Here is a 108181-nt window from a genome sequence, read left to right as displayed (position 1 = left end):
TGATCCTTTCCGATGGTTTGAGTCCCCATCTAGTCCAAGTCGCAAAAGTTTTCCGTTTCCTCGTTCCTCCACGTCACCTTCGCACCTCATTTTAAAACGCTTTAGTAAAGTTTTCAGTAGTTTCTAAAGCTGAGAACACCCGCTCAATAAATCAATTCAGCACGAAGAAACTCTCCCTGAGCTCCCCTCTGCCCCGCAGCGATCCCGACTTCCCGCCCGGTTCCCAGGACGTTCCTGGCCCTCCTTCCCACAAGGTCTCAACGAGACACAGCCGACGGCGGCACCTTAGGGAGCCGCAGGCCGCCAGCAGCCGCCGGGCAGCGCCGGCAGCCGCCGCTGGGGCTGCGGAACCCAGGAGCAGCCCCGCAGCCTCCTCACGAGTGCGGCTGCAGGCGGGCACGGTAGCGCCAGCCCGGCGGCGACATGGGAGGGCCGCTGCCGTTCCCCACCGCCTGAGAATCTCGGAAATCAGCGAGGCGGAAAAGATCTCTGAGGTCATCGAGTCCAACCTGTGACCGAACGCCACCTTGTCATCTAGACCAGGGTACTGAGTGCCACATCCAGCCTTTCTTAAACACCTCCGGGGATGGTGACTCCACCACCTATCAGGGCAGCCCACTGCAACGTTTAATCACCCGTTTTGTGAACAAATTTCCCCTATGCCCAACCGGAATCTCCCCTGGTACAGCTTGAAGCCGGGTCGTTTGCCCCGTTCGCCAATTTTCAGGGAGATGAGACCGACCGCCCACAGCCGTAGCACCGGCACCCAAACTCCCCACGGCCGCCGCACTCCCGGGGTCCCGCCCCTATTGGCGGGTCCCGCTCACGTGACTGCAAGGGGGCGGGGCGGAGCGGAGCGGAGCGGCTCCCCTGCCTCTGCCGGCTCGGCGCCTGCCGGGTAGCCCCTCACGCCCACGGCTCGCGCCACGTCCCGCCTCCCGCGCCGCAGCCGGGCCTGCGATTGGCCGGGGCTGTGCCGAATTGGTCGCAGATTGGCTGCCGGGGCAGGGCCGCGAGCGGCCGCGCGAGCAGCGGGTGAGGCAGCGCGGCGGCCGCGGCGGCGGGTGAGGCGAGGCGAGGCGAGGCGAGGCGGGGGTGGTGGCGGCGGCGGCGGCGGCGTTGGGCCGTGGTTCTCCCCTTCCCCCTGGGCAGCCCCTCTTGGCGCGGCCGATCCCGGGCGAGGGGCAGTGCGGGAGGGGAAGCTCTCCTGAAACCACCTACAGGCCGCTCGGAGCGGTCCCGCTCTCCCCGGGCAGGGCCGTCTCCTTTCTCGGCCCTGTCCCGGGCAGGGCAGGTGCTGGGCAGGGCCGTGGAAGTGCCTCTGGGTGCTGGGCCGACGCTTTTGTTCCTGCAGGGGAATTGCTGTGATGAGAAGGTGACAGATCACGGGAAATAATGTAAATACAAGATCATGTGGAGATAATATGGAGGAGTTTGAGGGAAGTTTTTTGAGAAGGCTTTATAACAGAGGGTTGGCATATAAGAGGAAAAATAAGCTCTAAGGGGCATGGTGGTTTTATTTCTCTTTTCCGTAAACTTAGCTACTTGCTTTTACTGTACAGTTAGCTGTGCACCTTTAGTGATAACTGCTGCCGTGCTCCGGTTCTTCTGTAGTGATCGTAAATAAATAACTTGCTGGGTGCGTGTTTTCATTTTGTTTAACAAGCTGTTGAAATTCCAAACATTGAGGGTGGATAGAGTTTGAATGCTGAAATCAATCGTAGTGCATTGATCTCTGCCTGACAGCGTAAGCAGTACTTCATTAATATTTGCATGCTGTCCTCAGAGTGCTCTGCAGCTCTTGTGAAGGCAAGACTTAAAAAGATCAAATGAGTAGGAATTATGTCTTCTGATCCCCACTGGCTTTTACCAAGGTGGTAGAAATGAGGCAGCTGAGTTATCTGCACATCAGATCTAAAAGTTCTGGGGTTACTTGTTGCTGAATGCAAATAATCTGCTTCGTGGGGGTCAGTAGCTAAAATATGACTGCTGTCTGTAGGAACTCGACATTGAGCACAGAGAGATACCTGGACATTTTAAATGTCTTTCAGACAAACACACCCTCTTGTTTATAGGACTTACCTGCTGTTGTCTCTCAAAGCTGTAGCAGAAAGACTGACGTTCACAGCAGCTGGTGGGGAGGTCTGTCTGTCTGGCAGGGAAGTGTAGGTGTTTGGTTGTCTCTGTCATATAATACCTTGTGGTCTTTAGGTGTTGAAGGGTTTCACTTATCTCTCAGTGGTATCATAGTGCACTGTGCAGGTATAATCATTGCTGAGCAAAGGCTTTTGATTAAACTAGTGCTGAAACATGGATTTTTTTTAATTTTTTTTTTCCTTTGTCCTTAGTTGGCAAGGTAGGACAGTGTGAATGAAATCTGATTAAGAGGGTTTTGCCTGTTCAGGTAAATACAATGGGGCTATATTTTTAAGAAAGCTTTAGCAACTTCTGTTGCAAATATCTATGATTTTCAATTCCTGCTTTAAATTTCATGCCAGTACTAGCTTAGATTGTCCCTGTAGTATTCACTGACTTTTGTCTCTCTATTTATATCTTTCCAAACAGGTGTTTCTGTTAGTACTAGGATACTGCATTACTTGTAGCTTCCACACCAAAAAGCAGACATCTGTTTCTGGCTATATGACGTCTGCCAAAAGCATCTTTAATTTGGTCTGTGTCAGTTTGGGACAGAGTCTGGTCCTTTGGTCCTTTATCCGAAGATTCTTTCTGTCCATTTGGCTGTTGTGATAATGCCTTTTTTTTTTCCTCCTTATTATTTTTTCATAATGTTTTCTTGTGGATGTAATTTTATTAGATGAACTTGGGTCATATGGCAGTCTGAAAGACTGAGGAGATATGCTTGCCCTAGTTCTTGCTAGAATAAGGAGGAGCCTGGTCTTTTTGTGTTTGATTTTTTTATGTGGTTGGTATTCCTTTGAACCCATGCTTTGAAAATTGTATCCTTCTTCATGTTATGCCTTTTCAATTTAGAGACTGCACCTTTCATTTTTTCGGATTTCATGCCTTTGTTTATTCTTTGTTAAGGCTAATCTGCTCCATCAATCCCATTAAGTCGTTTTCTTATGTTTGTATAGATGTTAAGTGAATGAGAGAAGCCTTCAGTGAAAAAAATGAGTATCATGTTTCTTTTAAAGAGCAAGAACTCAGGCTCTGAAAGGGACTTGGATAAATGCAGCGTTGCAAAAACTCATAGAAGAATTTCAATTTGAAAGCATCCGATTTCTCTTTCTTTTATCTTTCATATATAGGACTCACTAGAAAGCCTGGCCAAGGGCTTCTGTTTATGTTTACTGGATATTATGCCTTATGTGTACAGACTCCAGAGCTTTTATATTTATTTATTTATTTAACTTTTTGTAATTTATGAGTGGTATTCTCAGCATTGTAGACTTGATATTTGGTATGAGAGTATTGAACAGAGCCTGCAAAAGTGGTTGGGAAAAGTAGGGAAATCAGCATTGTTAATTTCTGGGTTTCCTTGAAATGAACCCATGAAATTCCAACCCCTTCATGCTTTATGCAGTGAAATTTAATTCTTTGTTATTGCTCTTTGGACGTTTTGGTAATCTTGTCAATGACTGCTGCTCATCTCTGTAATAGTTTTGCTAAGGCAGAGCAGAGGAACCATTTTTTAATGGCAATATTACTATCACTCAGGGCTCTTCATTGTAGTAATTGAGTTATGAAAATTTTGGGGGAATTAAACTATTTTTAGGTAGCAGGAAGACAGAAGATAAATACCACAAAGATCGGTATTTTAAAAGAGGTATTATTCTGTTTACTACGAGCAATAAACATTTAACTCCTACTTCTGAAAATGGCATGTATACAGAGCATGAGAGAAGAATTTGCTAATGCTTTCATTCTTGCTGTCCAGCAGTTTCTTTTGGAATGAACCCTGTCTGTTCTTGGCACATAAACCAATTGTGAAATAGCTGAGTTTTGTGAAGAAAGGTATAGTGCAACATAGTCTGAAAGAAATAAGTATTGAGTTTGCCTGGAGATAGTTCTGTAAACTCATATAAAAATATCAATCTGATAGACTTCGAAGCATTTTTCTTTCAGATAACTGATTAGCTGGAGGTTGTTCAAACAGGGTGGGTTTCCTTAGTGCCACAAACTAAGGAAGCTATTCCAGGAACTGGGTGCTACACTGCGCTCTTACAGACTGATTTCAGTTAGTTTCTTTTGCAAAAACAGACCGGTCATTGACAAGAGCAAGGCATTGATGACCCCAGTCTCAGGTACTTTAAGTTTTTAGGCTACAGAGGAAAAAATTACTTAAAAAGTGAGCTATAAATATTCATTTTACTGAAGTAGTTGTTTTGTTGAATGAATGCTCTTTTGTGTTCAGTCATCAAAGTCTTGGAACCTGGAATTTCAGAGGGTCACCTTAATATTTTAGGGCAGGATAAGTGTTTTGGACCGTTTCCACTGCTTTATGTCATCATGCTTTTTCTTTTATTCCTGTTTTTTTCAAATCCCATTGAACAAGTTTCTGAAATTAATTAGCAATATTTCAAAAATTGTTTTGACAAGTTTCTGAACTTTGCAATGTGAAATTCATTAGATACTGTTGTCCTGGATGCTTACAACTCCTCAGCATTGTCTGTAATCCCTGCTAACACCTCTCTTATCTGCCATTGTCAGGTGAAAGCACCAAATGCATACTGGCTATCCATATCACTCACATATCCATATCACAACATATCATGGTTGTCTCTCTTGTCTCTTACTGCTAACACGTGTAGGACTTTTTTATGCCTGTAAGATGGAACCCTTGCCTTTTTTATCTTACTACTGCATATTTATACTATTCTGTCATCCTCATGTTGTGCTACCTTTTTTCTACATCTGGTTTTGTGCTTTTAATTGGTTGTCTTGTCAGTTATTGTGTCGTTCTTTTACCTGTTTGCCATTAAATTTCTTAAATTCATGGAAACTTGCTAGACTTGCTCAGATTTATTTGGAGGAAGTTTTAACACTCGCTTTTCACTTCTGTCCAAATTGTCTCTGTTGTTAGACTCAGGCCTCTCATTTCATCAGAAACTAAATTATGCATTTTCTTCTCTGCTTGAAAGAAAACATGACTCTGACTTCTTTTAAATGTCTGGCTGAAAGATCAGTGTATCAGGATACAGTCGTTCCTTTTAGTCCTATTACTTGCCTCTCTCAGCCAGCCCTGTCTTTACAGTTGCTCAGCAATACTCTACCTTTTTCTCTTATGTTTGAATTTGTCTTGATACAGCTTTCCTTTTTCCTCCTTTGATTTCCACACTGCTTGTTGAACAAGTCTGGACTTTGGAATGAGGTGGAGTATATCACACCTTTGGAACAGGCTTCCCCTTTTAAAGGAGCATTCCTCTCTCTTTTATGTCACTGCATGCTACGGTGCCAGGTATGATGCCAAATTCCGCGTGAGGAATTGTGTTCTTCCTGTTTTAAGAACACAGCTGGTACAATGAGATCCAAGATCCATATAGTAGGTTGTGTAAGGGAAGAATAACAGATGCCTAAAGGAATAACAGATAAGTAGCTGGTAATGCTTCTCTAATGGACTTCTGCAGCATTCCATAAAGAAGTCCATGGCTTATTTGTTTATTATGAATTACTTTAGCTTGTATTCATGGGTGTTTGATAGCTATCCCGTTATTCTTCCCTATTGTTTTTCTTATAACAGTTGCAGTTTTCATTCTAATCTCCTGGTGTGGATTAATAGTTTTTTCTTCCAAGCTTAGTCACAAAAAAAAGAAAATCCTGTGATGATGAGAAACTAGTATCAAGTGGTTTTTAGTACTGTCTAAAAAAAGATCACTGTAAGGTTGTACTGTTTCTGCCAAGTTTCCGCAAGAAGTTCGTTATTACTAAGGAACTGTAAACCGTTGAAAAAACTTTGTAATGGAAACAATGATGGTTTAACTGTAGGGCTTGTGGTCACTTCCAAACAGCAGAGCTTTTCCATCTCCTGACTTTCAAACTTCCCAAGTGCCAGTTCCTTGCTGCTGCATTGCTTTAGTCGTCCCTTGTCTGTGTATAGACTGGCTTCAGCAACACTGTTGTTCATACTACAAGTACGTTGCTCAGGGTGGATCAACAGAGTTGTTTCCAGCCTGCTACAAAAACCAACCGTAAACCTAAATCTGTGCCTTTCTTTCCTGGTTTTGGTGGCATACACTTCTCAGTGGCGTCCAGGTTATGACTGGAATAGAACACTGTTAAAGAAAAAGTACACTATTTTCACTAGAGGGGCAATAAAACCCTCTTGAGTCAAGTGAATGGAAGCATATATAAATAGACAGATTTTGAAATCTGTTCAATTTTATAAACTGCTTGAATATTTTCATGTCCTACATCTACGGTATTTTGTGTCGTTTTCCTGCATTAGTCATTTTTCTGTTTCCTTTCTCTCCTTAGTTGTAGGAAAAAGGAAGGAACAACAAAGCTGTCAGAGAATGTGAATCAAGAGAGGTGATCAGCTTTCTGCAGTCTGTTCCTGCATAGAAATGAGTTTTAGATATGACTATGGCACTTCAGTCTTAGTGCTAATCCCCATCTGCAGGCGTTCCATAGGGCTTGATGCTCACTTAGAGCTGTTGAATTCCATCATCTGTCCAAGCTCAAGTGAGCAGGCATTTCCCCAGCTCTTTAATTGTTAACTTTACAACAACTTGGATATCTTTCCAGTACCTGAAGGGGACTAAAGGAGAGCTGGAGAGGGACTTTTTGCAAGGGCATGCAATGATAGGACAAGGGGCAGTGGCTTTAAACTGAGAGAGGGTGGGTTTGGATTAGATACGTATGAGGGTGCTGATGCACTGAAACAGGCTGCCCAAAAAAGTTGTGGATACCCCATTCCTGGAAGTTTTCATGGCCAGGCTGGATAGGGCCCTGTGAAACCTGATCTAGTGAAAAGTGTTCCTGCGCATAGCAGGTGGGTTGGAATTGGATGACTTTTAACCTCCCTTCCAACTCATGACACTACTAAAAAGTCTTTTGCTACCTATATTAAGTAGATGTCATTTGAACACCTTTGCTTTGCAGTATGAGGACTTGGTGTCATCTGTCTTGTATCTTAAGCTTGCATTTTTAGGAATGTAGCAGTTTACTTCTGTACCTATTCCACAACATGCATCTAAAATTCTTACGTGTCTCATTTCAGAACTACTATGGAACCTTGGCAGCCTTGTAGGTTTGGAAGGCTTAAATCCCACTTCGGAGAGGCCTCTTCCAGTCCTGATGATTTGCTGGCTGAAGCGCTTAATTAGAATGGCTTTTGAAAACATTGGATTGAACATGGAATCAGTAAGTGTCTCAAACTTCCTTTATGTTTTCAGAAAATAACGTATAGAAAGCACTTCACGTTTTTTAGTTTATGCTTATCTAGAAGAACACTTGAGGTACTCTCAATACTGGAATGGTTCTGCATTGCTGAAAAGTCATTAAGTTTATGACTTGGACACTGAAATATTGAGTAATAAATGTGTTAAAAGTACTATGCAATTCCTTCTGGTTCTAATAAACTGTTTACTCTGTAAACACTGCTTTTCATGCCGGACTTCCGTGTGTGTTTTGAAGCTGAAGGACAATTTAATCTCATTTTTAACAGTGATAAAAAATAATCTTATTTCTTGTTCTTATCTTGGAGATACAAAAAGCCCCGTGAAACTGAGATGATTGCAATTGTGCTACATTTACCTCTTCTGTGCTATAGTTACCTCTTCTGGAGGTGTAACAGCACATGAGAGTACAGCTGTGTTCTTTACTGGGTAAACAGAGGAATAGGCATGCATAGCTCTCCTCTTGGAGGAGACTATATAGAGAGTTCTCTTTGAATGCTTAGCAGAGAGAGACAGAGGGCTGCTACACTTCAACTGCTCTGTCACTGCGACCTTTAGGAAACTATTTGAATACAAATGTTGACTTCAGTGCAGTAATCCCTGTAAGATTTTGAAATATTTTAATGTTTTAAGAATGGGGAAATCCTTAACAGCTGTGTGCAATATTTAGTCAGTATTATGGTGGCAGAACCTTTTATCAGTCTTGGGAATCTGTGGAGAGCAAAATGTTTATACAGTGCAAATTAAAATTGACAAGGATCTGTATTTAGGATTTTATTTGAATTTTGATCTGAGATTCCATGTAACTTTGGAAATTCAAAGATTAAGAATATGTCACATTATGTCACTGGTAATTTGTAATTTCAGCCTAAGTAGGGGGAGGAACAAGTTTTTAATCTGTTTCTTCCCATTCTCTACTTGTATCAAGCTTGTGATAACACAGTTACATTTCCAAATGTCAGCTGTTCTGGACAGCAGCAAAACTCTGATGCAATAGGAGTGTGTGGCTAAGTAGCATTTTGCAGACTTGCTCAGCCAGTGCTTCAAGTCAACAAGAGGTTGTGTGAACTTGGTTAAAGCATTGCTGAGATCTCAGCTCAGCTGAGCAGGGAGCTGACTCTACTTGCATCCCTTGTGGCACAGTTTGCATGCAGTTTTCTGAAAATAATGTCCTGGCATATCTTGTATAACCAAAACTGAGTCATTCAGCGTTTTGGTGCACCAAGCTGCTGTTGTCGAAGAGCCCCAAGGGCATTTGGAAACCAAATAATTTTGAGTGTTAGTCAACAGCTTGTCTGTGGTCTGAGCAGCATCTAAACAAGTTTTGCTGCTTGTTTAAAATGCACTGCACTTGTGTTGTTAATAGAGCATGTAGTTTAGACTCTCTTGCTGTTGTGGAAGTACTTCTGCAACTAATTAAGCCTTCCTTTGGCATTATTTGTTCCAGTGCCCCATCACTTTGAGTCTCTTGCCAACAGTTCTGCTTTAATCAGAATCAGTTGTGAATAATGAGACTGTATTACTGTGGTGCTGTTTGTCAGTGACTTGAAGTTCCTGAAGGCCACTGATCTACCTGCTGTTTGCTCAGGCATGTAAACAAACAGTAAGGTGATAGGCACAAATGTGAGGCCTTTGTTGAGGCAACCAAAATGCAACATCACCAGACTACTCTGCATTGAAGACTTTGTGTTCAGCTTAGCAGTGTATGAAGTAAGAGAATGTATTTTTAATAGAATGGGAAAAAATAGATCTGAGTGGATTCATGCCAAAGTTACAGCTCTGTTGTGAGGATGTAGCATAGCATATGTGCAGTGCACATTTATTTTGTCAAAATTTTTACATTTTAGTAAAGCTGGAGGAAGGAAGGAGGGATAGAAATTAGAAATAGGCAAAATGTTTGTATGAAGTGTGTGAAATAATCTGGGGATCAATACCAGGGAACATAAACTTTCCTTTTTAATAGAGCCTTCAACATCTACAAGTCTTTGCTTAGTTTATCAAATGTTCAGTTGTGTGTATGCAACTCCCAGAGCACCACTACAGTTCTCATACGGGCAATATTGTCATTGCCAATCCAGAATAGCCTGGATTTTTCCTGTTTATGTGTTGGGCAACCTTCTACCAGGATGTCAAGTTTGCTTGAAGCTACTGTCTTTTAAAAACTAAGGTCTGACTAGTAAATTCATATTTACAGCCATAATTAAACACTGGCCAAGTTTTTTTAATTTCCATACAATGTTCTTATTGTTTACTAACAATATGCCCTGTGTTAGAGTCTTCTCGTTATTCTTTTTCTTGTTTGCATTGTTTTTGCTGCCTTTGCTTGTGCTGAAATCTTTCCTGATTCGCTCCGCAGTGTTTGCCTCTATTCTGTTTCATTTTGTAGTATTCTCCTAGGATTAAACTCCCATTTTATTTCCTTTCATAAGGCTGTAGTAAATACTAAACACAACAAAAAGAAGCAAATTTAATCTCTGTTGAAACAACATAGAGGAAATGTAAATTGGAGTAGAAGGAATTGTAACGAAGCCTGGTGTGTTGAGCTGCTATGGGCAGTTTTCTCTAGGTGGATCTAACATTTTGTGGCAGGGAACAAAGTTTTTTTTCTTACAAAAATTTCATCTTATTTTCTTGTTTTTACTTTCGTTTGCTCTTTAATTTCACAGCTACATTTTCTTATTTATTGTTGCTGATACTAAGAATGGTAGACACTATTCCTATTTTAGAAGAGCTCTTAATTAAAAAAAAAAAAACACCATGTTTTGAGAAATGAAAAATGATGTGGCTTTATGGACTTTCAGTGATTGAATGGCTTTTCTTGAAACTCTATAAAAAGAGGTTTCTGACTGAATGTAGGTTCTTCATTGTCTTGAAAATTCAAATATTGTGGTTTTGAAGGTATTTTCAGCCCTAAAGTCTTCTGCCTTACCTGATTTATTGTTTTGGCTTTAGACTAAATACAAAGGCTGCCTTGACCTTGACCTATCTATATTGTATTGATGATGTCTAACGTATGATGTACAATGCCAGTTTGGAGATAGAGTGTAAGGAGTTCACTGGGACAGAATTCAGTGTATAAACATTATATCCTACTCTAGCATGAAAGGCATTGCTAAGTACATTTAACAAAAGCATGGTATGGAAGAATAAGGGGGAATTATTACAGTGTGATACAAAAATCAGTTCCCTTAACAGCTGGTTTCTTTGTTTTTCCCATGCAGGTGCTTTGGTCGAGCAAGCCTTATGGTTCATCTCGAAGTATTGTAAGAAAAATTGGTACTAACCTTTCTCTTATACAGTGTCCAAGAGTTCACTTTCAGGTAGGTGTTCTCAACAGTTTAGAATCTGTGTTTCACTATACTGATAGAGGGATTTGCTCATGGCTAGAAGATTTGTAAAAGTAGAATATCATAAACTAGACATAGGAGAACTAGCCTACTGAAGTTCTCTTTGCTTTCAGTTCAGATTTTTTTCCGAATAAGAAAGTTGAAAAAAAAAAAAAATCACAAAAGAGAAAAATGAAACTTATTTATATAAACAGTATTTATAAGCTAGGCTTAAGAGGCATGTAAAGATGAACAGTATTAAAAATACTTGGGAAAATAAACAACTTTATCAGAAATTTAAAAACTAGTAAGGAGATAACATGAGTACCCTGTTTACTTTTGTTTAAAATACAAGGCTAGTGTAGGTGAAAGGGTAGGGTAAAGGAGCAAGTGTAAAAGCTTAAGAGAGAGAATACCCATGCTTTCTATAATGAGTCTTTCAGGAACAGATGGGAAAGTGGAAGCTGTTACACATAATCTCTTCAACTCTGGTGTTAGGGCTAGGGAGTGGGTATAGAATTGGAGACATTCAGTGTTTGAAATTCAGGCTGAGAGAGAAATGTTTCGTGGGCTGAGCAAGGGCGGGGAGTGTAAAGATGAATGGAGGGAATCAGCTGCCACACTAAGATAAAGTTAATTTCCACACTGCTACATTTTTCAATGTTTGAATTAATTTCTTTATCATGAATTTATGAACAATATTTAGACTTGAAATTACAGTAGCAAGAACAGATTGTTCAGATTACCATAGAAGCCTTATTGGTGTGATAGTATAAGCCATGCTAACATTTTGCCTCTCTTAAAAAATTACATTGAGAAAGCTGGGGGCAGCTATCTCACATTTCTAGTGGTTTGCTGAAGAAACAATAAAGGGATGTGGGGTTTTTTGCAGGTGAGAGCAACAAATGGCATGCTTGATTAAACTATTGAATATATAATTAGTAGGTATTTTGCCAGCAAGAAGGCTCCACGTGCCTCAGATTTAAACGGTAGTGAAAACCTCCTATTGTCTCTGATTTTCTGTAGTGTAAAGGCCATACAAGGGAAGATGATGCTCGTTTGCAGTCAGCCTAATACTGACTTCTCTTAATATGGTACATAAAAGAAGACATTTCTTGTTTATGTTCTTGCAAGGAACGGCAAGATATATCTGGGAATCTGCTCCTGATTATTTTTAGTGTTTAAGCAGATAAATACATAAATATGTTTTGGTCTGGATTCTGTTAAAATAAATGTAATGTTTGCCTTTTAGTCCTCTTGAGGAGACATTCATTCAGCTTTGTATGTACACTAAGTATAAGCATTCACCTTATATGAGATGAAAGGAAAGGGTCCTGAAAACAGAAGTATAGTTAAGAGAGTTGATTTAATTAGAAATAGGAATTTCAAAATTTGAGCCTTGAAACACATAAAAATATGTACGGTTTGTGCGAACTCTAAACTATTTTAATACATAAACTGCCGAACATGCTAACTGTGATGCTAACATCTGGTTTTGTGTCTTTATCTCAGCATTAAGATTCTATAGTGAAGTTCAATATTGATCTCGCTGGGTTTCATGCTGTTGCAACTGATGCTGTCCTATAGCTGTCTCTTCCTCTTCCTTTCTTGCCAGCTTTAGCTCTATTATGAAAGGACCATGAACTGAACCTTGCTGTAAGTCACTCTATTAAAAAAAAAAATAGATCAAATCTTACTTGTATCGTCTGAGGGTGCATGTATGTAATCAGTGTTTGTAACCCCAGAGCAGTAGGCTTTCCGCAGATCTGCATTTTCCTTATGATAAATGGATGAGACTTATTGAAAGAATATCTCTGTAATGCTCATACTTACCTTCTATCATGCTTTTGTTCAGTCTCTTCTAGTCTGAAAAAAGAATAGTAGCCAAATATTTTGATGTTTGAGGTCTACTGACTCTGTGGATCTTGCCATAGGCAACATTTAAATGAACTGCTAAATACTAAAATGCTGCTTACATATTCAGTAATGTAGAGCAGAGCTTATGTACCTTATGTACTCTATATGGCGTGAACAAATGAAAATAGTTCATACAGATCTTCTGTATGTCATATTTTTTAGATTTATATGTAGTCTTTAGGAGAAAATAAAATTAAACTTACCAGTACAGCCTAGGTTGAATCTACCTAGGCTGTACTGAAGTTTAATTTTATTATCTAGAGTAAACCTAGACTACTGTCTCTCAAGATAGCATCCTTCAGCTACAGCATCTCTGTTTTAGTCCCATGCTTCTCCTGTCTGTCTGATGGATACGTGATAACTCAGTAGAAGTCTCCTAATAAACTGGTGTGCATGTATCAAACATCTGAATTCACTGGCCTAATTTGAAAAATCACAGCAAGTTTGTCTTACTTGAAGTGTTTCCAAATGTTTAATACATAAATGTATTAGTAATTTGAAACCAGAGTATTTTATTCTGTCGTCAAGTGTATAAAAATATCTGTTCTGCTTCACACTTGGTGGAGCAAACAAAAGAGCAGGGAAGCTGCCCTGCCTGGCAGTGGAGCAGCGTTTCCGTAGTGTAGTGGTTATCACGTTCGCCTAACACGCGAAAGGTCCCCGGTTCGAAACCGGGCGGAAACACTGGCGAGGCCGGCTCTTTTCCATGGGAGTTGGACTCGATGATCCTTTATGTGCCCCTTCCTACTTGAGGTGCCAGAGCAGTGCAGTGTCTGTAGTCCTCAAAAATCCGTGATGGGTCTGCAGCTCTCCCGCGTGTCTGTGCGTGCGGCACACGTGCACATAAAGACGGGCAAAAAAGCCTGTGGAGGAAGAAGTGGGGGAAACAACTACACAGTTTCCAGAGAAACAAAAGCAGGTTATGGCACTGATCCATTCAGTTCCTGCCTTCCAGTCAAACTGGGCCTCTGTTTTCAGTACTCGGTTCTCCATTTTAGGTGCTGGCAGAGCAGTTGTTGAGGTGTTTTTCCTGCTGGAATTGACTGAAGGAATAGGGTAGTCACAGAATTGTTCGCAGGCAGGTGAAGGTTTTGAGAGATGGATATTGGCTTTTCACCTTTAAATTAAAGTAAAAATCTTGCATTGACTTGAAATTCGAATTCCACTGCTGAGGAAGGCTTTGTTGTTTTTAGGGATAGAGAACAGAAACATCTGTATATGGGGTAACAAGCAGATTCTGTTTACATATAAATATGAATTAAAATTAAGAAGAAACTTGTATCACAATATAACAGAAGGCTTACTACTAAATCTTGGATTAGAAGTTATTTATCTCGTGGTGCAGGAATTCTGGCAGTGGTAAATATATTCCTTACTGCTGATTTAGAAAATTATTTTTGATTCAAGTATGTGTAGTGCCTTTATTTAAAAGTGATTTCAGTCTTTTTAATGGTAATATTGCTGCCAGAAAAATCTCTACCACCTGCAAGAAATGGCTAATGTATTACAGATTTTTTAAGTTGCCATTAACATTAATACAAGAGCTGTGGTCCTGAAAAATTCTATTCATTTTTAAAAAGGAAAATGCCAAGGAAACCTCAAACAGCAGAAGTCCTAACATGCAATATAGTATTCTCCAGACTGCTTTAAAGAGAGGCAGACTGTAATGGTATTAGGCACAACTGTTAATGTGATAAACATATTACCATCTGTGCTGATGCTACCTGGAAAAAACCCTGTTGTTTCCAAATGATCTGATGGTGCCAATACACACTCCTGGGAGCTGTGATAAAGACTCTCATACAAGTGAGAGTTGAAGTGAAGGCAACTAATCTCAATTTCTAAGGCTGTTTGCAACAACTCCCAGGGAAAAAAACATCCCCAAGCCCACAACTTCTCTCTTCCCGAGACTTCTATATCAGAGGCTACTACTAAAATATGTGTGAATGTTCTTCTGAAATGGTTTCACCTCATTCAGGCTGCAGTCCTACGGTGATATGTCTGCTACAAATTCAGATTAATGCTAACATTTCATAGTCGTTTGCTCTTACAGAGTGAGGTTGCCTTGAAAGCTGACCTAAGTGCTGATGGGCTGGATGCGGGCTGTCCTTGCAGACTGGCTCCTACTGCCACCATCTTTGTCAGTGTTCCCAACTTCTTGGCCACTGCTGGCCACAGGCAGCACTTGAACAGCTGCAACAACTTGCAGATTTGCCTGTGAGTTTGTTTGTAGAGCTGGACTCAATGATCTTTGAGGGCTTTTCCCACCTTAACCATTTTGTGATTCTATGGAATACAAGCAAAAGCTGCGGCATATATGCATTGGAGACAGGGAACTCAGGGCGAAGACTGTGCAGAGCAAATTACTGAAAGTTGTTTCAGTAGTTGTTTTCTGCTGGGATACTGAGCCCAGGCTGCTCAGGAGTCCAGTGACTCTGAACACATGCCCTTGTCTGACCTGGGGAACCAGCCAATATTTCAAAATAGATTTGAAACCATTTTGTTGAGTTGTGACTAAGGAGCAAGTATTGATGGTCCAAACAATTTTTCAAATCACCATTCAGGTCATTTAACTGGAAATTGAAGAAAGGTTCCACTCTCTGAAGCCTTGCTCACCTTTGGCTTCAAACAGCTGTAAATCAAATGGCCAGAACCATGCTGGAAAATGGTCCATTTGTTTGGCATGTTGTAAATAAGATTGTTAGCACATAATGTATAATGTTATGATTGTGTCCTACCTGTCACTCAAGTCTTTGTGATTACTGAGCTGGTAGAATTGTTTTTTCACCTGGTTTTGGGGTTGCTTTACTTGTTTGCCTTTCTCCCTGTGCAGTGTACATTCTTCTTGTACAGAAATCTGGAAGTTGTAGGGAAAGGGAAACTTAGGCAGAATTTCACTTTAAAAAGAATACTAAATCAGAGCAAAATACTTAAGAAGTATTGGCAGCCTTAATGTCTTTTTTAACTACTGCTCATGAATATAATTTAAAAATGTACTCTTTGAGTTAATATAGAAAACCATGTGAGAATGTTGATGTTTGTTTGTCTTAAAGGTGTAACAATTTGCATTGCATTTTTAGTGCTGATTAGCATCATGCGATGGTGTACATAGTTAGCCATGAATTTCTGCCGAGTGTTCAGCAGAATGGATTGGAAAGTTTGAAGTCAGTGAAATGCTTCTGGACTGAGCGCAGGACAGAAATAAGTGTTTCAAGTCTACAGATGTGTTTTGTGCATGTATGTGTTAATAGTTACATGTAGCTTCAGTAGAAGTATTGGGTAACATAAATGTGACTTGGGCTGAGAGTATTGACTCTAAAAGCTTCAATCTTGCCTTTAAAATTTAGCTTGTTTCTCATGTCACGGAAAGAAACAGTCCTACTCAACTCAGAGATGATGCGGTGGCCTCCCTTGCTGATGTGGGATGGATTGCTGAAGAAGAAGGTGAAGTCTCTACGAGGCTCAGGTATGTTTCTGAAATCTCTCTGAACTTCTGAACTGAGAGGAAGAAACCTCACTTCTCTCCAGTGAGAATCTACTGTGCATTATAATTAACAGAGAGCACTTGAGTGCTGGGAGAAGAGACAGACGTAGGGTCTGGAAAAGAAGTAGTAGAGGTTAGACTAATAGGATTGTGAAACCAAGACTCGTTGAAAAACATACAGGAGATTGGCATTATACAAGGAAGACTCTGGATTTTTTTTTTTTTTTTATGTATTGCAAAGAAGTGCCTACAATAGCTTCAAGCAGTGAAAATGTCTGCTGTGCTATGGCACAATTGCTAACAGTGATTCTCCAGTTCTCCTGAGATTGTCATTGTTCACAGGGGCAGTGAACTGTACAGCTTCCTCATTAGCAGCAATGGTCATTCTGGCATTCCAGTAATTGGCACGTTGTTTTTCACCTTTGTGGTTAAGGCTCCACAGTTTGCTAAGTACAATGAAAAAATTGTGGTTTGTGTTTCACATCTTCAATCTTCATAGCAAAAACTGGCAGGGAAGCATGTGAGCACCTGTGTCCAGAATGATGGGATGGGTACTGTTGCATTGGACCAAGGGTTCTGCACAGCAGTGGCACTGCATGAAACAGTTTGGCTGAAGGGATGAAGTTTTCTCTTCCATCCTACTCAGGTTGCTGCTCAGACTGTCCAGAAACAAATGCACAGTTCTGTAGTATAGAGGAGATTTTTCTTCTAAATAAACTAACCTGTTAGAGAAGGGCACAGATTGTTGGCTTCAGAGATTACAGGAGGATACTGTTCTTAATTTGAAAGCATAAAATAGGTTAGTAATGACCTAGATGCCCTCCAACATGACTTGCTACAGTGAAGATTTGCATAACAAACATTCTGGCAGTGCCACATTAATTTCAGACTCAGAGGGGAGTCACAGAAGTCAGCACTTGCTTGGGAAGCACTGTTCCTGAAGTCTGTTTGATATGAAGGAAATTAACTGTCCGATACTACTTCTGTTTGCACAGAAGTATTTTGTTTAAGGGTTGAACTGTAAAGCTATTACATTTAATGGAGACAACAGGGAGAATGGCTCTTTGGTGCTTCAAAGAACCTGTTATGAAAGATATAGGACTGCATATTTGCTGAAACGTCTGCATGGGTAGGGGGGAGCAGGGACAGATGGATGTGGGATAGGAGTAAAATAATCCTGCAGATACATAGTGACCTTAAGGCAAACAGCTTATGATGGAGCACGGGAAGAGAATTACTTAGCAAATACGGGTATTTCAGTGTGCACTGTTTATTACGTCTGTGCACAGTACTAGTAGTGGAGCTGGTATGCATTAGGTGTTTTCCAGGCATTTGAAATTCTGTTTTGACAGGATCACATAGGTGTTACTGTTAAATATTTATTCACTGTAAAATTTAGTAAACAGTCTTGCAGACATAGGGGTTTTTTTCTGTGAATACAGTTTTATAGGGGAAGCAACGAAATGATAAATCATTTTTCCTATACCCCTAGTCAGAGCAGTAGTGACAACTCAGGCATAATATTGTCCCACAGTGTTAGATTCCAGTCAAGACATCTCCTTAAAACTCTACTACAGCTCTGAGCAGAAAATACCGTTTTTTATTTAGCTCTTCTGCTCCTTTAAAGAGTTTCTGGGCAGCAGGTTTTAAGGAGTGAAGTGAGCACTGGCACGTAGGGAGAGCAGAGGGGTGGCTGCTCTAGGAGGTATCCTGTTTTCAGCGTTAGTTGCTCTCCATTCCTCTCTAGGTAACAACATCTAAATTTCATCATCCATGATAATAATCAATTCTCCTTGATCTAATTTCTGCAAGTTGTGCTGATGGTTTTTGTCAGTGTCCTAGAAGACTTAAATGTGTATCTGATCCTGGTTTGATGTGGTCAGAGCACAGGGCTTGTTCTAGTCTTAAATCTTGGCTCCTGCTTTACGTGTAGCACAACTGCAGATCTAACATGGTGAGCACCCACAGTAACTTAATGGACAGATAGAGTGATGGGCACTGGAGCTGAGTTAGCCTGGAGCCATTCTACCCATTTGAAAAAGTCCTTTTACTAGTCCCTGTTCTCTCTCTCCCATGTTAAATAAACAGTAGAATCCTGGCACACCTGAGAAGTTTGGGGATTGACATTAAGTAGGACTGAGGAGTTTAGCATGTGGCCACATTTTGTGTTTTAAAGTTTGTGATAATTTGTTGTCATCAATCCTTACCAATTGTACTTAGAGACTCTTAGAGCAGCTTGCATTGGAAGGCACCTTAAAAAGCCATCTAGTCCCAACCCCCTGCAATGAGCAGGGATATTTCTAAGTCGATCAGATTCCTCAGATTCTTGAGATAAATGGTTTTAAAATGCTGGTGTCTTTGTAGGGGCTTATTGGACTTGTTTGAGCAGATGCTTAATAATGCCTCAGTGTTTAACAAGCCTTGAGCTTTGGTGGGTATTAGGGGAAGGCAACAGAGTTACATTTTCTTGTGAGAAGCGGAGGGAAGATCACGGACTCTTTAAAACTACATGAATTTTCTTCTCTGTAGTTCTACTTATTGTGCTACAATACCAGGTATAAGACCCTTTTCCCTCAACTGACTGCATCACTAAGCTGTTTCATGTATTCCACACTTTCCAGTGCTGTTAAAATTGGAAAATAATAATAATAAAAAATAATTTTAAAATATTCAGAAATCCAAACAGTACAAAAAAAATCCTATGGAACTAAGAGACTTCCTTCTTCAGAGGAATCAACTTCAAATGGCTATTTGCTGCCCATGGGGAAAAATGGTAGCATTTAAGGGAAGAAAAATCTTAATTCCAACAAAATATACAATAGGTTTGAGGCAGAGAAATAGATTGGGATACGGAGAAATGTGTTCTTTTTTTTTTTTACTGAAACCAAGGATTCTACAAAACACTGTCTGAGGGAAGAGAAAAAAACACAGCTCCTGATGCAAATAGAAAGGATGTGAAGCTCTAATTTACCTTGAACTATTTAAGGTCTTAATGAAAGGGATTTGTATAATAACAATTCTGAAGTCAGGTCTTCAGCTTGCACCCCTGATTTGTAAGTAACATTGGTTTAGTTTTTGTTTATTTCAAAGCCTTTAAAATATGCCGTGATATTTTTGTTACAGGTCAGAAGTTTGGTCAAGACCAACCCAGCCTCTTCCAGGTGAAGCACATCATTCCAGGAGGTCCCCACACAGACAGACGTCCTTGCAAAGCCCGTCGGGAGAGGAACCAGTGCCCAGGAGCGCAGTGATGGCAAATGAAGAAGCACTGCAGAAGATCAATGCCCTAGAAAACGAACTGGCCTCTTTAAGAGCGCAAATAGCCAAAATTGTAACCTTGCAAGAGCAGCAGAACTTGACAACAGGTACTAAACTTGCCGTACTCTTAGCAAAAATTACTTCATGAACGTGTCCCTTTTATAATTAATACTGTGCTATTTCTTTTTTATGAGTTACTGCAACACCCGGCACTTCTCCGTATTGTTTTGGTTAGTTTGGCACAATAACCAAGGGGTACAGATTAGGTCTTGAAGACAAATGACTCGCCAGATTTTCTGTATTTTAAAAGTATTCCTAAAGTCTTCATGTTTGTCTGTAAATCTGCCACAGTTCTGAATCTGTGAATGAGTAAAGTATTAAACAGCTTTCAGAGCAAAGCTCATGATAAACATGATGCCTTAAACCAAACTAAAAAGAACCAAACTTAATTACTGACACTGAAGTCTTTCCCTTCAGTAAGGAAATAGGCTCTCTGATATCATTAAGTATTCATACAAGATGCTAATTATGCTTTTGGAATATGTAATATATATCTCAAGTAACAGAAAAGGCAATTAATTGTTTACTGCAATCATCTCTGGGACCAGACACATTGTCCATATGGAACCAAAAGTGGTGCACTGTTTCTGGTAGTAAACAGAATAATTCTTTTCCTGAATTTCTTTTTCCTCTTTCCATCACCTCTGACTCCTTTCAATTTTAAGTCTTCAAAGATTAGCAGGAGACGGTCCTTGTCGGCTGCGGATGACAGGCATTTGGTTGTCACTCTTTCCTAAGGTCACTTAACAAGTACAGCTTTGCCTATGTTTGTGTGTAAAATCATATTCTGATTTTTCAGATGCTCCTTTAGCTGTTAACTGATAGCAGTTACTTTATTTTTCTTGAACTGCTCATATTCAGAACTGTGAAATAGTTTTAAGGATCACCTGGTTTCACTCTTGAATTTTAATTATGTGGGGAGGGTGAGGACATGTGAAAGAACTATAAACTTATTTTTAATTTTTTCCCTTTACCTCTATTTATTAGGGAAATTAAATTTTATTTTCTCATCTTTACCCCCCTCTTCTGGTAGAACGTGGTAATGACGCTGCGTGTTTGCCTACAGGTACACGGAGTAGACGCCTCTGTTTTATTCCTAAAAATATCTTTACAGACTTTATACTCCAAGCCTCAAAAGTCTGGTTTAATCTGATTTTTCTCATTTTTTTAAAGGTGCAGTTAAACAGAGATTTCTTTATTTATTTGTCAGGTTATTACTGATAAGATATTTATAACACCTATTTTTACCTAAAGTATACATGGAACTCAAAATCAAGATTATTGTGAGAATCTCTATGAGTAGAGACAGAGGAGTAGCTGGGCTTAAAATCCTCAACCTCGGACAGCCTGGAATGAGCTTCAATTTAAGCACTGTTTGAGCTCTGAAATTCACATTTAAAAATCTTGCATGGTAATTTCTTATTTGTGATGATAAGTAGGAAGAAACACTGCTCCTGTGGCAGATTGTGCCTTCCAGCTCAGTAGCTGCCTCTAAGAAGAAAGGGAAATACTGGTAAGATTAGGGACAGAACATAACTAAAAGATGCTGTGGCATCCGTCCCATTGCAGTAAAGACACAAATGCAGCTAGAATCAGGACTGGAATTTCAAAGGATGCTTCTGACTTTTCAAGAAGGATTTTCACGTGGCTTTTTAGTTGAGTCTGCTTAGGTGGTTTAGGAATGAAGAAGTTAGGTGACAATGTAAGGATGGCAGAGGGATGCAATTGAGGTTACTACAGTGATTTTCTTACCTGAGCATCTGTGACTCAGGAAGGGGAGTTACAAGTGAACTGACTTGTAATGCATGTTTTATTTGTAGCTGGCTCAAATCCACTTGCTTCAGCTGCTGTCCCTGTTCCACCTCCGCCACCACCTCCTCCTCCTCTGCCTCCACCCCCTCCCTCAGGTCTGGGTCAGAGTAAGTCTGCAGTTGATCTCATTAAAGAGAGGAAAAACAAGAAAATGAACTCTGGCCAGAACGTGGTGGAAAACGGGCCAAAGAAACCTGAAATACCAAACATGCTAGAAATCCTCAAAGACATGAACAGTGTGAAACTACGCTCGGTGAAAAGGTAATAAATGCCAATGTACCAAGATTGGCATTAATGATTTGCTCTTACAACTCAAAACTATTTCAGGGCAAGAGAGATGCTGATGCCATTTTCTTTTCTAGATCCTCAGAAGGTACAAAATCTAAAGTGTCTCAGCCTGCAGATCCTGCAACATTAATAGCAGAAGCTCTCAAAAAGAAATTTGCTTATCGATACCAAAATGATAGCCAAAGTGAAACAGAAAAAGTGATTCCAAAGGCTGAAACAAAGACACAGACTGATGTAGTGCTGGTAAGTATTGTGATTTCTGACCACATCCTTGGACTAAATTCTGGTTGTGCAAACCAACCTATGACTTTCTGCTAACACATGTAGATGTTACACATGTTAGCATCTCTGTCCACAAAACCCTGTGAAGTACTGCTGATATGCCAGGACTTTTGGCAATCCTATGTTTTTAATGGCAAGTCTTAGGATTGTGTATCGACTTTAAAAGGTCCTGTTACAGTTTTGTTATTTTTTAAAACAAAAATGTTTTCTGTTGCCACAAGCATCTGATGTTCAGAAAACCCTTGCTAAGGGCTCACATTGAACCCAGTCTGAACTGAGTTTGCCTGTTACTACCAACCTTTACCATTCAGCTGGTGCAGGTGAAACTTTGAAGCAAGATCCTGAAAAATATCAAGACGTTTCTAGCAATTTGGAAAACAAATTGTTCAGAATGCCTCCTGGATCTCGGTTCTTTGGTATAGAGTTTCTAATAATTGGAAATGCTGAATATGTGAAAACAGTTTCTTTATAGTGTGAGACTGTTAAAATGAAATTGTATTTAAAGTCCACCTCCTGTCACAAGTTATTAATGGCTTGTAGTTTATTTCAGATGGACTTGCCTTTGGTTTTTAAGCTGTGAACATTTCAAAATACAAGTCTCTATCAATGTATACTTAAAAAGCAGCCTGATGTAGATCAGTTTTGTTTGCCAGCAATCCTTGAAGCCTTGTGCTATAGATCCAGAGAGGAAGAGTAAAGAGGGGTTTCTTTTGGTTTGTGTGATTGAAAAATGAACATAAAAGTCCAAAAGCTGCCTGTGCTCTGAATTAAGTCATGAGGAAAATAGCATTGCCATGCCACAAATCTGAGGACTTTTGAGTACTTTAGCTAATTAATGTTGACTTACTTGCCTTTTGGCCTCTACTGGTTTATTTCTGTAATGTTCAGGCTGTTCTTCCCAACTAAAAGGCTAGATGTTTCCCAAGAATTAATCACATTTCCTCAGCATCTCTCGTGCATTAAGGAGAAGAAGACGAGTTGGCAATGTTTATTCACACAGGGCTTTTTCATTATTTTCTGGTTTTGAAATTTACAGTCCACATTTTGGGGTAAAGGAGCATCAAGCCCTCAAGAGCTAAGAAAATTGAAAGTTTTCATTAAATGATAGAATGTTGAACCATGATGAGCTAATAGAATCCGTCCATCAGTTACTTACCGGTATCTAACTTTGTTAGATCAGACTAGTACGGTGTCTTTGTATGACAGTTTTGAGAAGGACTTGCAGGGAAATGCAGGGTAGAGTAAGACCAGAAGCACTGTTAAACTGCTGCTGGAGCAGTTGGCTGTCAAGGTGTACTGAGAACTGTGTCTGTCTCCTTATTTTGCCGTGATAGACCAAACTGCCTCCAGCCCTGCTCCGGCACGTCGTTGGCTCCCTCCTCTGAGCGATTTCAGCTGTTGTTAACACAAGTTTCCCTTTACTTTGTGACTTCCACATGCAGCGAAGCAGGGTGATAAAGGAAATTATTTCTGCCCAAGTTCTGCTCTTACTACTTTGATAGATAGTAGTTCAACCAGGGTTCTGCTGAAAACAAGCTGAACATGTTTCTGGTTTTCTTTCCAGTTTGGACCACACATGCTGAAGACTACAGGAAAAATGAAGACTTTAATTGAAAAATCTTAAAGATTATTCTGCAAAAGACTGTTAAGCTGCTTTGTATAAAATATTTTATGCAAATAGCACTAGTACTGAGCGGTTTCTTTCTTACAGCACAGAAAGACCTGATGTGAAATGTAGAAATGAGGCACTAAACATGTTTGTGTGTATGTGATTTAGGGAATAAATTGGACCATTATACTCAGGTATTAATTTTGTATTCAAGCCTGACTTTCCACTCATATTTATGTGATGGGTTTAGTTTATTAACACTAAGTTATATATACAGCATTTTTTGTGCATAACTGACAAGCTTAAAAATTTGTGTACATGTTATTAATGATGGTGATAGACCCTTAAGTTAATCCCGATTTTATGTGAGCTCTACCTGTAATTTGCACTACAATGTGTAATTTGATACTGAAATCTTCATGTTGAACTCTCTTTTAAACTTAACTGTAGCAAAATTTTAGCCCAAAGAAAACCTGGAGGCACTCTGCTTCTTACTGAAACAAAGTGAAAACTTGAACCTGCTGCAGCGGTCTCCTAAATTTTACATAGCTGTACATTTTTTGTTTGTTTCACCTGAGCTTGCAATGGTAAGAGAGTAAAACTTGATTGCATCATCCTGTGGCCATTATAAAGAGTAAAATCATGCAGTGGGAGCCTCTGTCAGTAGGTAGTCAAGGGAATTTGAAATAGTCAGTAAGAGAGCAGCAGATTAAAATAATAAAGAGTATGGGTTAATTAGCTTAAAGTGGTATAGATAAGAAAACAAAGGTACAAAGTACTGTGGGGTGCAAGATGCCAAAAGCAGCTCATCTCTGCTGCTCTTGGAGATGCTCATAGACACCCTCTCCCCAGCTTCACTCCCTGGGTATGTTTCTGGGAGATGGGGCTTGCACAAGCCCTCGTGGCCCTGTTTGCAGGGGAGAGAGGGGATAAGCTGCTGCCCATAACCCAGTGTCCAGGGGAAGCCCTCCCTGGGACCTTGATGCAGCAGCTATTTCCTGCCACACCTGTACCAACACTTCAGCTCATCTCCAGCCACGGGTGTAGAAAGGCTCAAGCTGAAAGTTCAAATCAGGGTGAAAAAAGCTGTTCAGGAACCAAGAGCTGCAGCTGAGGTGGACACTGAAACAAAGCCATGGTTTGCTCCCACCATGGATGAGCATTGAAAAAGCTGAGCCTGCGTAGTTTTGGTGCTCTAAGGTTATCCTGGCTACTGGGACAGCTGCCTCTGGGAGCTTGTGTTTCCTAGGAAAAGACAAAAGTAGCACTTCTGACAAGGTTCCTGAAAATGGGGAAGCTTTGCTGCTTGTAACTGGAATGTAGGTTGTACATGGAGGAGCTTTGCTTTCTGGTGTGGAACTTGAAATGGTGTTAATACATACACAATGTGACTTCCTTCCAAAGTGCTCTGCCATCAGTCCTACTGATTGGTCATTCAATCCTTCAGTGCTTTTAAGTGCCTTTAAAACACCCTTTTGAAAAAGTGTTAAAACTTTGATTTTAAGTTTTGTATTTTATGCTCTATTGCCAGTATATAAAATTAAAAGCAGATAAAATAAACGTGGCATATTTGATTTGTGGTACTCTACAAATGATAGCAGCCACAACAATGTAAATGTCCATTCTGTTACAGTGACTATAAGTCGTGACAACCTCCTTGCATCTCCTCGAGGGCTGGTTTGCTTACCTTTGGCTGTTAATTCAGGTGCATGCTGGCTAAACAAACAAACCAAAAAAAGGTTCTCAGGAACCACAAGGACAGCAGGAAGGGACTTGTTCAACAGCCTCTCCATCCCCTGGTACACTCGGTTCCTCTGGCAGTCCAATTAAATCATTAACTTGTAAAATTCAGGATGTCACTTGACCTATTAAACCAGGCTAAAAGCAAGCAGTCGCCCACACCCGACACTTCCCATCTGAACTGGGATATCCAGCACCAGAAACGAGGTGAGCTTTAGCAATGATATAATATTACTGCAAAAGAAATGTCATCTGTGCAAGAAAATAAATCACAAAGTTGCCATCAAATATCTTACACTGTACCTTAATTTGTATCTTTTTACTGGAAATTACGCACAATGCCACTGCCCACAGAAAAACGCCTCAAGTGCTCAAACTGAGGCCACCCATGGAGGCTGGGCAGGGCCCTTTTGTCTGTGTACAGAACGTTGCTGGGAGCAGATCTGTGAACTGGAACACATCTGACCCCGTCCCCAGCAGCTTTCTGGGCTCCAGGGGCCATTAGTGGCCGTGGGGCTCTAGGTCCTGGGCCTAGCACATATGGGCTCTCAGCTCACGTGAAATGCTGAAGCTGCAGGAATGTTAAAAGTTGGGTGTAGATTTGTAGAAGGCATTTCCAGCCAGCATGGAAAAGGAATTTTTTCTTTTTTAAATTCAAGTCCAATGACAGACACTTCCACATGCAGGAGGAGCTGGGACTAGAACCTGTCTTTAAAGCCAGTCTGGTGGCAAAAGACAGAGACTCCTTTCCAGGAAGGGTGGCTTAGAACAAAACTACTCCTATTTTACACTTTGACAAACTCTTCTGGGTCCTGTCAGAGCAAAGGACAGCAAGTTTGCACAATGTTAAAAATCACAGGCTCTATAAATACTGTATTGAAATACTCTATATACCTATTTGTAAAATTATAAATCTGAATTTTCATTAAAATTACATATTAACATATGCCTGTAACAAGTAGCAAAACTTAAAAGGCAAGTGATGCTCTTTAAACCAAGTTCACTTTTTACACGTGTCACAGAAGGCATCATCAGATACTGATTTTAGTGGTCATTTTGAAAAGGGCTGCAGGCTTGGCCTATGCTTCATTCAAAAAGGTCCAAGAGGAATCAGTACTTTTCCACACTGAACCCAGTTAAGTGTTGTTCTGTAGTAAGTTTCTCTCCGTTTCTCTGTAGAAAGTTACACACAGTTGTTACCTCTGTGTTCTCCCAGCTTTAAACACCCTTTCAAAGGCAATCTCTTAAAAATGGCTCTTTTTTCCTGAAATTACAACCAGTGCTCATTGTCCCATCTGATCCTTCTGTTGGAGTCAACATCAAGAACTTTCACTGACGGCAAAGGAAGGAAGTTCACGCAGGATCAAAAGAATGGTTTCATTAGAAATTTATTTCTTTAAACATGGCCACTTTGAGATTAATGATACTTCTACTTCAGGGAACATGAAAGAATAATAAACAGTTTTAGAAGGGAAACAATCAGGTAAGTCAGGATTTGCTTTTCAAACAGTAAAAGGCCAAGCTCCAAGAGGCAATAAATTTTGGCATACGAGGACTAGTATTTTCAAATCCAAAAGTTGGTTTAGTTTTACAGTGGAAGCTGACTGCAACCTTAGCTACCTTTCCACAACGCTGGACTCAGTCATAACTTAAATGTACAGGAGCATAATGTGAAAAGATTTTGTTTTATTAATTAAAAGTTAACAGCAACAGGCACATATTAAAATGAATATGGCAAAGCCGTTACAAATGGCTTTACGCTGAAGCTCTCTTCCAAAAATGGCTGTTGCAACAAACTGTAAACAGAATTAATAAACAGTCTTTTACAATAATAACAGGGAAATACAAATGAACTAAAGGAAAGCACCAGTTTCTCAAACTAGATTACAGTTGTGCTTACTGTACTTAAAACAATGTAAAACAAATTACAAAAATGGAATGTTTTAAGTTTAAAATTAGTCCTTTAATTTTGTCCTAAAAAACATTTTCTCCTTTTCCCATCAAAAACCCATCAGTGGGTAATGTTTCAGTAGAGGGAGGAATACGTAAACAATGCACTTTTTTTTTATTATTATTTTTTTTTCAAATCAAAAACAAATTTGGTCACTTAGCTTTGTGCATAGTTTAAGGCATCTGTAGCAATTTGTTACAGTTTCCTCCCCAGTGTGGCTGTTCATGAAATTGTCACATTCTAAAAGAATAAATTAAAAAAAAACAAACACAAAAAAAACCCAAAAAGAATAAATGTTGCCGTTCAAACCCTTCCCCGAGCCCTCCCGCCCTCCCCCGTCCCAAACGTACTCACACACCCACACATACACACACGCTGCAGCGAAAGGGGCATTTGTACCCTTGTTCTGAAGGACACGCTTCCCATCCCACTTTATTTCAGATTGGCAAATACCCTGAGCTGATTATGGTGTTTAGACATTCCACCTTTTTCTTGCATGTGCAGTTCAAGTGTACAATAGTGAGAACAACATGCGATGTTCCCACTGCAGAATCGCAATGCAGTTCGGACGCTTCCCCCCCACCCCTGCCCTTCCCAGATTCAGAAGTGTTTTTTCGCCATTAAAAAATTGCATTCCCATATAGCACTGGAGTAAAGCTTGGCTGTGCTCTATGATGAATGCTCAGTTCCCAGTGCACAAACAAAATTATGGCAAATGGGAGGCTTTTCTGGCATCCAAAGAAACAAGAGCTGCAGTCTCAGATTTGATCTTTTTCTTTTAAAAAAAGCAAAAAACCCAAGTTAGTGGTTCCTTCACAGCCATGCGCAAAGGTTGAGTCTAGAACCGATAGTTTCAGAGTACATTTGTAAACATCGAGTCTTGCCAGAGGCAGCAGAGGATGGGCACTTCACATTTCCGTATTAAAACAGGGACTGAGTGGAAGGTATGCTTTGAACGCGTTTATGCAAGTCTTGCTAAATTCCAAGGGAGCGGAACAATCCACGTCAAGTCTTAGATTTGAAGACCGTATTCCAAATATCATGAGAAAACCCAAGCCGTGGGGCACAATGAAGCTTTCGTCCCGTTGCTCCAAGGCTCAGTCACTGCTGTGCTTTGCATATTCGAGGTTCCGAACGACAACCAACCGAGGCGGGTGCATATTGCTCTATGTTCAGATCTGGCGGCTTAAAAAAATTCTGGGTCAAATGGTCTGTGTCAAAGGAAAACTTGGAAATAAATAATGCTGGCATCATTTTACCGTTTTACCAAAACCCTGGGCTGGCATGTGTCTCCTTTAATCCAACCGTGCAGATACCGAGGGAAGAGGCAGTTTTGTCATGGAGATTGAGGTCAGGACAATCGAGGTTCCTGAGGTAAAATGTCTGAGTCCATTTCCTCAAAAGTGGGGTCAACATCGTCACCGCTGCCCAGCTGTTCCCTCTGCACTCCCTTCCAGCTTGCCTTGTTCAGTCCCAGGTGGCCAAGCATTGTCTGCGACAGCCTCGTGTTGGAAAACCGGGCCCATTCCCCAAACAGTGGTTCCACTAAGTAAGTCATAAAACCTTCAAAAACAAGCAAACAGAGGCAGATGAAATAAAAGAAGATACAGAGAAAAACTAAAATAATCAAACCAAATATTTTAAATAGCATCTAGTAACAAATAATAAACGTGTCAAACTGCTATTCTCCAATGTGCATTTTAATATTCATTTAGATACTTCAGGCATCTTTACAAAAAAAAAAAAAAAATCTTTGAAAATGTAAAAGATTTTACTAATCAGTCAGAAGAACAGCAATACACTGCACTACAAACAAACCTCCTTCCTTTCACAGCAATGGCCAAAGGAAGACAAATACTGGGCAATATGGAGGGGGGGGGAGAAATCTAAACATCAGCAACTAAGTCACACAGTTTAGAAAAGCTAAATTTCTAAAAGGTTTTATAACTACCCCACAGAGTGTCTGAATTATACTACATAGGGGAAAATAACATTATTTTCACAATATGAGGGTGACTAAAAACACTTTAAAATACAAATTTTAGAAAATTTTTAAACAAGGCCACAAAACACATTGATGTACATGGTGTGTATGCAGATGTTCATTTATTTGTAATGTCTTTTTCCATGACAAAAATTCAAAGGTAAGATAGCCAAAATTGAGTCTTGTAATTAAAAAGAAATATTGCCTAGCATTCTAAATTTTAACATTGCAGCTCATTGAACACAACAGCTTTTGTGTCAATCTAAAGCATTAATTCATACTGTGGTTGTTGCTCAATTTATTCTTTTCTTTTATTATGTTTTTAACTGAGTCCCACTTCACCTCCATAATCAACATTTATTAAAATTAACTATAAAAAGACATTTTACTGTTTAAATCCAAGTCAGGTTAGTAAAAGCTATTAATATAATGGCTATCCACCAATTCTCCATCACATCTCTGCCCACTATTCTCCTTAAAAGCTGCACTTAATGGCAATGCTGACATTGCAAAAAAGCCAAACCCAGCACGCCCAGTTGTGGCAAGCTCGCTGCAAAAGGCACCTGAGACCACATGGCAAGGAGAAGGGACCCTCCTCTTGCCAAAATACCACTTCAGATGAGGAAAGTTCTGAGCAGCAGCATGGGGAAAGTCAGACAGCTGCCTCCCACACTGTAGCTGCTCTGTGAGGAAACAGAGGGGCTCCAGGACTGTCTGGGCAGCACCATTCATAGACAATTCAAGAGACATTATATTGCAAATAAAAATAAAATTGCTCTTTATTATAAAGTGCTGCCACACACACACACAGAGTATGTTCAGCCTCTAGGAAATGTATCCAAAAGGTGCTTTTTTTCAAATTGCATGCTGAAAGAAATATACTAAAATGAACTGAATTGCAATTACCAATCTGGATGTTGGCAATAGTTTCTGTCTGTCGGTCACAAAGGGGACTCACACCCAAATGATATTTTTTTTCAATATCACCTAAAAAACCAAAAGCATAATGCAACCATTAAATGATTAAGTCCCAACCAAATCAAGCACTAACAGAAGTGAGCTGTGAAGGCTGGTTAACAAGGATACTACCCTGCAGCTGGTAGAATGCTTTTACTTCTCTTCCCATTTCCCCAAAAACCAAGTACATCTGTCAGACTAACAGTACTTACAACTGCTGTGTTTTTCATCAAGCAGTAATTACAGAAACCCCATAGAACCACAGGTTTCCTGAAGGATTACCATCCTCTTTCTTGCAAAACCTCCTACACTGTCTTAAAAATGACAAATTAATCCCCTCTCAGCAATGTGGAAGAGGATAGCTTAGCCTTCAGAAATTTCTTGCTAAAGGCAATTTGCGTTTCTGCTTCCCCATCACCTTTATCTAAGATTAAGTCTCACATGATTAGCACCAAGTAAAGCAGTCTGTTCCCCACTTAGCATATTCACATGCAAATCAGCAGGTCTCAAGTCCACCAAACCCGCCTTAATTTTATTATAAAACAATTTAATAATAATGGAGCAAACTCACTCCATTTGTCAATTAAAGGCTTTATTAAGTGCTTACACAAGTAGTCTAAACTGCACAGTAACTAAAAATCTCCCTGGCTCTTACCTGCTTACCAACAGGCCTCACAGATGAAATATTGAAGATACATGATGAACGTATTCCATAATTTGCTGAAACCACCAGGGCAATTTTAAAGTGGCCATAATTATTAATCTGAAGCCCCTTTCAGCTGAAGGGTGGATTGCATCAGCCTTTCTAGGTTCAGATACGAAGCAGGTTCTCTGATGAGTTTTAGTAACTCTGACCTTTTGCAGGAAACACAACCCATGAAAATAAAAAAATCCCATGCTGTACATCTCTGTTACTAGGACTAGGGGTCATGGATGCTCTCTCCAGACTAAGTACATTATACACTAACAGATACTTCTATTCTTACTTGCCTTGATGGAAGAACTCCTCCGTGACTTTTTCACTCCACTGCTTGCTCAGCTCCCATGTCCGACAGGGGTTACAAATATCTGCACACTTCAAAGCCATCTAACAAATTAACACATGGTGTTAGATCACCTTTCCTTCAACAGAAGTGCCTGTAATTATTTAATTCTTGATAGCAGATTATTTTGGGTTTTGTGAATAACAAACCTACCTACCATTTGTGCTCCAAAGTTAATTTCTGTAATATTTAAAAAACACTCAGGGAGATCTCACGATCATTCCTGAGTAATATGGAAATTCAGTCAACTCAAAGTATTTCAGGGCCACTATATTTAGTATACTCACTGGTATAGGAGCCAAAAATAACTCTAGAAAAAGAAGCATCAAAGCAAGCAAGCACTATTTTCCATTTCTGGCTCTCAAGCTTGTATTTTTAGCAATGGTTTGCACAAGACAGAACTTCTCATCTGTTTGTCCACTGCCTCTTACAGCACACAATATGAACCTAGTAAGAAAATGCCTAAAAACCTATGAAGATTCTCAAGGCTTTTGTTTTTAAGGTTTGCTAAAGCTTACTAGCGTAACTGCAAACTGATTCACAACAGCAGCGCTTTCCTTCCCCAAAATATGTTCTGACAAAGCATTCACAGTTCTGAGGCTGCAATGGAGTTGTTAGAAGAGCTAAACCTTGTCTTGGAAACACCTTGCTTCAACAGCTCTAATTTATCAGACCTACCAACACACACCATCACCCGGGAGAAGTGCTGGCTGTGGGAATTGAAGGGAACAACCTTTTTGTAATGGAACAGAAAGACTAAAAGGTAGTTCTGCTCCACTTTGAAAGGAGGAGGCTGCCTCCTGGCAGAAGTAGTATTTAGTATTTTAAAGCAGATTAGTTTTTACACTAAAATACTGTTTTCAAAGATATGACCAGCAGATCACCTGTAAGATGAAGTGACGATGGTTCGCATTCTCTAAACATAGATCTCCTCTATCCAAATGGGATCGGAACATGGACAGGTACTCGTTTTGTTGACTGATGTCTGTGGCAAGAATGAGATCACCTATCTGGCTCTCCATCAGCTGCCTGAAATAAGTGACACCAAACATTCAGAAGTATATCAATTAAAAACAGTCATCACTAGATCTACATGGCTTTTTATCATATTTATTATTATAGAGGTACAAGCTTTAGAATAAGCATTTTCACTGAACTGTTTGTTTTCTTTTCCTGAAAAATTCTTGCAACATTCACAGAAATAACAGAATATTTCATTGGCAGGTTTCAGGAAGACTGAAAGTTTTTAGCTTTTTTCCCTCCCCCTCTCTCTTTTATTTTTTCCTTAAAAATGCACGAACTGATTGTCTCAAGATTATTTCTAGTCTAGAGTAGGTGAAGATGGTCTATTTTAAACTACAGTTGTGGAAACAGAATGAGAAAAGACTGCCAAGTTTAGTCTGAACAGGTGCTTGACTACATGAATACACCCCTTCAATGTGCTTGCAAAAAATGTTATTTTCCAAATATCACGTTGCACCATGAACTGCTCTACTCTACCAACACAGTATCCAGGAATTCTTAAAATAGATCTCTACATTTTGTACTCAAAAGTGCCATGCAATAACTTATCTTGTTTTGCAGGGCTGTCTTAGCTGACAGATTGTTTGTATCTCAAACTAATATATACTATGTGGTATAAACATACCTGTTTTCTAATGACATATGTGCAAATAAACCAGATTCTCTCAGCAACCCCACGGCCGATCTCCAGTGATGGTTCTCTAATACTGAGGTATTCTGTGAATTAAAAGGGAGTAACACATATCAGTCAATGCTTTTGAAGAGCTATACACCAAGAGCAGCACCAGACAATTTGTTTTGGGGTTGGTGTTTTACTTTCTTCTCTTCTTCTTCATTTTTCCCAAGGAGGTTAAAACTCACAAATCCTGTATACTTAGTTAATTTGCACATTTTTTTATCCCAGTGACATGGAAACAAACATCGGCATTCAATCCTACCACTAGCTAAACACATCACAATTTACCCTCCTTTTCTACACTCCTCTCCAAACCTGGTTTTAACAAAACAACTCATTTTATCCTTACCTTATATAAAGTCGCTAGATAATGATTTGTTTTAATTAGGAAAGGTTGGTTAACACCTGGGTGATCCAAATCGTGTGTGGCAGCTGCTATTAAACTGAGCAGGACATCCCATGGAGTTAAAGACTTGGAAAGCTGCAAGGCAAACCCAACAAATGTTAGTAATGCAATAGGGCCTTAGAAAAAGTGCACGAGTGTTGCATTTTTGGTTTTCAGTAATTAACAGCAAAGAGAAACTTGGAGAAAATCTTGAAGATGTAAAACTAACATTCCACTGACTTTTCACAGTATTTCTCCCCCAAAAGCTACAAAATTTCAACAATGGTTTAAGCATTATTCTTTCTGAATGGCAAGGTTCATTCTTAAAAAATGCCAACACACAAAATCCTTTGTGTCTAAGTAATGAAGCACTTTTCCTAACCAGACCCCTCAAAAGCAGCAATTCTTAAAATTAGCTCTCCCTCTCATTTACCAAGTTCATTTGTATCTGTTTATGTGTTTATGTTTTATTCTTCTTTAAATTCATACTATATTTTTAAAAGCACAAAAATCTTTCCTCCTAGGAGGAAGAAACTAATGCTCTGGAAGACAGAACTATTTTGGATGTATTTCTACTCTTGTGTAAAATTGTATTTCAAGGTCTACCAAGAAGAGAAAGGAGGAAAATCTGCCACAAATAAATATTTTCAATGTGCATGTCAATGAACTCAGCATGCATCTACATGGACTTACTTTCACTGTTCATAGCTGTTCCTGCTTGTTGAGAGGTTGGAAAGCTTAAACTCAGTAATAAAGTCTAGTTTACACTAAAATATAGAGGACAGCTCTTCCCATATAAAGGTGAACTGCTGTCACCGAGACACACAAAGCAGTCACACACAGACGAGATTTCGCGAGGCAGAGGTCCTTCCAATCCCAGCTCACAGCTGACAGCCGAGAGAAGAAGAGACCCCTTTGTTTATTTTTTTACTTTTTATACATTTCTGGGTCTAGCAGAAGGTTGGCTTTTTGGGGTTTCCACCCCTCAGCCTCAGTGGCCAGATGAATTGTCAGTTAAAATTGTTTTCAGGTTAGAAATATGCAAACAAAGGACAGAGAATGAAAAACAAAGGATTTGTTTATATTACATCTGTGGGAAAGGTAGAAAACTGCTCTAATATTCTACAGTAACTAAAAGATCTGACTCCATTTATGAAAATCAAAAGGCTAATAAACAAACTCAGAAAAACCAGGGTAACAAACTGCAGTGAACACCCTGCAAGGACAGAAGTTTATGCTCCCTGTTGCATTTGCCATCCATCATACCTCACATGTTTATAATGTACTTTAAGTGCAACTTAAAGTTGTTACTTTAAATACTAAAAATGTTACTAAAAATACAAAGTCTTTACTTGTATCTGAAGCCTTACAAAACTTCCATCACGAGTATCAAACAAAAAATGCTCAGAGCTTCCAAACTCAATGCCATAAAAAACCTCATCATGTATCAGCTCTGATCAGGCTCACTGCACCAATTGGTCTGTGAGCAGCACTGAGAAACTGAGTGGGAGGAGTGGGCAAAGAGCCTCTGAAAAAGGCTTTACGGAGCCTTGTTTCTACCACAGAAGCAGAATAAGGAGCTATGCTATTCAAGAGAATACCAGATTGGTGATAATCTGCATCAAGGCAGATAATTTCTCATCTAGCTACAGAGCCCTACAGCTTTCAATTTAATACAGAGGGACAGGACTTGGCCCTGAAATTGTCCAAGACATCACTTACAGCAATCCAAGTAGTGAGAATCAAACACTCAATTAGTTTAGCTCCTTAAGGTCTGTCACTCTACCCTTTCTTAAAAAGAAAGCCAAAGAGAACTCCTGATGTATTGCTATGAACCACCTCTTGTAGACACACCAACTCTTCAGCAACAGCAAAGATGAGCAAAGCAAAGGTAATGGCAATTTATGGAAGAAATAAAACACCCCAGATGACAAGTTCACAGGTTTATTGTTGCCAGCTCTGACTCAGGCTGCAATTCTATAGAAATGTCTTGGGGCAGCACTATGTTATATAGCTGCAACTTTAATTCCCCTCTCTAGTTCAACAGGAAGTCCTTCAAAACACAATGTCAGCTCAGAAGGGGGAAAAAAAGAAAAGCATACTACGTGTGAATCCACAGCCTCAGCAACAGGGAGGGCAAGGGAAAGTTCAAAAGAGAGAGAAACTTTTGATAAAACCTGTATATGCATATACACATACATGTATGGATGTAGGTTTATATATCATCTATGACTTTACTGCTCTCTACAACTGCCTGGAAAGAGGTTATAGCCACGTGGGGTTTGGCTTCTTCTCCCAGGTAACCAGTGACAGCACAGAGAACACAGTCTAAAGCTGTGCCAGGGGAAGGTTAGGTTGGATATTAGGAACAATTTCTTCACTGAAAGGGTGATAAGACATTGGTGTGGGATGCCCAGGGTGGTGGTAGAGTCACTGTCCCTGGAGGTGTTTAAGTGGATGTGGCACTCAGTGCCATGGTTTAGTAGACAACAAGGTGTGTGGTCACAGGTTGGACTCGATCTCAGAGGTCTTTTCCAACCGAAATGATTCTGTGATACGTGCACACAACCCATTCACATGCACTTACACACACATTTTTCTGTGTGTATGAGTGATGCAAAAGTGAGAATGCTGCCTTACCTTGGGCTCTTTTAAGTAACAGTGCATGGCCTGAGTCACATCAGCAGCATGAACTGCATTATGATAAGGATTTTGACTGTGATAATCTTCTTGAACCATAACTGCAAGAAAATAACAAATATCCAAATTTAAATAAAATTGCCATTTTTTCCAGGAAAAATTTATATGCCATTTTATATGCCCCTATTAGGGACAGAAATATGCAATATCACAAGTTACATACACATAAGGGCATCAGAGTCAATAAATCGTCGGCTGAACCACGATGCAGATGTAAGATTTTTATGCAAAGAAACAGTGTTTGCTAAAAGAAATCAACTACATGCAAAGTCACCTCAGAGCAAAAATTAAACTTGAAATCAATATATAATCTGAGATTCTCTGACTCTGACAACTTCCCAGGGAAGGCCATCTTTGACAATCTGTCTGAATGGTGAGGCAACACTGAATACAAAATGAAAATTATACTTTCCTGTCATATGAAGTGCTTTGTTTTCCTATTCAGGAAAGTGATCAACTCTATATATTTTTAGGTATTTTCTCATACTCAGGCAAACTTAAGCCCATACGCAATTTAGAAAATAATCTAATTTAGATGATAGTCTGACTAACTATACCTAGATTCAATATTCCCTATTTAACTTCTTTGCTTTCCTCCTCTTTCCTCTGTCTTTCTGGCTGTCTTTGAACATTAGAGGTAGAATTCTTTAAAAAGCATTAACATTAGCTCATGTACAGGGAATGAAAAAACTGTAATGTTAAAAAGGATGGAGGGGAAGATCGATCGAAGCTTGATTCTAAAGTTTTGCCTGACATGACACAAGCAAACCTCAAAATAATAATAGTTCTTCCAAGCAAACCTCAAAATAACATTTTCCTGCTGACTACAGTCTGTCAGTCCCACCAAATAAATATGCCCACAAGCTTCTTTTCTACATAGTTTACAAGCCCAAAGGATCCATGTAATTGTAATGCTACAGCATTACTGACGTCGTATTTGTAAAGAGCTGTGCTAATGAAAAAGTCAAAATACTGTCACCACCATGTAATCTCAATAGTACTCATTGGATAGCTCATATGAAAAATAATGAAAATCAATATGAATGTCTTTGGGCTTTATTAACCTTAAGCAGAACCCTCTCTCAACCTATTCCTCACATCAAGTGCATGAATGCATATGTCCCTGGCCGCCTTCTTAATTTTTTTGTGGCTTCATAGGCCTATCCAGCTACCTGAACTGTACAATTTTCCTAACTTATTTTATTAAAGCAGACTTAGGTTAACATTTTGATCATGGTTTGCCAGAACTAGAATAGCACAACACTGCATCTTCTCTCCCCTGGTTCAGGTCTGGAATAAGAACCTTTAAAGACACAGTAAGAAAATGCAGATCTCCAAGGAGAGGATGGAAATCACTGAAAGACCTTGTGTGTGTGTGTGTGTGTGTGTGTGTGTGTGTGTGTGTGCATACACCAAAAAAAATCTTAAGATCTTAAGGGATCTTAAGATCTACAGGGAACTAAAATCAGATTTTGCTATTCAAAAAGATTCCAGTTGATTTTCATATAATGTAAATTTTGTCTGGCCCTGGACCATTTGAGCTGTCCTAGTCTTCTGGAAATAATCTTCAAATTGCTATGGATTAGAGAGTAAGAGGTAGCAAAAGAAAAGAATAAACTGTGTTTATGCTAAAAAGCTGTATTTGGAAGAAAGGTTCTTTGATTTTATAACGGACTAAGAGCTTTTTACTGATATTAAGTAGAAGGCATTAACAAAAAGGGAAACATGCTGAATTTCAGATTTTGACTAAATTTTGCCTTCTTCAAAGTCATGATCTCATTTCAGTTGATTATGACTTTGAATAGTCATATGAAGTTAAAACTCTCATCTTTTGAAAACCAATTAACTAAGCCAGTCATTTCTAACTGGTCTTTCAAGTATTACAATTTGCATAATGTCAACTAACCAGATGAGAAAGACCATATTCAGGTAGCCTGAAATCAGATTTCTATAATCATTTTCCTCCATTCCAATGTATCAGTCATTAAGGTCACCTGATTAGCATTCATGAAACTTGAGAAAATTTAGTCTACTTTAAAACAACATGAAATGCAAGACAGAACTGATTTTTTTTAACTGAAAGAGAAATAAATTATGAAAACAAAAACATTCTCTTATTTGAAAGGGGAGAAAAGACTTCCAAATGTGATTTATCCCCTGTTAAGTGACAAGCTTTGTAACCACAGAATTGTTTTCTCTGAAACCATGAAAATCTGCTGAAAGGGACCAGAAGCTTATTTCTCCTCTCCGTTAAAAAAAATTAACCCACTTCACAAGATTAAAGATACTGTCACAGAGGAACCAAAAGGAAGGAGGTCTCATACCAGCACCTGTCTATGTATTGGTATGCAGACAGCTCTGTCAAGTCAATGTACCAACTGGTTTGAATGTTCTACATTGTATTTACAATTCCTTTCAAAGGAGCATTCCAGTGACACAGGCACAGACCTTCAATTAAAATTGCCCTGTACTCTGTCTAGGGAGAAACTGTGTCCACAGCACAATGCTTACTTGTAAGAAAATTTGAGCAAGCCAGAGATAACACCAAACTGGCTTTTTGACATATTCAAAAATCAGTTAGGGAACTATATCATTGGAAAAAGTAAAGATCAGTACAGAACTGAAAATCAGAAAGAAAAAAACTGTCTAGCCTTTCCCAATACAAATGTCATGCAGTGTTCACAATATTCCTGACTGTTTGATAGATACTAAATAAATTTAATAAATAAAATATAGCATTGGCTATGAAACTATTACACTTGTTAATACTTGTTTGGATTTAACACGGAATATTCTATACTCATAAAAACTTTGAGATATCATCTCAATATAATTTAAATCACTGCACAATGTAGACTGCATCAGCACTCTTCAAACCTTACTGCTATATTGCAACCAGGACTTCAGTTAAAGTACAAAAATGCAGATAAACAGCAATATTCATCAAAATAAAAATGTGTATTTACCCAAAAATCTACGAAGTTTCATCGTATCTAATTGGAAGTGTTCAATTAGTCCATGTAGATTAAACAGATGAAAGGTTAAGCTGACTAGACTGTTTCCTAAAAATAAGATGAAAATACTAATTCATTGGGAGCCATGCCATCAGTGACTCTTCCATCAGCAAAGTATTATTTCAAACAAATTGGTGACAAAAATTATACAAGCAAACATTTCTACAGCAAGTCATGACATTCTACACCAATTTATAAATATTTACATCTTACTGCATGACAAGTTTGCATTATCTGCCTCTAGTAACCAGTGGTTTTGCTTATTCTAACACATTCATCAACAGTCCAATGGCAACTGATAGGAAGAAAATGTTACTGAACATTAAGAAACCAACTTGTTTCAATATTCAAATCCATTATAATGATATTCAGTTTTATAATTATATTTTTGCAACAGATCACAAACACATATACAAAATACAAATACAATCAGGCAAAGAGAAAAGCTAGACAACACTACTGATTAGGACACACTGCAAATACGCTATCTCTCATTTTCATCATATATTTTGATGGACCTCTCCTTATTTCACCCAGAACTCTACAAAAAAGGCCCTAAGTATTGTTAAAGCTATTACAAGCTCGTAATATATTTCACCTACTCATTGCTTTATTATAATCTTTTGCAGTGGTAAGACAAACAGAAACAGACCAGAATGTTTATTTGAAATAGCCTGTACATTATCTGCTCTCCAAACAATGTCATGGCTGACAATCTTCATTTAGCACTACAGAACCTAGCACAGACAGAAACTGAAGTACAAAAAGACAAAAATTTCTTGTAAATCAAGCTTATTACTAGGCTAGAACTAATATATTCTCATGTATATGCCACCTCCTCACAAGGAAATGTGCAATTCTTGGAACAACATTTAGTGAGGAAACTCTTCCATAGAGTTTCACCCAGGAGAGTTCATCCAGCTGAGTTTTATATACAGCATTCTTCCCTTACAAACTTTCAAGACCAAGGCTGCCAGATCAAAATAAAGTTGTCCTAAAATGATTTAATTGGATGCAAAACGGATGGTGGTATTGCAAGGCTTCCACAATAGCAGCTCTTCTGGTAGTACTTCAAATATATTTGAAAAAAGCACATATAAAAGGTAGAGAGGGCTCTTATGAGAAGGACGACTTTAGATTTCTCCCATTCGATAAGCTAATCCAAAAGAAGTTTTGCTTATATGTTGACTTGTACACATAGCTTTTTCTCATTCAGTTAAAGTTTATTATTATCTATATAAGCAATCTGTTTTCGCAAGTCCTTGCTATTTTCATTTTTTTCTATCCATTTTCTGTATTAAATATAACTGTGAGGTTACTACTTTTACACTTGGTTAAGCCAAGCACCCCTTCAATGAAACAGAAGAGAAAGATCTTTTGGTCCCACATTTTCCTTTTTGAACTTAATTTCTTTTTCTGGCAACTTTAATTGCAACTTTGCTACCTATTCCACATGACTGCTGCAAAATGTGCGAGAGCCGCCCTGCATTCTCCTCTGCTATAATTATAATGGATTAACACCAACATGCCTCTTACGGCACTATAAAGTAATAGAACTACGCTATCTAATACTACATTTATCAGAAAAATACTCGTTCAATATAAATGACCTTTTGGCCACAACCATAAAAATTACCAGCACCTCATAACTGAAAAAAAAGAAGTCCAAAATCATAAAATTATTTGTTAATTTGTATCAAATTACCACTGCAAATCACTAAGAGAGAACAGCAACCTATAAAGTACATAAAGAGCCTCTTCTAAAAATCAGTGATTATTATCAGTACTGACGGTATCATTATTTTAATGGAATGACCAGGCAAACTAGGACTCAGATTAAAGACTATTAAATCAAAAAGTACTACCTGATGGAATTTGTGCTTTTTTAGTGAACAAACAATCACATACAACACCGCAACATAAGTGCAACAGTCAAGTTATATTAGAAGATAAAACACAAATGAAATACCAAAATAAACTCACCATTTGTCAGTCTATCAAAAAGAAAAATATCAAAATTCCAATTTCCAACCTTCTCCAGCATACACTGAAAAGAAACACAAAAGCTGTCATTTTTCAATCAGTATATGCCTATCTTCCTGTAGCTCGGAGGAGTATTTAAGATTTCAGAGACAGATCAAATCTTTAGAATTCCTACATACAAAAAAAATAGTAGTAAAAGAATTAATTAAATTTGCCTAATAACCAAGAGACATCACACATTTACAAACAAAAAGACTAGAGGGAAAAATCCAAACAAGTGCCTTGACAGATGTGGTTGGAGATCCTCCTTTCAACCTTTAACCAATTTCTCAAAAGACTATTTAAAACAATTAGGTTCAAATCAGAAATAGCATGGCAGAATGACCGTGCATTCAGACTAGCAAATTAATCTCTGTGTAGTCTCTTACCTTTTCTTTTCTTCCCTTGCTTATAGAACAGTATCTAGAAGATTCACTAGATATTTGAGCCATTGTATTTTAATTGAAGAACCTGGCTTTTGACTTTTCACCCCACTGAACTATCACATCCCTATCACAGCTGCTCCACACAAACTGTTCGTCCCCCAACAGGGATGAGCAAGAGCAGCAAACAGTACAAGAGGCCTCAACACAGCTGAGAAGTCCCAATCTCTGCCTCCCATACCTGTATCAGAAATACCTGTCCAGCACATTTTAAAACAGATTCCTGCTTTCTCGTGTTCTCATTAGATTGTTAGAGCTGTATTCTGATCCAATTATCAGTTCTAGCTTTTCTCTGCTAAAACTCTATCAGAAGAAACAAAAGCATTAACAATATCTTTTTATGATTAAATTACATGTACATTTTTAAGATCCATTCTCCAGATTATCAGATTTCTTCCTACACTGCAGCCTGATCACATTCAGCATGGATACATCCATTGTAAGTATATTCTTTTTCTGTGTCAGATGACAAAACAGCACTACATGCAGTGACACAGCCTTTGGAATCTTGAATAATCTGAATAATATTTGCCTGCTCAGTCCCCTTCAGCCCTGTCCATCTTCTGTTACAAATAAAGCAGCCTTTCATCCAGGTAGCACCAACTTTCTTCCCCCTATCTGCTTTCCTTGCTTTAGTGCTGCACAAGTGTATTACAGCTATCACTTTTCTTTTCTAGAAGTGCCTACCAAAGCAAAAGTCAGTTTGACATAAGCATATCCTGAAAAATCCATTTACTGCATTTTATTGAATTTAGGCAGTCAGTTCCAGTTGTTCACTAGTGAGGTTAACCTAAAAACCAAAGGGAATAGTTGTCTAAATTGCTCTATTACATTTCTTAAATACAGATACATTTTCCTTTCTCCATTTTTTTCTTCAGTTACTCAAGGGCACCCTTAATTCACCAGTTATTAAAAAAAAGCCCAACAAAACAACACAACAACAACAAATCACTAGCCACATAAAAATCATTTGAGTAAACTTGTGGGCACTACAGGAGTTTGCTACAAGCCATGAAATTCTGTCTGGATTTCATTACAATATATACTATATATATATGTATATATGAACATACAAAAATACATACACACTTGCATAAAAATATGCTTAAAATTGCTATTTAGTTGCACTTTTAGTATGTGATATAGTTATATATACCAGCAAGCATTTAAAAAAGCATACTTTTAAAAATGAAGATCAAGCAACTAACCTTTGCTTGTCCATTATAATCATCATCTAAAATGTTTGAAGAATTTGGAACAGTGATACCACGGAAAAAACGGGAAGATCTCAGGTATCTCTGGAAACTAAGCAACCTTCTCACATTTCTTGCAGACACAGAGACCTCAATTTCAGAATTTGCTACAAAAAATAAGAAAACAAACACTCTCTCTAAAAACCTTTATCAAAAGACAAGTGCTCAGGGAAGTCTGGTATAAAGATAGTGCAATTTTTTTAAGTATCAAACATTAGAGCACAAATACAGATATTTTTATTAATACTAAATACAGAGCCACAGATTAGAAAAAAATATGTCCTGTGTAAGCATCCTGTGAAGAAAAACAAATACTTAAATTATAGCTGCAACTTACCTTTTTAAGGAACTCTGTTATTGAAAGGACAAAAATATTACAGATATGGTTTAAAAACACCCACAGTACTGCAAACGAATTATTTTTGGAAAATTGCTGTCATGTATACACATCCAATACATATCCCTAACAAATCACCTAAGATATGTAAACCATCAAGAGAATATCAGAAAGTGAGTTTGATACAGGAGATACAAGTAGACTTTAAGCAAGTACAAATTACTTTTACACAGTTTAGAGCTAAGAGAAAAATCTCTTAGCTCTACTATGCTGATTGCAAATAACTACACTCTTCTGCCAAACAGTTATGACATTTGCATTCACAGCCTATCTAATTCTGTTTCCCAGTATGGTGAAAATAACAGAAAATTATTTCAGCCTCTTTTCAAAGATTAATCCAAATATTTTGCTTTACTTTTATTAGGTTAACTAATTTACACAAATGACTGATACTAGTTTATGTCCAATTCCATTTGATATGCCTGAAGTGTTTTAGAAACCCCAGCATTGAACTGCACAGAGCTACAGTTCCTTTGCAAGCCAGATATTCTCATTTTGAAATACATTAGGCCAAACTTGGCCTTTACTTTCTTTTCAACAGTGCCCCCAAATACCAGTTCTACACAAACAACAGGAATCCAATAATCTTATCTTGATATTCACTCAACCTGCCTGAAATTACTCATGTTAAATAATAAAATTTTTAAAAGAGATATTAAGTAAGGAAGTCAATGCCAACATGCTTTTTTTCAAAAATACAGCTCATGAAAAACAACACGATCACAACTCTGTAGCACAGATCTCCTGTCCTTCCCAAAACCAGGCATATTAGAAGTTGGTGAAGTAAGGAGTTACAACTTTTGTTCCTCAAGTCAGTCTAAAACGTTGTACATAGGAAGGCGTGGCCTTACTGACAACCTGAACTAAAAGCCTCAGTGATTCTTAGTGACAGCAGCTTAATTCTACAGAAGACAAATCTTTATCCATTTGAATTCTTCTCCCTGCAGAAGTTCCAATTTCCATTCTGTTCTATGCTAGCTCATTAATATATTAATATTAAATCAATATATTAATTCCCAAGCCACACTAATAAAACACCTCTAAATAGAGGTGACAGTGGCATGATCATAGAGTATCCCATCAAACACAGCACCATTCCCTATCTACTATCTGTGTTAGCAGAGATTAAACTGACACAACTGAATGTTCTTTCAGACACGTCTGAAACACTTCATCAAGACACTGAAGTTCAGGGCTAACACAGACATCTCCACATGAAGTACCCTTCAAGCTATTATTCTCAAGGCCAAGGGCTTTTCCTCTGAAGACACCCGTACCTATAACATATCCCAGTTTATATATTAAACAGATGTACTACTTACAATAAAGGTTGCTTGTAAAGCAACATTCACGTGTACAACAGGAAAATAAATAGATTCTGTCATGCTACATTACTCCACCAATATTTCTAAGCACATTTGTGATCATGAGGTTAACAGTCTGAGCACTGCCAGCTAGTACAACAGAGAAGCAGGGAGCAATACAGCTGCTGCTGCTAATGCAGTGTATGCTATGGGTGAGAGGTTTCTCCCCACCAATCTTGATCCAATTCCTTAAGAGTTAAATTTTAAAACAGAAATTAGTGGGTAGAAAATAAAACAATATAAAATGGTTATACTGAAGTCATAAAATGATGTAAAATATCCACAAAATCACACACAAAACCCAGAAATTTCACTAAACCTCAATAAAACAAAATATTTAAAGTGGGAAAAATGAGCACGTTTCTGGAAGCTTAGAATTTTCTTGTTCTTAAGTACTCTTCTACAGATCTACAGTTAAGGAAAACCTGGTTTTGTTGTCATGCTACAAATTAAGTTTCACAATCACAGGTACCACCCATTAATCTTGGACAGAACGGTAGGATGTAGGTACTACAAGTAAAACAGCAGCTTCTTGCAACAAAGTACACAACACAGAAATGCAGTAATTTGGCAGTACAGGCCTGTGTTTCACCTATACTTGTATTCGTAAGTCAATTAGAAGGGGTTGCGCATCTTGCTTCAGATTTTTTTGATGATAACAGAGGTACGGAGAAAAATGAGTTACTTGGTTTTCAGTGAAGCTGAACCACCATTCTCTTCACAATATGCTGTTGAAATATATTCATCTTACAAATATGTTTAAACTCTCTAAATTATCACCAATTTGCATAGCTCATAAACCACCACTACTATTACATGTTAATTCTACTTTTCATACCCCTTGTTAAAAGAAAGAAAAGCAAAGCCTACATTATTCCAGCTTTCCTAGCAGCAATGCTCCTTGTAACAGAATCACAGAACAGGTGAGGAACCTCATCTGGTACTTTCCTACATCTGGTCAAAATCCTCTGCTCCAGCAGAGTCACCTAGACCACACTGCCCAGAACCATCTCCCAGAGGCTTTTGTGCATCTCCAAGGATGCAGACTCCACAAGTTCTCTGGGCACCCTGTTCCAACACTTGGTCACCCACTCTCACAGTGAAAAAGCATTTCCTGATGCACATCAGTTTGTGCCTATTGCCTCTGGTCCTCATACTGGGCACCACCAAAGAGCCTGGCTCTGTCCCCTTTGCACTTTCCCTTCAGGAACTTGTATACACTGAGAAGTTTCCCCTTGCGCCTTCTGTAGGCTGAACCATCCCAGCTTTCTCAGCTTTTTCTCATCAGCCCTTTAATCTTCCTCACCCTTTGCTGGACTCTCTCTGGTATGTCCATATCTCACTTTTACTGGGGAGCCCAGACCAGGACTCCAGGTGAGGCCTGTCCAGTGCTGCATATAGGTGAGGGATCACCTTCCTGAAGCTGCTGGCAACATTCCACCGAAAGCATTTGCTTTCTTTGCAGAAAGAGGATATGGCTGGCTCATGTTTAACTTAGTACCCACTAGGAGGCCCCTTTCCTTTTCTGCCAAGTCACTTTCCAGATGGATGACCCCTGCTTGTGCTGCTGCCGTTCCTCCTTGTGGATTGGGCTTTGCCCTTCCCTTTGAGCTATTCGTTATTGTGCATGGATAGCCCAAATTACGTAATAACACCTTGACTAAATAAATGCCTTTATCCTTTAGATCTGAAATGATCATGGTAACTTCCAAATGAGAAAAGAGATCTTGAGCCTTGCCATCCCTCCGCAGCTCCAGAGCACCTGATTCATGGGACCACACCAACAAAAAAACTAAATTTCTCTCTTTAACAGTTAAACATCTACCCCAGGACAATTCAGAATAAGCAAGTCAGATGCAGAGGTTTGACAGGTTATTAATTTAAAGGGGAGCCTGAAACGAAAATAGTTAGCTTTCAAAGAAGGAGGTGAGGGGAAGATATGTTCTTCAGCTGCAGGAACACTGATAGCTACTGTGCTTGCCTTTTCCTTTTCCTCACAGATAAATTATTATTAAGGACACAAAACCCAAGTGCTTTGTGGTTTTGGCAGACAAGCTAAGGCCAGTTAATGGAAAAGACTGGTAAAATGAATGTTACAGTTGTGCAATGGATACTTGGCATTTCCCTCCAGGCACATTCATTCCCTTTAGATGCATGATTAACAGGGGAATGACAACCTCACCTCTTCTATCAAGAGTCATGAAAAGAGATGCCAATTTCAGAGACCCTACCATACCAAGGTTCAGTAATGTATGGAAAGAAGACAGGAAAGAATGAAGAGTGCACTGCACTTGCTCATGAATAAGCATGCTGCAAAAAAATCTCTCCTCCCAGCCCAAACATCTTTCCTTTCACTTGGAGCCTTCAGTGTGCTAAATGCCCTTCTAATATCCAACACTGACCATTTGCTCTCAAGGACAGTTTAAGGACCAATGAGAACGATAAATATGACATTTACAGCCTTGTGAACTGAAAGAGAATGAAAGCAAAGCTGGGATGATGGGCACATAAAGAAGGGCATTACAGCATTGGGAAGTGGTTTTGATGCAAGGAACGAGAAGGCAAACTGTAGGCCTTACTGCCTACTCAAAAGCAGCTGTCCTATTACATTCTTCTTGCCATTCCTTTGTAAGTTAGAGTTATCATCCAAAGTATCAATTCAAGGTTTTGGGGCTTTTTGTTTGATTAAAATTGTTATATTCTTATTTCTAAGCATGTTAAGTGAGATGCTGGTGTAATAAAAAATTCCCTTCTCTAAAATAAAGAAAAATAAGTAATTCAGGTTATTAATATCAGTTATTTTGCTAATGTGGTGCATATATAGCAATAAAATAACACATGTCACCTTCATGCAACAGATTTCATCTGTATTCCAGAGATGCTAATTTTAATCTCTTCCCACTCCCAATCTTTTAACTTCATGAGAACCTAAAAAAAATATTTTAGCACATTTCACAGGGATATTAAATATTTTTCTCATGCCAATATAAAAATACAAAGTAAGGAAAGATAATTGATAATCACTGAAAAGATCATAATATACTGATGAATTTACTCTCAAAATTTTTGTATCTTTTGTATAGTAAGGACGGTCCACAAAAGGAAGAATGACAATTATGATTTGGTGTAATTATTAATGGAAGCTTAAATCCTAACAATATACTTCAATTTTCTTATAATGCAAAGATAGACATACACCCTCTGATGAGAATTTGGTCAAAAGAAGGCTCTCCAGCGATAAGAACTTTACCTCCATTTCTTCCTTGCTATAGCCCAAAAGGCAGATAGAAAATTATCCATGATAAAAAGCACAGTATTTTGCTACATACCAATACAAAGAGCATAATTGAGGATCTTGGATATCACTGCCACTAAAAAAAAAAGTATTTGAGACAATGGATCCTTCCTATGTTTGAAAGTAAAATCTGTACTTTGAGGTGCACAGATGCTCCAGAGGCATTTTCCCCAATAAAATGAATTATCTTCTTTTAATGGAATTGATCTCTCACGATTTTTCCATATTAACCCAACTGCACATTCATAATTTTTACATAGCCGACACTATCATTAAACCTGACATATCATCAGAAATTTTCCACTACTTGTAAATATTTGTTGGAAAGAAATTTGTTGGAGAGAAAATTCCATTTCACATGCCAATTAAAACCATGTTTCTAAGGATGCACCTTTCTAAAGATGATTCTTTCTAGGAATACAAATAATTTTTAATTTATTAATAATTTGAAAGCATTATCTAGCATTTCACACCACTAGAGGGTCCCATAAGCATTCTAACGTCATATCTATTCCCATCAGACCAGTAAGAAATGCACTATATTAGATCCATGAAGTTTGGGGGTTTTTTTTTAATTCTGTCTTGCTATTTAACTCTCCTGTATGTTTATCACTCATGGTTTGAATTTTAAAATATTTTTACAACACTGAGTATTCAAGTAATATATAAAACTGTGACTTCAATTGGAAGATATAATTTTAGTAAGGATTTTAAAGTTACATAAAAACACTAATTAAGACTGTTGGGATCTAAATTACCTCATTATACTTCCTATCTTTCTTAGAACCACTTAGAAGCATCACTGTAAGGCACTACACTCCTTCTTCTGCCTAAAAAAATATTAAGCCATACTGTTCTGGTTTTAATGTAAAATATATAACTATATAGACATTCCTAAGTATTTTTTTATTTTCCAATACTGGAAAATGATACTGGACTGCTGGAAAATATATTGTGATTTAAGGATTACTGAAATAAACATGGTTTCGCGAGAGTCTTCTGAGTGGAGTCAGAAAAAAAAATTAAGTTTCAAGAAACTCTAGTAGTACCACAACTCTGTTAAAAACTGTAGCAGTTTCCATCAGATGCTCCCTGATGGAAGGGAAGTGCTAGGCATCACCACCAAAGATAACTTCTCCTGAAGGACCTTACAGAGCAAAAAGATCTCACTGCCCTAGCAAAGCACAGAGCCACAGAACCATAGAATAATTTAGGTGGGAAGGAACAGAAGAGACTTCTGAAAGCTCCTCAGTCCAGTCCTCTGCTCAAAGCAGAGCTAATTTGAGAGAAGTTACTCAAAGTGAAGGAATTAGACTACTTCGGTATGAAATAAGTGCCAATTCTCCAATGTGTAAGCCATTGCACAGCAGGAGAAATGTAAAAAAAAAAACACATCATGAAAAGGTATCCACAGGACTCTACTAATTTATCTCTTTTGAATTTTGGCTCATCTTAGTATTCCTGTAAACTCCTCAGGAAAGATACCAAATTAAGTGAATTAAACAATGCCATTCCTCTGCTGGAATGAGTAACATTTTGCAATAATCTCAGGACTAGGAAACTACATACAAGGCAGTCTTTCCATACCAATTTACTGAATCACAAGCCCAGCAACCCTGCAGTTTGTTTTGGAGGTGGGTTTAACCTGAATCCACTCATTGGGCACAGGAAAACTGCAATTCACAACAGCATACTGTGAAGTAAGATACCTCACTGAAGCTAAATATTATGAGGAACATCACCAGAACACAAATATACAAAATACATACAAACATAGCCTTTACAAAATGGGTTATGCCATGATAATCAAGATAGTGATCCTCCTGAAGAACACAACAGATGATGGTTCAACTCTTTTCCGAAAAGGATAATATTTTCCATATTGTCACCAAATAATTTCCTTGCTGTCTTCCCGGAAAAACCCACCTCTCTTCCGTGTCCTAGAAATCTTCAGTTCTACAGTAAAGGAATGACAGCACCCTCAACTCATCTTTTTTGTCTATTTTTCATCACCAGAAATAAAAGAAGAAATTAAAAAGTGATCTATCATGGTTAACAGAAAAAAATTCCTTTATCAGTCTATATGATGGTCAATACAGAAAGTCAAACTGGGAGCAGAGATGAAAACAAAAAAACCTCACATATTTTCTAACAAACTGTCCACAATAAAAAAAAAAAAAAAAAGCACCTTTCCAAATAAGGTACTTGGAGAAAGAACAAGAACACATTGGAGGGTTTCAAAAGAAATGGGAAAAAAAATAGAATGTATCTGTCTTCTTCTATGGTCAAATTTAAGCAACCAATGAAACACAGAGAGGCCTGTACTCTAGAACACACTGCTGTTTTACAGCAGCTTGGAAAGAAGAAACTGTAGGTAAAACAAACAAAAGAAAAAAAAAATAACAAAAGAATAAACCAACATACACTGTATTCTCAATTGGCATTTTTTATCCCCAAATGTTCCTTAACCAAGCTCACTTCAAGTGCACTCTTTTCATGTGGCCCATACAGCTGTATCTGGAGCATTTTCTGTGATTTCCCCTTGTGCAACTGCATTCCCCTACCTAAATCAAAGTCAAAATTTCTCTCACATTGTGGAACACAATTAATTTGAGTAATCTGGACTGTGAGTAATTAGAAGACAATTTCAGAATTGCCTTATTCACAGAAAGGCAGCTTTTGAAGAAGTACAAGCTTTTTTACTCTCAAGTACAAGCTTTTTACTCCTCAGTGATGGTACTTTCAAAAGGAAACAAATACTTCAAGCTATGATCACACAAATCTTCTTGCATTACTTTATTCATTGTGAAACTCACCCTTCTCACAGTAGATTGCTGAATAGGACAGACAATTACTGGTAAACATAACCAAATAGGTAATTCTTCTATTTTCTTGAAACACAAAAGGGCATTGAAATTCACCTGGACTCTGCTTACTTTATCTCAATCTCTAGATGGTATCATCAAAAGCATCATTAGCTGCTGCTACACAAGGATTTTTCAAATTATTTCAGGTAATCAGTTTGGATTACCTCTTGTCTCTTCCTTGAATTCTGGCCTCTCAGCCAAGGGAATTCTAAATTCACAGTTCAAGGTAAACATTTTCCAATGGTTCATGAGCTAAGAATCAGAAAGTTAAAAACATCACTGAAACAGCACATGTTGACATTTTTGCCAAATCTCAGAATAGTTTGTACGTTCCACAAACGGTAATTTCCAAGATAAGAGTCTGAAGGTTGTATAATAAAGGTAAATAATCTCTGAAATTTCATCACATATTTGCACTCTCAAGAAAGAGAATTTGATTTTTCCATCACCTATAAAAAGATCTCTTTCTTTCTTTCCATTCCCCCCCTTAAAAGGCTCCATACACAGCTAAGAACCATCTAAGTCTCAATGAAGTCTTATACTGTGCCATTATACTGTACTCAAGCAACTATTTTCTTCAATACTGAGCAATCCTGAATGTTACCAAACACATACTGATTAATTCAAAATCCCTTCTTCTTTCTAAGATATTTTAGCTCACAGATGTGACAGATTTGGTTATCTATAGAACACAAAACAGAGACCCATGTGTTGGCAACATCATCATCTCCCCATAGAAGCACGTTCAGAGGAAACTGGCACAAGAGAATTCTAATAACCTTTTGACAAGATCTTACTTATTCTCAGCCAGGCACAACAGGAAAAGCAAGAAGAAAAACGTTTCTTCTCTGCAAAACCAAAGTATTCCATTTTCTATCTAGTTCCTCCAGACTGTATCCAACAACCCTTTCCAAAAAGGAACCTTAAAAGCATTAATTTCAGCTGTATCTGCATATGACACTTCTCAATACTTTTTTCTGTTATCTTTTCATTTGATCTTTATTCATTTTGGCTTCACTTCCTCACTATAACATGCTGTACACACCACTGTTCACACTCACTGTTTGGGACTTTTTTCAGGAGAAACAGATTAAGGCATACTATACATGCCTTTGTTTGTGCATGCTAGAAACACCTCCAACAATCAAAATTTCTTAACTGTAGTTGTGTGTGTGTGTATACGCACACATTAAAAAAATAGACATTATTGACAATATCTCAATAGCAAGAAAACAAAGCCTAAAACTTTATTGCTGGTTTACTATTTCTGAAAAAGGGAATATTTTTATCTTGTCACTTACCAATTCTTCTACCAAAGAACATTTTGTTTCACATTAGCTTTTATCAACATATTCTGACAATAATGAAGACTGAATTACTGTCTATGATGTCTCAAGTAACATAAAGAAAAATTTGAAGTATTCATGTAAAACAGAAGACAGTAAGAGTGATTATAATCACTGCAATCACTTTTCCAATAACTTCCCTGAAATCCAAACAGTTTGTGCTGCATTCTTAGAGCAAACTGCAAAACTCCCTTCTTGTTTCTCTCGGAGTGAAAAGTAGATCCAGCGTTCTACAGTCAATTCAATTAAACAATACAGTGCATGCATTTTACTGTGCAACGGTGAATTCAGAGCAAGAAACTTGTGTGGCTGCTCTCTCCTTTCCAGAAATAGGGGATTTAAGATGCTATCTTGATGTTATGCCCATGATCCCACACAGGCATAACCAACAGAACACCGTAATAGAAAACCTATGAAGTGATGACTTAACATCACCCAACTGCCAACCAACAACAAGAATATAGTCCTAAGCTTCCCCATTCACCAGGAAGCAGTCTTGTTAAAACAAAAATTTGTTTATTAAGCTATTCCTCTTGGTAGTTCCTGCAATTACCTATAAAAAGGTGATGTCTGGAATAACAGATAACGTAGAAGGAAAACTACCATCCAACAAGGTTAGCTTGATCATCAGTCAAATCCTGCATTTAATAATCCTCAGATATGACTCCCATTCCACTGTCTCTAACAACAATAATTCTCCAAACATCTTCCTAAAATCAAATTTCCTAAAAGTTGCTGTTGAGAATACTTCTAGACACATTAGAAACTTGAATATTCATGTATCAGTCACAGAATTCTGGGATGAAGATATAGATGCTGAGCTTTTAATGCCTAAGAAGATACAGAAGTGATCTTTAGACATAAGTGCTGACAAACTTTACTTCAGCAACACTGGTTGAAGTTGCAAGTTCAAATAGTATTATGAGCAAAGTAATGCATTTAAAATTCCGTACTCTTATAACCTTACAGTAAAATATTGGGTTAAGAGTCTATCAATAAAATATTAGGAAAGAGATTGGTTAGCATATTATTAGCTAAACCTCCTGAAAGATCTTCAGCTTCTTCTCAAAATGTCACTGACAGAAAAAGAAAACAATGCTGAACAACCAAAGTTAGTTAAGCAAAACACAAAACAGCACAAATGCTTCAGCATTGACTGACAGCCACTATAGAAGTCCTCTGCAAAATACATAAGCAATGATCATTGCAAAATATTTAGAACCACATAATAAAGCTAGTGGACAGTACAAGAAAGTTACAGTGAGACTATACAAACACAATGGAGGAAGCATGTCCATGCATTACTGATGTTCAGGATACAGTTGTGGGGAGAAAAAAAGAAAAAGGGAACATTCAGATGGTTTAGTCTGCTTCAGGGGCAGAGACCCTTCCCAGTTCTGTGTTTGCCCCAAGGAAAGTAGAGCTGACTCCTCTCATGTGTTATTGCTAGAATGGGTGAATATTTTTCAGTCATTTACCTCTATGTGGCAAAATTGACTCCTTCTGAAATAACCAGAAGAAGCCAGGGAGAATATGCTAAAAATTAAGTCAAATCTGATTCCTGCAACTTCTCTCCACTGGCAGTTTCATAGTGCATTACTAAATCTCTCTGGCTTACAACACAATCAAGGGAACACTAATCACGACTAAATTAGCATTACAGAGGGAAAGAAAACATTTTATGGATAAAAAAGAAACCCATTTTCATGTAACTTACTAGATAACCTACTGATATGGTGAGAGTTGGTGCTGAATTCCTGACTTTGAAAGAAACTCCACAATGTGCCAGGAGCCCGAAGTCAAAGAGCAACTCTTCATCAAACTACAATCCTGAAGCACAAAAAATCTGACCATAATACGACAACACTGAAAACTAACTCAGCAGCTGACCTGAGAGGGAAGTTAAAGCCAAAGAATTTTTGGGGCCTCCTAGCAATATTTTTTGCTGTCATCAAACACCACAGGTGATGTTGCTAAAAGCTGGTGGCTGAGTCTGAACAAGTAGGGGCAAGGAGAAGGGGTGTGAAAGTCCTTTTCCTGACGAGTCATGATCTGCCTGATGCACAAACATCAGGATGGAAAGAAACAGTGTGATGAGGACTACAATTAATTTGACAACAGCAATAATATACTGCCTTTTAACAGGTAATTCTTTTAATACTTGTTAGTGTTTTCCTATATCAGCATGAAATGCCACATACGTATATACACAAAAAGACAGCTATGTACTTCATAAATTGCATGCTATTTCTAAAGAGAATTTAATATACTCAATCAGGACTTGAGATGAAACTCTTATCCTCTTTATTGAAAAAATTCTACATAGCACACTCTTCAAACTTTGTTTTCTCACCTATTTTTATGAAACTTTTGAACAAAACTAAGAGTTTAAGAGTTTTAGAAAATATCTACTTTTGAAAAGAATAACTTCAGTTAAAATCAGAGCATACGATCAGTTTCTGCCACTCATTTTTATTCATAAGGTACTTACAACAACCACACTTACTACCATGAAATCTGCTTTACTAAATCCCTCCATTGCATTCAGAATACTTGGAATTGTGCTGATACAATGCTGGTATAGATCCTTTTTGACAATTAATACACCCATTATTGGCATAATTTAATTAAGACTCAGATCCCCTGCACTTTTGCTGCATATTGGTTTGGTGGTGTTGAAACTTTATATTGTAACAACTACTGACAAATTTCATTGTAACAGTATAGATGAGTAATTTTACTTTTTTCTTTACAAAAATACTCTTCCTGTAACACTTCCAAAAAAGAAAAAAAAAAGATTCCTCAAACACATAATCAAAAAAATTTAGGCTGCCACTTTCTCCTAGCATTTTAATTTTTATTTAAGATTTGTCTCTGTCCAAAAATTTAAGTCCTAGCTATGCATTTGAGTACACGTAAATGTTAGTTCATTATGATGAGGTAAAGAATATTAATATTATTGTAATCCTGTTCAAGCATCATCCTGGACAGGGCCTTTCTAGTGCTTTATAAAAACAGAAAAGTATTCTCAACTGATTGTGTCTGCCAAGCAAGCACACAGGACACACATCAGTAGCTGTTTAGAAGATAAGTCTTCATTTCCATATGGATTCAGGCCTAAATTCAATAAGTTTAAAATTATATTTTTTTAAAAAAAAATATTTAGCAGTGAAGATTTTCCTTTTCTATTTTTGGTAATGAGCTAGAATGAAAGATTTTCCTAAGAAGTATAAAAAAAAATAGTCTTGCTGTAAGAGCTGCTAACTTTATTTTAGAGGTTCAGTAGTTAAAATTTATGGAAGCCTTTGTTTATTTGTCATTTATCTGCTTTTAAATACTTACAGTGAAAAATACGGAAATCAATGTATGGATGAGAACCTCTTCTCTCTGTTTCAAATCCTGCCCGACTTCTTACTCGCACATCTCCTAGAAACAGGGTCAAGAGTGAAATAAAAGTGTGGAAGAGTGGCAGAGATAAAATGCAAATGAACATAGCCTGGAGGGGTAAAGATTCATGTACTTAATGGAGGAGAGTAATTCAAACAATAGGCCTACTTCAATGCTTTTTGTTTTAAAGGTGAAATTCAAAACAAAGTTTGAAGACTTGTTAAACATGCAATCACATGCTTTCTTGCCAAAATCTCTCCTGCCTAAGCATATGTTGCCAGAAGCATGTGATAAGCATTCAGATGAAAATAGGAAGAGCTTGCTACACCAGTATGGTAAAAATGCACCTTAATATGACAGAAAACAAGAACATTTAAAGTTGATTTGTTCCTCAGTAACACACATACAACAATAACATTTTGTAGAATACAAAAAAGATTCAACTTCTAGAAATGGTAGCTTTTAGCAAATAAGCTAGGTACAATATGGTTTTATATTATATAATATTTTCCCACTAGCATTTACTTACTTGCGCTCAGCTGTTTGAATATTACACAAGAGCCTATTAAAATACCAAAACTCAGTATTAAAATTTGATCAAACTATTTTGCACTGTAATTAGCTTCAACCTGAATCTTTTAGCATGCTAGCTGACTTCTACTTATGCATTTTACCAACTGAAAGCTGATCAGTATTATTTCGTTAGATATTTGTATGTATTAATATAAGCAGTTCACCTGGATTAAAAGCTTTCATTAAAAATCATTTTGCAATTACAAATTTGGAGAAATCTTCGAGGATCAAATCCAATAGTGTTTCCCTCCTCAAACCCTAAGATAAATTTAATATGTGCAAATGTTGTGATTTCTAATTACGAAAATCTTTCAAGTGTCATATTCTCCTCACTTCCAACACAGCTCTTTCCATATGAAACCAAAATAAGTAATTAACAAAAAGCACTACAACTGAGTTTATAAGAACTAAATAAAAATATAGCTGCTTATTTTTCATCAAGTCATATACATCTTGAGAGCATTTCTTTTCCTTTTTTTTTCTTTTCTAACCTGCTAATGTGTAATGCTGAAGTAGGCAACTATCAGAAAATAGCTAAAGGTACTGACTCACGCTTCAGCAATATGCTTTTAATTCTTAACAGGTATCTTCCTAGAGATACATATCTATAAACACTGACACATCTACAGTGACGCACTTTACATGAATGTTATCTTGTGAGGCATGCTGGAAGGACCACAAAAGGGCAAGTAGGCCCAGGGCTCCCCTAAAGTTTACGTATCAGTAAAAACATAGTAAATACATGCGCCTTTCACGTATTAATCTTTTTTTTTTTTTTTAAACTGAAAACTTTAACTGAGCTGCAAGGGAAAACAACCCAATTATTCTCTGCAAGTATTATTTTACAGACCACTTAAAATGTATTACTTATAAAGGCTTCAAGCATTCATTTGAGCAAAGTGCAAGAGACTTGTCTCCTTCCAGGCAATACAGAGGCAGCAAATTGTAGAACTCTCCTGTTAGGCACAAGCAACTGGTAAATTTTATTTACAAAATAAACTAATAAAAATGAAAAAGAGAGGAAACTTTGGAAGAGAGGGGGCGAATGCATTAGTAGCTGTATATGAAAATAACAGTGTACATAGAGGAAAATTTGACTTTCATTACCTTTTACTTATATTTATCTGGGTAATCAGGCATAGCTACAGCTGTGTGAATGAGTTCACCAGCTAAATTAAAAGAAAATAAAAGAGGGTTTTTTAGTGGAGCTAATTTTTTACATAGAAAGTTATAAAGCATTTGTGATTTATTTTAAACACAGTTTTTCACTTTTAGAATTTACAAAGCTCAGTACAAATTAGCAAATAGTTTCAGCCAGTGTATAACTAGGCCTTGGCAAAAAATTAAAGTGTCAAAAATAGGAAAAGTTCACAGAAAAATACTTGAAGACCAACATGGAATTCTACAAATAACAAAATGAGCATGTTCATCTGATAAATGATGCATAGAAATTTTCTCTCTGTTCTTTTTCATTTACTAGTACCCTTGACTAACAGCATAGACAGAATAATAGTATCCCTGGAGCCCCTGAAATGCCTGTAACGTTAAGAATTTTAGGGAGGAAAACAAGAAAAACTGTAAGTAAAATGAAGAAGTGCAACTGATTATATTACTTTAAACAGGAGTTATTAGCATATCTATTTAAGGGAATATTTAGCCAAAGAAGGAATTGTATACTAAAAGTGCACATGACAAACTAAGGAAAAGGCAACTGTAATAAGACAGAGCTAAAATGAGTGTATTTACTTGTATGCATATAAATTGAGAAATTCCCAGCAAGGAAAGTGAAATATTTTCATTAAATAGTTATGAACAAAATTCTCTCTCCCTAATCATAGTAGAAGAAGCTATTAAAAAAAAAAAAAAATCTCAACAATGGAATAATTTCTTTAGACACAACTGGATTTATTCTGGAAAAATATACCCCTTCTACAGGACTGGAATTCATTTCAGCAAACAAAGCAGAAAATTCTCTTGTGCCAGAACAAAGGCAAAAGAGACGTCTCCATTATCATGGTACAGAACTGCTGCATTTTTCAATATTTCAGACAATAAATGTACTTGAAAAGTATTAGTACAAGTGGAATTTGATGATACCATACATCCATCTGAAGTTTCTAAATATACAGGAGAAAAAGGAATAACTGGCTACACATTATGAAACAATGTGCTGTTAGCACAGTGAAACTAATCTCTAGTGCATATGTATAGTTAGTTCCAAAACATCCAGAAATACTGGATCATCGTTATGCATTCACTCTTTGGTTAATGTAACCTGCAGAAGATTAATGGATCCCAAATGCACCTACTTCATTGTACCTTCACACAACATAACACGTTCACATCAACTTGCTTGGGAAATCCTGTGCAAGTGTTTTGCAACCCTGTGACTCTGAAGCTATGCAGAATTTAATTTTAAGGAAGATACATGTTTATCTCCACAGGGAACTTGACAAAAAACCACAAGATAGCTCAGATTTGAGATTACTTTTATCGAACAAAAGGACACTTTGATAACTCCTTCAAACAGCAAGAGAAGTCCAACCTCAGAGCCAATCATTATTATGGTAGCTGAAAGACGATTAAAATTCAACACCTCAAACAAAAGAACTTATGTATAGTTCTCATTTATTTAGACCTTTACAAACATACCGAAATGCTTACACAATCTTTTTAAGCCATCAGATCTCAGAGTCTGCTTATAGGTAAATTTCCTTGGAGGAGGGCACAGAAATGGCACCAAACTGACAGCTTTTATCTGAAGTATCTCTTTGTGAGCCACTTTCAGCCACACTGGAAAGACTCCTGTGTTACCTTTATGAACACATTCAAGTCCAGCATCTTAATAATATGGGACTTCCAGGAAGAAATTTTTCCCTCTTTGAAAGTTTTGCTGATTTCAAAAATTCAAGAGAAAGATTTAAAAAATGTGAAGCCTTCCCTTCCAAACTTTATTTTCAGCACAAAAATGATACAATAGCTGAGCATTCAGGTACACTTTTTTCCAGAATAGTCCTGCATGATCAGGATACTTGCATTTTTAAGACAAAGATGATACTGGCAGAAATTTAATTGAAGACTAAATAAATCATGGAAGAAGGGACGTAAGAGGGAAGTTTGCAGCTATAACTGAAAATTGAAAAGAAATTAGGACTGTAATAAAACTTACCTTGAAACAGATTGTTTAGTTCCTGCCCCTCTCTCAGATTCCTGCTCACATAAGGACAGCTCTGATACTTACGAGGCAGCTGAAATGCCACAGCTGACATCCCTGGGCGTTAGGGTTACCCAGCACATACTTGGTGCTACCCTAACACTGCAGCGTGGCACAGTAACAATGCAGCAGCTGCTTGGGGAGCTGAGGCCATCCGGAGCAGGGGCAGAAACCTCAGAAACCATGGAGGACAGCTGGGAGCAGAAATTATGACAGCCACCTCAAGGTAAAGGATTCAAGTCAAAGCCATGAGCTTGTGAAGAGCAGGATTTTCAGACAGAATAGCTAATTTCACAGATTAAAATTCCTATTAAATTTGGTGGAGAAAAAGAGGACAGGTCAGCTGAATGTGCCAGAATTAAAGCAAACAGAATACAACATAAAAACCACTACCAAAGAAGAGTGTGCATAGTACACAGTAGTTTTTCTCCAGTGCTTCCTATTTGAAATGATCAAGACCTCTAAAGGAATATAAATGCTCCAACTGTAGCTGAGAGGTGCATGCTCACCAATACAAGCAGTCAGTGCCTCACACTTTCTACCCCATGCACAGCAGAAAAACTTCCAGTCAGTATAAAGCAACAGGAAAAAGAAACCAGAAAAACAATAGAAAAATCAAGAAAGTATCAAGATTACACAGAAGCACTTACAAGATATTTTGAAAATTCCTCATAGTTGCTGAGAAAAGAGGTTGAGGTGATGCAGATGTATTAGCCTTTCCAAGGTCTTAAAAGAAAAATTCTACAATGCTGCATCTGTATCTATATTTTAATATAGTAAATAAGCCGCTCAGGGGTGGCTTAGTGTATATTTTGGGAATGGGGTATGACAGATGAGTCATTGCAGTCAACGCTGCTTGTTTATATCCACGCAGTGATGAAGGCAGTTAGGAGTTAGCTTTTTATTTTGCATACCCCTAAAAGAAGGATCTTTTAAATTGAACCTGGACACACTGCTATACCACAGGAATTCCTATTGGTGTAAATGAATTTCCATTGGATTAGCATTTTAACAGCCAGAAAAAAAAATTGAATGAAGCAACTTCATGGCCAGCACAACCAAACAAAGGCAGAAGGAATTACATTAGCCTTATATTTTTGGTCTGCTAAGATAAACACTTTATCAAGGTACATTTTATTAGCAGACACAGTATGTATGGAATAAAACCAACAAAGTAAAAGGCAAATCTTCTCGTGACTGTGCCTAACTTCCTATTACGTTACAGCTGAGGATTCCTTATATCTTATTCTGCTCAAGTGTACTAAGTTAAATAGAACAATTACAAAACACTCACAATACTGTAGGAAATGCAATGCTTCACATTTCTTGCAAAAAATTGCAATGGAATATACTAAACCTTGAATCTACTCTGATATGAATGTTTCTACATACCAATGAGTCCAACTGTTCAGCTTTCAGGCTGGTCTTTTTTACAGTCCATTTAGAAGTACAAAAATAATAAATATGTAAATAGTTGCTAGCTTGTACAGTATAGTGCACATAACATTTGGGAAAATCAAGTGACCTCTATTAAGTGAGAAAATAATACAAATTTATCATATAATAATTCAAACATGCCATGAGCAATTTTTTGTTTGCTTGTTGGTACCCTCCTCCCCCACCCAAGTTGGAAGTCAATCCTTTGAAAGATTTACTGCTCTGAATAGCAGAACAGCATGAATGAATTATGCCAGCAGAGTTATACTATTCATAACAAGCACCAATCTCATTATGTAATAATTAATTCCAAAGAGAGTACAAGTGAAAAATTAATTTACTTAACATCATGTTCTGAATATTTTCCAGTTCTACCTATGAGAACAGTGGAAGATTTCCAAGACAAATTAGATTTTTCTCTCCATTCAGATGTATATACCAAAAACTAGAGGAAGACATGCTTTGCTTCTCTCTAGAATTACTTGAGCATTATCACAAATCCTTCTGTAGAAATGATGGGCCTAACTACTTAATTTTAACTTCTGAAAACAAAATAAACCGATTTACAATAACAACAATAAAACCCAGCAGCTTTTTCAATACACGTTTAGAATCCAGCATCTTCTGTTCTTATCTTAACAAATCCCCAAAGTAATTAAACTCTCTGATCAAAAACCTTTCATCAGACAGTCAGAGCTATAGTTTTAACAACTTCACAAATGCAAAAAAATCAAAATAACTGGAAAAAATGTGAAGCTGCTGCGTCAAAATTGGATTTTTATGTATATATGACCATATATTCCTACATATGTAGGTTAGGACTATAAATTCATATACATGCATATAGCTAACAACTTTAAATTCATAGACATTTCTGTCTATGAATTAGACAGAAATGTCTATGAATTTCTGGGGGCTTTAACATGTACAATATACCACTAAACTGAAAAGACTCGGGGCATAAAAAGACATGTTCTGGCTGATTTATTTGGAGATGGTTAAGAATTTGTAATGAGTAGCTGTTGGTGCGCACTGAGCTGTGCGAGACATCATGCAAGCACTCATAGTCCAGAATTTCAACACAAATTCATAGCTCACAGTGGCTTAAATTAAGTGGCATCATTTAGCAGTGAAACAGACTTAGAGCACATACACAGTCCCCATGCCATCTGCACCACCAGCAGTCTCCAGAAGAGGTGCGGGAAATACTGAATCTGGCAGCCGGATCTGCAAGAGCTTTGCATCTTTCTCCTCTCAACAAGTGACCTCAACTCCTTCTGTGCACTCACTATCACAGAATATCTCCCCTGGATGCTTTCCCCTCCCAATACCATTCTTTCATTTGAATTTGGCTTTACCCTTTGTCTCCTTGCTACTTTGGAAGCACTCCTCAGTAAGCTCACTGAACTACTCAGGCCTGTTAAGCACCCTTTCCCTTCCAAAGTCATCTTCAAGGATTAATGAGAAAAATATTGTTTAAAATAATATTGTTTCAAGAACATTTCATAGCCCCAGTACTGAAGTTTTTAAGAGTGTGGTAACTCTCCAGCAAGTGTTCTCTCAACTACAGTTTTAACTAGCGAAATACCATGCAGAGGTGGCAAATTCCACTGCAGAAAGATCAATCATGGAGTCACTTAGAAAACTTTACTTCTACCAAACACATTGGTTTAATCATAAAAACTTTCCTTTTTCTTTAATATAGGAGTAAAACATCCTACACAATGTTTAACTCAGGAAAAAAGGCAAACAACCAAAAAACCCAAATCAACAAGAAAGAACACAAACTCTTGTAGAGATTCTAACCAAAATATTATCCAGGAGAAAGAGAATGGTAAGTTTATTAATTCAACAGAGATATAAAAAAGTTTTTATTTAAATCAATCCTAAATGTTGGAACTTGCAATATAGAAAATGGTATGCTTACCTAGCATACGAATGTACAACGCAGTTTGATCAGAGCTGTCATAGGAAATTGCTCCACGTCTCTGAAAAAAAAAAGTGTATTTTAAGCAAGATAGAAGTAAATAATTTTTAAATTGAAATGAAAATGAAGTATTAATTGACCATTTTCATTTTAACTCAACATTAATTTTAGAAATTGTGTGTCTTTCATGCGAAATGCATCTTTCAAGTATTTATATCTACTGATTCTGCTTTAAGAGGGGACAAAGTAAGGGTAGGAATTGGTAGTGAAAAGATTATAAAAAGCAAGATCAGAATGTAGTAAAAAACACCCCCATACATTTACTTCTAATGTTCCTCAGTCATTCTTCACAACAGAAAAGACATAGAAGAAGATTACACAAGACACAAGAAAGTGCTTCTCATGGCCTTCTAGAACACCATACTCGAAAAAAACACTGGCAGTTCCTGGTTTGTATATCTACTTTTGCCATTGGGGTACTTCCATCTTCCAAATGCAAAAGATGTAAAAGAACTGAAATTACACCATTACTGCAGCCCTAGGATGCCACATGCTACTTTCATTCTACCTTGTATTTTCTGTAGGCAAAGCAAGGTATCACTGGGGTAAGATGTTATACATAAAGGCATTTCAGAGAAAGCCAGCAAGTAGTATTGAAATTTGATGATAAAAGTTCAGAAGAGTCATTAAGTTATCCATGTACAACACTGAGATACTCCCACATACACAGTATTTCTTACCTACATGGGACACATATGTTTCTTATGTGGTAGTTATAATTCACAAAGTTTCCCACGAGGTGGTGAACTGGTCCTCTAACAGCTAAAAACTGGAGGAATGTTCTCACCGGCATCACCCAGTCTGCAAAGCATGACTCCACCTAGCACTCAGCCTCACATCTTGCCTTTATTGTAACATTGACCATCTTCTGCCCCTTCTTAAGGCCTTCCTGAATGTTACTTGTTAATCCTAAAATTAGAGGATCACCTTCACAATCAAACCCCCATTTTGACAGTTCAGAACATTTTTTTTTACAGAAATAAGATTTTTTGTGGGAGGTGCACATTAGAAATTCTTATCACCCTTCTCTGTACACCACATTTCTTTCTTACACTGAGGACAGTGAAGTCCTCGATGTCACCAAGAGACACCATATGCCTTTGAGAACTTCAGATAAAAGTCAGCCTGGTGGCAAACAATCACCCATTTTTCATTTGTGCATCAGGAACAACACTCCCTCACAGACACACAACAGCCTGAAAAATGCACGAGTTCTAAAGATAAGAAATCAAACCATGGTAGGAAACGGAATAGAAAAAATAATGTTGGCTTATTTTATTCAAAAGAACTCTGAAGGAAAGAAAAATTACGTGGAAAGGCTGCCATGCATCTATCCACAGAACAAGCTGAATGAACCCAAAGTCAGACTAGAGATTAATAACCTCAACCACCATGATCTGTACAAGTGATGCGCTGAAACTCCAAACTCCTAAGTTACACTTTTTTAAAAATATGTTTCATTCCAAAACAAAAAATGAAACATTACACTTGAACTTGTAGAAGTTTTTCTCCAAAAGTAAGCTTAATATGCAATTACAGAAGTGACCAAAAGACCTAACTCCAAATGAGGTCCAATAAGAAAGAAAGAACTCCCTGTACAGAACTTTTACATTGTCTTAGTTTTTGTTCTATATTTCCTTGGAAGATCATAAACCATGCAAATAATTCCTCAATATATGTTTGTACAGCATTTCTCACAGCAGTATGCATGTCCCGATGCCGAAGGCAGCAATACAACTCATTAGCCAGAAAATGATACTGATTTCTCACTAACATTTTCAATATTTTTCATTAAATTTGCCTTTGAGTTTCAGAAAATCTCAGCTGAATATATTTTCCATAGCCTAGAACATTTCATATCACTGACTAGGCACAATCAGTGATGTAATTTAGTGCTAACTTGCAATTTGCACCTGTCTATCACAGATTTCTGGACATATCCAGTATAGTTCTGTAATCTAATACAGGAGAAACCAAAGCACACATGCAGCTAAAGACCCACGTACAACTGGAGCATTAGTCTCCAAGAAAGAAAACAATATACAAAACTTTACTGAAAAATAACACCTTTTGTTATGTCGATTCTAAAATATTGCTTGCTCCCTAAAATAAAATAGTTAGATAAAGCAGTATATATAAAGTAGCGCATCCATGTATGATTATCAAATACAAAGCACATTTTTAAAAACATACAGTAGTTGCCTATACAGACAAGTGATTTTGCTCTGCAATGATATATTTGAAACAATCAAATCGAGTAAAATCACCTTAGAAAGTTTGGTTCTCTAAGGAAAAATAGAGACAACTTATTGTATAAATTTCACTAGCAATACTACACAAATAGGACAATTTCAGCTAATTCTGTTAAAAGGGCTGAGGTCTCAAAGATATTTATTCAGTGTAATTTGTTAAATAAAACAGATAAGAGGAAAAATGTATTAGCAAGTTCCACCAACAGATGAGTGGTCAGATCTTTTACCTTTAGACCAGTCAAACAAGTGAGGTACAGAGAGCTGAGCACCATGGTGGGCCGTCAGAGACAAAGGACAAAGCTAATGGTACAGAGGTAGCAACTTGTGATAAGTAAACTAATAATATTGTACTCATCCAGACACAGATTGCTTTGTGTCAGCTTACCCTGCAAATACATAACAGACCATCTACTGCAAGTTGTGGCGCATCACCTACTTTCCCACTTCAAATAATACTGTCAGTGCATTTGTTATTCTACCCCCTACAGTACTCCAGAAAAATGCAAGGAAAAAGGCAGAGAGAAGTAATTTAACACACCTTGTACGTGGTTCTTTAAGATATACTGCCCAGATTCCTCTACTCAACCCCAGCAAACAGAAAAACCAGATTTAATCCTTCAGCTTTCACTGCGATATGATCTGACAGACAGCAAATTCATAAGAACGATAGCAAACATGTCTTGACGAACTAAAGTTACTATAAAGCACTCAACCATTCAAACAATTTAATCAGCAGGATTTTACCCTTGCTGATGACCAAAAATGCCACCCTCCTCATTGATAATCAAAGGCCCCCTCTCTGTAGCTTATACCAACACCATATTTATCCTAAAAATACACCTTTACTTACACAGCGGAGACAACCACAGCATACACTGAATCACTCTACAGATATCTTGGATCAGAAATCTTTGTGGATTAAGACTGACTTCTGGCACCTCAAGATATTACTTGAGGTTGTCATGTTATTGTCAATATTTTTAACTCATTTAGCATAAAATTTTATTTCTAAATCTCTGCGCCACCTCTTCAGTCTACCTGAAGATTTGTACTTGTTAATAACAATATTGACCCTCTGTGCAAATATCAAACAAATAAGCACCATTCCAGCAAGCAGACAGAATTATTAGTGCTCAAAGAGAACCCTATTAGGTCTGTATTTAGGTAAGTTCTGTTCTCAAGAACATGGACAACTTGGTTGGTGGGAATGTGCTGGACACTAAGTGATTCAACAAATTCCTCAAATGATTGGGTGAGGTTCTCAACTGCTCTGCTTCTCTCCAGGCATGAGCACAGACACCTGAACTGTTTTGCTTCAGAGGTGAAGATGGATGTCAGAAAGATGACTGGGAAAGATTGTTTGTACTGGAATTTCACTTTCAAAGCCTCACCTTAAACTTCAGTTTCACACTAGAGTATCATTTATTCTTCCAAAGGGCAATACAGTAAAAAAGCTTCCTTTTCTCCCTCTCTTTTGAGACATATTTGTGTGTGTAAAGTGAATGGAAAAAGTTCAAACTAAATTGGAAGATCCACTAATCCTCTAAGAACAACACTGATACAAGGACTGCAAAAAAAAAATGCAAAGGGAGTATCTACCAAAACTTAGATTTAAGTCAGATCTCTCTGAACATCTTTTCACAAAGTATAGAAAGTTACTAAAGGCCACGCAATGGGAACAATGTGCCAAAATAGCACATGGATAGATCTTCAAAGGGAAACCGCTTCAGTGATGCTTGGGAGTACAAGCATTTGCATGTACCACTTGGAAACGGCGCACCTGCTGCTGTTTGTGTCAAACAGAAACGTTTCCATTGATGTATCAGTTTTATCACATGGACTTCCCAATCTTGTTGAGAGCAGAGCACCAGCATTACTGCTGGGCACTTCATTTCGGCAAGCCTGTGGACTCTAGCAAAACAACCCCATGTCTCATTCTCTAACAAAACCTGCTAGAGCTGTCAATCTTCAAAATTCAGTACCACCCATCAGAAAGAACCATGCATGCTTTTTGATACATGGCCCTCATTTTGCTACTCAAGTTGTTTATTCAGAAGCTGGGAAAGAAAAGACACCAGGACAGAGAGCAACACAGCCAGGCAGGTGTTTTTATGTACCTGACTTTCCAGTCCAACGCCTTTGCTGAACTACCCAGAGCATTAGTCTCAACTGCTCTGAAGACAAGTGTGGAGAAGTTGTTGTACCATGGCAACTGCAATGTACTGGTTATGCTGCCTCAAATATACACACTTGGAAAGCATTTAAGATCATAAGACAGTTTATGAACTAGAAGCCTTGAGAATGACAAACTAGTTAAGACCTTATTTCTCCAACTGTTATTAGATTCCAAAAGCAAGACTCATGTATCTTAAGACTTATTTCAAGTTTTTAAAAGTTCCATGCTAAGATTCAGTTTTCCAAAAGGTGCCATCAACTTTTTAGCTCACTAAAGCACAGAAAAATGCTCCTTACAAGCACTTAAATTGACGCTGAATTCAGGTAAGCCACTGCAAAATGGTCCTACTACTATTTAAAAATTTCACTGAAGTTCAAAGCATTACTCTGAAAGTTTATCAAACCAGTCAGAAAATATCATTAATACTGTCTTCCTGAAATTTAAACAGTATTAAGAACCACACCCTTTCCTTCAAATAGTCAAATGTGATAATTTTAATGTTTTCTTCCATATAAAGCTATTTTACATGATCACCTCGCAAGATAGATGGCAACAATTTTTAAACTTAGCTATTGCTTGAATGATAATTATCAACGTTAGTGATACATGTATCTCATAAGCATCTGTAAGCAATTTCTTCTTATATACCTCAGATGTATATCATGTGGCATAACAGTTATCCAAAGCTTTATCAATATAAAAAAATGCAAGACTTAAAAATATACAGAACAAAAGCTCGATAATTGATCAGAAAGAATGTATAGTCAAAAAAACCCCACAAGCAATTGGTTTAAGTGAGGACAGCAATGCACAAGGGTATTGCCTATGGAAACAATCAGAATAGCAGAAAGACTAAAGAGCAATGGCAAAATAGGTAATTGGATGAACAAGAGAATACTAATTCTTTAAAATAAACCACCACTAGCACATGTAAAAACACAATCATAAATAGCAGGGAATTTTATGCCTAACTGTACACCATCAGCTACCTGGAATTCCTATTTTTCCCCACCTTAAAACAAACTGTATCAGACAATCCTTGAACAGGTTTTTTATGTCAAGTACTAAAAAATGCAGCAGTTCAACAATATAACAGTAAAATGCAGATGATGTACTGGTCTAGGACACAGGCTGTAAATCTGTAGAATCTGCCTTCAGTCACAAGCGAAAATCCATTGGGTTTCCTGGTCTTTTTCTTGATGTGACAAAAGTCACAAGTGCTAGGAACTAAGCCTGACCATTTTTACTTATAATAAATTTAGAAACATGTTATTGGCAATGACTGAAGAGTACAGGCATGGATGCCTGGCAAAGCTTGTTTTCACAACAAACTCAAATTCATGCTTGTTCATATTCTCCTGTTAATTGTACAATAATTTTAGAACTGTGTATCAGTAACAATAACAAAAAAAAATTATCTGTAAATGCATAATCTATTTTTTCAGTTTCCTTCATTCTCTCCAATGATTCTGGCTCCCCTTCATAATCCTACACTTAAATTTATTCCTCCTTCTGGAATTAATTCCAGATCATGCAGTGAGCTATGCTGAGAAGAGCCTGGTCTCATCTCGAGACAGCAATCTCACCTATATTTACTAGCATAAATATCTATTATGGGGATATTTACATTCTTTGGAATGAGAGAGTAAAAACTTAATTCTAACATGCATTTGTCAAAACACAGGGATCTCAGATGGAAAGACGACATAGTAAGTAAAGTAGGTATTTCACATAAGCAAACAAAACTGGTATTTCCACTCCTGCAACTCTGAAATCAACAATACAAAAAGGATATCCTGTCCAGGAAGCAAAATACACTAATTTATGTTATTCTCACTATGTTAAAATTGTTTTTTCTTATTTTCAAAAAGACTTTAAAGTACTATAAAATTGCAAATCTGCTAGTAACAGAGGCAAGCCAACTCCTGCCATTCAGAAGCCATTTCAGATCCCTTTTTTATCCCGTCTCCTAACTGGCACTGCTACAAACACACACTTTCCCACTTCAAGGCAAGCAAAAGTCAAGGGCTACAAAATCATGCATGAACACTTAAGAAACACAATCTCAAATGGAAAATGATGTTTCCAAAACAGATTAGATTTTAAAAGGAAAAATATGTACTCATGAAGTTCTTAATGACTTGTTTTCTCTCTGACTACCTTTTAAACCCAGTTAGTCAAAATAGATTTTAAAAATGGCCTACCTTAGAAGTAATCCATTTGATAAGGATCAGAGCCAAACACCAGATCAATGCAATTCCCATTGGATCACCCCAAATACCTGAAGCATAATCTCCCCCCGATGGCCACCAGTGCTGAAAGCAGCAGGGCACAGCAGTGAGGCACAAGGCAGGCGGCAGCTGTCACCTGACAGCCCCTGCAATGTGCTCTGCCCCGCTCCTCTCGCTGGACTCAACAAGAAAGTTTTACAACCACAGGACATGGCAATTAGTAAAACCTTACTAAACACCACAGAAATGCTAAAGGAAATGTAAAACCACGATTACATCCTTTATCATCTTTAAATACAGCAAAGTGTGCCAGACAATAGGTTCAAACTCCAGTAGTCAAAACACCCGAGCTAAGTCAGGATACTGCCTTGCCTTCAAATGCTACGAAGAGCTCTTTTCCAGCAGAATCTAACACTTGTGATATTCACAAGTTCCTTTCATCTCTGTTACCTGGAGAACTGCTACGAACTGAACTTCAAAACATATTTCAAAATCGATTTTATAGTAAAGTACTATAAATAATGTTAATGAAAGTTAATGCACCGAATATGTGCAATTGTTCAAACCAATTGTGATTGTTTAACTACTTCTTTTGTCCAGTAAATACTAGGCCATCCTTCATACTGTCTTTCTAGCCATTCACACTCATGCCTGAACTGGCGTGGGGCTGTCATTTATTGCTTCAAGGGTTGAACCTGGCTACAGCCTCCCTAGCCCTTCCCAGCATTGGAAAGCAGTCTAACTTCCTCCAAGAAGTGCAGCAAAGTGGTCCTGCATGCTTGGTGCAGCCTTGAGATTCATTCTAATTTCTGTTGTTTTAAGCTGACAAAAGTGTTTCATTTTAGAAATACAAAACATCTCAAATACTTTGGAAAAAAGGGAGCTACAGTGGAGGAGAAAAAGGAATAGTGTAGGATAATGAGGAGTATCAAAAGATGAAGCAAAGCAAACAGGAACAATGAGGTGATTTGCTTCAAGACTGAACTCTCCTCTGAATAAAACTCCAGCATAAATAGCCTTATACTCTTTGAAATGTCAAGCATTCCTCTCTGTCTTCACTATTATCAATCCCTGACAAGTTTCCTGTTTTCCTTCATGTGTTTCAAAACACATGAAGATGCTCTTGGAGTGTATGCATGGTCTTGCCCCAGGTGCATAGAGCAAGACTTTCTTTCACCAGTTTCAGAAATACAACATTATCTTAGAAAACAGAACGACACAAAGTGATCACCCTTTCCTCTTCTGTCTTCCACCATTAAGTGATTTAATCAAGAAGCTTTCTCTTACTGAAAGTTTTCTTAAAACTGTCTCATGCATAAGTTTAATATGAGAACACAGAAATAAAAATATTTGACCACCTGTTAAGCACCACTACACCATTATTTGTTTTTATTACGGCTTGGAAATGGAAGGATTGTTTTGGCAATACTATTTTGAATTTGGAGACAGTAAGATCAGAAAAGTACACTGATTTATATAAGTTTAAGAAATCAACACAGAAGCTAAAGTGCTCCTTTTGGGGAATGTGCTGCTTTGAATAATCCATTAACAATTCCAGAGTGAAAGTAATTATATCTTACAAATATGTGGAAGAAATTATTTGAAGTTATTAGTAAGTATGGTAAACTAGTAGGGTGAAGGCTACATAAAAATGAGGTAATACTAAATTTCATCTTTGTTAGCATACTCCCTGTTATACTGCCTCAGTTGTGGGATTGCAGGGACCCTTGAGCTGTGGACATCACCAGTCTCAGCTTCATCTTGAAATTAAGAAGCACACCAAAAAGCATAGCTATCATACAGTGCATTGTAATTTTTAAAAACTGGGGAAGTTGCTAATGCTATTTCACTTTCTTTCTTCTCTTTCTCTTTACTGCTTTCTAACAGATTCTTTTTCTAAAACCCATCTTCTTGATGTCTGCAGAGACACCATGTTTGGTAAAGCAAGATTTACAACACTCACATACAAATTGTTACCTATTCCTCTCTCCTTACCATCAGCTCACACGTACAATTGCCATGTCTTACCATTTCTAAAGAAACAGAAATACCTCAATGGCTTCAATACAGACTTGATGATATGCAGCACTGTAGATGCATTTAAGCAGTCAAACGCATGTTTTGCTACAATTTTTGCATTTAATGAACAAACCTTTCTGTGCTATTCCTGATAAGACAAGCATGCATTATCAACACAGCAGAAAGGAGTTGGGGTCCTGCAACAGTTGTTGCAAAGATTCCACTAAGGAAGTTGCTAAAGGTACCAGTTTGCTCTCACTGGGAAGCAGGCATCACATGGGACCAGCTCCTACCCATGCAAAGTAGCTCCCCCATTAATACACCGTGATGATTTGTAAGGCTCCAATTATTTCCATACACACTCCTAGAGATCTGCAAGGCTCCATGCAGAAACTCATTATCTCCTATTATGTACTCTGTTATTTGAAGTGCACAAAACACAAAGTACCAAATACAGGATCCCAATTTTATCTGTATATTTCTAAATACCCATCTGTTCCAATACCTTTCTATTTTTATTTATTTTCCTGAAGTTCATCAGCCCTGAGAAATGACTCAGGGTTGCCTTACAAAGCTTAGTAATTACTGTTTGTGCAGAAGTGTCTTTAAATGCTTCAATCCCACAAAAAAAAAAAAAAAAAAAAAAAAAAAAAAAAAAAAAAAAAAAAAAAAAAAAAAAATCAGTAATACTTAAAAGAAATCCAGACTTGAAGCAAGAGCACCAGATTTCAGAGACACTACTGGGTCTCAAATGATGCTCCATTTTAAATACAGCAGGGTTTCACAGATCTCCATCACCACCTGAGTTTTTATGCTAAAGTTGGAGGCCTGTTGCTTATCAGTCCTACTTGCCAGAATGACCTGATTTCATGTGCATGCATTTGTACACCTGGCCCAGAAAAGAAATCTCCATGGAGTCTCCTTTGCCCTTCAAACATCCCCCCCTTCCAGAAGAGAAGCCTGTGGCACACTGATTTCTAGAATATACTCCTGACTGACCTACTACCGGCTGTGAACTTTACTATATTAGCAGCATGCAATGACAGTAGAGGAATAAGCCTATCATTTACAAATTCATCAGCACACAGTGGAAAATATTTCCATGACACTCATTTCCATCTTTTCTTTGCTTTTCTCCTGGTCTCATATATCACGTGTGATCTTTCTCTTCAGCAGACTTCACTAAAAAAGAATAATTAAATGGTAATCTGTGAGTATTCTTGTAACAAGTGTAGGTAGCTACTGCTGCAGCCCAACCCAACCACTAAACACTGCACTCAAGGAAAAAAAAAAAAAAACCACACAAAAAACCCACCACCATTAGAGATACTGAGAGCAGAACTTCTAGAATTTCACAATGTATACACAATGACCAACTTTTACAAATGCTACTTCTATTTACATCTTAATTTAAAATGTTATCTAAGCATTTTACTTCCAATGCAGCTTATTTAAAAGATTTGCCACGTTAGCCTAAGTTACAACTAGGTACAAGATTCCAACTACTCTAGCTGTTTATTAACAAAATCATAGAATTGTTTAGGTCTGAAAAGACCTTTAAGATCATCAAGTCCAACCACTAACCCAGCACTGCCAAGTCCACCACTAAACCATGTCCCTAAATGCCACATCTACACATCTTTTGAATAATTCCAAGGACAGTGACTTATCAAAGATACATATAAGCTAGCAAGCCATAAGCAAACATGAAAAACTAAGAAAGTTAGCAAAATTCACTTTCACAACCACAACTACATATAAATTACCATTGCAACTGCCTGACTCAGGTCAACTAAACTCAAAAGGCTGGTTGATCTTAAACCAAGGGCTGAGAACACCAAAACATGAACTTTGAAAGTCAAGCACAGCTACGAATCCAGAGGGCAGAAACGGCACCCTTAAAAAACACTTTTCAGTTTTAGAAATCTTCCATTTCAGCCCTCAGTAAGACAGAAAAGGAAAGAAACCCCCCTTAGAAAATATACAATTCCCAATGAATGAATGAAGTCAACAACTTGCATTTCTGGACCATCACCCCATTCTCTGAATTTTCTGTTGCAACTGCAACATAGCAACAAAAAACTATCAGGATCATGCTATGTATCCTTTATTTCTAAAAGGGATAAGAAGTAGTCTGTATTTTATAAACAAATAATATAAATCTTTGTCCAAAAAAGCACATTACTAAACATTTCATTTTTCTGATGGCTGTTTTAAACTTTTCCTCTTATTTGCTCAATATCATGATTTTGTTACATGTCCAGAAATGGACATGTAACACTGAAAAAGGCAAAACCATACATTATCATAGTTGAGGGGTGTATAAGATTAAACACCTTGAAACAGTTTACTTCTTTTTAAAATTATTCTTTTGCAATACAAATTAGAACACTCTCAGTGCCTCTGTCATATCATGGACTTCAGTTTAGCTAGATGTGTTTTCATAAGAAAAAGTGTTAAATGGTATAAATTGGCCAAGCATCAAGCAATCCAATTTAGATAATTTAAATGCAGAAGCTCTGAAATTTACTGTTTTAGGTAAAACAAATCATCAGAAGATTAACTAAAATTCTACAACACAGTATTCTTTCTCTGATTTATTCAGACAATACATTTTCAAAGGACGCTTAATTACTAAGGCATTTTAGGCCTTTGTTTAAATTCACAGAAGTAAGATTTCTGCTTCTCTCCAGAAAAGAGATTTTTGGAAAGAAGTTACATACCACTTTTTTCAAAGCCTCTTTAAAGAAACAAACAAACAAAAAAGTGTGAAAAAGGACAAAGCTGATGCACATATATTTGTCTTTTATTTTTTAGGAAATATTCATTTTTTAACCCTTGGATGTAGTGAGTCTTACCACCTTGGACAGAGAACCATATTAGCAGTTGTACAGATGCTCAGTCAGGATTGGTCTACAGCAGCCTGTATCTGCCCACCCCTGCTGGCAGGTACTGCCCCCTTCTCATTCACAGCAGGAAACTGCGCCAATTTTAGTGCTCGATACAAATACCTTTATGTGTGATTTCAAAGAGTTAAAGAACTGTACAATTGTTACAAGACAAAGTTCTATCGGGGTCTCAAGACTGCAATCCACTCAGTAAAGGCAGACTGCTCTGAAGGTGAGATGCAAGAAGTTGAGTTTTAGCTGCTCTGAGTTACTGTGTTGCACTATTAAATACACCTTCAGCTGAATGGCTTCATCCTTCCCAACATTCAGCCAAGTCTGAATGGTATACAGGAACCAAATAAACAGTCGTTTCAATTCCCACGTACTTCACATATTGCAAGTAACCCAGCTATGTAAATGAGAACAGCTGAACAGTAATGTGTGACAAGGAAAGCTACCAATGTTTTAGACTTTGGAATAAAAAAATTATGTTCTATTTCTAAAGCATATCCTTTGAACAGTGAAAGATCATCTTACTGTGCTATATTTAAATGGGAATCTAAAAAAAACCACTGAGTTTACAATCTCACAGAAAAACATGGCAAAACTGTCAACACACCACAACAACCAGAAACAAAAATTACAGAACTTAAAGTCACAGAAGTTATATCTTATAATTCTTCACAAATTATCAATAGAAGATACAAAGGACACAACAAGTCTGTCTTCTAAATTCAAGGTTTAAGCTTTTTGCCTTGGAGAGAAGTTTTCCCAATAATTTTAGGCTTATGTGAACACCACTAGCTCACCCACGATTCTTCGGAGCCTCCAGAAGCACGTGTGTGTGGAAAGGGGGAGCACAGGAAGCACTCAGGGCCTCCACACACAGCAGCTCATGTATGAATTTCTACAGATGGGTCTGTCCAACCCATGAACTCAGAGAAGAGAACAATGCAGTGCAATAAATGAAGGCTAAAAGGCACAGGAACAAGGTACAATGGGAGATGCTCTTTTTCCCTTGCTCCCTGGGCTTCTCTCTCATTCACACGTGAAAAGGAAAAGGAAATCAATAAAATTTATGGTAACAGCTAAGAGCCTCTATTTGACTAAGTGATGGGTACTCCCACAGCTATGAGGGCTCACCTCTTTCTAAGCCTAGAGTAATATCTTCCTGCCTGGTTCTTGTCTAGCAAGTTTTTCTTAATCCAGCACTGCTAAAAGCTACCTTTAACCCCTTCATGCACACTTCAATTCACTTTGTAGGAAGCATTTAAAGAATAGTTTACAGAAAATTAAAATATTCATGTTTATTGAGACTCCCCAGGCAACACAGCTTCTATTTACTTTAAGCAAGTATTTTCAATTTCCAAATCTCATTTAAAAAAAATAACAATTCCCACAGGGAAAAAAGAAACAAAACAAAACCAAACACATTTCAGCAGCTCCCTAGGCACAATGGCATATGCTAAAGCTCCAACAGTATGTTAAATATTAGAAAGGCAGTAATAAAATCATCTTTGTTTCTGTTTCTTTGCTAGCTACCATACAAAAATATTACATTGTCAAAAAAGATTAAATTTCAAGGGGAAAGCTGGAAGACTCACTTCCACAAATTATGCAGAGACCACAACAGAACATCTGAAATAAATGAAGCCTGGCTTTCATTCTCTTTTTTTGTGATTATTTCCATTAAAGTAACTGAGGAACTACAGAGGACAAACACTGAAACTGACTACACCATCTGTTGTAAAATTCACAAATCAATATTGTATTTAATTTATAAAATGACAGCAAATGAAAATAATAATTAACTTAAAGTCATCATGGGGTTTATGAAAACTAAAGGTGTCAAAGAAGATCACAAAAAGGCAAAGCATAAAACTAAGAAGACACACATGGTACCACGGCATATGAAATACAGAAAAGATTTACCAACTACATTCAACTTTTCACCTCAAAAAAAGCCCCTAACATTTCAAGTGAAAAGAAAATCCAAACAAATGAAATTAACAAAAAACCCAAAACAAAAACCGAACAATAAAACAACAAAAAACGCCACACACATTGTATACAAACCCAAATCACAGCAGTTAGTTTCTGCTACAATGTTCTTCCTAGAAGAAATTCATCTAGAGATGCATTTGCACTACACACTTATTTCAGAATTTGCTTACCCACCAACCCAAAAATGCTTTCAAGTCTTCCAATTAAGGATAAACTGACCAGTTTCAACTGAATTGGATAGGCTGAATTTCAGCCAAACGCCTTAAACTTGAAGAAGCTCTAATGAGACAGTAAGCTGAAAACCCTAGTCTTCCCCATGCCACACACCTGCCATTTCCACATCTTCCCTCACTTTCCAGGCCATAATATATTATTGCCAGCTCCCCACCTTTCATTTTACTGAGCTATCAATACAATCCTCTTTTACATACTTCTAAATTCTCATTCTCTGACCCGTAATAGATGCAGATTTCTTATAGCAAATGCTTTAAAAACTTGCTAATGAAGTTCAATAAAGATATTTTCATGCAAACCTTATGTTTTACAGACATTTACACAGCTTTAAACACGTAGTTATTGCCTTGCATTAATATTCTGTTAGCATGTGCCAGCAATCCATGCATCCAAACACTTTTCATCAAAACCTGAATCTACTTATTTTAGCTTCTCACCCACTATAGATAAAGTTGACCCTGAAACAGAGAGAGCTTTTCAGTAGTGTTGTGCTTCATGTCTGCTGGTGTTGAACTGAAAAGACCACTGTGTTTGAGACTGAAATACACTGAAAAGGTTCAGTTCTCCATTACAGAGATGTCAGTGTCAGAAATATTTTTCTGGATATAAAGAAAGAGGATTTGTTTTTGTTTGGTTTGGCTTTTTTTCTAATAGGTCAGTATTAAAAAAGAAGTAGCTGACAAAGGAACAGAAGAATTATAAGCTCAAAAGTAATATAAAAAAAATCCAAGGCAAAAAAACCTATGTATGATTGCAATCCTGTTATGGGAGGCATGGAAGGAGGTATGGAAACAGGAATACAAAGAAAGTGGTCTATTAATAGATTAATACATTTTTGATACACTTCACTGCCGACACATTGGCATAGAAAAAAAAAGGTGGAAAGTCGGAGGACAAAATCTAGAGACTTCTCCAGCTACAACTAATATCCTTCTGCAACCTTCTCTCAAGTACTTCCTCATTGTACACACTCCTCATTATTGAACTCGAGTGTGCAGCACTATCACATTTACAACATTCCAAGACCACCTACAATTAAAAACCACTTTCAAATACTTTTTCTTACAGGGATTTCACAGCACTAGATCTCTGAATTTAACACGTCATTTTTGAAGGTAACAAGATGCTACTTTCATTGTCAAGATTTTAACACTAAACAGAAATCGAATTAAGCATAGAAAATAAGCTATTTCAATAGGATTTAAAATATTTACATTGTAAAATTACATTCCATTTCTATTTGCTTAGTTACCCTGCAGAGATGCTGAAAACAGCCATATAATTATTACATTGTTTCTTAAAGAAGCAAGAATTGTAGCGGTACCAACAAGAATGTTTATCTCTGAAGCTCCTTGCCACCCACTGGACACCTGTCAGTCTTGGCACTGGCCTTTATGCGCCCATGTAAAGGAGATTTTGCATGGCATAGCCCTCTCTTGACCAAATTAGGCTAACCTCATCTGCATTGACATCAGTGCCTACAATTTTGGAATCTCATCGACAGAAATAGCTTTATCACAGGGCCCAGCATACAAATTAAGCATCTGTATAGGGCATGCTGAACTTGTGGAAGTGATAAAAAGCTGTAGTGGAAAAATCTTAGCATATACTTTGAAGCTGCATCTAATTAAGGCAACAGTTAACTACTCTGGGTGAACATATTATTTGAAGTCTGGAGTTTAGTCCGCTCGCTGTCTTCTCTGTTTGCACACAAGCTAATGGTAAAACCTCACATTTTAACCAAGAATCATGACCAGTAGCTCAGTATGTATTTCAGGTATGTGGAAATTACACACATTCTTGATACCAGATCAAAGAATTTTGTCTTTGTCTTCAGTTTTGTCTTCAAATTTAGCATCACTAATCATCCCGTTATTCTTCAAGAAGCCATTTCAACTTGCTACAGGATTATCTCCAGGACTAAACTTGTGCTGTCTGCACAACAAACTAAAAATATCAAGACACTATTAATTTCATTAATGTTACATGATTTAGGCAGTAAAGGGGAAATCTGGTATATTGGATCATAATTATCTTATTAATGTAGTGAACTAATTTTACTAAGGAACTTTTGGAAAGGAGCAGAAGGACAAAACAATTAAGCTATATAAGCAACCCCTGAAACACATTTGGAAAATGAGAGGAGTAGCTTGTATGACTGCAGCAAAATCCCAGGCTTCTTGTCATTGTGTCAGAGCTGGGAGTTCACAGATGAAAATGTGCACAGCACCACACACTCCATTCTCCGGGGGAAAGGAGGATCTGCTGTCAGTTACTTCTCCAAATATGATGGAACACAGACACAAGACCTCAATATAATTAAAGCCTTTCTCATTTTGACAGAAACTTTAAGACTCATGGAAATATAGATGATTATGCAGAACAAAAGTAGAAAACATTAAAAACATTTTTTTGCTTTAGATTAAGTTACTGAATATGGATATTATTGCTCCTAAAGGGGACAGTACTGGAAGTGCAAAGACTACTCTCAAACACATAGCTAAGAAATACAGAAAAGAATGCAACCCAGCCTGTAGTTCAAGATCCCTGGGTTTTTGGAGACGCCATGGGGAGCCAACTGGCGACACACACAGCAGAACCTCACTTCAACACTGTAAATCAGCCTACCTCCACCAAAATTGCCCCAATGTCTTCCTTATTGCTTCCTACACAGAATTACACATCGTCCCCATGCCTCTAATCAAAATTTTCCAGACAACTCACTCTCATTCTACTGTCCCCTCTTTTGCATCATATTCCACCAAATAGTGTAGAACAGGAAAAGAAAGTTAGCACATACTGTGGCTAACCCATTAGCCTGGGTGAAGTCCTATCGCATACCACACCAGAGAACTTCTTGAAATCACCAGTGAAAAGCTCAACTCTCAGTCTTTCATTTACTTTCCAAACCGCGAAGAGCAAAAACTTCTCAAATCCTAAGAATAATTAATTTTCAACACCGAACTTTTTATTCTGCTTTGAGATACTCAAGTATTTCTACTAAGTAGCTTTTGTGTGTTTCAACAAAGTTTCAGATATGTCCTTCTAAACAAGCAATACAAACATATTGGAAAACATCCTGCATTAAAGCTCTGGCAACAAATCATTAGCCGAAACAGTCAGTTTATTATAATCCATACTTATGACGATACTTAATACATACTTAAATTCACCTCAAAAAATATATATATTTAAAAAAAAGAAAATATTACTAGCAATTCTCCAACAGCATATACTCGCTGTTGTTTAATAGACCAAGAGTAAAATTCCATTCTGTTTTTCGCAGAGTTCCCAAGTCAATTTATGCACATAGGTTGTTGCTCCCGTAACTAGAGGAAGGTCTGAAATGGCAATGGGCTTCACAGACTGTAAAGGGCTCAAACTCCAAAGAAAGAATTATTGTTTTCAGCGGCCTTTCTAAAGCATTCATTAAAACTATCAGAGCACTTCACAAGTTGTTGCTCAGAGAAGGTGTGGATGCCCCTTCCTGGAAGTGTTCAAGGCCAGGCTGAATGGGGCCCTGAGCAACCTGATCTAGCAGAAAGTGTCCCTGCCCCTGGCAGAGAGGATCCAACTAGATAATCTTCAAGGTCCCTTCCATCCCTAACCATGCTATGATTCTATGATAAATATTCATCCTCAAACTCCAGCCCAGCATCAAGATCAGAGCCCAAACATTAGTTCTTCGGGGCACACAATTTAAGACTGCTAGAACTGTATTCTTTAATTTTTTTTTTTTTTTAATCACATCCAGCCTACACATAAGCATGGCTCCTTAAGCATCTCCCTCTTTTGAGAGGGAGCAGAGGAGGGGAAGAGGGCAGAAAAAACAAATCCGGCTCTAAGATCCCACACCAACCATTCAACAAATGAGAAGCAGACAACCATGATGAGCATGTCCATATTAATAAGCAAGTGCAAGATGGAAGCACAAGAAGTATCTTTTTTCCCAGAGTGGCATTTAACTGCCTTTTAAATATATCCATGTCTTCATTCTTCTCAGACAAAAAAACACAAGGTATGGTAAGAATGCTTTTCACGACCAAGGCAAATACATTTTTAGCAATAAAGGAGGCAGAGATTTCCTGTAAAACATTAAAAAAATTAAAATCTCACAATGCACTCATGTAAGAATTCTAACATGGATTGCAGAGGCAATTGAAATGCGTATTTCCTAAATGCTGTGACTGTCTTTAGAGTTACATCTGTAAGGGAAGAAAACTTATTTCACATCCCTTCTGTTTTACTTCAATTGAAAAAACACTGCAGAAAGACCTACAAAAAAACAAACCAACAACCAAACTATGAAACTACTGGTACAGAAAACAAAAATCTGTTTCAAAAATTAATAAATTTAAAATGCATCTTGTACAATACAAAAATCAATCTTCATATAGAGACATACAAATACACTCAGCATGTAAGCTGGAAACAAATGCACAAATTTAAAGCTATCGTTCTCAACCAGCAAGTACAAACTTCTTAAAGAAAATAGTACAATGCAAAAAAAAAATTAAGGTAGTTATGTAAATTAATACATTTTTATCCTTCTAGACCTGAGATACACTTTTCCAGGAACAACTGAACTTTCAATACTGGATTGGCTGTTTCTGTTATCTACAAATCCAAAAGTTCCATAAAAACCCTTCAAACTGTGGGTTTAGAAGTATTCTGAAGCTGTTTCCTCTAGGCACACAATGCCTACTAGGATTTTAAGCAGTGTAGTAATCAGGGCTAAGTGTGGACAGGGCATTTGCCATAAAGCCATCTATCCTTAATGATGAGAATAAGTCTTCAAGTGCACAGTTTATGCCAAAATGCTTCTGATCCTGAAAATTCAACATTGTACCAAGCTTTGAACAGGTTAGCCACAAGAGCACTGCAGAGTGCTCAAGACCCTCCTCTTTTATAAGAATTGAAATGAGACTAAACACTGCTTAAATTTCCTTTTTAAACAAAAGTAATTGCTTGATGTCTTAAAAATCCCCAGCCATAGGGCAGTTTATCTGAAAAACTGATGCCCCTCATCCTCAGATTATGGCTTGTTTTTAGGGGCACGAGACTACTTCAAGTAAGTACTTCTAGCCCACCTTGAACTGAGAGATTGCAATGCCACACAGGGTACAACAGCCAGGGCTGGCACTGACTGGCACCTCAGTGCATGGACATTGTTCCATCTTCTTTTTATTCCTGAATTTTGCAAAACAGGTTTCAGTGCAACACTCCGCATCGGAGAAGCAGAAGTCTGGCTAATAAGCTGAACTCCTTTCCTGGATCCAGCCACCCCCATACCAAGGGCACATGGTACAGAAGGCTTGCTGCCCTTCAACTCTACACCTTTCAGCCTTTCACTAAAGTATGGCTTGTCCTAAGGCAATATATATTATTCCACCTCTTCTTCAATCCAGACATGTTGTGGAGGAGTGGGACAAGCTCATACAAATTCAAGGCTCCTGAAATGAGGAACTGGAGGAAAAAAGTATTTTTTGCAAGTAATGTTAGAAGACCACAAAAACACAGCTTTGAAATCAGAATTGTAATTTCTACAAGGGTTAGAAAGGCAAGTCTATTATTGTATTACAGAAAAAATACTGTTTGAAAAGCACCATATATATCTGTAAAATGCACAGGATAAATTTTAGTTTGCACCAAGCAGTACTTTTTTATGTTAATACATCTCCCTTTTTTTGTAGGGAAAAGAATGACAACTAGAATCTAAAAAATGTCTTCAAATACAAAGTTATAAAGGTCACAACAATATCCCCCACAAAACCACATGAAGGGACATGAGCTACTTTCCACTGGCAGATGAGATTAATGGCAATTCTCACAATATCTTCACGGTAATCACTCCATATAAAATGGATTTCTGTAGGTAAAATTAAACAAGTAGCTTAGCAACATTCAGACCCTTTCTCTAAAAATGAAATTACATCACAAACCCCTAGAAAGAGAAACAACAAATTTCACAGCATGCTTATTTATTTTGCTTTAATTTTTCCCAGACGTTTTGTATGTAAAATATATTCTGACAAATTCTCCTCATGGATTACTTTGCTATTTTTTTTCTCCTAACAACTATGTATAATCATGTGCCATAGTTTGAGAAACTCCCTTTAAAACTGAAGGGGTGGTGATTTCCACAACTGCCAGTATTTTTACTATTTAAAATATAAAGGGTGAAACATAAGAGAGAAATCCAATGAACAACTGAACAGAAAGCCACCTTGCTACACTGTGGATAGGACTAAAAATAGGAGAGAAAGCTTAACATCAACATTACTTGTTTTTGTTTGCTTTTAAGACAGAAAAAATGGGAGGTGATGGAGGTCTGAACAAATCTTTGAGACAGAAACATAATTTTCAAGGAACCAGATTCAGATTTGCGTCATTGTCAAAGTTGAGGAAGCCCACCTCTGGCTTCTAGTGAGGCACAAGAACTTCCCCTGAAATATGAAGAGCAAGAATTCTGCAAAGCCAGAAGAGTAACTCACTGAATTCCTAAATCTATAAATGTCAACAGCATCTGCCTTCTAAGAAAGGGGACGACAACATTCACAGGCTTTTCTTTAGTTCATGACAATTAACTACCTGCAGGTCAGAGCTAAGCATCACCACCACCTGCTTAATCCAGAAGAAACTTGGGGTCCACTTCATAGTTCACACAAACAGGGAACCAGAAGTGAACACTTCTCCCTCAACAAGCAGATTCTTTTTCCACCTCTGACTGAGATTCCATTTAGGTATGCATATGCAACAGCACACGAGTTTGGGCAAAGTTTTTAAAAAATAACTATCCAATTTTCATGTATTTATCAATCTGAAGTGTAAGATATATGAAAATCCTTCAGAGAGCAACTTGGTGTCATGCTGATCACATCAGCAAGTTCTGGGCACTGAGATCATTTGATACCACGAAGTCTAGAACAGACTCTGAGCTTATGAATATGGGATCTGCCTCCATGTATGTGCTAAATCCATGCATGTCAAAGCCTGCTACATGTGAGCAAGAGGCTGCTCTGATTCCAAACCCCTCTCTCCAATAGAGAATACCAGGTGACTCATTTCCTTGATATGCACACCCATGATTTCAATGTAGGTAAGAGACTTTTCCTTTCCAAAATGCAGATTGATGGTATCAAATGCCATCAGACCAAATCAACGTCACACTGCTGATGTTCTTTAATGTGAAAACAGTTCTGCTAATAATAACTTGGCATATTTGATGTCAATACACATTTCTGAAAAAATTATGGGGCATGCTGGAGGACACATGGTAATTCTGCTTTCTAGGACTTTTTTTTTGTATCTATGGTCAAAATTGACAGGCAAGCTACCAAAAAGTATTCAACACTAAAGCATCAAAAAATCACTAAATCAAGAGGAAAAAAAAATGCTAAAAAAAAGCATAATGCCAAGCATTACAGAGGTTTGTATCTTCAGCTTTGTAAATAGCAAGAACTATAATATCTCTAAAAAGGTATATCGATTCTGCAGTTATTACCAGTGAAGTAACATGGCCATTACATGTGTTGATATAAAAAGATAATTCAGTACCTCTAAAGACAGTTTTATCAGTTTTGTTAAAGATTAAACTATCTTTGATATCTTGATATAGCTGCCATTTTAATCTACAAAAACCTACTCAAGTCGGACATCAATTTTTTCCCCCCCTCACACTCCTGTCTAGATTTCTGCAACAATCAACAGCCCACAGCTGAACTCATATGACACAATGAAGGCCTCCAAGATGTCAAGGCTGCCAGATTCTGAAGGTGTGTGATGACTTTACATTAGATTCTTCATTGCGCTGGCAAAAGAACTCGCTGTGTGCTGACGGAACTGACATCATTAATACCCACAAAAAGTTTTTCATTATAATTCAGTCAAAAATGTAGTCAGGCATTAACTAGTGAGGCTCTTTCCATCTCCCAGGCACCCGCTGAAAGTGAAGATCCTCAAAGTCCCTCAGAAATCTCCAGTCAAGGGACTGCTTTCAGGAATAGCACCAACCCATGCCAAAGTATTATTAGAATAATATACTTGGTCATAATGGAATGGCTAAGATAAAAATCTATTTTAAAAAGCACAAAACATTTGAAAACATAATAATCACCGATTAATTTTATGGCACAACATCTAACAATGTAATTTAAAGGCATTAGACTTCCACTTTTTTCACTAACAGAAACACTAACTAAAGTTAATTGTTCTAGAAATACTGAGAATTTTATCTGAAGTATTAAGCTGCTGAAAGCATGCAAGCTTGAAATGAAAGCTAAAACAATGAAGGACTGGATAAAAACTATGACCTCCACTACTACGAACAAAAGTCTAGGAACAAAAAAAAGTAAATTCCAATAGCTGCAATTATGATGCTTCATCTATTATATCTGAATGAAAGCAACAGGACACAAAAATAATTTTATTTGCCATGATGCACAAAAGAATTTTTTAAAACAAAGTATTTAAATCATTATCATCTGTAAATATAATGAATTCCATATTACGTAACAGGCATAAGGGTTAACGTCTAAGGAAAGCATTTAACTAGTTTATGTGACCTTGGAAACTCTTCGTTTTTTAGTGAAAGAATATTCAAGTCAACTGGAGTTGTTACATTTGTCAGTCCGGATACAATTTCTGGAACGCTGCTCTGTAAACTTTCACTGCACGGCCATACTTATATTCCAGATAACACCAACATAGCACTACCCATAAAATCAATTACTTCACTTCTCCAAACAACAAATAACAGACACCACCAAAAAATACCAGCCTAGAAGTTCACTTCAGAAAAAAACGTTTTTCCTTTTTTTTTTTCCACTTACCTGCATACCCTAAAAACAGTTTTTAGAAAGCGACACAATACTGAAAACATCATGTAGGTCTCATCTGCCAGAAAAGACCTAAATCACCAGCTTATTCAGCTTTCATTCTTCCTGCTCAGTTTCTTACAACTGCACTTTCCTTGCCTATACATGAGGTACCACAAATTCTTAAGTAACTGACATCATTTCCAAAGACAAATCACCTAGATGGCTGGACAAAGCTGATTAAAAAGATACAGTACATCCATACCAGCTTCATTTGAATGCGTAGGAGGAACTGACAGCGGTGCCAGCACATTTATGTAATGCGGTCACTGCAGATGTTCAGACGCTTTGAGTTGTCAGCTGGATTTGGAGATACACATCACAAAGCAGACTGGCAATTTAAAGAAGAACCCTCCAGGTGGTGTTGTGTGGATTTTAACATGGCGAAACATCTCGAAAAACATGCTGGGATATCTACCATATAGAACAGGTTTTAAAAACCTCAATGACACATTCCACCATGGGCTAATTAGAATTAATTTGTGCCCCATAGCCCCAAGAGCTGCTCTTGGAATACTTAAAAGTCCTTAATCATCTTTAAGAACGCACCTCTTTGCCATAACTTGATTCATGATTGTAGGACAATTTAAAGTAGCAAACCTGAAAATTCTAAATTCCAAAACTTCTTAATTCTGAAGTTTGCCCATCCACATATACCATGTTTTAATGCCTTTACTTCTTGTTGAAGTGTGTGCCTGACAAAGAGAATGAATAAATAACCTCATCTGTCCCTTTACCGCTGCCAACAGAAGCCAGAGGGCTGCACTTGGACCACCTTTGTACCCTTACAATGAATCAAAGGACAAGAGGAAAGAATGCTTCAACATTCTTCAACAACACTATAAAGGCACTCCTGTTTCAAAGATATGAAACATCTACCCATGAGAATCCTCTTCCCCACCTATAATTTTTTTTTCCTTTTAAATTACACACTCAGCTACGCCTTTTGCCTAGTAGTCCTTCCTACTAGTTTTACACATTCAGGTTTTTCTTCTCCTTCACACTGCTGTTGAAATATCTTACCTCTGTGTTTTTAAGATTAAAAAGTACAGCTTACACTTCTAAATACCACATTTGCTTGATGAATCTAGTTGAAGTAGTGAAATTAAAAAAAAAAAAGACAAACCAGCATTCTTAGACAAGAAAGTAGGAGATGCTAAATTTATGTGCTTTATCTTGTGAGTAAGGACAAATTTTTGGAGTTTGCACACACATGATGAAGACTCAGCACTACCAAGCACAGACCTTACACATCCGCCTGCTAGCTAGTTTCATTCAAACACTGCTTGCGAACCTTAAAAACAAACTGCTTGGCAGTCCTTTCCTCAAAATTATTTAAGTCAAATAATAAAATGATACTTAAATACTTGAAATATACTCAGGAAGGTGAACATTCATGAAAGATAAATGCAGTTGCTTATCATGCCAACGGTATTTTAATGTCTATGGAACACTAAAAAAAAAACCCTTTTTTTTTCAAAACCAGAGATGCTTTCTAGTCTAAAACTGAAGAAGACATCATGCTGCTCTTCATAGCAAAAAACATTCCCAGTAATCAGAATAACCCATGACTGCTGCTGGAGGCTTAAATAAGTCTTGGAGACACAGCATAAAAAAGCTATCATCAAAGACGTGTCCTTATCTAATAGAGCAAATTTTCACAAATAAGCCTAAACACCTTGATTTCATTCAGTGAAAAAGCAATACACTGCAGTTAAAAGTGAAAGCAACACTAAAGAGGCCAGCTCTAATGCCTATTTCAGTATCTGCATCAGTAACTCTGTATTACTGGTTCTGGGCCCTCATTTACATGCTAAGACCCCAAAGTATTTGCCTTCATTCTCAACCCTTTTCCATCTCAAACAGCATCAAGGTTTACAGACTAACCAGACTCTTCTTCCCTAAGCATGACTCCCTCTTCTTCTCCAAAATATAGGAGCAGAACTGCCATTTTCTATGGTAAACAAAAGAGCCTACAAGAAAGCCATTAAGACAAGGAAAGGGAACTTATGAAAGAGGAGAGATTCCAAAAACATCTACGTGAACGGATGCACTTCGGTGTGTCTGCACAGCTGAGGTTGGAACACCGATGCTAAAGGAGACAGACACTTCTTCAGTGACTTTCAACCACATCACACAGGACATGAGAGGTCACTGCTTTTAGGGCAGTGAGAGAAAACTAAGTCCCTTACCTCACCTACAGTCCTTGTACAATTTCTCACCTGTAGAGCAGAGGTTTAACAGTATTTTGACTTATAATTTTATTGTAGCATTATTTTTCAGAAGAGTACTGAGAAAGATTTAAAATGCAGACAACCCATGCACATTTCAGCCAACTGTAACTAGCTAGTTCAGAAATGCAAACTGAAAAAAAAAGTATTTAGATACATAAGGTTTAGACCTGCACACTAGAAAACTAAAGAACATAATCACTTCCCTACCTATCTGTTTTAACTATGTGCTAGAGGCTACTATACGTTTTCAACGAAGATGAGAAAATATAGAGGCACTGATGAAGCATTTGAGAAGCAAGCTCAGTGTTAGAAACTGAAACTCAGCAACTACTGCCTCACAGGAGGCCTCCATCGTGTAGGCGCTGCTGTACTCTGCACAGTTTTATTTCATTCCCTGTAGAGAATTAGCGGCACAGCCCATACCCACCTGCACAGAATATCGGGTCACAAGAAGCGGGGATGAAAGCATACACCACCATTACATGACAACACACACACACAACCCTGGGTGTCCATGGAAGACTTAAAAGCTCACAGCTTTCTCTTCCTGACAAAAGCCACCTCCTCCCATTTCTCACAGCACTGATCAGCAGAAGCCCTAAAGAGCAGAGACCTGCTTAAACCCTTTTTACATATTATTCCAACAAATAATTTATACTTTCACAATAGAGTCATCTTTATTTACCAAACATTTTCACTGCCACTTTTAGAGTGAAGTGAAGCACCGGGCCTCATAAATACACATAAAACTTTCGTGGAAGATTTGAGAGGCTGTATCTGGCCTTAAGCCACCATGTAGGAACACGAAGAAAACAATGCTACAAAACAGGCAGCAGAGGGGAAAAGATACAACAGATGAAACAAATGTGGATCAACTGTGCATTCAGCAAAACAATATTGTTTCCGCAACAATCTCATGCAGGGTTAACATTTGCTATCACGCATGCCGCAAAATTATCAAATCTTCACCTTCTCCCAAAAGGAACTGGTTGTACATCTCTCACACTGCCTTTTGTCAGTCTTCAGTCGTTGCTCATATAAGTACTACAAAGGAGATTTCAGGCATGACCTTCATGAGATCTTCTGTAGCAGAGATGAAGAGCTACTACGAGAGGACAGCCATGCACACCGCCTTTTCCATCCTCAAGTTTTACTTCAACCTGCAGAGCCATCATCTGCTGCTGATCTGTTCTCTTCTCAAATGCCAGCATTAATGAAATGGAAGGCAATACATTTGCTGCTGCAGCTTCTTCTCTTCCATCACGATCCAGCAAACGTATCAGCAGTATGGCCTATTTTATTCCCTGTATGTTGACATTTCCCAGGAATACTCTCCTGGTGCTACTCTGGGCAGATGGAATATGGAATCTCAACTCACTCAAGGCACTACTCCTAGGCCAGGGGTTGAGTTTCCCACAGGCCCCTAATGAACCCACACACAAATACCTCCACACGACTGAATGCAGTCCAGGACACTATTCGAAATAATTCTGCCAATCAACATCATCAGCATACTGTGTGCTCTACTAAATTCAGCAGAAATGGATGGCTGAACAACTGTGCACACACGTACACGGTCAATTCAGATTTGTTTTACTTGGCAACTCAGTAATATAAAGAACAGCTATTACGGTATGACTGTTCTTGGTCTAAGACATGCTTCAGGGCAAGCTCTATACAGTTTGAAGGAGATATCTATCAACATGTAACCTGGAAACAGGAAAACCAAAAAGACTACAAAGACTCCCCTGACAGTTACCTAAAGCACTCCCAACTGTAAAACTGATGTGTCATTCTGACCAAAAGTTTCTAAAACCTCACTATAAATGATAAAGGCTAGCAAACTAAAAAGTTTTGGGTTTTTTTTTTTTCCTTAGAAAGAGCAAGTGAAAACAACAAATATTCCCAAAATGGTTACTTTTAGCATTTAATTTTGGCTTGTGACTTGATGGACACAGGACAACAATGGTAGCAAATGGTACAGTGAATACTGGTTTTTTCCACATTTCTGAATCTATGCAGCACCTACCATAGCCTTATTTAGTTACTACATCTTCATATATATCTATATACTTATTTTCATATGTATATGTTTATATACACACACTCACTCCCACATACAAACACACACTAGCAAGCCTTTTAAGTATGCTAAACAATTGTCTAACAACAAATGACAGGATTGAGCCTCATGTTCTCACACACTTCACTTATAACCCATAGCAATCATAGCTACTTTTCATTAAAAATATGCAGAGGAAAGACGCTTTCAGTTTCACATGAAAATAACCTTTCATTTTTACATTATTTCTAAATCACTACTCTTACAGACAAGAAAAGCAAAAATGTTCGTATTCTGAAGTCCAATAATCAAAATTATGAAATTGGATGTTTTATAGGTTAAAAAAGAATATAGATTCTTCTGACTTAATGTACTTAATCATTTGTTCAAAGGTTATCTATAGTCTTTTTAAAATGTTCTTTCTATCAAGTCTATCTAATATCTGAAACACACAGAACCATGGACTCACCTAATAAAGATGAAATTACAGATTTTGAAGCTGTGTGAATAATAATATATAAAAGACACAATGCTTCTTCAGAAATACTAAATACCTGAATACAGTACATTACTTAATTTGAATAACACCACGGAATTAATCATCCCACTCTTGTTTGCCCAGAAAGCGAAACAATTCCACACAGTTCAGCTGTTCTGGACATTCTTCCAACTGCTATCGAAACAACTTGAGTCAGTGTTGCCACACACTGAAGTGGCCTCTGCCCGCATATCCCTGCTCCTTTCCTTGCACCAACACTCCTCAGACAAATGAGCAGAAAATTACTGTTACAAAAATAACAGGGCTTTCTGCTGCTGCAGCTCAGCAAACCACCTTTCCACAAGGTCAGAGGAGTGCAACTGTCAGCACTAGGGCAGGAGTAAAGACAGGCAGCTAAAAGCAATTACTGTGCAAGCAATATTGCTTACATTAACACCAAAAGCATCTTGGAACTATGACTGCGGCCATTAAATAAAACTCCTGACTGAAAAGGAATTTCCATTTAAAATAATATTAGCAATAAAAACTATGGCTCCTGTCAACAATAATCGTCAACCACAAAGCCTCTCCAAGCACCAAGCACAGCATCACGTGTCAAGGCAGAATTAAAAAAACTGCCCTCCTGTTTTTCATGACACATTAAACACAAAAATCATTGCACTTACCTTTAACAATCTTAATTTCAGGAGTGTCAGAAACAAAAAACTCCTGTAACCTGTATTATTACATGAAGAAACAAGCTTAAGATGTATTTTTTAGCCTTATCGACTTTTCTCCCACCTTAACCAGACCCTTTGTCACCCAAGCTCAGCATAGGAGAAAAATCTGATCTCCTGACTCGCAAATTGCTTCCAACACAATCATTATTTTTCAGAATGTAGCTTCTTTCCCATGTTCTCATATAAACACAATATTAAGAATGAAGAAAAATGTCTTAAACTTAATTAGTCTTAATTGTTTTCCCTATTTATTCAGTCAATATATGAATAATAGCTCCTTGTCTAATCCTCTCAAATCACCTTTCCTAAAAAGCTCATGAAAATGGATTAGCCTTGTAGTGCACAGCTGATTATTGAACTTACACTATTATACCAAAAGGCGATAGGTGAGAATTTTAACCAAAGGCCTTTTATTAAACAAAAAAAATCCCTTCAGGCCCCAAATTAAGATGGAAGGGCACAGCAAAAATAACATCACAATATTACAAGAAAAGAAAAAAACACAAAGTAACCACAGCTTCAACCATTCAACACCCTTATGGAGATGAAGCCTTTCAGACCATAAAGTACAAGCCCAACACAAAACTTCAGGAATTTAGTACCTGCAATTTGCTAGGTTTGACTTCTAGTCTTCATTTATGGTACATTGCAAAACTCCTGCAATAATCCGAAGTGACAAAGACATAAGCAGAAAGACTAGATGCAGAGGACAACCATTATCCTTTTTGAAAGGAGAAGGAAAAAACATTGAGGGGACAACAATATTTTTTTTAATATTTGGGACTTTATGAGCTTTTCAAGGTTAAAAACTCAAGGTTTTTTGCTTTTAATTCAGGCAATAAAGCTTTACCATTTTGTCGGTCAATTTGTGAGCTAAATACTAAGTGTTTTATTGGAACAAAAATGTAATCAGTTTATTTTGTTGAAATGAAAACAAGTTAGGAAAAGCTTATTAAAGATAAATTCAGTGGGAAGTGTAGAAATTCCTATTATCACCATGCTAAAAGAAATGTACCTCAGACTTCACAGAAGTCTAAGTGAATAAGTAACAGAAGAAGCAGAACTCCATAACAAATGTACAGTCTAGATCTCATCATAAACAAGAGCATCAAAAAAACCTGACCTTTACTATCCATATATAGACATTTATTGTTTAGCAGTTTCACACTATGTCTGCAGCTATAAAAAAACTACATATTTTTCTTTGCCCAATACCAGAAGAGGTTCGATTATTGCAGCTCAAGCCTAAAATTCCACAAGTAACAATCAAGGAAATTTAAGAGTTACAGGAATTTACCATTGCAAAAGAGAAGACACATACCCCTGCCACACATACACATTTCAGGAGATTACTGTGGCACCTGAACTTTACTGGAAAGTTTAAGAAAATGGAAGTGCAAGTTGATGCCTGAATAAACATGAAATCTCCTCTTCAGCATGCCATCAACGGCAGCATCAATATATGGAGTGTATTAGCTACAAAGACAAAGCAAGAGATAACACAGGCCAGTGCCACTCCTGCCATGACAGCTATGGCTCCTCCACCACCAGACTATGCTATCCAAAGTATTTTTTGTGAGAGTGTTAACTTTTTCTGATCTAGATATAACTGAGTCCATCAGGAAATGACTTGCCATCATCCCAACACCATATGTACCTCGATTCTCAAGACAACTAAGAACCATTGCATCAGACAGAAACTTCACACAAAATTTCTAAATCCTTTCTGCTCCAAGGCTCATCCACCTACTGAAGTCTCAGAGTTCCCATTGTAACTTTTTCCCTCACAGCCTTGGAATAGGTTTCTGTGTATTTTCCTCTGGTTTTCTTTACCCCGTGGGACAGAATTGACCCCCTGCCCTAAAGGGAACAACAGGCTGTATTTCACATGCATTAAATATCCAGTTTTATTAGTCAGAGTAGCCTCCAGCTACGTGTCATGGAAGGAGAAACAGGAAAAAAATCCCTATGACTGGTAAAGGAAACAGTGTCTTTCTTCCCGTGTATCTCATCTGGCAGAAAGGAGAGGAAGAAATAGTGAAATAGTCTACTAATATAGACCTTTCTTTCTTTATTCTCACTGCTGCATACTCTTTCTGATGTTCACACAGGCAGAGGAGGAAGGCCTGCTGCAAATCTTGGCTCCTTCACAACTTCAACTATGAGCTGAGAAAAGAATTCACCCTTTACCTTGCGATAAAAAACAGACTCCAGGAATCTCTAATTATAATTATTGTGGGAGTGTGGTCAGGAAGATAATAAATCAGATTGCCATATCAAAGGTGTACAAAGAGGGGTGAAGTGGGAAGAAAACAGGAGTCATGCTGCTGTAACAGAAGTAAAAAATTCTCAGGGAATGGAAGGGAGGAGGGCAGGGAAGGCAAGATAACAGCCACAAATTTATTTTCAACCAGAAAGAAAACAAAATGTTTGGCTACAAATTCCATACAATACAGCCAGGATGCAAAGATACAAATAAACAACTATCCAACTAACCCCTAAATCTAGTTTCCCAGAAATGCATTTTTATAATAAGATATTTTGCCTTTGGCAGGCTGCCTTGTTGGATTACACAGGGTGCTTATTTACACTGCAGTTACTTGTTAATGACATAATCAGAACAAACTGGAGAAAACTTCAAATCTAATGAAACCCAAACTCTTTGAATGTTTCCTGTGAGGATTCTGTGCATAACTCTGAACTAGAAATTGAGAGGTCTACGTTCAATTCCTGGTCCCAGACACAAGCTTCTCGTGAGACCCTACATACATGAGCATGCTCACACCATGTATTTGTGTTTGCTTATACAAAAGACTTTTTGCAAGCAGAACTGAACATTTCATTCAGCTGTGAATGCACACAAAAGATTATCTGCACTAAATGCTTTATGTAGTATGATTACAGAGATGAAAATAGAAAATTTTAGCTTGTCCATATTCATTTACAAAGAAAAAACATTCTAATAGAAGACACTACGTTCCTTCAATCATATGATACACAAACTTGTATCTTAGATACACAACTGTATAAATTCACACGTGGAAAATACTGACACATGTTAACAAAAATTTACACAGTAAAGGACAACCAAGCTACTCTGGTTTCACATTTCTAGGAGAAACAAAACAAAACAAAAAAAAAAAAAAAAAAGGCAAACCACCAAACTAATTTGAGCTGTCAAATTACTCATTATTCCCATGCAGGTGCAGTGAACGAAAGCAAATACAGCAGGTTTAGCCCAATCCAAAAGATGTTTCATATATGTGAGCCACAACCTGGCATGACTTGGAAATGCAGTCATGAATTTGAGATCTTCGATGCAAGAAAATTAAGCAGATGTAGAAATCTACAATTTTAAGAGAAAACCAGTGAAAAGCTGCAGATACCGAGTGATGAGGGAAACAAAAAAACAAGAAGCCAATGGTCATTGACATGATAGAGAACTGCTCTAACAAATCACTATTCTACTACCAGCAATTTTTTCCACTGTAGGCTTTTCAGAAAATAGAAGAACTGAAGAAATAAGATTCACAATGCAGATGTTCCCAGCACTGTTTTCCACACACCAAAACTGTAGAACAGACGTGTCAGAAAAAATTACATTATTTTTGTGATATGTTATTAACTCGAAACTGAGCTTATTGACTTGGAATGAACTGAGTTTGAATACTGTTGCTTTCCTCAAGCAACCTGGTAAAACAGACTTACGTAGGAAATACGGGGAGGGGGGTGGGTGGGTTTCAGAAAAGCTGCTGAAACAGACATCCCATAGAAAACACTCCAAATTCCAACAACATGTATTTGCATGCTACTACTATATAATTAGTTCATATAGAATATTGAATATTCATATACTAATGCTGACTTCTTGTAAAATTGTTTTATGGTTAAAATTCAGTATTTCCCAACTTGGGCACATAGCTATAATCTCTCTTTTCAAATCAATTTCTCTTTAAAGATAGCATCTAAAACTTGAGGTTCATAATAAGCACAAAATATACTATTACACAATCTGGACAAAGAAGAATTGACTTTTGTTGATTTAAAACAATCTAATTAATGGGGACTTCAAACTATTATTCTGTTTAGATCTTACACAGACAATTATAGGCCATGAAATAAGCTGCTATGACCTTTTTGCTGAACGAAGTACCAATGCTGCTTTACACTAGAACATATGAAAAAGTTAATTGGTCATAAAACTCAGGGCATTTTAAAAATGAACTGCCATATAAAATTGCTGTAGTGTCTGAAAGCCTCAATCAGAACTTGTCTGTGCTGTGCGTAGAGTCAGCGTCAGTCTCTCCCTCTCATATGAATAGATGCAATCTCAGCAACCAGACACAATAAATACAAGATGAAGGGAATGGCAAGCATAGCAGCAACACAGAATTAATTCCAGAGGCTAGGAATCACAACATGAAAATTATTTCATTATTTTAACTCGTTAATTATTCATGCAGGAGAGATATGGGAAATGGCAGGAGAAATCTAATGAAAGAGCCAACAACCGAGAAGCACTGATGAAGAGGATTAGAAAGGTATAGAAGAAAAGTTATGAAAAACAGTGGATGAGAAAAGAAAGAGTATTCCTTCTGCTTCGCCACTGCTCGTTACTCCTGGTCTAGCATTGTGGTGGGCTGTTTCCTCCTTACTAACAGTCACAGCCATTTATGAAACTGTACTATGAGTCAGCTCAGGCTGAAAAAAATAACCTGATTAAAAAAAAAAAAAAAAAAAAAAAAAGGAAAAAAGAAGTTGACACAACTAAGAGGAAGATGCAGGAGCAGAAACGAGCAACTGCAAGGGAAAAGTAGGTCATGCCAACACTTTTCTTAGCAAAAAGGTGCAACCATGGGATTAAAGACCAATGTCTATGCCCAGACCATATAAACACACCTCTTAATTGGATCTTTTAACTTACCATGCTATGTGAAGAGCAAAACATGTTTGGATCACATCAGGTGACAGTGACAAGAAGAAATACAAAGCAAAAGCACCTTGCTAATGTTGGGAAAGAGAACACTTTCCACCAAAGAATCAACCAGTGCAGTATAATTCCAGTTGCTCTTAGTGTCTTTTCCCCCCAACTTCATCCCCCAAGTCAAATCTGAGATTCCCTATACGCGATCTACAATCTATTGTTCAGGTTTGAGAGTCACCACGTCTGACACTACATTGCTTAAATGCATGAAATGGAGATTCAATGAAGAAGGATCATGAACCAGGCTATCAAATACCAGGACATGGTACGCCTGGCACACAGTAGTACTTCAGGTGGAGACTGTGCCTACATTTCTGAGATTCAAATGGAGTCTTCTATTATTTGCTCCAGTCCCACTTCATGCGATTTCATCATTAGGAGGTGTCTTTCTTTATCATCATCAATTTCAATCATTTAAAGACAGAAAAGCTAAAGCTTGAGCTTTACTTCTATTCAGACACTGCTACTAGATGCCACTGATGCAATTTTTGGCGGAACAGAAGAGACTGCAGAACCGGTTACAAAGTAGAGAGATGGAAATAGTCGAAAATAGCAGGCTAGGCCAAAGTTTTCTCACTCATTTGTGATATGTTTATGTCAATTCAACACAGGGTGAGGGGGAGTGCAACGCAGGACAATCTAAAAGCAGCTCGCAGCTACGTTTGTGAAGTGCTTTGCATTATAAACCCTTATTCATAAAAACACAGACTAAGAATTTTCACATTAAGTACAGTTCTAGAAACTTTTTTACTGCTATTAACAACCCAAGTTAAAAACTAGATGAGGCAATAAATCAAAAATTGTTCTCTGGAAGCTCAGCTTTTATTTGAAAAACATAATTTTGTATTATATGGAATGAACACCCTGAATGTATGACCCAAGACACAAGTTAACATCCACCTGATCTCACAGTGAACCTCAATTCAAATCTCATCAATGTGAAATGTCCTGTTAATTTTAACACTTACACATTCAAATACCCTTAAAAACAGCTTTTAACACTAGTGCTTAAAATTATTTCATATTTAAAGATGATTATTAACTGAAATGTTTGTATCTATCCATACAACAGCTTTTCACCTGACTGGACTTGAACAATAATTATCACAAATAACCTCTAGATGTTACCTTTATTAGTTTTATTGTAAAAACTTTGAAGTTAATGGAAATTAAGACTATAAGGAAATAATTCATACATAAAAAAACTATAAGGAAAAAGGAATAAACCTTTCTCTGCATTTACTGAGTATAGTAAAAGGTGCAAACCCCCACAAGGAAGATTTAATTTCAGTATTAAAGAATTGCTTTAATACAAGAACAGTTAAGCACTATTAAAAATACTTGACTAGTGAGATTGCATAATTTCTATTATTTAAAGCTTTTATGACTTTCAAAAGCCTAGTGGTACCATCTTTTCCTTTAAATCAGTTCTGACAAACTTCAATGAGCCTGTTTTATTCAAAGTGATGACAGGAAGCTACCAAGTTTCCTGCTTCTGTTAGTTTTCTGCTGTTTTAGTGAACTGAATGAGCAAACACCTGACAAGCATCTGAGATGACAAAGAGGAAGCAGTAATAACACGTGCTCAATGTTAGGGCTTTTAACCTTCAGCAATAATGAGTTATGGCAACTCACTTCATCTCATAAGACTATATCTTAAAAAATAGATTAAGCAAAGATTAGACAAGCATCTGCTAATAATGCTGTAAGCACACTTTATCCTTCCTGGGACTGAGAGGAGTAGACGAGAATTCTTGAGGTCATTTCCAGCACCAATTTATTTAAGCTTTAAAAAAGCAATATATGGCCCATTTTGAACCCATGTAGAGAAACGTCAACAAAACTGAAATTCTACTTAATAAATACAGAGATAAATATTTGCCTGCTTAGGAGTGTCCAATTAAATGGCATGTCTAATGTAGCGTGCATTTATCTCATGTATGTTTTCTATGTAAAATACCTTCTTACTGGAAGGATAAGCCCCAAAATCTTACGACTCAATGATGTCACCTTCAATTTCAAAGTGGGAATGTAATTTCCAAGACCTTTCATTTTCCAAGAAAATCTGCTAAATGTATATTAGTTGTGAAATGCCGGCTGTACATACCAGGTCCTTGGGTACACATCTCCAGTGTTACTCCTCTTGCTCAAAGCTAGCTGGAGCACAAGACTGAAAATGACAAACTGCTAAGGGTTCAGCTCTCTTTCATTCTCCAGGAATGAAACTGGAATGTCTTACAAGGGACTTGTAAAGTGAAATTAAGTTCAGGAGTTACACAGAATCACTAATCTCACTGGTAGTGCTTCACAGTCCATCATTTACACCAACCTGTGATTGCCGGTCTGGTAGACCTATACACATCCTATTGTTTGCAGAAGACTTCAGGGAAAGGGGAAAAAAAGGTAAAGCTGTACTCTAATCAGATGTCTAGTAACAGCTTCCTCACTTAAATATCCTAATTCCTTTTTATTAATGCATAAACTTAGTTACTTGCTGGTTTATGCAGACAAAATATTACTTGGTCAAGCACACATACTTTCCTTTTTTACAAGTTATTCAAGCACCTCTTCTTGGAACTCAATAATATACCTGCAGCATATTGGTCAAAAAATAAGGAATCCATTGTGAAGCTTAAAAGTTAGAGAAAAATACACTTTAAAAGTCAGCACCAGATCTAATTTGGTAAACTTGTATACACTTCATGCACCACCTGTTCCAGAGACCATACAAAAGGGATACAATGTATCACCTTGACCATTTTGCCTATTCCTTTTCAGAAAACCACGAATGCTTCAAACAAGGAAGCCTCTTATCTGCACAGATGAAGGCGTGCTGTATTAGGTTAGACTTTCAAGACGACTTATACAGATGGAAAAGTCACCATCACCGAGTACAGCTCAGAACAAGCAGTACAAATAGAAAAGATCCTAACCCGGTTGCTACATGGAAAATTAATCTGCCATAAAACCTAAGTTTTTGTCAATTATTACACTAATACTCAGAAAAGGAAGCATTATCGACATATGTTCATCTTCATTTGCTTGCTATTAACTATTTCCACATGTATTCAAGTTCCTGGTCATTAACACAGTATTTTGTCGATTTTTCCTGTCCCAACATATATGTACCTAATGCTCACACACACACACACAGAGCTCCGCTGCCACCAAACAGGGGACAAAGCCAAAAGCGACTGGCAGCTCTGTACTTTCCACAAAGGTGTATGTGTAGCACAGCAAGTCACGGGGGAGGAAAAAAAAAAAAAAAAAAAAAGAAAAAAAAAAAGGTAGAATAACTTAATAAGAAAAATGTACAGAACAAAATGTACAGGCAAAAAAAAAATACCATTACACATGCAAAGACAACATCTTCTCTAAGGACAACATACTTCACAGCACTTAAACCGATCTTTCAACCCCAACATAGGAAATCCCTCGAAGCAAAATGCTGACTCCCCACCAAAACGTACGCTTTCCACCATAATTCCAGATTTTCTCCAGAGACTTCCGCCAGAATATAATTTTATCACTGGGTGCTGGGAAACCATACTAACACACAACCAGAAATTTAGGGCAGTGTTCACAAGAAAAACCTGCTTTTTGTCCTGATAGTTATAATGACCTTTTTCACAGTATTTACAACACGATCAGATGAAACAAAACACAGTACAATTCACATTGTGACTGATGTAATATGGGCTGGGAACAATACCGTGGAAACGAAAAAGCCAAGGATCTTTGTCTCCTTCTAGACAAATTGCCAAGCCTCAACAGTTGGAGGGAGAAAAAGCAGAGCATCCCAAATAAAACACTGCAGTGCATGTTCACCATTTCACTAAAGTCGCTGCAGCTTTTGGCAACCTCATAGGAAATTTGAACCCTTCAAAGAAAGCCGAAGCTAATAAAAGAACTAAAAAACAGCCCCAGCTTAAAAATTACAGAAGAAACAAATAGCCCACCGGCTGTGGAAATCAACCCCACGTAGTTCACCGCTCGCATAGCAAGCGATGCTAAATAGATAACCTCGGCAGTAAGTGGTCATAAAAATATTAAATGTCGCATTTTCTCGCCACCGCCGCCGGTATTCGGGGGCAGGCGGACAAGGGCGGCGGGCCCAGCGTCAGTGCCTACCTGCGAGAGCTGCCGGGGGTTGGGGCAGCCGAAGAGCGCGGAGCTGGAGCTGAAGCTGATGGCCCCTCTGCGGCTGAGGACGTGCTGCGGCACCGGCCTGTCCAGCGGCAGCACGGGCAGCTGGTAACATACTTCCATTGACGAAGCCTCCGTGCGCCGGCCCGCCTCGGGGCAGCGGCCTCGCCCGCCGCACCTGCCCGCGCAGGGCTCGCCGCAGCGGGGAAGGACCGGCAGCGAAGCCCCGCGGGGGCCCGGCGCCTCCTCGCCGCCCCCGCGCCCCCCGGGGGGCCGGGCCGGGCCGCGCCGGGCCCCGCGCCTTTGTGCTTCGCCGCCGCCAAAGCCCGGCGGGAGCCGCCGGCGGGAGCGAGGGGGAGGCGGCGGAGCGGGACGGCTCTGTCAGCGCCCGGGGCGGCGAGTCCCGGCCCGCAGCCCGCGGCCGCCGCCGCTCCCTCCCTCAGGCGCGCTGCTGCCGGCGGGAGCCGCTGTCAGCCCCGCTGCCCGGCGCCGCGCATGGAGGGCCGGGGGCCGTGCCGGGGGAGACACGCGCCGCGCTCGCCCCTATTGTCCGGCACAGCCGGGAGCGGGAGGAGGAGGAGGAGGAGGAGGAGGCGCCGCTCTGCCGAGGGGAAGGGGCCGGGCCGTCAGAGAGGGGACCCGTGGAGGAGGGGGAGGAGGAGGAGGAGAACGGAGAGAAGGAGGAGGAGGAGGTGGAGGGATGGCGCCTCCGCCCCGCCCGCGCGCGGCGGCCCGGCTGGAGGAGCAGGCACGAGCCCGGCGGACCGTGCGTGGGTCGCGCGGCTGGCGACACGCGCAGAGCGGCGTCATAACGTCACCGCTGCCCACACTCTCCCCGTCCGCGCGCACCAGGCAGGGGCGGCTCGGCGGGCCCCGCGCGCCGCGCGCATGCGCCCTGCCCCCTCCCCCTCGCGCCTTCGCAGGGGCGGGGGGCGGCACCGCCCTCCTCCCCTCCCTCCGCTCCTTTCGAGTCGCAAAATCGCGGAACGGATTAGGCTGAGAAGGGCTTGAGGGGTCAGCGGGTCCGACCTGTGACCGAGCACCACTATGTCGAGCAGACCACGGCACGAAGTGCCACGTCCAGTCTTTCCTTAAACCCTTCCAAGGTCGATGACTTCACCGCCTCCCTGGTCAGTCCATTCCAGTATCTAGTCACCCTTTCTGTGAAGAAATTCTTCCTAAAGTCCAGCCTGAACCTCCTATGATGCGGCTTAAGACTGCGTCCTTTCATCCTGTCACTGGTTGTCTGGGAGAAGAGACCAACTCCCTCCCGCCTGGCTACAACCTCATTTGAGGGAGCTGTTGAGAGCTATAATGTCACCCCTAAGCCTCCTTCTCTCCCAGGGGGCTAAACACCCCCAGCTCCATCAGCTGCTCCTAAGATGTGCTCCAGGGTCTACAGCCACTCCGTTGCCCCTCTCTGGACTTGCTCCAGTACCCCAATATCCTTCCTGAACTGAGGGGCCCAAAACTGGACATGGTACCTGTGGTGCAGCTCTGCTTGGAAGAGACCCCAGGGCTCCTGGAACCCCTAGGCCAGAAAGGTGGTAAGGGGCGGGGGGGAGGTGGGGAGTGACTCAGTACCCCCGTGTCATAACATGTCATCCCCAAGGGAATGGCATGAGGCTGTCAGGAGAGGTTTAGGTCTGATCCTGGGAAAAGGTTCCTCACCCAAAGGGTGGTCAGGCACTAGAACAGGCTCCCTAGGGAAGCAGTTACAGCACCAGACTGACAGTTCAAGAAGTGTTTCAACAACGCTCTCAGCCACTTGGTGACCCCTCGGGATGGTCCTGCTGTGCAGGGACAGGAGTTGGACTATGATGATCCCTCACAACTCAGGATATTCTGTGTCCATCAGCCCTCAGTTCCCCATTCCCAATCCCCACAGGCTGTGCCCTGATGCTGAGGGAGCAGCACTGAGGGGGCTGTGGTGTCACCAGGGCCAGATCTGGCCGCTCCTGGAGGTGACTGGGCGCCAGTCAGTACAGCCTGGCCTTGAACACCCAACTTGGGCAGCTGCTTGAAAATCAGACATGGAAAGATAGTTTTGTTTCAAAATGCATCATCCATCAAATGCAATACACTGGGGAGTTTGTATTTGCATTTGAACCCTTGTGGTTCATTTTTAGAGTGGGGGAGGTGGGATTTTTTGCAAGACAAAGAGGTAAAACCATGTAATTTTTAACATAAAAAAATAGGTTCCCACAAACCACACAACTCCAGGAATTGCAATTTAAGGGAGAAAATAAATAATTCATGACCTGATCTACTAGTCCATAGCTATATACATCCCATTAGCTGGGACACTAGAAATAAACTCTGATTTTTATTTTTTTTAAATTTTTTCTTCTTTTATTTTTTTTTAGAACTAAGCCTCCCTTTGTCTCTCTGCAACTGCCTTTCCCCCCCCCCCCCCCATCCTTTCATGTCTTTTATTTCTCCATCATAAAACAAAAAAATCCTAAATATAGCATGATAGGTAAGGGAACGTTTCTGTTCTTTCAATAATATATGAAGTGCCTGTACCCACTTAAAAATCAGATTTTGCAAAATGATTCATATGATTTAATTTTGCATAATACATTGTTCTTCTCAGTGCCTGCTTACTGGCAGAAAGGTTTAGATTTCACATGATAGTGGTTATTTATAGGCAATGACACAGCTTTGGAGGAACCCATTTGGAAAGAATAGGTGGTTTGTATGGAGGATTTTCATCTGGATCAACTAGTTCTAGAAGCAAGTATCTTTATAGATGTGGACTGATGGCCATTTCACCTTGAGCTGTGAAGCTAATGAGTGCACCTTGTTCTTTTGCAGAACTGTGATCCCACCTTGTCTCATGGATAGCCAAAAAGACATACGGACACATGAGGAGGACACTGGATCAACTGCTGCGTCTTAATAGTTTTTTCAGCTGTTCTTCCCATTTTATAAAAGATAAAAAATCTCACAAGTATTCTCAGTATGATTTTATAATGCATGCATGCAAGAATTCAAGATACAATAAGCACATGGTAGTTCAAAGTAAAATAATGTACTTGGCTTTTTCTTTCCCCAGTAATTAAGACATGTCATGTTTTCTTCTGCGTTCTTTGACAGTTTACTCGTATTTGACCTGCTTACATTAAATCAGCAGTGCATTTGAGTTGCGGATAGAACTCCACCAGCTTCACTGGTGTCAGGATTTCCCTCTCCCAACAGCTTTTCAAAATTACTTTTTGTTCTTTTCTACTAATAATGAATTTGTTTTCTGTACTCAGGTAGGATAGATTTTTTTTTCTAGTCAATCTGAAATTCAGTTCATCAAAAATATTTCCTTTTTTTAGTGTAAAAAAGTATATTCTTGCTTTCACAATATAAGTATATTTCAATTCTATGTGGTCAAACTATAAGTGAAGATTCTTGATAGTGTGTTTTATTGTTCCTGTCAGCTCTGCATACTTTCCATCTGATTATCTGAAATTAGTTCTTTAAGGGCACTTTAATTTTCAATCTGAGACAGTATAGTCTTAAATAACATAATCAGTGTTGTCCCTCAGATTATCTTTGATCTCTAATTTATGTTACATAAACACCTTTAAGGAAGCTGAAATACATTATTAGGAAGCATAGATTTTCCAGGCAGTGACTGTTTCCATAAATGTGATATTCTCGGGACACAAATTGCTATTTTTTAATAAATACAGAAGTTATTAATATTAGCCCAATGTTGATTTCTTGAGTGAATTTGCAATCTTAGAGAATCATAGAATTCTTTGGGTTGGAAGGGGCCCTAAATATCTAGTTCCATCCCAATGTCACCTCAGGATGACAGACGAAGCCTTACAATTATGGGGTAAGTCACATATTTTCAGCCTAAATATGTTTGTTGCAAAAAGAATGCATATTCTGTGACTTACATCCTGCCAATTCTGTCTGTTGTCTTCACTTGCCACAGGCTAAGTCTTGTAGAAAAGGAAAGAGAGTTTTATTGATTTTTGTCATAGAGGCATAACAACACCAAAATGTTTATTCAGAGTGTTTTGTTTGAATTCAGTTTCAGCCATGGAGTTCTTTGAGTACCATGGTGGTGCATGTCTTAAATGCTTCATAGGATATCATGAGATGCCACAGTTCAGCCATGTTAGCCCTGTGTCTTGTGAATTCTTTATCATGGCACATACAGCTATTACTTAGAATATTCAAATTTAGGGAGCATTAATAACATTTCAGTGTTTCTTTTCACATTTGCAGTTAATGTCTTTTACACATCATTATTTTCAGGGTGCTGTCTAGCAAGGAAGAAACATTACTGATGGCCAGATTTGTCACAAAGAACAGCACTTGTGAAACTGGAGGGGTGGAAGATCACAAAACCAGAGCTTGTTTAGTTTCCAGGTTACTGTAAAAAGAAGATAAAAATCACACAGGTACTCCAGCAAGACATTCTGAAGGGTTAACTGCATGGCACGGAGTGCCTCTCTGGGGCACACCCAGGTAACACTAGCAGAACTGAACAGTCTGAGCAGAAGAGGATGCTTTTCCATGTTCTCTGTACAAAAAGGAAAATAAGGATCCTCAAAGGCATAATGTGCTTGTACTTCGAAAACGTCATGAGAACAGAGGAAATATTTATTTGTACAGGTAGATGATCAAAACAAGCACAAGAAGCTTTAACTTTTCTTCTTACCTGAAGAAGTTATGTGGTCTAAAAATCAGGGTTATTCTGCTGACAAGTAAAAAGTCTCTTGGGTTTTTACATCCCCAGTAACTGCATTTTTAGACATTGTTTTTGGTATTTCTTTGGCACATGATAAGGTAGTCGTTTTTTCTACACAGAGATATTGTTTGGGTGAATACTGTATATTTCCATAGGAATTTCAGACATCTGGCAGCTCAGTTGAAACGTACTTCTCTCCCTGTTTGGTGTGTCCCTTCCCTCTGCCTTGCCCTGGGTCTGCATTGGGCTTCTTTGAATTCTTGGGCAATACAACATTCTTGTTTCCCATTTGCTTTGACATCCCCTGCACCCTGGATATTTTTTGCAGAACTCTGCGTCATCCCCTCAGTGTGTTCATCCTTCCTGAGTGCGATGACTTGCAATTACACCTGAGTGTATTGTGATTTCCTCAATGCATTTTTTTGGTTGATCAAGATTGAATACTAGTCCTGTCCTTCAATATACTTCCAGACTTTCCTGGCTCTCTGTCATCTGCAATTTTAATAAGCATGCTCTCAAAACAGCTCAGCAGTAAAAATTCCATGAATGAGTTAGTCTAAGACCTGGAAGAGATCTGAAGAATGGTATTTAGTATATCTTGTCAACTCATGCTAACTCCTCTGGGAATGTTTTACAGTCATTTTTTTGCACCCATATTGCAGTAGCTTTATCTTTTCTATGGCCCAGGTTCGTCATTCCTGACTTTAGAGGCTTAACCTGGAGACTAGTTGCCTAAGGCTAATTTCATAGTCAATAATTAAGGGAAAGACAGCAGGCCCTTCAAGTAGTTCTTTGAAGTTGCCTTTCTCTTCACTGAAAGGAAGGAACATGGCGTAACCTTTCTCCTAATTTAAGTGTGCTTCAGTTAGTGTCTGTGAAGTCAGTCAGATGAAGTGGGATATGTGATGGTGTTTATGGCAGTGTCAGGGTGGCCATGGAGAAGGATGATGTTAGTGAAGACAGGCTAAGTCATGTGCTGTGTTCCCATTAGCTACAGGTTTTGTCACTCTGCTAGAGAGGCAGATAAAGTCTGTTTGACTTGTCTGGGCGGACTGCTTGTTTGCTTTTTGCTTCAGTTTCTGGTATTTTAAATATTATATTGAAACCTGTTCAGAATATTTTCAGTATTTGTAATAACTTCAGTTTCACTGAACTGACAGTGGCTATATGTACCAATTCTACACCAAAACCAGCAAGCTGGAGCAGAAAGTTTAAGAATGATCCCAGAGCATTTCAAGTTTTAATTTGCTTCTAGACCTAAGAATCATCCTCTATGCTTAATTTAAGACTGGAGTTTTACTGACAAGTTATAGCCTTCAGGAACAGGACTAACTGTGGAAACAGGCTAACAAATTCAGTTCTAAACACAGCTACAGTTTCTGGCACAAGTTTAATATGGGTTCAAAGCCAGTTTTTCTAACTCCACTGAAGATATTATTGGGAATAATTCTTTCTAAATGCCCTTCTAAAAAGCTTTAGCTAGAGTGCACCCAGCTTAACTGGTCTCAGCCACTGGAGTTCTGGTATTTCAATGATTACACTTACCTGTACAAAAATCCTCACAGTACAGTTTAAATGACTAAGGGCGTTGGTGTCAGCATACGCCTGTGGAGAAAGCTTCTCTTTGTGTCATTTTTACATGAATAATAACAGCTGATACGCAGAATATTTTTAATATCAGAGTGGGAGGATATGAGAACCCCAGGTGCAGTTTCTGAGGTGCAGCTTACAAGTTTAATGGTGTTATTAGAATCTGAAAATTCACAGCTTTTTATGTTGGTAATGGAGGTGGGTTTGGACCCCTATGAACAGATATAACAAATTCATTGCACATTCACCAGCTGAATCATTTCTTAGCATGCCACTCAGTGTACAGTACCTGGTACCCTCCATGATAAACTGTAGAGCATCAATCTCCCATTCTGTCTTTAGAAGATCTAGTGATTTATTTTGATTTGGTTTGGTAGCTTTTTTTTCTGTTTTATATTCTGTCCCAGTACCTCATTAAAATTGCACATCCTTTCTAAATTTCTTTACATGAAGGCATAATTTTTAGCACAGTCTTTGCAGGGATTTTCTAAAGCAATTTTGGCTTTTATTTTTTAAAAAAATTCTCAAAAATTAGGGCTTAGAGTTAGGTTTAGATTTAGATTAGGTTTAGATTAGTCATGTTTAAGTTCAAAAGATTCTTGATGTTACAGCTGATCCTTTACTGGCCTATTGATATATACTGAAGATATTGTGTAATATTAAAACTGAGACTATCAAATACTGACAGAAGTGAAATAATAAGCTAAAGTTGCTGCTTACCAACTAGGCTGAAGCAACGGTGTTTTATTAATCTCATTGTGTTGTGTTGCTAAAAATCAAAGGAAAGCACTTTGCTGTTTATAGGTCAAAAATAAGACCTTTCTTGGGGTCCTGCCTTCTTCTAGGGGAGAAGGGGCTTTCCACTGAATTAATTGTGCAGAAGGTTCTGTAGTGAAATGAGCCCACAGAAGAAGAAGCTAATGCAATTCCTGTTTAAAAAATAAATAAATCAAGCATGAGCTTTAACTAGTCCTGGTTTTTATAGGACCAGTGCTGGCAATAACACTAGAATTTCTTCAGACAAAGAACATTTTAATTTATGTCTGGGTGTATTAAAGATGAGCGCACTCCCTTCTTGCCGAAGCTTATTTCTATGAAAATATAGACTAGTTGCTTTTTTGTATATGCTAAAATTAATGAAAAAATTCTAGCAACGAAAGGACACTTTAGCAACAGTCTCCCTTTGGTGTATGAAGCAAATCAGAAATGGGAATTGGAGTAACTTGCAGCATTTGCACTTCTGATAATTTGGATGACCACATACAGGAACCTACATTCTTTCTTGCATTTTGGCTTTTTTACTATTCAATTTTATTTTCATTGAAGAGCTTTTGTGTGCAATTATTCCCTCACAAAAGAGTTAAGTTGAAATAAATATTAACTACTATTAGAATTAACAATCTCATTCAGAGGATCACATTACTAGTAAAATTACTAGTTAGTATTAAATACTAATTAGTATTCAAATAAAATTACTTCATTATATTCCAAGCAGTTATTTTTCTGCCTTTTCAAAAAATGCTAAAGCATACTACCTCTGTTTCACCATTAAGTTTGGGCTCGCTTCTGAAATTAACCAGGATTTAATAAAGATTAATAATGAATTAATTAAATATTAAATTAATTTAAAATAAGGATTAATAGATTAAGAAGGATTTTCATCTTTTTCCTTCCTTTTCAGCTCATTAGTGGGAACTTCTATCAAAACCTACAGCAGTAGAAGGTAATCCCATTCAGGAATAGAAGTGTGAGGATTAAATATTTGAAGCTACTCTTGTTTTTCCACCATGTACCATCCTGACATTTCTTTGTAAAGGAAAGAATGTGTCAGGGTTAGCATTAGCATGACTTCTCCTGCAAGTCTGGAAAAACATCTGTCATTCTGCCAGTCTTCCCATTTAACTACCTGAGCAAATGCAGCAAGGTTTCATTACTTTCAAGAGACTAGCTCTGCTTTTATTTAGGTTTATTCTTTCCTAGACCTTTTGTTTTTAACAATTTCAAAAACGTAACTGGCATCCTGTCACATTTACAATTCACTGGATTTCTAAATGCTTAACGCAATTAAGACTGGAAGGAATGTTGCCAATATGTCAACAAAAATGCAACAAAGTGA

The 108181-nt window shown here is 38.1% G+C and overlaps 2 protein-coding genes and 1 non-coding gene across 10 annotated transcripts; 2 read left to right on the top strand and 1 right to left on the bottom strand.

The window, feature by feature from the left end:
• The first annotated feature begins 954 nt into the window (after nucleotides 1-954).
• On the top strand, nucleotides 955-23808 carry MTFR1 (mitochondrial fission regulator 1). 5 transcript variants are annotated; one of them, XM_040056496.1, is made up of 8 exons: nucleotides 955-1035; nucleotides 7181-7323; nucleotides 10580-10678; nucleotides 15949-16067; nucleotides 19209-19450; nucleotides 21224-21476; nucleotides 21578-21746; nucleotides 23350-23808. In XM_040056496.1, the coding sequence occupies exons 2-8, from the start codon at nucleotides 7258-7260 to the stop codon at nucleotides 23407-23409; spliced, it is 1008 nt and encodes a 335-aa protein (XP_039912430.1). In that variant the 5' UTR covers nucleotides 955-1035; nucleotides 7181-7257; the 3' UTR covers nucleotides 23410-23808. The 5 variants fall into 5 exon arrangements, with proteins under 5 accessions (XP_039912430.1, XP_039911646.1, XP_039914055.1 ...); XM_040055712.1 differs by having other exon boundaries at nucleotides 1009-1064; XM_040058121.2 differs by lacking the exon at nucleotides 955-1035 and adding an exon at nucleotides 1243-1375.
• Nucleotides 13213-13285, top strand: TRNAV-AAC (transfer RNA valine (anticodon AAC)). The gene has a single exon. It is a non-coding gene; the product is annotated as a tRNA-Val (tRNA).
• Nucleotides 23809-27430: 3622 nt separating the features above from the next.
• On the bottom strand, nucleotides 27431-99899 carry PDE7A (phosphodiesterase 7A). Of its 4 annotated transcripts, XM_040058543.2 has the most exons (14): nucleotides 99762-99899; nucleotides 62393-62453; nucleotides 55771-55803; nucleotides 55197-55280; nucleotides 42541-42692; nucleotides 40851-40914; nucleotides 38820-38915; nucleotides 35794-35894; nucleotides 33118-33249; nucleotides 32718-32809; nucleotides 31954-32098; nucleotides 31017-31113; nucleotides 29976-30056; nucleotides 27431-28648 (listed from the first exon to the last, which is right to left on the bottom strand). In XM_040058543.2, exons 1-14 carry the CDS (start codon nucleotides 99897-99899, stop codon nucleotides 28437-28439), a joined length of 1488 nt encoding a protein of 495 aa, XP_039914477.1. In that variant the 3' UTR covers nucleotides 27431-28436. The 4 variants fall into 4 exon arrangements, with proteins under 4 accessions (XP_039914477.1, XP_039922800.1, XP_039931174.1 ...); XM_040066866.2 differs by lacking the exon at nucleotides 55771-55803; XM_040075240.2 differs by lacking the exons at nucleotides 55771-55803; nucleotides 99762-99899 and adding an exon at nucleotides 69085-69228.
• Nucleotides 99900-108181: the final 8282 nt, after the last annotated feature.

Source organism: Hirundo rustica, chromosome 1, assembly GCF_015227805.2.
Source record: "Hirundo rustica isolate bHirRus1 chromosome 1, bHirRus1.pri.v3, whole genome shotgun sequence".
Classification (NCBI taxonomy): domain Eukaryota; kingdom Metazoa; phylum Chordata; class Aves; order Passeriformes; family Hirundinidae; genus Hirundo; species Hirundo rustica.
The sequence above is the reverse complement of the archived record's forward strand: the minus strand, read 5'-3'. Positions and strand labels throughout refer to the sequence as shown.

Excerpts from the sequence above, each read along its gene's own strand:
- MTFR1 (XM_040054845.2), top strand. The coding sequence starts at position 5,395 with ATGTCACTGCATGCTACGGTGCCAG. Across the intron at positions 5,420-7,180 it reads ACTGCATGCTACGGTGCCAG|AACTACTATGGAACCTTGGC; the intron begins GTATGATGCCAA and ends GTCTCATTTCAG. Across the intron at positions 19,451-21,223 it reads GCAGCAGAACTTGACAACAG|CTGGCTCAAATCCACTTGCT; the intron begins GTACTAAACTTG and ends TTTTATTTGTAG.
- PDE7A (XM_040058543.2), bottom strand. The coding sequence starts at position 99,899 with ATGGAAGTATGTTACCAGCTGCCCGTGCTGCCGCTGGACAGGCCGGTG. Across the intron at positions 62,454-99,761 it reads ACCCCCGGCAGCTCTCGCAG|AGACGTGGAGCAATTTCCTA; the intron begins GTAGGCACTGAC and ends TTTTTTTTTCAG. Across the intron at positions 35,895-38,819 it reads GAAACTTCGTAGATTTTTGG|TTATGGTTCAAGAAGATTAT; the intron begins GTAAATACACAT and ends ATTTTCTTGCAG.